This window comes from Siphateles boraxobius, unplaced genomic scaffold (genome assembly GCF_051911475.1).
Source record: "Siphateles boraxobius isolate OS27281-9 unplaced genomic scaffold, OSU_SipBor_1 8, whole genome shotgun sequence".
In the NCBI taxonomy this organism is placed as follows: Eukaryota; Metazoa; Chordata; class Actinopteri; order Cypriniformes; family Leuciscidae; genus Siphateles; species Siphateles boraxobius.
Window position 1 is genome coordinate 35,288,260 of NW_027509208.1, and position 133,942 is coordinate 35,422,201.

A 133,942-nucleotide genomic window follows, 5' to 3' on the forward strand; every position below is an offset into this window, starting at 1 on the left:
GCAAGAAGCGCCATAAAAGAATGCCAGAGTGGACAGATGCGAGCGAGCACACGCCGGCCCAGTTCCCGCGTGCCTTGCTCTCACCCCGAGAAACCCCCTCACCGGGCCTGTTTACACAGTCAGACCAGCGCCCCTCTCAGCGAGCGGCCGGTCTCGTCTCTTTTTGTGGGGGGATCGGATGAGGATGAAGAAAAGAAGGATGACAGCCTTTCCCTTGCTGCATCTGAATGCGAGGGGTGGACGGGCTCCATGACCGACCCCGCACCCTCAACACAAACTCAGCGCCGTGAGAGCCAGCATTGACTCTGAACTTCTCCACGTGCTGACTAAGGCCATCGAAGACCTCGGACTCGATTTGTCTTCGGCCGAGGAGCCCACGCGAAGCAGGTTGGACGAATGGTTCCTGCAAGGGCACCGACAGGCCTGCTAACGAAGTCGTGGAAAGCTCCACCTTCAGCTCGTCTCAAACCCTCCAGCTCCTCAAGGCTCTCGACTGTCGACGGTGCTGTGGAGAGAGGATATGAGAAAATTCCTCTCGAAGAGACAGTGGCCTCACACCTTTGCCCGTCCACAGCTATGGGATGGAAAGCTAAAGCGACTCACCCATCTAAGCCTTGCCGTACTTCTTCAGCTCTCGCTCTCCGTTGGTCAAGCTGCTTCGGCGCTTCACACCATGGCTGTCCAGGTTTTTCAGGCCAAACTTCTCTGCTTTATGGATGAGTCTGGACCTGACCCGGAAGCTTTCAGGGACCTTAGCAGCGCCACAGAATCTAAATCAACCGCCCAGGCGATTGGTAGAAACAGGGCGAACTTGACAGTGCTAGAGCGACATCTCTGGTTAACATTAAAGGAGATGAATCAACTCTTCCTGGACTCCCCTATCTCCACCACCATGCGCCACTTCCTCCCTAAACATTCCAGCTCTGCTTTCGGCCATCACAAGAAAGCGGCGCTCCCCCAGCCTGCAAAGCCAGTGCTGCGGTCTCTCAGCCCCGCCCATTGGCTGAAGTCCGTCACCGCTCTCGTTCAGCACACTTTTCTGTCTGTTCAGAACTCCAGCTGTTCGCGCTGGAGGTGTAATAAATGTAAGATGTGTGTCCACAATAAAGTACGCACCCGTGCACATAAGCACTGATCCAACAGTATCAGTTCTCCCTCTGGCTCCCACTGCACTGAGAAAAACAATAAGTAGATTTTGGACTGATATTTTACAAGTAAATTTCACATTTCATGGAAATTAAGTAAATCTACTTAACTAAGCCGAGTAAAATTAACAAAGTGAAAAAGTACATATAACTTGGCCTGTTAAATTATATTGAGTAATTTTTACTTACAAATCTGATGTAATTAATACAATTAAGTAAAAAAAATTGCTATTTTAAATACATTTTACTTGTTTTATGCAGTGCTGGTAATTATTTTAAATTAAATTGAATGTAACTCTTATAATGTGACAAAATAATACAGTGACAATGTGCAGTTAAGAGTAATTTATTAAGAAATAAGCAACTACAGAAAATATCACTTTGGGCACACAATTCAGCTTGTTCGGTCTCTCTTTGTCCCTCTCAACTGGTTTACAGCAACGTAGGCAAAAAGGACTGAATGCATTTGAGAAATATCCTGAAATTAAGAAAAGAGAAAAAATAAACAATAATCAGTAAACAGCAAATACTTGTAAATTAAAAGTTAATTTGCACTCACATTATTCATTTCACTCATGCCAAATCATATCAAAAACATTAAAAACATCCTGTATGACCTTACTGTCGTAGCCATTACCCCACAGCACACATTTCGTACACAGCATGCAAATGAATATATTATGGCTACGAATTAGGAATTTGAGAGTAACTTATGCCTACTAATTTTTCACTCGTCTTGATTTAAATATGGCAACAAATTATTGTCATTTACTGAGAAAAAAATAGGCCTATGGCTAACGCGTCGAAAGCTAACGAAGCTAACTTGTCATTAAAGGACCAGTATGTAGGATTGTGGCCAAAACTGGTACTGCAATCACTTTCAAATTACTGTAGAGCGGTGTATCCCCTCTCCCTCCTCCCTGACTCGAGGTTGCCAGATAGGCTGCAGGATACAGCAGGAACGTAGGCTGCTACAGAAGCTTCCAATGGCAAGTGACGAGTCCTACACAGTAGGCTAAGTTTTTTTCCCTGTTAATTATGTTTATGCTTCAAATGAGAGATGTTTTGCAAAGTAATTATATATTGCAAAAATTTACTAATGGCGATTAGCCAAATATAATAGTAAAGATGTACGCTCGTATGTGACAGTACATTGTTAGAACAGTTGCTGTTAGTATACTAATGGTAGGTATCTGTCATTAACGTAAGTACAAGCACAAGCCTCGGTCACTGTGTGTAATCGATATCAAAGATACAGCTATTCATTTAGCTGACACTATAAGTGAAAGCGACCAGGTGTATTTTTTAACTTACTCTGCAGTACACGTCCATAACACTAAAATATGTGATGTGAAAGATTACATGTCATTCTATTATTTTTGGCTGTAGAACTTGCATGATAAACAAGTAGGCTACAAAACGATCCAAGTGGGACACATTATTCACATCATAGGCTACAATGTGCTTTTCATTGGTGTTATGGACGTTCGAAAAAGTTATTTTAACGTGGAATTGCGCCTATAATGCTTCCAATTCGATGACCCACCTCCTCCATATGAGCTAACGTAACGTTACTTCGCACGAACATGCATAACTTTGTTTTCGACTGTCATGAATATTTGAAATGTCCATTTACATCAAGTACAAGTCAGCCAAACATAGATGAATCTTACCTGTCCAGAAATTCTTCTCCGTTTTCAGCCGTCTCCATCTTTCAAAGGCAAATCTTTATACAGATCCTTGTTTTATTTCGGACTTTGTCACGAAGTATTTCGGATTCATAACGAGTTTATAAGTTTATCTGATTCGCAACTTTAGACTTTTTTTTTTATCCGATTCCGACACGTTTGTAGCTGTGGTAACTAGAGCAGAGCTGGCAACCCGTATGCCGCAACACTACTGACTTCGTGATTGGTAGATTGGTGGAGGGTGACGCATCAGACCAAAACACAACATGGCAACATCAACATCAGTTGAGGGCTGCAACTTCACTTTTTAAATGACAATATCCTGGCCGGACTACTGTTGTCAGTGATACAAGTATTTGAAATGAACATGATTTCTTAATGTCTAGTGACATATCAGGGCCATTTTATGATTAATTTAAATAAATTTCTTACATACAGCTCCTTTAAGAACATTAAACTTTTCAAAGAATTAAGTGATGAAAACAAAATGATTGATCTTAGGGCCCTTTCACACCTACCTTGTTTGGTCCGGACTTTCGGACTTTTCAGTTTGGTCCGAATCAAAATTACAGGCGTGAAACCTACCCCGGACCATGGTCCGGACCAAACAGAGGAAATTTGGTCCGACGAAAAGAGGTAGTCTCGTTCCGGATCAAACTGAAAAAAGGTTTGTTTCGTTTCTAGTGTGAAAGCATTTCTGTATGGTTGAAGAGACATCCAGCTGCAGCCCCGCAGACTCACTTCTTGCTAGACACCAGTGGCTGGACACCAGTGGATGGACAGCAGACGTCATTTCCGCATCGTCATTCACTTTTCAAATTGACGTCATTTCCGTATCGTCATTCACTTTTCAAATTTGACGCGCCATGCAATGTCAGCGGTAAGAAAAAATAACAATGAGGTGTGGTGTGCACAGTGTGCAATAGTTTATTTGGAACTGTTCATGTTTTATTTTCTCTTGAAATAGGGACTTCCCCCAAAACCTTACGGGCCTGACTGTGGCATCTTCTTTCTGATGGTCAGATTTGACTAATTTTACTTATTAGATTGTGTAATTTCCAATAAATAGTGCAAAACCATGAAGTGTTAATTTGATCTGGATTGTTTGATAAATTGTCTGACCATGTGAATCTACGTATATTTTAAAAACAGAAGTGGTTACATTTACAAAAAAAAAATAAGAATTGAATATCCAAATGGGCAAGACAAAAAACTGTGGTCAATTAACATGTACAAGTCTGTTGTATTGACAAAACGTTATAGTCCATTGATCTAGGCTGAATTTAAGTCACTAAATATTGTGATATGATCTGAACAATATATATTTTCAAGGTGGTTCTTGTGAATGCAGTTTGCATGAATTATTGATGTTATAATATTAAATATATTATTGAGAATTGTTTTTATGTAAAGAGATATGATAAAGATCATATTTCAATTTGCACACAGCTTTTATATTATATTTTAAGTCATAAGAGTAAAATGACAATACGGAAAAGACGTGTGCAAATAAGCCTGCAAAGAATACTGTCTATCCACTGGTGAAAACAGAAAATAAATATGCTGTCTATCCATAGGTGAAAATATAAAATAAATATATGTCAATCCAGAGGTGAAAATATAAAATAAATATATGTCAATCCAGCGGTGAAAACGATACTCGGTTACTAACGTAACCTCGGTTCTCTCTAGAGAGGGAACGAGTATTGCGTAAGTTTAGCTTACGCTATGGGAAAGATTCATCTTCTCGAGATACTGAAGCCAAAAAATTATCCTTAATTTTGTATTCCTTGTCAACGCAGTGCAGCAGCTAGCAGACCTAGAGCAGGCCATCTCGCGTGCTCATTGGCTGCCCTGCGGGCAACTGCTGCAGCCTAGCAGTGAGCCCGGCGTGACGTCACGCCCAATGAAGGGCGCTCGCGCCTTCATAGCATAACAGCCCGCCAGAATGGGCGTGGCTTAGCGTATAACACTAGGGGCTGTAGGCTGACTTCCCTGGTTTTCGTCGACTGAAGCGAAGTCGCTCGTGGCGCGAGCACGGCCGGTTACGCAATACTCGTTCCCTCTCTAGAGAGAACCGAGGTTACGTTAGTAACCGAGTATCGTTCTCTTACGAGAGGTTCTCTCGTATTGCGTAAGTTTAGCTTACGCTACGGGAACACTTTGTCAACGCCGTGCGCGCCAAGCATCCACATGAGACCCCGAGCTTTCAGGGGAACCCCATAAGTGGAAAAAATAAGGTGGCCAGCCACGCGGGCCATCACTTGTACATAAGCACACATAGGGAATACAGTGCAGCGCGCCGGTCTGTATAGGCACATGGCACATACCCTACTTAGTGCAGCTCAACCAGGAGAGCTGAGTCATGTGAGAGTGATCTGAGCAGGAGATCTGGGCAGAATACACCTCTCCTTCAGACTGACAACAGTTTAGCCTGCAAGGCAGGAACTTCTAGGTTATAAAATCTGACAAAGGTAGACGGGGAGCTCCAGCCCGCCGCTACACATATGTCATGGATAGAAATTCCACTGGACCATGCCCACGAAGAGGCCACGCCTCTCGTGGAATGAGCCCTGATGCCCAGAGGGCATTGCAGACCTTTTGACGCGTAAGCGGCCGCTATAGCGTCTACTATCCATCTGGACAGGCTCTGTTTCAAGGAGGCGAGACCCTTGGTGCGCCCACCAAACGAAACAAAAAAGCTGTTCCGAACGCCTGAAGGAGGCGGAGCGCGGCCGCCACGTATACATTGAGCGTGGATGGGGACCTTCCCTTATCCAACAGCTCTTGTAGGAAGGTGAGCAGATGCGCCACCCCGCATGTCCGCGGGTCCAGACCTCTGTCGGTGCACCATCCAGAGAAAACCGACCATTTAGACGCGTAGAGCCTTCTCGTGGAAGGGGCTCTAGACTGCGTGATCGTGTTCATCACTCCTTCTGGCAGGGCAACGAGTACCCGTTGATCAACCATGCATGCAGAGACCAGCGCTCTGGATTGGGATGCCAGATCGTGCCGCGAGCCTGAGAGAGGAGATCTGCCCTCACCGGATTCGGCCACGGAGCTGTATGTGACAGCCCTGCTAGTTCCGGGAACCAAATCTGATTCTCCCAACGCGGGGCTATGAGGAGCACCGAGTGGCGCGTTTCCCTGATTCTCTTGATCACCTGAGGCAACAGAGAGACCGGAGGGAAAGCATATAGCGGGAGGCTGGGCCAAACCTGGGCCAGCGCGTCTTCGTCCTTCGAACAGACCGTCGGGCATTGAGCGTTGTCTTTTGACACAAATAGGTCGACTTCCACTCTGCCGAATAGGCGCCACAGTTTCTGGACCGTTTGGGGTGCAGGGACCATTCCCCTGGGGGAACATTGTCCCTGGACAGTTTGTCTGGGCCGTCGTTCAAATGGCCAGGCACATGCGCCGCCCTCAGCGAGCGCAGGTGCATCTGAGACCAAATAAGGAGGCGTTCCGTCAGATTGCAGAGATTTCTGGATCTGACACCGCCCTGACGGTTTACATAGGATACCACAGACATGTTGTCCGAGCGGACAAGAACATGCTGGTCCTGTATGAACGGGAGGAAGCACTTCAGCGCGTTCTCGACCGCTATCATTTCCAGACAGTTTATGTGAAAACCCTTCTCCTGGTGCGACCACTGGCCAAAGGCCGGTCTGCCCTCGAACAATGCGCCCCAACCCGAGTTGGACGCGTCTGTCGAGATGACTTTACGATAAGAGATGGTTCCCATCATTACTCCCTGCTGGTACCAGTCGGCCACTAACCAGGGCTGCAGGGCTGCTATGCAGGCCTGAGTCACTCTGATTTTCTGGCCGCCAGACACCCGGCGAGGCGCGCGAGCGTTCAACCAGCGTTGGAGCGGGCGCATGCGCAGTAGGCCCAGCTGGAGCACCGCTGCAGCTGATGCCATACAGCCCAACATCCTTTGAAATGTTTTCAAAGGGAGAAAGCTGCCCTTCTGGAAAGATGCGGCTAGGTGGTGAACACGGCGCGCGCGCTGTGTCGATAAACGAGCCGTCATGTTAACCGAGTCCAGTGCTATTCCTAAAAAGGAAATTGACTGGCTGGGCAGTAATGAGCTCTTGGTCCAGTTGACCGTGAGACCCAAGCTTTCCAGATGACTGAGAAGCACTGTTCTGTGAGATAGCAGTTCTGTCTCTGACTGTGCCAATATCAGCCAATCGTCCAGATAGTTCATTATTCGCAGCCCCTGACTTCTCAGGGGGGCGAGCGCCGCGTCCATGCACTTTGTAAATGTACAGGGTGCCAGGGACAGGCCGAACGGCAGGACGGTGTAATGATATACCTGACCATCGAAGGCGAATCTCAAAAATTGACTGTGACGGGGTACTATCTGAATCTGAAAATAGGCATCCTTCAGATCTAGAGAAATAAACCAGTCCCTCGGGCGAACGTGCGCGAGGATTTTCCTGATCGTAAGCATTTTGAACGCGTTTTTTCGCAAGCACTTAGTTCAAATGTCTCAGATCTAGGATAGGTATGAAGGCTCCGTCCTTCTTGGGTACGAGAAAATATCGGCTGTAAAAGCCTGACTCTCTCAGAGAAGGCGGTACCTTTTCTATAGCCCCTTTGCACAGCAGCTTTGCTATTTCTGCGTGAAGTAGGTGTGCTACTTCCGCATTCACTATCGTCGCGGTCCGGGCTTGAAAGCGCGGGGGACGGCGAATGAATTGAAGTGTATAGCCCTGCTTTATTGTGCTCAACACCCATTCTGAAATCCCTGGGATAGTTTCCCACGCAGCTATGTGAGCCGCTAGGGGGCGGATGGCCTCCGGGTTCAGACCGCCGCCATTTGCGGGCTTGTGAAACGGTCCGGGTCATGCAGAGAGCTCGAGAGGGCTCTGCATGACGCGCGAACGGGGACACAAGGGTGGGGTAGCTCTCTTGTAACGTAAAGAGAGCTAGCCGCGTGCTCGTACGTGTCCCTCGGCGTCATTCTCAGATGCGACGGCAGTGAGGCTCGTGAGCGGCAGCTGCGCGTCGGTGAGGAGAGGCGGGGGGTGTTGAAGGCTTCGAGTCGAGCCCGCAGGGTCGACAGCAGAAGCGCTTCACAGCCGGAAGTGCGAGGCGTCTTAAAAAAGACACTCGCTGCTCTTTTAGAATAGGTTTTAGAATAGGTTTTAGCAAGGTAAAGGATACGTCGCCGGATAGCGTAGCTCGCACGGATGGCTGAAGGTGGCGAAGACGGCCGGCTTCCTCAGCGCTCTCCTAAGCTGGCTGTCCGCTGTTCGACGGCGGCGGTGGCTTCTCTCAGATCCAGCGATGCGAAGAGCTCGCTGAAGAGACGAAAATCAGGGAAGTCAGCCTACAGCCCCTAGTGTTATACGCTAAGCCACGCCCATTCTGGCGGGCTGTTATGCTATGAAGGCGCGAGCGCCCTTCATTGGGCGTGACGTCACGCCGGGCTCACTGGTAGGCTGCAGCAGTTGCCCGCAGGGCAGCCAATGAGCACGCGAGATGGCCTGCTCTAGGTCTACTAGCTGCTGCACTGCGTTGACAAGGAATACAAAATTAAGGATAATTTTTTGGCTTCAGTATCTCGAGAAGATGAATCTTTCCCGTAGCGTAAGCTAAACTTACGCAATACGAGAGAACCTCTCGTAAGAGAACGGAAATTAGCGGCGAAACGGAAATGACGGAGAAAATGGAAATTACGTAGGCTGTCTATCCACTGGTGTCCAGCCAGTGGTGTCTAGCCGGAGGTGAGTCTGCGGGACTGCAGCTGGATGCTATTTTATGGTTCGGACTTTCAGACCTTTTACAGGAAGTTCCGGTGGTTCCCGCATAGCCGAAAAAACAGAAGGTGGCAGGAAAAATGAGCCGTGTTAGCACATGGGGAGAGGAGGAGACGAGGTTTTTAATTAAAGTATCATGGTCTGATGACATCATACCATTCATGCTCCTTTCCTGCCGGCGACGATAAAATGTTCGCACGACGAGGACGTTCAGTTGGGGAATTTGAACTAGCCTTGTGTATAGTTGGTGCTGCAGGTAATTATGCCATAAAAATAACAATAGAGTTGCAACGATATGCGTCTGTCCATTCATGTTGTCAAAGTTACCCGCCGAATTGACAACACGCTGACGTCAGACGCACGTCCATTTACAAACCAATCAATGTCAAGATGCAGCCCACATAGATGATGACGACAGGACGCAAGTATGTCACGTAAAGTTCTTTAGTGCGCTCACATAATTGCAATGTGAATCCAAACCAAAACTTTCTGAAAGTATAAAATGTATCAAAACGTTAACTTTGGTTCGGACCTTGGTGCGGACTTTCAGGTGTGAAAACGCCCTTAGTTACATTTACTGAATAAATTACATCTACAAATCCGTAATATACTGCAGTTTTTAACTGTTGCTTACCTGAGAGCAGATGGAGTGGAGATTGGAAATCCAAATCCCTCAATGATTGCGGGTTTTCTTCTTTCCGCGCATGCGCAGATTCCTTTCTTCAATGACGTAAAATTTACTTGATTTTTTAAAAATTTGCTTCAAGTACTGAATTAATGCGTGTAAATATGCCAGAGAGTCAGAAGTCAAATTTACTTGTCTGTTGGATGTATAATATTTACAAGTAAAAATTGAGTATATAATTAGGATTTACTTAATATTCTAAAGTTTTCATTTTTCCAAAATTATTCTTAGTGTAGAAGAACTGTATTTTTGTATACATTTTGTATATGTGTATTTATGTTTGTTTCTTGTAGACAGTTTATTTATTTTTTGAGTTTACAAAATTATTCTTAGCAAAGATACATGATTTTTCCTGTTTTATTTACTTGACCATAAAATAATTTTTTACAGTGTGGAAGTGTAATAAATGTAGGCTGTGTGCCCACTATAAAGTAGGCTACGCACCCCTACACATAAGCACTGTTCCCACAGTATCATCAGTTCTCCCTCCGGCTTGCGCTGGAACTGTAATGAATGTAGGCTGTGTGCCCACAATGAAGTACGCACCCCTGCACATAAGCACTGTTCCCACAGTATCACAAAAACAAAACAGCTGGGCGGCCGTGTCCCTGTCACAAAGCGGCCTGTCCCCAGACTTCATTCAACCCCTAGCTATGCAGGCCAAGGCTTTGCGGTCACGAAGCAGAGACTGTCATGTTGGATAGTTGATGCTATCTCGCTGGCTTATGAGTCTAAGGGCCGTTACATACTCAACGCATCGGTACGCATACGCGTCTGAAAGGCTACGCATCGCTACGCTTCGACCGCCATTATGCGTCGATGCGTAGCCAAATGTGTCGTCCTAGTTTTTGATACGCGACGAACCGATGCACGTAATACTATGCGTTGTCGGTGGGGGCGACATTGCAAGTATTGTACATTAATTCAAGTATATTATGTTTACAGAATAAGGTTTGAATACAATGGCGGGCGAAGAGGAAAAATTATGCAAGTTTATACGTATACAGCCGCATTTATACGACCAAATAATATTGATCATTTTGGCCCCGACATCCTAAAGTACTGGAAATGGCTCTCCTCGTCCAAGCTTCGCATGGGAAGCACTAGAGACACAAACTATCCTGATCTCTTCTTCGGTTTAAAGGGCGAACATACCACTGCCTAACTTTATCTCTGCGCTGCCTTTGTTGCCGCCGAAGTAAAATCAGCGTTAGGCACTCCTTTTCAGGTGTCATTTTGATCTGAATATGACGTGACCCGACTCTACTAATATCACCCGACTCTACTACCCCCCGTTGCGTGAGCGGTGTACTGCATTTCACGCATCGCCCGTGACGCTTGTGTCTGCTTGCGTCCACTGTTTAGACTATGAAAGGGAGCGCAAAGCTTGCTCGTGTTGACTATGTAACGGCCATAAAGGCCTCCGTTGTCCCATAGGCATCAGAGCTCATTACACGAGAGGCATGGCCTCGACATGGGCATGGTCGAGTGGAATACCAATTAAAGATATTTGTGCAGCGGCCGACTGGGCCTCACCATCCACATTTATGAGGTTTTATAACCTGGAAGTTCCCGCTTTGCAAGCAAGGGTTCTTTCCGTATAAATAAAGTGTCTAAGCACAATTTCCAAAACTTTAAGGCCGACGTCTGTCTGGTCCTGGGTGAACCTGAACTACAGTTTTATACACAATATAAAGAAGGAGTTTGGCCCTTTATAAGGCCCATTCCTATATTTCCCTATATGAGGCTCATTACTGATCTGGCCTCTATTAGGACTCCTAACTTTAGTCATCTATGAGCCTCGGGCGCTTGGGCCTAGGCTATAGTATGGGGTGAAGTTTTTAAGCACGCACAGCGTTTTGAAAGGAGAGTAGGGAACGAGTATTGCATAACCCACCGTGCTATACTGTGCTTTGATCAGGGGATCGCTTCAGTCGATTTAACCTGAATTCTATGGCGAAAATGGGGGCTTATATAGATATAATCCACGCCTATGTTGGTTAGCTCTGACGTGCTCAGCTATATGTCTGCTGTGCAGCTGCACTGCGTTTAAAAAATTTGGCTTCAATATTCTTGAGAAAAGGAGTTTATAGCGTAAGCTAATTTATGCAATACTCGTTCCCTACTCTCAGGGAACCGAAGTTATGTTAGTAACCGAGACGTTATACTCGCAGTTCAACCTTGGCTGGCTGGATTGAGCGTCCAGCAAAGCGTCAGTAAGCAACCAGTCGTGATCAGGGCCATTTGACTGCTTTAATTGGGATAACCGGCCCCAAAACATCAATCCTACTAAAGAACATAATCATATCAACAGATGCATATTAAATGAGCTAGAGAGGGAGGAACACAAAACACAAAAACTGCCAAAAATAAATGGTTTCTGAAACTTGCCAAGGCAGACTGCCAGCCAGCCACTGACGGGTCACGTGACATGCCAGTGGTGTCTCCTGCCAGCCAGCTGAAGATTGAACCCCTACTGATTTGGACTGACAGTGTGAACAGATGCTGGATCATAAACAGATCTGAAACCCATATATGAGTGTGTGCCACTCAGATGGGTGGTATGTTGTATGCAGTTATTTTGATAGAGGGAAACAATACACATTTTTAGTATTTGTTGTTCAGACAATCCTCTTTAAACTAAATAAGTGAGCTATGCAAAGTGACCTGCATTTGGTTTTCGACCAATAAGTGTGTATAATTTACCAAATTTACTCCTCAAGATCTCCATATCTCTAGGATTGAACCATATTGGGCATTTAATTAATGAACATACCAAAATAAATTATTGTTAAGAATGAATTTAAAGAATATTAAAATATCTTTAATACTTCTTCACAGGCATGCAAACTTTTGGTAAAAACACTGCTTTTTCACCGTTGGTATGTAATGCAGCAAAGATTAAGGTCAACAGATTTAACTAATAGACCTATCAATCTCTGTGTAAAAATACAGTAATGATGCTTTCATCTTTCTAAAGTCATTTTTACCCCCCTGTAATCTGACTCCAGCTGTCAGGTGAAAATTGTCATTGTGTCAATTGAAACTATAAAGCCACACTGGTGTGTTTCTGTCACAGGATCTGAGTGTTTCTGAAGAGCTGTTTTTCCCGTTCTGTCTTATTCCTGTAACATCATGTGCTTCTGAACTTAAAGCCAACTTTTAAACATGTGTGGTATGTAAACAGGAATTAGTTTTAGGCTACCTGTCTAGTTTTACCAGACATGACCAAAAACAATAGTTTTTATTCTTCACCAATCCACTTTTTAGGTCTGATGATTAAATGTTCGAGACTTGCCTGTATGGTTTCCTCAAACTGAGTGTTTTCAGAAATGTCAGCCTATGTCAATAAAGTTATTACAGAAGGGTTTGTTTGTATGCTTTTGTAGTTGTATGCTAAGATAGCCTAAGTTTCCAACTGCACCGATCTGTTTGGAATTTTAAAACAAGGAAATGTTTGATCACTTCTAATTAATTGATTTAATTTGTGAATAAATTAGAAACGCTAAACTTGTTTTTCTAAGTAAGATTTTTTTTATATAATAAAGTTTCATACGAAAATGACCGTTTGTGAACAATCGCATCGCGCGCGCGCTCGTGTTTGTGGGCGAGTTCACGTGTCCTGTGGCCCCGCCCGCCGGCCGTCCCTTATAAATTAGGCGCGCTCGCGACAGTCTCGGCTTGGGTCACTAAGCGCTGAATGGGCTCAACATGGCGGACACTCTCGCACCCAATCCGGCTCGTAATCTTTCTCTGTCCCGCTGCAGGAGCAGTGTGTTATAAAGTTCCCCGAGGAGTGTGTCTGCAAACACAGGCGTCAGATGAGAGAGCGTGAAGCTCCGCTGAAGATGAACGGCGCGCGCGCAGGTGCAGGTGAGCGACAAGTGTTGGAGCTGGTCAACTGTGACTTTACACCGTTTCTGTTTGAGTCTATAGAGCTGGTCAACTGTGACTTTACACCGTTTCTGTTTGAGTCTATAGAGCTGGTCAACTGTGACTTTACCGTTTTCTCCTCGGTTCGTCGTATATATATTAGACCTTGTAGTGAGCTCGTGTGTGTGTGTGTTACTCCGCGGTGCTGAACAGTGTTTCGACTCGTGTGATGATGAGCCTCAAACATCAGGAAATAGAGTTATGTAGAACACCATAATCTAAATCATGCTTTGGCAAATAATGGTGATGACATTAAACAGAAGAATGACATACTAAGTCATAATTATTGGATTTAAAAAAGTCAAAATGATCACATTAAATTATGATCAAATTATGCGGGAGTTGACATTATGACATTACGACATTCCAAGTTATTAAAAGGTATATGGCTTTTTATGTGATTGACTTTTGGTCAATTTACTTTTTTTTTCTTTTTGGTGAATTTGACTTAATTTCCTAAACATGACTTTGGTATGTCATAACTTCCTCTTTTTGTCATAACTATGTTTTACAAACACATGTTTTTCCCCTGTGTTGTGGAGATGGGCTTCAGAGCAGGTAATTGAGGAGTGTGTGTGTGTGTGTGTGTTTCAGGGGTCCCGGGTCATTCATCCCCGTCCCGTCCCTCAGAACATGTGCTGAACTCCGGCGCGGTCATATTCCCCGGTAAGAGCCACGGTGTTTGTGTGTGTGTGTGTGTGTGTGTGTGTGTGTGTGTCTCACGATTGTGTGTGTGTGTGTGCAGGTGTGTTTGACCAGCATGGCTGTCCTCTGGTCCTGTTTCCCGCTGAGGCGCAGTGTAAACTCTCAGAGGAGCTGAGCAGAGAGGAGGTGTCTCACTTCATACACTACTGTCTGCGCCTGCACAGGTAACACACACACACTACTGTCTGCGCCTGCACATGTAACACACACACACACACTACTGTCTGTGCCTGCACATGAAACCCCCACACACACACACACACTACTGTCTGCGCCTGCACGGGTAACACACACACTACTGTCTGCGCCTGCACGGGTAACACACACACTACTGTCTGCGCCTGCACGGGTAACACACACACACACACACACACACACACACACACACACACACACACACACACACACACACACACACACACACACACACACACACACACACACACACACACACACACACACACACACACACACTACTGTCTGCACCTGCACAGGTAACACACATACACACACACACACACTACTATCTGCGCCTGCACATGTAACACACACACACTACTTTCTGCGCCTGCACAGGACACACACACACACACACACACACACACACACACTACTGTCTGTGCCTGCACAGGTAACACACACTTACGCACGCACTACTGTCTGCACCTGCACAGGAAACACACAAACACACACTACTGTCTGCACCTGCACAGGTAACGCGCACAGGTAACGCACACACTCTACTGTCTGCGCCTGCACAGGTAACACACACTACTGTTTCGCCTGCACAGGTCACACACACACACACACACACACACACACACACACACACACACACACACTACTGTCTGCACCTGCACAGGTAACGCACACACTCTACTGTCTGCACCTGCACAGGTCACACACACACACACAGACACACACACAGACACACACAGACACACACACACACACACACACACACACACACACACACACACACACACACACACACACACACACACACACACACACACACACACTACTGTCTGCACCTGCACAGGTAACACACATACACACACACACACACTACTATCTGCGCCTGCACATGTAACACACACACACTACTTTCTGCGCCTGCACAGGACACACACACACACACACACACACACACTACTGTCTGTGCCTGCACAGGTAACACACACTTACGCACGCACTACTGTCTGCACCTGCACAGGAAACACACAAACACACACTACTGTCTGCACCTGCACAGGTAACGCGCACAGGTAACGCACACACTCTACTGTCTGCGCCTGCACAGGTAACACACACTACTGTTTCGCCTGCACAGGTCACACACACACACACACACACACACACACACACACACACACACACACACACACACACACACACACACACACTACTGTCTGCACCTGCACAGGTAACGCACACACTCTACTGTCTGCACCTGCACAGGTCACACACACACACACACACACACACACACACACACACACACACACACACACACACACACACACACACACACACACACACACACACTACTGTCTGCACCTGCACACTACTGTCTGCACCTGCACAGGTAACGCACACACTCTACTGTCTGCACCTGCACAGGTCACACACACACACACACACACACACACACACACACACACACACACACACACACACACACACACACACACACACACACACACACACACACACACACACACACACACTCTACTGTCTGCGCCTGCACAGGTAACATACACCCACACTACTGTCTGCACCTGCACAGGTCACACACACCCACACAGAAACCGGGTAAAGCTCTGTCTTCACTTTATCCTGACGTGTGTGTGGAACAGAAGAGATGTTTTGTAGAATGTCCAAGCTGCTCTTTTCCATAAAACATAAATGTGTGGTGAATCATTCTGCGCTCCACAACTGCACCATAAACTTCTAATGCGGTGTCTGTTCCATTTAATGTGTTCTCTGATAGTTTGTGTAGTGTCAGTGATGTGTAGTGTGTGTGATCGGCACTACACCTGCCTCTTAACTGTAGGTGTGTGTGAACATCAGTGATCTGAGTGGGAGCTTTCACACAGTTCCTGATGGAGCTCAAGTGTGAATGATGTACGAGTTTAAACAGGTCAGTTTTTTTTTTTTAGTTCGTAAAGTCTTAAAGGGACAGTTGACATGAGCCATCACTGTCCTCACTGGTTCTCCCTCACACCTGTGGACTGCGTCTTCTGTGGAACACGTGCTTCACATGCTTTCAAGCTGAAATGGGCGCAGCCTTCAGAATGACACATTTTACCTTCCACAAAGTCATACGTCAGCATGGTGAAAGTGTTTATAATACTGTAATATATTCATGCCTTATTGTTGTATGTAGTAGGTTAGAGCAAAGTGGTTGTATAATAGCATATCCACCTTATTTTGCAACACGGAAGTAAATACGATGAAGTACTTCCTTATGTGTCTTAGTTCAGTTTGGCTAGCCGGTAGTTAAGAAGCTATGTTGTGGGAGCTTGCACAAAACACTTAAACACCGTGATGGTTAATGTTTATCACACCTGCGGTGGGGGATGAGAAATGGCCTGACGTTTAACAAAATAACAGAAAATATTCTCATGTGACTCGGATTAGACGGTCTTCGATGCGCTTCTCAGCAGCTCGTTTAACAAATGCTATCTCTGCATATGCTGTGAGTTTGGGTTGCTTATGACGTTCATATGGGAATGCAATGTGTGCCATAATCTATAAACCTACGCCAACACAAGAGAATAAATCAATACGTTCTATATATGCAAACTGTTCATTCATCGCGACTTCAAAATAAAAGTTTAACCCCTCATGAGTTTGCGTGTCTTGATGTCCACATGTTGTTGTTCAAGAAATCACAGTGTCTGTAACATTTCTATCGTAAAGATGTGGCTAAATATTAAAGAGATGATCTTTATGGTCTGCCATTAACGAAGTGGACAGAGCAAATGTACGGGAATTTTGGCGGTTTCTCACAAATGTCTCAAATACACACGAGAAATGGATAAACTGCTGCGTTTGGAACAATAATAACATATACGTAACGCGTATACTGGATCGTGTCAGATGTTAAGCATGTGCGTGCAAAGAACTCAAAATGGTGATTGAACGGTTAATGCAACAGATACACTGTTAACTATTTGAGCAACTCACATTACCAGCGTGTTCACACATTACAATGCTTTTAACCAAAGCTGATGAGCTTGCAGCGCAGAACATAGTGCCCCACGTCCACATTCAGTTCTGCGGCGTGGATTATGATCAACAAATATCTTGCATGTATTTTTTAAAAGATATTAAAAGATAGCTAGCCAGTCAAACCTACAGGCCACGCAAAACTACGGGTTCACAATACAACTACAAAGTGGTTTACTGGAAATCGAACAATATATATCCAAAAATGGCGACTCCCGCTCTTGCATGAAAAATAAGGTGGATCGTGACGATACATCCCAGCAGAACAGCGCACATAATGAGTTATTATAACTGAGCTATTGATCTCTTTTTTCATCACTATGTGCTTTTGAGTGATGTGAAGCAGCTTGGACTTTCTGCTCGACCACCTGTTTCAATGTCTTTATTTCTTGGTGAACTTGCCCTTAATACCACATGACCGTGTGTGTGTGTGCGCAGTATCCAGGGTGAGGGTGGTCTGCTGTCTGTGGCGGTTGATCTGAGACGAGCTGATCTTCCCATCACTCGCTTCATCACTGAGACTCTTCTGCTGCTGGAGGTATTCTACACTATCACTACACCACTTCATCATCATTAATCCATCTCCTCACCCTTACTACTCCATACTCCTCCATTACTCAATCTCCTCATCATTACTCCTCCATCCCCCTTACTACTCCATCTCCCTTACTCCTCCATCTCTTCATCTGTGCAGCAGGAAGTGAGGCCATCCTTAAAAATATTCTTGTTTGCCCACTTTGCCATTACCCGACGACCATGTCAATTTAGGACCGACCCAATTTTTCCTTTTTTTTCCCTTTTAGCCCGACCGACTTGCCGGTTGTAAACTCGCGTAAGACTGAATTATTTTTTTGTTACTTTTCAAACCACTAATACAAATTCAATAAAATAATATTAATTATATTTTATTAAGTATTGTGAAAGTTGCTTATGCCTACATACAAACGTGGGCTAAGTTCTTTCTTTTAAATAAAACCCATGGCGCCAGCGTCTGATTATGTTTACACCATTGGTTTACGCATGTCACACTATGGATTGTATGTTCGCTTTGTTTAATTCACTGTTCGCGCTTGGTAATGAGGGATGGGTAGCGAAACCCGGTTTTAAATGGGCCCTGGTGCTGAATGTTGAAAGTCCGCTGTATCGATAAGCTCGGACGTTATCGGTTCTGCTGTTGGTACTAGAAAAATTAAGAATAGGCCTACTATTTATTATTGCTATAAAGACATTATCTTGAACATGTTTATCTCGCAAGCCATTTCTATCTATATATATATATATATATATATATATATATATATAATAATATTAAACCATTTGTCTGTGACGCAAATTTGCTATTCGCAGTCCAGAAGAGCGAGAGTGCGATATCTCACACAGCGCACAACACAAAAGCCCTGCTTGAGTGACAATGAGGACTGAACTAAAAATTAAAACGTGGTTACACTTTAGATCTGGGATATTATTCTACTTTTATTTTAGATTTCGGCTTTCAAAGATTATAAAAAGATATTTGAGATGGAACCATTACAAACTAGACGCATTCTGTCTAGTGCAACTTCCTACCCTTCACAGCAATGCGCTGTCATTTCTTCCTAAAACCAAAACGTACCGTCAGTACGATCGGTGATTGTTGTAAAATGCAGTCTCTACTCTTGCTAAATTGCGGACGCATTTAATCATTAAAAGGAGCTATTAAAAGCACAAACATCTGTGCAAGAGACGCTGTTCACAAGGCGACGCGCGCTCCGAAATGGACTGCAACGAGACAAAAGTATTATACTTAACTTTGGGCTTCATGTGCGCATCTAAACTATCAAATATACATAAAATATAAAACTGACCAGCTCTGAGATTCACTGAAACAGTTTGTCTTAAATGGACGTAAATAGTTGGGAGAAAATGATGGTGCATCAGTCATCTATTAGATCTGCACTCGGTCTTAAAGGGGCAGCGTCTAATAAACCTGTGACGATTGAGCCATTAATGCGAATCAAACCACAAAAGGCAGAGAAAATCACTCACAGCTCTTGAATGAATAACTTAAATTTTAATTAGCATTAATCTATCTATGATAAACTATGCAGTTTTATTTTACATTTGATTACTAAATTAGTAAATTTAAAAATGTACTAAATTTTGCTTATCGTATCCTATCTCGTGTATATAAAACAAAAGCCTGCACACTGCTGCATAACAAATAGATATTTTATTCGTTTTGTTAAAGCATTGCTTTTTCTTTTGCTATAGATATTTTACATTTCAAAATATAAAGCAAATGTTAATTACCCGAATGTTAAAAAAATAAAACACACCAAAAAGAACCGATAAGAATACCGTTAAAGTACCGGATCGATAAGCAGTATCGGTAAGAAGTAATACCGTTAAAACCTTAATGATACCCATCCCTAGTAATGATGCAGTAAATAAAATGTTTGTTGTCACCGTTCGAAGTCATACGGGTTTGGGCACCATAATACATCTAAAAAATGCATTAAAACATCTCGACACCGCTTTAACTTGGCACGAAGTTCTGGAAAAACTGTGCCCAGATCTTTTCCCCTCCCTTCTCACCTGTCTAACGGTGAGCGTGTCGACTGACCTGAAGGAAACCACTAAAATGTTGGTGGAAGAAACTCAAACTATTGAGGATGTGCTACAATTTTACCTTAAAATCAAAGTGGTTTCTTTTAAATTGAAATTTTAAAGTGAGCCCCCACTACTGGCCTTTAAAAAAAAAAAAAATTTATTTTTATTTATTTTTTACCAAAAATGTGTTATAGGTGGACAGATCAATACAGTACACAGAACATGTAGGATGTTGGAAAATAACAATGTCTTTTCTGTTAACCAAATGCTTTTTAATATTCGCTATTACTTCGATGTAAGTGAACAAGCGGGCCGTTTTTTGTTGCTTAGTGACGTGTGTTCAAGTAAGCCAGAAATGCGCAGATTCTGCGCTATACGCTGTATTTAATGTATCATGAGTACTCGCTAGTTGCGTATTTACGCTAAATCCGCGCAGATTTGGCTTACACAAACTTCCCCAGCAAAGTGAGTAAACAGAAATTAGAAACACGCCAAATTGGCCCATGATTTGACAGCGTTACCCGCCAAAGTTCATTTTTACCATAATTTGGCGGACTGGAGGGTGTTAATTTCAATCCCTGAATGTTGCACTCCTGTTTGTCATTGTGCACAAAACTTCACGCCAATAAATCATCAGAAATATTGCTGACTTGTTGAATCGATTTTGCAATCGATTCAATGAACACTTATGCCTCAAATCGAACAGGATTTTTTCACAAAAGTTTCAGCCCTAAAACGTAACCGGTCTCTGATTTTTAGGTTGCATTGACACCTTATCAGTGGATGCACGGTTTGAAGACCCAGTCAGTGACGTCACAATATGCAAAATGGTTTAAATTCATACCTACGTAATCACCATGACCAAAATTGTACTTTTTTTAATTAATTTTTTTACATTGAATCTTGAAAAAAAAAAAAATAGACCTAACTACCGACCCCTTTTTTTTTTTTTTTTTTTTTGCGGTTACTGCGAACCCAAATATTTTTAAGGATGGCCTAATGAGTGTTGTGTTGGCGAGAGTTTGGTCTTCAGGCAGTCTAACCAGCTCCTTCATTTACTCCATCAGTCTGTTGTTTGACAGTCTCTAGATGTGTATGTAAAGCAGCAGTTCACACTGTAATGAGCAGTCATGTGGTCTGTGGAGTTGATGAATTTATGAAGCACTCGTTTATAGTTATATATGGTTTCCTGCTGGCGTAGCATAGAACGAAGCTGTGAGTTTTCAGCGTGTGATGAGGTAAAGTCTGTTTCTGCTGAAATTCTTCTGAAAGCGTGTTAATGTTTGTTACGTCCATTGTAAGTGTATCGGTGTACAAATGAGGGACACATCAGTTTATATCATAAAGCCTGAGATGTTGTCCTGTATCTTGATCACTCCTGAGCACAGTCTCCTCGTGAGGAGGAAGTCTTTGGTGATGTCATGATGAGGTTCATGGCAAACCTGCTGTGGTTTCTTTCTCTAATGCTGGTTTATCTGCTGACCGTTCTCCATGTTTCTCCTGAATATGAGTGTTTACTCGCCCTCATGTTCATGCAACCCCAAGTTATGTTCAGGACTGTTTTTAAATATTTCTTAAAATAAGTTTCTAGTAATAATCCACATGAGCAGAGTTACTAGGATAACCAATTAATAATTTCAGTGTCTTTAATTGCTAATTTCTTTTATATACTTTTAAATGTTCAAGTAATCCTGAAGACTTTTCAGGTGTGTTTGATTAGGGCTGCCTCCAGAAGACTTCAGTACACGGCTACTATACTATAACTATACTACAACATCAACTATACTACAACATCTACTATACTACAAGATCTACTACAATACCATAACCAGAGGTGGATGGTTTTGAAGTACATTTACTTAAGTACACTTTGAGTATCTGTACTTTTCTTAAGTACAGTACTCTTTGTATTATTTTTTTTCTGGACACTTTAACTTCACTACATTTGAAAAACAAATATCATACTTTTTACTCAACTAAATTTCTGTCAAGGTCCTTGATTAGAAAGTAGTAAAGTCAGTCAGGGGAATTTTTTTTCTTTTCATCTCTAAAAACTGCCTATCAGTAATCACTCTAGTAGGGTCACGTGTCGTGAAGTTCAGCGATTTTCCCATCACTTTCTTTGAACACTAATCAACTGCTGGCATAATGGAGGAAGACAGATCTTGGTGCATCCTGGTAAACAGCTTTCTGTTGTGTTAAAAGCAGTGTTGCTTTTGGGCAGTTATACAGTTATGGTGGTTTTTAAGCAGGTTGGATTTTTACGGTCCACTTGATTCAAATATGCATGAATGGGTAGATGTGTACTTCTGTTGGGGTGGTAGCTGTTATTATTTTTTTTTTGTAAATCAAGTTGAATTTCTATAGGTTTTATAACATTGTAAAAGCTCTTAATTCCACAGATACTACTACTGGTAGATGTATTCACTAGGTCGCTTCAGAGGCATACAGTACTGTAAGTGTTACATACAACAATGCAACAATTAAAAAACAATGCATTTTCTTTTGATACCTAAGTAGAAGTACAGAAGTACTCGTTTTTAAAAGTACTTTGTTACAAATAAGTCAAAGATTTTTTTTTTTGCGGATATAGTTCCTCTATCTGTATTCTGCACTGGTGTTCTGTGTCATGAGACTGTGGCGACTGTGATTGGTTTAAAACATGACTGTGAATGAGTCTTGTGAAAGATCATCTGAATAGTGTTTCCATCATTGACGTCAAACCCGGCATGATGCGTCTTCATGTGCCAAGATTTAACATGCAGCGTTACTGGAGCCACAGAAGCTCAGGCTACTTCATTCACCTGGACACTGGGTTATGAGAGGGGGAATATAAACTCGAGTGTGTGTAGTTTCCCTGGCGTTGAGGCTGAAGTCTTGAGGCTGAGGATCACATGCTGATAGTCGGTCACGTGTCTGATCTCGTACTGCACACGGGACTCAGCAGTGGAAGTGGACCACAGAAACAGTGATGCAGCACGACTGACTGACGTCTGTAATGTGTTGCAGTGTGACCGGAGGATCATCCACTCTGTGTACATCATTCAGCCCAAGAAGAGAGAAGTGCAGAAACAGCTGGTGAAACTGCTGAGCTCCAGTGGGTCCAAGCAGCGCCGGCCTGTCCTCTTTAGAGTGAGTTCTGTCTCTCACTTACACACACACACACACACACACACACACACACACACACACACACACACACACCTCTAGAGTGTACGACACGGAGAAACAGGCCAAGAAGAGGAAGTAATCTCATGACAGAGAAATTGACTCCCAAAACACCCGATAAGCTCGTAATTGCAAACAATTATATTAACTTATATGTATATTAAATACCGATAAATGAAACCTTTACAAACATAAACTAGACTATTTTCCCTTTACTCCACAACAAATCCTTTAAATGTAACTAATCAGAATAAGAATGAAAAGTAGCTATAAATTGTATTAGTTATATTAAACTGTAAAATAAAAATTAGGCTATAGTGGCATTCATTACAAACATCAAGCCAAAATGAATTTATTTAAAAGTGAAACTGTACAGTGGGCTCCCCTCTCTCATTTGGCTCGAATCCAAATAGGTTTCTATATTCGCCATGTAACGTTTGGTTTCTAAATATTCATTATGTAAACAAGGCTTTGTACTTGACTTGTTCCTAAACGGCATCTTTCACACATGCAGAAATGTGGTGGGCAAGATGATTTTACAGCAGACCCTTTAATTTGAGCAGTGTAACTTTTGTTTGGGTGAATGCATTTTAGTTTGATTGGCTGAAATGTCAAGTTAGCACGTAAACACAGATTCCTGTCGTACATTTGTTTGATAAATGAGGCCCAGTGTCTTCAGGGCGAGTGAACCAGAGGTGCTGAAGCCCGCTGGTTTCTGCAGACAGAAGTCCTTCATCCTTGCAGCGCTGAATGAACATAACCTGCTAGTTACATAAGAATTACTCTAGAGCAGAGCATATTTCAACAAATCTGTCATCAGTGCAAGTTATGATAGCCACCATTTAAACAATCAGAGCTTATTTACTTTATTTCATGAACTGTTTCTGGGTGGAAGAAGCTCTGAATGGAGCAGGTCATGTTTTGATCTGCTGTTATACAGATTGAGAGTTTGCAGCAGTGCTTTAACTCAAGGACTTCAACACAATATACGCCAGCACAATCACTGCTGCTTCTGCTCCTCAAACAGACACAAGTTTTGATGTATGAACTAACCTCGATTTCTGGAGACACCGTTCTTTAAAAAAACTCCCTCAATAAATATTTTTATTAAAGCATTTTAGATTTGAGTTTATTTTAATATATGAATATGTACCTGAACTTTTACCAGATGAATCTATATTGAACCAAGAACTCGTAAATCTGAATCATTATAAAATCGGCATCATTTCCCAGCACTAATGTCAGAACTGTTTGTTTCTGTTGCAGCGGTTGGTTTTAACTCTAATGTCTTTTCCTGCATATTAACAGAACATTTTCCTCAAAGAGGTTTTTGAGCTTTCCAACTACATTGACAGAAGCCAGTTACCGTCCAGTTTGGGTGGATACCTCATATACTGCCATCAGAGCTGGGCGGCCTTTGTCAAGGTACGTGTGTGTGTGCATCTATCTGTGTGAGGAACCTGTACTGCATTTCATATGCAATTGGTTGCGTACAGAAAGTTTTGTGCGGCGTTTTTATGATTAGAATCAGAAGATTAACAAAAGCAAGTCTAATGAAAGACCCCACCATCATGTGTGTGTGTGTGAGAGAGAGTGTCTATAGGACGATGAGGCCTGATATCTGATTCATGTGATGGTCTGTGTTTGTCCCTCCAGCCTTTTCAGATCCGAAACACCCAGGCGCTGCAGAACTGAGTTTGTTTGTTTGTGTGTGTGTGTGTGTTGGTCATGTCTGATTCTCTGGCTCAGGATAGATTAGTCACGCCACTGCAGGTCTCATGATCACTTCGATGGCCTTAGATAGCACTGCTGACGCATGTTTCACTTTCCCCAGACCCTCACGGCTTCGGCACTGTTCACTATGTGCATGTTTAATGTGTGTGTGACTCAGATGCGTTTCAGTGTATTCTCTATTCTCTATGCTCTATTGTGCGTCGCCCTGGAGAAGCTTCAGAGGACAATCATCTGAAGTCATTAGCAAGTGAAAGAGCCACACACAACGTCTCCCGTGCTTGTCCTCGCCGCAGTCTCTCTTCAGGGTTTGATCACGCCTTATAGATCTGATATTCAGGCTTATCTGAGCCTCTGTTTGAGCGGAGCGCCCACATGTTTAGGGTTAATTGAAAGGGTTTCTGTTTTCATCAAAGGGGTCCAAAGCCCCAGGACTTTAGTTGCACTTGAACCAAAAAACTACATAAAAAAATAAATAAAATTTGATATCTATATATATATATCCTTCTCCAAAAATTAGCATTGTGTTAAAGTTCATTATTTTCCATAATGTAATGATAAAAAATTAAACTTTCATATATTTTAGATTCATTGCACACCAACTGAAATATTTCAGGTCTTTTATTGTTTTAATACTGATGATTTTGGCATACAGCTCAAAAAATGGCATACATCTCAAAAAATTAGCATATGAAAAGGGTCTCTAAATCTGAAACAACTAATTAACTCTAAACACCTGCAAAAGATTCCTGAGGCTTTTAAAAACTCCCAGCCTGTTTCATTACTCAAAACCACAATCATGGGTAAGACTGCTGACCTGACTGCTGTCCAGAAGGCCATCATTGACACCCTCAAGCAAGAGGGTAAGACACAGAGAAATTTCTGAACAAATAGGCTGTTCCCAGAGTGCTGTATCAAGGCACCTCAGTGGGAAGTCTGTGTGAAGGAAAAAGTGTGGCAAAAAACGCTGCACAACGAGAAGAGGTGACCGGACCCTGAGGAAGATTGTGGAGAAGGACCGATTCCAGACATTGGGGGACCTGAGGAAGCAGTGGACTGAGTCTGGAGTAGAAACATCCAGAGCCACCGTGCACAGGCGTATGCAGGAAATGGGCTACAGGTGCCGCATTCCCCAGGTCAAGCCACTTTTGAACCAGAAAAAGCGGCAGAAGCGCCTGACCTGGGCTACAGAGAAGCAGCACTGGACTGTTGCTCAGTGGTCCCAAGTACTTTTTTCGGATGAAAGCAAATTTTGCATGTCATTCGGAAATCAAGGTGCCTGAGTCTGGAGGAAGACTGGGGTCCATCAGTGATGGTCTGGGGTGCTGTGTCAGCTGCTGGTGTTGGTCCACTGTGTTTTATCAAGGGCAGGGTCAATGCAGCTAGCTATCAGGAGATTTTGGAGTACTACATGCTTCCATCTGCTGAAAAGCTTTATGGAGATGAAGATTTCATTTTTCAGCACGACCTGGCACCTGCTTACAGTGCCAAAACCACTGGTAAATGGTTTACGGACCATGGTATTACTGTGCTCAATTGGCCTGCCAGCTCTCCTGACCTGAACCCCATAGAGAATCTGTGGGATATTGTGAAGAGAAAGTTGAGAGACGCAAGACCCAACACTCTGGATGAGCTTAAGGCCGCTATCGAAGCATCCTGGGCCTCCATAACACCTCAGCAGTGCCACAGGCTGATTGCCTCCATGCCACGCCGCATTGAAGCTGTCATTTCTGCAAAAGGATTCCCGACCAAGTATTGAGTGCATAACTGAACATAATTATTTGAAGGTTGACTTTTTTTGTATTAAAAAACACTTATTTTATTGGTCGGGTGAAATATGCAAATTTTTTGAGATAGGAATTTTGGGTTTTCATGAGCTGTATGCCAAAATATATGCCTGTATATACAGGTCCTTCTCAAAAAATTAGCATATTGTAACAGTTCATTATTTTCCATAATGTAATGATGAAAAATTAAACTTTCATATATTTTAGATTCATTGCACACCAACTGAAATATTTCAGGTCTTTTATTGTTTTAATACTGATGATTTTGGCATACAGCTCATGAAAACTCAAAATTCCTATCTCAAAAAATTTGGACTGGATATGATGATTGAGTAGTTCATGCTAAGTGGAGTTTGAAATATGGCAGATGGACCGACGAGGTTCAGGCTTTATTAAGCTTAAATTCGGAGGATAAATCCAGCGGGAACTGTAAAGTAGTGTACAGTCCTACGTCACCGGACTAATTTGCCTAATCTTCACGATACTTTAGACCTTGGTGGAAACAGCAACAGACCGCAACACAGGTCTGGGGGAAAAAGTTCATGGGACAAATTGTTCCAGGTAATTTCAGTGGAAAAGCCTCTATAGGACAATGACATCACTGTTTTCTCCAGAGCGGCGCTATATATATATATATATGAACTAAACTGCTTTTTTTTCTTTTCTTTTCTTTTTTGTTTCTCTCCAAATCAAAACTGAAACATCACTGAACTTACTAAAGCTGGACTGTGGTGCCATTTTCTTCTTGAAACAAACTTTGTTGCATTATTTCCTGTTAGCTCCTTTGAAACAATTTGTATTGTAAAATGCACCACATTATTGGAGCTGACTGGACTATAGAGCTATATGGCCAGAGCCATAGAGTGAAAGAGTTGCGACATGCTTTGATGTCGCCGCTATGGCTGTCACGTGGTTCATGTAAGCCCCAATAGTTCCAAAACATACACTGGCTGTCATGTTCTTCTATGGGACAGACAGCAGCGATTATATTATTGAACGGTAAATATAAAATAAAACACACACCCAAGTACTTTTTCAGCTGTTACTGCATTATTGCATTAAGCTAATGTCAGTTTTGCATTTGGGGAGGCAGGGTGACAACGAAATACTGTATATTACTTAGATAAGTTTTAGGGTTTTTTTGGAGGGAAAAGCTTAGTGTTCATGTTCGCATGGGTGGTAGCACTGGCTTTAGCGGCTCATCTGATGATGGACGTCTCATGATATTTATTTTAGCACAACTGGGCTGTATTAGGCTATTGCTCTGTGATCTTGCTTATAAATTCCGATTCAGCCATTAGCCTACCTTCGTGATCACGCAAAGAGGTCTGCAGTGGCGGTCCGTTCAGAATTCCAACCAATATAAATATTTACGCTGTGCATGTAGAAATGAATGATTTAGGAGGGAAATGGACTGCTCCCATAACATAGAAAGCAACGACTATATTTGCAGGAATGTTCGGTAAATATTAACTTCATAAAATGAAACCGGAGAGATAGTTAATGAGTGAATTAATGATGTTCCTAGATACGTAGCTAAATAACTTTTAACGGGATTCATTTCAGTATGGCTAATGTACCCCTTCATCTTACCCTAATCATAGACTAAACCATTCATTAGAAAACGCACACAAATACATGTATACGATGTACTGTGTACAGTAGGCTACACATGTATATATTTTTCAATCACACATTACTAACCCTAACCTATACAAATAATATATTAATTGTGTGTGTGTATATATGCATGTTATATATATATATATATATATATATATATTACATACACATACAGTATAATGAATGCATGTGTATTTATGTAGGCCTATATGTATTACACAAACACACATTTTGACAATTATGCATATACACATACACAATTCATTTATTTAAATGGGTTAGGGTTGTGTATGTATATATAACATTATATATATATATGAATAAAATAAATTATTAATAATATTATATACATCAAGTTACCGTAAGTTAGCTAACGTTAGTGTCACATAAGCTATAGCTGCAATTAACCTATTATCTTCCAATAAACATTAACTAAAACTGGCTACATAAAACATAACTACTGACTAGATTCACGAGAGGTCGGCTAATGTGTGTAAAAGTAAAAAAATACAGTAATTTCATTAGTTTACCAGCGAACGTACTTCGGAAACACTGAAAATGAATGGGGTTCAATGCTGGAACTATCAGTGTTTGGAACTATTGGCTGCTCCACGACACGTGTTACTTACGCGTTACTTCCGCATTCCATAGCTCCTATGGCGGTATATGGGAGTGTCGCAACTCTTTCTCTCTATGGCACTGTATATGGCCATCTAGTGGCAAGAGTCATGGTTTGTTATGAATTGTTCCCACAAGAGGTGGCAAAGATACCTAATTTTAGATATTTTGAACTGAATTAAAAGGGTTATGAGTGAAATTGAATTATTTTGCATTAAAGTTGAAAGAATGTGAGGAATGTGCTTACATTTATATTTAATAATTTAAAGGTGAATAAAATAAAAATAAAAATAAAAAAAGTTCTCTGTCCAAATGGTTTGAAACTTTCTACGGCTCTCAACACTTTCTAGATCTACACACAAAAAAAAAATTGAATGATATTTGTTTTTATGTTGGCGTGACAAAAATAGTTACACTCGTGGTCTTCGGGGTCTATTGGACCCCGCAATCAAAATAGACAATAACATCATCAAAATCAGAAACAACGTAGAACACATAGACAGAAATGACAAATAAAGTGGCACACTTCCAACAATGCAAAAAACATCCACCATCCAAAATTATCATGCTCACCACAGGCACACACACGCACACAAACACACACATATAGAGGAATACATTTATGCAGGAATACAAAGACTATAAAACTGTTCTCTTATCATTTGTAAAATAATCTAAAATGCAGAACTACCAGAAAAATAAATTGGTAACACTTAGACGCATTGAAAATGTGCGCACACACATACACACACACACACACAGGAATACATTTGTAGGGCTATAAAAAAGTCTTATAATTTGTCAAATAAAATCATACAAAATGAAGAACCACCACAAAAATAAATTGGTGACTGACACATCGACAATGTACACACACACAACAACAACAACAGTGAAGTGCCAAACCTGCTCCAACCCTGTCTGCAGAAGTCATGCGGTTTACCATGCATAGTGTTTTTTCACTACAAAAAATGCTAAATTGACAAAGTATTTTATTTTTGTTATAATTGTGATTTTTATAATATTTAGATATGAATCCAACTTAAAAAAAAATTAGAAATCTGGGTGTTTTATAATATTTATTTAACATAAAATGCTGTTTTTTTGTAAAAATCCTATTTAAATAAATATTTATTTATAGAAATTTAAAAAAAAATCACAAATCCTCCAAAAACTACACAAATGTTAAGTAAAAACATTTATAAACAAAGTGAAATTATATTTGTTAAAAATATATATATTGTTCGGTTACAAAATTAAATGTTGTCTGGGGTCCAATAGACCCCGAAGACCACGAGTGTGACTTTTTTTTGAAGACCATCAGAGGGTTAAAAAAGATGTTGCAAAGTGCGAGGGGAAAGATGAGTGTTAATACTGCTGTGTGTGTGTGTGTGCAGGAGATGGATGTATTTGTACAAGAGTTCCTGCTGGTGGTGAACAGACTGCCCTCCTGCATCTCCACTCTTCAGTCTCTCTCCAAGCTTCCCGTTCCTGATGACCTCCAGCGGCTGAGAGACTTCTGTTCGCTGAACCAGGCCCGTTTCCAGCAGCTGAGGAGGTGTGTGTGTGTGTCCTTTAACGCTCAGTCATTGACTCATGTTTTACACCATGTGTAGCGTCCTATGATGAAACACTCAATCATGCAGTTTACTGCGTAACACAATGTCAGAATTTGGCATAATTGAATGAGATTCAAAGATCTGGATGAGTAAATCAAAAGTAGGACCATACACTGAATGAAGTGGTAATATGGACAAGTGTTGCGCGGTGTTATGAAGAGGCACATTTATTCATTACTTTTATTCAAATCCAAAACTTATGTTTTGTCAGCATCGTCTTTATCTTGATACACAGGACAGTTACACAATCTTTTGTAGACGTATTCACGTTTAAATGCACTTAATATAAACCATGTATTCAATTCAGTACTTCTATATACATTTATATATTGAGTTGCTCAAGCGGCAAAACATTTGTTAATCACAAACTTTCTATTCTTTTCTTTTGCGTTTAAATCTTTATGCAAGGAATCCTGCGGGTCACAGAGCTTTTTTTGTTTTTTCCACCGTCCATTATATCATTTATCTAAACGATGCAATAACCGACCACTAGGTGGCGCAGCTGAGGAGTCAGAAAGGATTATTTCAGGGAGCCGTGTAAAAATACAGATGAATGATGGCGGCTCTACACTAAGCATGGACACTGAAGCGCTGGCAGATAGGCGATATCAGTGCTCTAATGACGCGATGACATATGGCGCATTTACGTATGGGGTTCTGATCGGTTCTTTAATATGACTTTGCAACATGCACTAGTCTCAATGAACGTGACGTCTCGTCTGTTGCAAGGGGCTTCCAGCACATTTCACACATTTATTCATCCTTTATTATTTTTCCCCACTGATCTTCAGTTGTATTTTATTAGCAATTAAGTGATCTTTACCTTGCTTATATATAGTTTTTTATTCCAAATAGTAAATATGAATTTACACAAATGATCATGTTAATTTTTGTTTGCCAATGTTTCTTGTCAACATATCCACAGATACTTATGAAGAAATCATAAAAAGTTGTTCTTGCATGTAGGCTAGGTATATTCATCACTCAGTCTCTTGACCAACACAAAATAACGTAGTTGTAAACATTTGGGCTTATTTAACTAACATAAATAATATTTGTAATTTGTTATGTTTAATTTTAGAGTTGTAATATTTAGTTTTAGAGTTTCGCAGAAGTTTGATTGACAGTCGATCTGACAGTTAACAGAATTATATAAAACAGTTACACCTCAAAAGAGAAAGGAGAGCACAGTTTATTATTGAATAAAAATGCAGAAATTAATTTTTGATGTTGATACTTCCTCAATATAGATATTTTATTATTTCCCATTTGTGAATTGAACTGTTCTCAAATCTTTTAATTCTGCCTTTACACTATATTTTCCTGCAGTAAATAAAATGCTACTATCTCGCTGATTCTACACCCTTCACTAAGCCGTTGGACAGGCTATTAGTAGGCGTAGTCAAACTTTCTCAGACTAACTTAGCCTACTTTTTTTCTCATACCTGCACATTTTATTTAGTTTCCACAATTAAGATCTGCATCACTTGGCATGATGTTTTTACGATGCAGATTGTAGTTGTACTATTTTTTGGATATCAGACATGATGTTTTAATAATAATTTTAGTAATCCTAGTTTTATATATAGACCTATATATAAAAATATTATTTTTCAATTCTATTCTTAAAGGATATACAGAAACCATTTTCTGTTTTACCAAAGTGCTGTATACCTAGGCCTTTTATAATTCTAAAAAATTAAAAACACAACAACCCCAACAATAAGCTATAAAAATGCAATCAATTTTGTTTTTTCATAATTCTGTCTTTGTGGGGGCATTTGTCCCTCTAAATGTGGGTTAAACAAGAACACACACATATCCTATTTATAAACCACAGACGCAAGTGTCACGTTCATTGAGACGAGTGCAAGTTGCAAAGTCATATTAAAGAACTGACACTGGACTGAGCCGTGTTGTACTGTGAATAGCGTGTTAAATACGTGTTAGCGATAAACAAATAACTTCACTGCCACACGTGAATGACGCGTGACGTCTGAATTGACACTTCACTGCCACGCGTGATTTGCGTGACGTCTGCGTCTTAAATTGAATAGAAATAAATAGCAGAATAAAAAAAAGAGGTTGAGTGAGACGTTCATTGAGACGAGTTCATGTTGCAAAGTTATAATAAATAGCAGAATAAAAAAAAGAGGTTGAGTGAGACGTTCATTGAGACGAGTTCATGTTGCAAAGTTATAATAAAGAACCGATCGGAACGCCATATTTACGGTCCCTTGCGCGCACAACAGCTGTCTGAGTGTGAGCATGTCCGCCTCAATAGAGCTACTTCAGTAGTGTTTGAATAATTCCCGCAGGTCTACCACTTAATGAGGGAAATTCCCCCGCAAACATTGATTCACCTTAGCATGTACATTTGTATGAGTAGCCTAAATAATCCACTCATGTTATAAAATCAAATCAATCATTTTAAAAATTTCTCTGAGACGCAATTTCACAAACCGCGTGAGTGTTCAGCTGTGCAGCGTCTTCGCTCTCTCTCTCTCTCTCTCTCTCTCGCTCGCGCTCTCCCTCTCTCTCTCGCTCGCTCGCTCTCTCTCGCTCTCTCTCCTGCTCTCGCTCGCGCTCTCTCTCTCCTGCTCTCGCTCGCGCTCTCTCTCTCCTGCTCTCGCTCGCGCTCTCTCTCTCCTGCTCTCGCTCGCGCTCTCCTGCTCTCGCTCGCGCTCTCCCGCTCTCGCTCGCGCTCTCCCTCTCTCGCTCGCGCTCTCCCTCTCTCGCTCGCGCTCTCCCTCTCTCGCTCGCGCCCTCTCTCTCCCTCTCTCTCGCTCGCGCCCTCTCTCTCCCTCTCTCTCGCTCGCGCCCTCGCTCTCTCTCTCGCTCGCGCTCTCCCTCGCTCTCTCTCTCATGATGGGTTGCACAAATCAAGCGTCGAAACACTCTCCGTTCAGGAGTCGGGACATGAGGGAGTTGTCACTTTCACAATCGGGCCAGCATTGCATCATAACTCAAGTTGATCATTTTCCATTTTAATTAGTGTGTGTGTGTGTTTAGGGATCTTGGTTTAGATGACCTGTTGAAGCATTGTGAGTGTTTGTTGGAGAAGCTGCGTTTCCCGGAGAACGATCCCTGCTTTCAGGCCATGGCTGGAACAGTCCTCTACACCCACACCGCCCTAGAGATGCTGCGGAACTACAACCGGTACGTTTGTGTGTCAGGATCAGGTCTGCGGTGCAGAAGGTGGAGCTGCTGTGGACTCAGGTGTGCGTGTGTGTCAAGATCAGGTCAGTGGTGCAGAAGGTGGAGCTGCTGTGGACTCGGGTGTGTGTGTCAGGATCAGGTCAGCGGTGCAAAAGGTGGAGCTGCTGTGGACTCAGGTGTGTGTGTGTCAGGATCAGGTCAGCGGTGCAAAAGGTGGAGCTGCTGTGGACTCAGGTGTGTGTGTCAGGATCAGGTCAGCGGTGCAGAAGGTGGAGCTGCTGTGGACTCAGGTGTGTGTGTCAGGATTAGGTCAGCGGTGCAAAAGGTGGAGCTGCTGTGGACTCAGGTGTGTGTCAGGATCAGGTCAGTGGTGCAGAAGGTGGAGCTGCTGTGGACTCAGGTGTGTGTCAGGATCAGGTCAGTGGTGCAGAAGGTGGAGCTGCTGTGGACTCAGGTGTGTGTCAGGATCAGGTCAGCGGGGCAGAAGGTGGAGCTGCTGTGGACTCAGGTGTGTGTCAGGATCAGGTCAGCGGTGCAAAAGGTGGAGCTGCTGTGGACTCAGGTGTGTGTGTCAGGATCAGGTCAGCGGTGCAAAAGGTGGAGCTGCTGTGGACTCAGGTGTGTGTGTGTCAGGATCAGGTCAGCGGTGCAGAAGGTGGAGCTGCTGTGGACTCAGGTGTGTGTGTCAGGATTAGGTCAGCGGTGCAAAAGGTGGAGCTGCTGTGGACTCAGGTGTGTGTCAGGATCAGGTCAGCGGTGCAAAAGGTGGAGCTGCTGTGGACTCAGGTGTGTGTGTGTCAGGATCAGGTCAGCGGTGCAGAAGGTGTCAGGATCAGGTCAGTGGTGCAGAAGGTGGAGCTGCTGTGAACTCAGGTGTGTGTCAGGATTAGGTCAGCTGTGCAGAAGGTGGAGATGCTGTGGACTGAGGTGTATGTGTGTCAGGATCAGGTCAGTGGAGCTGCTGTGGACTCAGGTGTGTGTCAGGATCAGGTCAGCGGTGCAAAAGGTGGAGCTGCTGTGGACTCAGGTGTGTGTGTGTCAGGATTAGGTCAGCGGTGCAAAAGGTGGAGCTGCTGTGGACTCAGGTGTGTGTCAGGATTAGGTCAGCGGTGCAAAAGGTGGAGCTGCTGTGGACTCAGGTGTGTGTCAGGATCAGGTCTGCGGTGCAGAAGGTGTCAGGATCAGGTCAGTGGTGCAGAAGGTGGAGCTGCTGTGCACTCAGGTGTGTGTCAGGATCAGGTCAGCAGTGCAGAAGGTGGAGCTGCTGTAGTGTCAGGATCAGCTCAGCGGTGCAGAAGATGGAGCTGCTGTGGACTCAGGTGTGTGTCAGGATCAGGTCAGTGGTGCAGAAGGTGGAGCTGCTGTGGACTCAGGTGTGTGTGTGTCAGGATCAGGTCAGCGGTGCAAAAGGTGGAGCTGCTGTGGACTCAGGTGTGTGTGTGTCAGGATCAGGTCAGCGGTGCAGAAGGTGTCAGGATCAGGTCAGTGGTGCAGAATGTGGAGCTGCTGTGCACTCAGGTGTGTGTCAGGATCAGGTCAACGGTGCAAAAGGTGGAGCTGCTGTGGACTCAGGTGTGTGTCAGGATTAGGTCAGCTGTGCAGAAGGTGGAGATGCTGTGGACTGAGGTGTGTGTGTGTGTCAGGATCAGGTCAGCGGTGCAGAAGGTGGAGCTGCTGTGGACGTGTGTGTGTGTCGGGATCAGGTCAGCGGTGCAAAAGGTGGAGCTGCTGTGGACTCAGGTGTGTGTGTGTCGGGATCAGGTCAGCGGTGCAGAAAGTGCAGCTGCTGTGGACTCAGGTTTGTGTATTATCTCTTTTCCACCAATAGTAACCAGGTGCTGGTTCTGGGCTGGTGCTTATGCCAGTTCGGTGCTGGTTCTATTTATCAATTATCGAAGAACCAGCTCGATTTTCCACAGACTGTAGAGCCAGAGTAGGGCTAACAATTAACGTTACCTCCGTTGTCCTAGCAACGCGTCATTAGAATGAACGTGTCATTACAGCAATGGAGAACTACATATACTCTTGCTCATAAAGGGAATTATAAGTTATGAAATGAATGTTGTGTGTTTAACATGGGGTGACCAGATGCCTGGTTTGACCGGGACACACCCGATTTTGAGTTCATAGTCCAGAGAAAAAACTGTCGTGTCAGGATGCTAAAATGTCCCGGTTTACACTAACCACTATGAAATTGTCCCGGTTGTCCGCAATTACATAGCTGACGTGGTATAATTATAGCCCAATCACTAACTAAACGCATGTAGAAAGACTAACTTTAAAATCATCTGCTGGATTAATGTAAAATCTTCTGCTTTATTAATGTTAAAAGCTGACCAGTGTTTTAAAAATGGCATCCCAAAGTTTTTGTTTTCGAACATTACGATAGCCCCGCCCCCACCACCTTACTTCACCGGTTCTTATCTCTAAACCAGCGCAAAGTTGGTGCTGAGCTGGAACCTGTTTTCTTGGCCCAGACCCAGGTTTATTTGTGTGGAAAAGCAAAGAACCGATTTGAAACTAGGCTCTGGCTCCGAACCAGCACCAGCACTGCCTTGGTGGAAAAGGGAAGTGTGTGTCAGGATCAGATCAGCAGTGCAGAAGGTGGAGCTGCTGTAGTGTCAGGATCAGGTCAGCAGTGCAGAAGGTGGAGCTGCTGTGGACTCAGGTGTGTGTGTTTTGTTTGTGTCAGGATCAGGTCAGCGGTGCAGAAGGTGGAGCTGCTGTGGACTCAGGTGTTCTCCAAAGCTCAGGTCCAGCTACAGATGCTGCGTCTGCAGAGAGAGGCTCGACAGGTCAGGAACAAACACATCACAGTGTTAATCTGAGGGCGGATGAGTTTAACAGCTCTGAGTGCGTGTGTGTGTGTGTCAGATCCAGGAGCAGATGGTGGCGCTGCACAGGCAGAAGCTGCAGGCGTACAGGACTGAAGTGGCTGAAGACACACACAGAGCTGAGGAACTCCTGCGGCAGTTTGAGGCGTCCGTCTACACTCATGCCATGGTACATCACGTCCTCATCTCTCTCTCACAGACGTCACCACGCGCGCGCACATAACGTATGGCGTTCCGATCGGCTCTTTAATATGACTTTGCAACATGCACTCATCTCAATGAACGTCTCACTCAATGTCTTATTTTTTTTATTCTGCTATTTCTATTCAATTTAAAACGCTGACGTGAAGCAGACGACACGCAAATCACACGTGGCAGTGAAGTGTCGAGTCAGACGTCACCCGTCATTCACGTGTCATTAAGTTATTTATTGTTTTTTTATCGCTAACATGTATTTAACGCTATTCACCGTACAACACGGCTCAGTGCAGTGTGTCAGCGGTGTTCTGATCATGACTTTGATCATGATCTAATATGACTTTGCAACTTGCACTCGTCTCAATGAACGTGATACTTGCGTCTGTGGTTTTTATATAGGGTGTGTGTGTGTGTTCTTGTTTAACCCACGTTTTGAGGGCCAAATGCCCCCTCAAAGATAGCCTATATCAATTTGGTTTCTTCATAATTCTATTGCATTTTTATAGCTGCTTGTTGGGGTTATTGACTATTGTGATTTTAAATTTTTTATAATTGTAAAAGGGCTAGGCTACAGCACTTTGGTAAACCAGAAAAACTATATTCTGAAAACTGTCTGTTAATTTTTTTTTTAACAAAAATAATTTGTGTAAATTCATACTTACTATTTGGAATAAAAATAGAATTGGAAAAATAACATATTTAAATATAGGCCTATTTATAAAACTATGATTACTAAAATTATTAAAACATCATGTCTGATATCCGAAAAATAATACAACTACAATCTGCCATCGTAAAAGCATTATGCCAAATGATGCAGATCTGAATTAATTGGGGAAACTAAATAAAATTTGCAGCGATGAGAAAAAAAGTAGGCTAAGTTAGTCTGAGACAGTTTGACTATGCCTACTAATAGCCTGTCCAACGGCTTAGTGAAGGGTGTAGAATCAGCGAGATAGTAGCATTTTATTTAGTGCAGGAAAATATAGTGTAAAGGCAGAATTAAAAGATTTGAGAACAGTTCAATTCACAAATGGGAAATAATAAAATATCTATATTGAGGAAGTATCAACATCAAAATATACACCTCATTTTATTCAATAATAAACTGTGCTCTCCTTTCTCTTTTGAGGTGTAACTGTTTTATATAATTCTGTTAACTGTCAGATCGACTGTCAATCAAACTTCGGCAAAACTCTAAAACTAAATATTACAACTCTAAAATTAAACATTACAAATTACAGATATTTATTTGTTTATTTATTTATATTGTTCAATAAGCCCAAATGTTTACAACGTTATTTTGTGTTGGTCAAGAGACTCCTAGTGCTGAATATAGGCTACGTACATACTAGAACAACTTTTTATGGCTTAAGTATCTGTGGATAGGTTGACAAGAAACAATGGCAAACAAAAATTTTAACATGATCATTTGTGTAAATTCATATTTACTATTTGGAATAAAAAGCTATACAAAAGCAAGGTAAAAATCACTTATTCATTCTTTATTATTTTCATTCTTGTTGTACTTTATTAGCAATAAGTTTGTGAAATGTGCTGGAAACCCCCTTGCTGCAGACGTTCTGCAGTTCGGCACACGAACGAGTGATGCGGCAGATGCAGACGAGACTTTCGGCAGACGTCACGTTCATTGAGGCGAGTGCATGTTGCAAAGTTATAATAAAGAGCCGATCGGAACGCCATAATCACCCACGTCATCGCGCGTGCTCACACGTCATCGCGCGCTCGCTCACATACATACACGCACACACACGTCATCACGCTCACACCCGTCGCGTCCTCATCACGCTCACACCCGTCGCGTCCTCATCACGCTCACACCCGTCGCGTCCTCATCACGCTCACACCCGTCGCGTCCTCATCACGCTCACACCCGTCGCGTCCTCATCACGCTCACACCCGTCGCGTCCTCATCACGCTCACACCCGTCGCGTCCTCATCACGCTCACACCCGTCGCGTCCTCATCACGCTCACACCCGTCGCGTCCTCATCACGCTCACACCCGTCGCGTCCTCATCACGCTCACACCCGTCGCGTCCTCATCACGCTCACACCCGTCGCGTCCTCATCACGCTCACACCCGTCGCGTCCTCATCACGCTCACACCCGTCGCGTCCTCATCACGCTCACACCCGTCGCGTCCTCATCACGCTCACACCCGTCGCGTCCTCATCACGCTCACACCCGTCGCGTCCTCATCACGCTCACACCCGTCGCGTCCTCATCACGCTCACACCCGTCGCGTCCTCATCACGCTCACACCCGTCGCGTCCTCATCACGCTCACACCCGTCGCGTCCTCATCACGCTCACACCCGTCGCGTCCTCACCACGCTCACACCCGTCGCGTCCTCACCACGCTCACACCCGTCGCGTCCTCACCACGCTCACACCCGTCGCGTCCTCACCACGCTCACACCCGTCGCGTCCTCACCACGCTCACACCCGTCGCGTCCTCACCACGCTCACACCCGTCGCGTCCTCACCACGCTCACACCCGTCGCGTCCTCACCACGCTCACACCCGTCGCGTCCTCACCACGCTCACACCCGTCGCGTCCTCACCACGCTCACACCCGTCGCGTCCTCACCACGCTCACACCCGTCGCGTCCTCACCACGCTCACACCCGTCGCGTCCTCACCACGCTCACACCCGTCGCGTCCTCACCACGCTCACACCCGTCGCGTCCTCACCACGCTCACACCCGTCGCGTCCTCACCACGCTCACACCCGTCGCGTCCTCACCACGCTCACACCCGTCGCGTCCTCACCACGCTCACACCCGTCGCGTCCTCACCACGCTCACACCCGTCGCGTCCTCACCACGCTCACACCCGTCGCGTCCTCACCACGCTCACACCCGTCGCGTCCTCACCACGCTCACACCCGTCGCGTCCTCACCACGCTCACACCCGTCGCGTCCTCACCACGCTCACACCCGTCGCGTCCTCATCACGCTCACACCCGTCGCGTCCTCATCACGCTCACACCCGTCGCGTCCTCATCACGCTCACACCCGTCGCGTCCTCATCACGCTCACACCCGTCGCGTCCTCATCACGCTCACACCCGTCGCGTCCTCATCACGCTCACACCCGTCGCGTCCTCATCACGCTCACACCCGTCGCGTCCTCATCACGCTCACACCCGTCGCGTCCTCATCACGCTCACACCCGTCGCGTCCTCATCACGCTCACACCCGTCGCGTCCTCATCACGCTCACACCCGTCGCGTCCTCATCACGCTCACACCCGTCGCGTCCTCATCACGCTCACACCCGTCGCGTCCTCATCACGCTCACACCCGTCGCGTCCTCACCACGCTCACACCCGTCGCGTCCTCACCACGCTCACACCCGTCGCGTCCTCACCACGCTCACACCCGTCGCGTCCTCACCACGCTCACACCCGTCGCGTCCTCACCACGCTCACACCCGTCGCGTCCTCATCACGCTCACACCCGTCGCGTCCTCACCACGCTCACACCCGTCGCGTCCTCACCACGCTCACACCCGTCGCGTCCTCACCACGCTCACACCCGTCGCGTCCTCACCACGCTCACACCCGTCGCGTCCTCACCACGCTCACACCCGTCGCGTCCTCACCACGCTCACACCCGTCGCGTCCTCACCACGCTCACACCCGTCGCGTCCTCACCACGCTCACACCCGTCGCGTCCTCACCACGCTCACACCCGTCGCGTCCTCACCACGCTCACACCCGTCGCGTCCTCACCACGCTCACACCCGTCGCGTCCTCACCACGCTCACACCCGTCGCGTCCTCACCACGCTCACACCCGTCGCGTCCTCACCACGCTCACACCCGTCGCGTCCTCACCACGCTCACACCCGTCGCGTCCTCACCACGCTCACACCCGTCGCGTCCTCACCACGCTCACACCCGTCGCGTCCTCATCACGCTCACACCCGTCGCGTCCTCATCACGCTCACACCCGTCGCGTCCTCATCACGCTCACACCCGTCGCGTCCTCATCACGCTCACACCCGTCGCGTCCTCATCACGCTCACACCCGTCGCGTCCTCATCACGCTCACACCCGTCGCGTCCTCATCACGCTCACACCCGTCGCGTCCTCATCACGCTCACACCCGTCGCGTCCTCATCACGCTCACACCCGTCGCGTCCTCATCACGCTCACACCCGTCGCGTCCTCATCACGCTCACACCCGTCGCGTCCTCATCACGCTCACACCCGTCGCGTCCTCATCACGCTCACACCCGTCGCGTCCTCATCACGCTCACACCCGTCGCGTCCTCATCACGCTCACACCCGTCGCCGTCCTCATCACGCTCACACCCGTCGCCGTCCTCATCACGCTCACACCCGTCGCCGTCCTCATCACGCTCACACCCGTCGCCGTCCTCATCACGCTCACACCCGTCGCCGTCCTCATCACGCTCACACCCGTCGCCGTCCTCATCACGCTCACACCCGTCGGCGTCCTCATCACGCTCACACCCGTCGCGTCCTCATCACGCTCACACCCGTCGCGTCCTCATCACGCTCACACCCGTCGCGTCCTCATCACGCTCACACCCGTCGCGTCCTCATCACGCTCACACCCGTCGCGTCCTCATCACGCTCACACCCGTCGCGTCCTCATCACGCTCACACCCGTCGCGTCCTCATCACGCTCACACCCGTCGCGTCCTCATCACGCTCACACCCGTCGCGTCCTCATCACGCTCACACCCGTCGCGTCCTCATCACGCTCACACCCGTCGCGTCCTCATCACGCTCACACCCGTCGCGTCCTCATCACGCTCACACCCGTCGCGTCCTCATCACGCTCACACCCGTCGCGTCCTCATCACGCTCACACCCGTCGCGTCCTCATCACGCTCACACCCGTCGCGTCCTCATCACGCTCACACCCGTCGCGTCCTCATCACGCTCACACCCGTCGCGTCCTCACTCGCACGTCACCGTCCAGAGACACAAGCTGTGAGTGTGAAACTGTTCCCAGCGGTCAGAGGAGTTCTGCTGTTAGTGCCGGTGTGTTTTTGTGGATGCGCTTTTCCACATGTCCCCCTGAGACTGAAGCGACCCAATCGTGCCTGCGGTGTCTAACAGACCTCTGTCCTGTTACCAGGCGCTGGTGCGGCGCGCGGAGCACGTCCTGCACACGTCAGCGGAGGCGGTCCCCGGGGCCCAGCCGTGGCTGCAGGATCTGGAGCGGCAGAAGCAGGACCTGTGCTCTTCGGTTCAGCATCTGTGCCGGAGCCTGAGGAGTGCGGCGCACTTCCATCACACCCGCGACAGAGTGCGTGACACATTTACACAGGCTCATCAACTTCTGAGAGGGGGAAACGCTGCTGTTAATGGTCGTGACAATTTCTACAATAATTTGGTCCGAATCATCCGGTAGAAACTTGTCAAATTAGACAGGTAGGTCTAGGTCAAGAACAACGTGACCCGGAGTGGCTGCAAACGCCGTGATTTAAGCCTTTTTGTGCTCGTCAGTGTCGGCCCTTTTTTTTTTTTTTACTATTTCGATGAAAGGAATGTACTATATTTTAATTTCATTATATTTGTTTTAAAAATTTAGTACCATTTAAAAACCCCTAAACAATATATTTACGCTGTATTTATTGGCACTTTGAGCATAGACCTGAAAATGAATTGTCCAACTTAAACTGTCGTGAATCTCGAATGCTTTAGAGCACAAACTGTCGTGAATCTCGAATGCTTTAGAGCACAGACTGAATTTTGGTCTCAAAGAAAGCACTTGGCAGATTATTGCTCTACTGCAAAAAGTTTAAAAAAGTGAATTTAAAAATTACAGAATTTTAAGTTTATTAAAAAAAAAAATATATATATATATACATATATATTACATAGTCACCTAAAGGATTATTAGGAACACCTGTTCAATTTCTCATTAATGCAATTATCTAATCAACCAATCACATGGCAGTTGCTTCAATGCATTTAGGGGTGTGGTCCTGGTCAAGACAATCTCCTGAACTCCAAACTGAATGTCAGAATGGGAAAGAAAGGTGGTTTAAGCAATTTTGAGCGTGGCATGGTTGTTGGTGCCAGACGGGTCATTATTTCACAATCTGCTCAGTTACTGGGATTTTCACGCACAACCATTTCTAGGGTTTACAAAGAATGGTGTGAAAAGGGAAAAATATCCAGTATGCGGCAGTCCTGTGGGCGAAAATGCCATGTTGATGCTAGAGGTCAGAGGAGAATGGGCCGACTGATTAAAGCTAATAGAAGAGCAACTTTGACTGAAATAATCACTCGTTACAACCGAGGTATGCAGTAAAGCATTTGTGAAGCCACAACACGCACAACCTTGAGGCGGATGGTCTACAACAGCAGAAGACCCCACCGGGTACCACTCATCTCCACTACAAATAGGAAAAAGAGGCTACAATTTGCCAGAGCTCACCAAAATTGGACATTTGAAGACTCAAAATGTTGCCTGGTCTGAGTCTCGATTTCTGTTGAGACATTCAGATGGTAGAGTCAGAATTTGGCGTAAACCGAATGAGAACATGGATCCATCATGCCTTGTTACCACTGTGCAGGCTGGTGGTGATGGTGTAATGGTGTGGAGATGTTTTCTTGCCACACTTTAGGCCCCTTAGTGCCAATTGGGCATCGTTTAAATGCCACGGCCTACCTGAGCATTGTTTCTGACCATGTCCATCCCTTTATGGCCGCCATGTACCCATCCTCTGATGGCTATTTCCAGCAGGATAATGCACCATGTCACAAAGCTCGAATCATTTCAAATTGGTTTCTTGAAAATGACAATGAGTTCACTGTACTAAAATGGCCCCCACAGTCACCAGATCTCAACCCAATAGAGCATCTTTGGGATGTGGTGGAACGGGAGCTTCGTGCCCTGGATGTGCATCCCACAAATCTCCATCAACTGCAAGATGCTATCCTATCAATATGGGCAAACATTTCGAAAGAATGCTTTCAGCACCTTGTCGAATCAATGCCACGTAGAATTAAGGCAGTTCTGAAGGCGAAAGGGGGTCAAACACAGTATTAGTATGGTGTTCCTAATAATCCTTTAGGTGAGTGTGTATGTATGCATGTATATAAAAAATATAAAAAATATATATAATTAGGGCTGCACAATTAATCGATTTTCTAATTACGATTACGGATGCCACGATTACGTTATCGTTCAAAGCCACGATTACAAAAGAAAATCCACTCTGCGTGTGTGTTTAGAGCATAATTATGTTATGAGAGGCGAATCACGACTACTTCAGAAAACCCAGCACAATATGACATACCAGGCAGTGATGTAAGTGTACGCTGAAATAAAAGTCTTTCACCTCAGAAAAACGGACTTTACTGTCCTGTGAGCCGTTATACTGTGCTCGTAGCGGGCACTCTTCAATTGCAAGCGCAAATTCGGCGGCGCACGCTGTGTATGGCTTCACTGCATAAAGTGCAAAAGAAACTACGAGCATGCAACGCCGTTACAATGTAAATTAGTAAGTCACGAAATAAAAGTAAAATGCCAATAAATCACGTGTTAGCTGAGAAGGATTTGCATGCAGGTATGATTTTCATTCTATTCACCAGGAGCCATTTCATTAACAGTTCGGGTTAGTATTGTGTATTTACCATGGTTAGTGTCGTTTCCATAACCCCAAAATGCCACTTTATTTTCACTTTTTGTTATTTTTTATATTTTTAAATGACTGTGGTGGCTCATATCAACATTGTATTAACAAACTAGTTCGGGACTGCCATTTAATTGCTTTAGTAGTCCTAATGTATTTCTAGTCATGAGTCATTCTTAAAATTTATGTGTGTTAAGTAAAGGGGGACAGTACTTGTGTGTGTTAACAATATTTGTGTAAACATGTATTATAATATGCCTATATATATTCAATGAAAATTGTGATAATCGTAATTAATAAGTGCAATTACAATTTCAAGGGAATAATCGGCAATTATGATTTGTCATAATCGTGCAGCTCATTTATTTATTTTATTTATTTATTTTACTGTTAAATAGATCATTATATTTCTAGAATGATTAATGTAAATTGTGCATCCCTTCAAACATGAATAGCAAAACAGATTTTAATCAGAATTGGGTTTTATTTTATTTTAATTTTTTCACCAAGTGGTGCAGCCGTAACCCAAACGAAATTAGACGTGTTACTCTTACGGCAGTTGTTTCAACAGGTTTTTCTTGAGGATTTAAATTTTCAGACCTAACACTTTGTTGAAGTACTGTCTGGATCCTCATGTGAATGAGCGTGTGGTCTGCTTCTCAGTGTCGGAGCTGGTGCGAGCGCGTGCTGGGCGAGAGTCTCCTGCAGGAGCTGCTGTGGAGGGAACACTGCGAGGGCCAGAGCGGCTCCAGCCAGGACACATGGAGCCCGGGAGTCCAGGCCTTCCTCTGGAGGAACCCTTGCCCAGAGGTGCAGGAGCTGGTGAAGCTGTCCCGTCTCGCCAACAGCATGAGCGAGCCCAGCCTCCAGCAGTCCGGCATACAGCTCTCGCACAGGTGCGCTCACACCTTTACTTTACACTAGAGGCTGACATTTTTTCGGGAATCCCACGGGTCACGGGATTCCCGTGGGATTCCTGCAGGATGGGAGTCATCTTTGCTATCAATCACGGGATTTGGACGGTACAGGATAAATGGTTAACGGGAGCAGACGGGAGCGGGAATCGACCAATAGCAAAGACGACAAAAAAAGAAAAAAGTAAATGCATCATTTTGTAGTTTCCTTTTAATACGCCTACAATGTAACGCAATTAAAAAATAACTACACGACCCAGCCGTCCCAGAAGCCATCAGTGCTTTTTGTCACGGCTTACCGCCGAAATTCAAAGAGCAGTGATGGAGGGAGCTAACAGCCGCGGAGAAGTCGATGTGGCAAAAAATGATTTACAGCGCAAAGTCAGAAGTAATGACATGTCTATTAAGTTCACAGAACTGGTCGGAAAGTCTGAAATATTAATTAAGTTTATGAGAGTAGAATGTGACGGTGATAGCACAATGTACGCTGCTTGTAAGACATGCTTAGTCTTAGTCAAGTACGCAAGTGATTCAGGGACGAGTGGTCTGAAAAAGCACACTTGCAAGGCAAATTCGGGAAAGAATCAGGCAAGCATCGCTTCGTTCATCAAGCGAAAATTGCCGTATATGGAAGCGGTACAGGAGCGGGAGTCAGTTTAAACAGGAGCGGGATGGGATTGGGAGTCAATTTACCAGGAGCGGGATGGGATGGGATTATTTTTTAAACTTTGGTCTGGGAGTGGGACGGGACAAGATTTCTTTCTATGGGAGTGGGACGGGACAGGAGTGAAAATCCACTCCCGTGTCATCCTCTACTTTACACACACTTACACATGACTGGTTTGGCAGTGCATTGTGGGCATTCAGCTTTGTTGAACTCTTAGCACACCTCAGTGCTTAATGGGGGCCATACAGTTACCCTCATTTCTGTGCCACTGTAGTAATCGATCAGTAAACTGGCAGATTCCTGATATCTGAATATCTATCAGGTCACCTTGCTGTGATCGCCTAGGGCGGGGTAGGCAAGTTCGGTCCTAGAGAGCCGCTGTCCTGCAGAGTTTGGCTCCAACATTGAAAAAAATCCTCACCTGCCTATTGCCTTAGTAATCCTGAAGGCATTGATTAGCTTGTTCAGGTGTTTGATTAGGGTTGGAACTAAATTCTGCAGGACAGCGGCTCTCTAGGACCGAACTTGCCTACCCCTGTTCTATGGAAAGGACTATTGTCAAATATAAATGAAAAAAATCAAAACACAATAGAGCAAAGATACAAATAAAATCAACAGTCTTTAAGGGAGGTCTAACAGCAGTTTTCAGGTAAAGAAATTAAATAAATGGATTAATCTTTCGTTTATACTGTCAAGATTTATACTTAGTTATAAATGCTATTCAGTCAAGAGCAAGGTGTTTTTTTTTGTGTTTTTTTTGGGACCGCATATCCATCGACTGAAACGTACATTAGCTGAAGTGGGTTTTTTTTTGCTCCCCCATTTGGCATTAAAGGGATAGTTCACCCCAAAATGAAAATTCTGTCAGTAAACAGCCCCATGTTGTTCCAACCTCGTAAGACCTTCGTTCATCTACAGAACACAAATTATGATATTTGTTTATTAAATCTGAGAGCTGGATCACTCCTCCATAGGCTTCTTAAGGGATTGAAGCTTGCCAGCCCCTAAAAGTTATTAAAGATATCGTTAAAATGGTCCAAGTGACTACAGTGACTCAATCTTAAGTTTATCAAACGAGAGAATAGTTTTTGTGCGCAAAAAATAACGACTTTATTTCAACTATTCGTTTCCTTCTCTGTGGGCCTCGAGTCAGGTCATTAGTGATATAGCGCAGTTCTTCTGTTGTGGTACGTCACACACATGACCAGCGTCGGCCAATAGTGAGCCTACGTGTGACGTAGCTCTACGGCAGTACTTCTCAAAGTCCGGTCTGGATCCGGACCCGGAGGGAATTCAATCCGGACCCGCCTCCATTTCGTATTTCAAGAGCACTAATTGTGTGTAAGGGATTAAAAGTGTGGATTTCCTACTTTGATAAACGCATGTTAAAATCATTTGTTTATTTTTTGAGATGGTCTGAAATTAAAACGAAGGCGAGATATTTAAAGTTCTCCTCCGTGATTTAGTTGCCATGACATCCAGTGAGCGTATGACTTTTGACGTAATCGGGCGCAACGCAACACTTCACCGCAGTAAGCGTTTGAATGGGTCTGGAGGATGTCATTGTCCAGGAAAAGAAAAGTTGATGAAGAAAATAGTTTTCAAAGATGATTGGACAGAGGTATGCGTTCACAGATATCCCAAGTCTCTCGGAAGTTCCAGGAGTCTCCCGCATATTGATAGCGGCTCCCTGATGCCCGCAAATTAGTTCAAATCTCCCGCAATTAGTGGTTGACCGATTTGGGTTTTTTGATTGCCGATATCTTAGAGAGCAGGGTGGCCGATGGCCGATATAAAGCCGATATTTATATATATATACACAAATAAAGTTGTTTAAAAATATATGAATATGTGAATAAAAAGGAAGTAAACACTGTAACAGGGCACTCAGTAATCTGGTCATTTCAATCATATTTTCATAATCATATTTTTTTTACTTTGACTTTTGACAAGGTAACGCTAATTTTACATACAGCACACAGTGAAAACGACATGAATATGACACAGTGGGCAACTGGATATAGCGCAGCATATTTTAAAATGAAGGATTGAAAGTTTTTCGATCGCGTCTCCTGTGAAGCTGATCTTCTGTTCACATTTACTCACTTCGCACGGACCGTCACTCGCAGGAACACGTTTATGCAGGCTACAAATGGACACTTCACAAGATATCACAGCTGGATTTGAATAAATCTGCAAGGTTTGTGAAATTAAATGTTTATTATATATTCAGAGATTTGTTTAAATTATGTAGATTCTCATTTACCGTCAACATTCAGCAAATGCGCAAGTATTTTAGCCTGATTGTTTGCCTTTTCGGTTACAAATAATATAAAAGCAAACGCATTCATTTTTCACATACCATTTACTTTCTTTGATTACCAGTTCTGTAGCCACTGGTTCTGTCTAACAAAGTATTAGATATGACTGACAGAGAGACGGAGAAAGTGTGAGCGCTGTGTGATCAGATTCAGGCGCTGCCGTTCTCTTCTCAGGTGCTGGTGTTCTCAGTGCCGCCCGTCAGAATAAAAGTCCCGCTTCCAACACATCGGCCAATCAGAAAAACTTATCGGCCGATATTTTAAAAAAGCCAAATATCGGCCGTGGCGATATATCGGTCGACCACTACCCGCAATGTAGAGCTTGTGAGCTCCAAACCGTGTAGCGCGCGCACTGCAGAGAGGGAGAGAGCGACCTTACGTGTGTGCGCAAATGTGCATGCGTGCCTCATGAAGCGCATTTAAGCCCCATACAACCCCCCCCCAATGGGACATGCGGTCAGGGTAGGCAGTGCCTCACCAGAGGAAATGGTGACATTACTTTTATTAATTCCAAGAGCTTTATTAATTCTCCACATTATTAATTGCATTTATTTTATTCCAAATATAAATTTTTGTAACACAAATTTTCAGGAATACACATAATATACTCCTTTTGCCATTGTTTGCTTCTAAAAATCATTGTTTCATGCAGAAAATTCAAGGCCATGGCCATTGAGGCAGAGGTTAGCAGTGCCTCTTTGGTCCATAGAACGTAGTTTACGTAGATTTGCGCATGCGCAGTCAGTTCTCATGCTGTCTTGAATTATCAACATTGAGGCAGAGACCTAGCTTGCTTCATGTCACGTGATCCACTCGCTCTCACTCACTCCGCGCTTCAAGCTACTTAGCATCTATCGGCAGCCTAGCGTTGGAAGCGTCCTATGAAAAAAAAGAGCTGTGGTTGCTAACGGGAAACCGTTGTAGATGAAGTCCATGCGTCTATCCCTCTGGACAAGATGTCAATTACTTTGTTGTAAAAGTCCTCTTTGTTGGGTATATTTCTCATTTCATGAGTCTCTCCTTTTCAATGGAAATAAGAGCCAAGGAGGATAAGTCTTTTCTGCTCCGTTCACGTCAGAGGCACCCGCGCCATTGGATGTGCAGTTGCCGCAGCACAGCCTATGAGCGAGCCATACGCTCACTGTGCTAACGTTAGCTGTGCAGCTGCAAATGCGTTTTACATATAGGCTTTAGTAAATCGAGGAAAAGGAGTTTCGTCCACAAATAAAAGTAAGCACCCCCTTTAAAACGTACTTTTTTTTTTTTAACCCTTATATTGGCTTGTGTGTGTTGTCTGATGGTGGGTTATAGGTTTATTATATTTGATTGTGCATTAGCCTCACATATGACTGACTTTGCTGTATGCAGGGAGCGATGTGATGCCTGATATGAACTTGGGTTGCTACATTAACTGAATGAATATATGAACATACAGGTCCTTCTCAAAAAATTAGCATATTGTGATAGTTCATTATTTTCTATAATGTATTGATAAAAATTAAACTTCATTTTAGATTCATTGCACACCAACTGAAATATTTCAGGTCTTTTATTGTTTTAATACTGATGATTTTGGCATACAGCTCATGAAAACCCAAAATTCCTATCTCAAAGAATTAGCATATTTCATCCGACCAATAAAATAAGTGTTTTTTTAATACAAAAAGTCAACCTTCAAATAATTGTTCAGTTATGCACTCAATACTTGGTTGGGAATCCTTTTGCAGAAATGACTGCTTCAATGCGGCGTGGCATGGAGGCAATCAGCCTGTGGCACTGCTGAGGTGTTATGGAGACCCAGAATGCTTCGATAGCGGCCTTAAGCTCATCCAGAGTGTTGGGTCTTGCGTCTCAACTTTCTCTTCACATTATCCCACAGATTCTCTATGGGGTTCAGGTCAGGAGAGTTGGCAGGCCAATTGAGCACAGTAATACCATGGTCAGTAAACCATTTACCAGTGGTTTTGGCACTGTGAGCAGGTGCCAGGTCGTGCTGAAAAATGATATCTTCATCTCCATAAAGCTTTTCAGCAGATGGAAGCATGAAGTGCTCCCAAATCTCCTGATAGCTAGCTGCATTGACCCTGCCCTTGATAAAAAAACAGTGGACCAACACCAGCAGCTGACTGGGAGTACTTGACACTGGACTTCAGGCATTTTGGCATTTCCTTCTCCCCAGTCTACCTCCAGACTCTGGCACCTTGATTTCCGAATGACATGCAAAATTTGCTTTCATCCGAAAAAAGTACTTTGGACCACTGAGCAATAGGCTTGCTACGGTAGGCGGTGTTACCGGTGTTACACGATGTTCAGTTGCAACACCGGTTTCATCACTTGCCCACCGCGACACCGTGGTGAAAAAACAAAAAAATTGTTTAAAGCGTTAATTTTTAACGCAATTACGCAGTATCTGTTTTTTTCTGTCACCCGTTAACTAGCGTTGTATGATCACGCTCTTATTAATGTGAATGCTTTTAAGCGCGAAAAGACTAGAGAGGCCGCGCTATAAGTCCTGCCTATTACACACACACGCGACCCACAGAAGAGACACGCGTAAGTATCGAGTTCTCTTTGGGCTTGAACAAACCATAACACACAAATTATGCCAAAATGTCCGTTTTGTCGAGTATCCTCATAAGAGCAGTATTAAATGATTTAAATAAAGTCTTAAATTAACGTAGAGATTTGCGAGAGGGACGCGTGTCAGATCGCGTCTGTCAGCAGCGGCTGGTCTTAAAGTGTCACTAATGTTAATCAAAGAACAAAGGTAAGATAGTAAATTACTCAATCAGACATGGATCCAGGATGATTATTATACCGGTAGCCTAATAATCATGAATGCACTCCGCTATCTTTTAACACATCTCTCCGCGAGCGGCTTCTTCACGCAAAAGAAAAACTCTTCATGAAGTGCAATAAAATTCAGCGATCTATGGCGTTTCCTGATGGATCATGTTTGTTCGTTAACTGCATTTTATACGTGCAACTCACGTAGCCTACAAGGACACTTACAACGCGCTGACAGACAGGACCGAGCAGGTAATATTTAATATGAAACAAAGTCTCAACTTTCAAATTTGGTCAGTTAAAGAAAATGAAACAATAAATAGGCCTACCGTTTTGTGGCTCTAATGTGTCATGAGTGATTGCCTCGGTTAAAGCCAAGTTCAAATCCACCGACGTTAATCTACTAACTCTCCTGACTGCTTTGTCGGACAAAATATGGTGGATTTTGATTTGTCAGATCGCATCAAACTCCATGCGAAGGATGAATTCACGCTAATTTAAAAGTGCTTTAAAACCAGGTTTTTATAAGCGATGTAAAAAAAATTAGTTTCGTTTTCAAATTAGCGCCAATTCAGTGCAAAATAACAAAACAGTGTTGCTCCGCACGACCACCAATTATGCATGCCCGTGCAAACGCGCGCATTTTACATGTGCCTTTAAATTAGTGATTTAAAAGCCCCCGCCGGTGATACCGGTATTACCGGTGTTGACACGCGTTGATTAACCGGTGGGAAAATATCCTCAGTCACATCCCTACTAAGCAACAGTCCAGTGCTGCTTCTCTGTAGCCCAGGTCAGGCGCTTCTGCCGCTGTTTCTGGTTCAAAAGTGGCTTGACCTGGGGAATGCGGCATCTGTAGCCCTTTTCCTGCACACGCCTGTGCACGGTGGCTCTGGATGTTTCTACTCCAGACTCAGTCCACTGCTTCCTCAGGTCCCCCAAGGTCTGGAATCGGTCCTTCTCCACAATCTTCCTCAGGGTCCGGTCACCTCTTCTCGTTGTTCAGCGTTTTTTGCCACACTTTTTCCTTCCCACAGACTTCCCACTGAGGTGCCTTGGTACAGCACTCTGGGAACTGCCTATTTGTTCAGAAATTTCTGTGTCTTACCCTCTTGCTTGAGGGTGTCAATGATGGCCTTCTGGACAGCAGTCAGGTCGGCAGTCTTACCCATGATTGCGGTTTTGAGTAATGAAACAGGCTGGGAGTTTTTAAAAGCCTCAGGAATCTTTTGCAGGTGTTTAGAGTTAATTAGTTGATTCAGATGATTAGGTTAATAGCTCGTTTAGAGACCCTTTTCATGATGTTAATTTTTTGAGATAGGAATTTGGGGTTTTCATGAGCTGTATGCCAAAATCATCAGTATTAAAACAATAAAAGACCTGAAATATTTCAGTTGGTGTGCAATGAATCTAAAATATATGAAAGTTTAATTTTTATCATTACATTATGGAAAATAATTAACTTTATCACAATATGCAAATTTTTTGAGAAGGACCTGTATATGCCACATTGATAGGTCACAGCCTACCCATGACAAGATTTCACCGCACGTTACTGCCCCCCCAGGTTCAACAAGAACCGAACAATCCCAATACCCGTCCCGTCCCCCCCGCCCCTCCCCTGCTCCCTACCCATATTTTCGGACCTTTGACATTGAGAAATTCTGATTTGGACCTTTGATTATAGACTTTGAGAACCCCTGCTCTACGCTATCGCACTGTTAACTGACTAGAGGCCCAACAAGAAGAAAATGAATGGCTGAAATGAAGTCGTTATTTTTGTTTTTTTTGCGCACAAAAGTATTCTCGTCGCTTGATAAACTTAAGATTCAGCCACTGTAGTCACTTGGACTATTTTAACGATATCTTTTATAACTTTTTGGGGCTGGCAAGTTGCAATCCCTTAGAAGCCTATGGAGTGATCCAGCTCTCAGATTTCATCAAAAATGTTAATTCGTGTTCCCAAGATGAACGAAGGTCTTCCGAAGTTGGAACAACATGAGGGAGAGTAGATACTGACAGAATTTATTTTTGGGTGAACTAACCCTTTAACCGCAGTAAAAGTGTGTGCTGAACCATAGGTGGAGAGTGGTATGGTTTTGTTTTTAAATGGATGATTTTTCAGGGTGTAACAGTTCTCCATTTGCACATGATTTTTGCCAAGATGTGTTTCTGGATCGGTATCTTTTATTGGTCGTTGAACAAAAGTCCTGTAAAAGAAACCAACCTTAAACTATACAACAGGAAAGGACAGGTTGATGTCCTTCCAGTCCTAAGCTTTACCTTAAACCATACCGGGTTCCCAAGCCCTATGGACCCTTTTCACAGACTTGCGTTATTAACATCGTGAATCGAACAAACTTTTCTTTAATTCATTTTGATTCTGTAATTTCTTTCTAATGTACATTTTATAAACCTATACTTTTGTGTTTTGTGACCTTGGCATTAAATTTACAGTAAACTAAACACTGCTGTGTGTTTCTAACGCAACGTCTGAAGGAGCGATGTCGAATTTGACGTCTTCTGACCTTTGGAGTCAATCTCTCCATTTCTTCCTATCTTGAAAAGTCATAGAAATGCTATTGTGGATTTTTTTTTTTCTTTTTGCTATTAGAGCAGACAGAAATGGAATAATCTTATTTGTAGTTTGTTCACGATTATAAACACAATTATGACGACTTCTACTTCTGAGAACCCCTGTAAATGTGAAAGGGGTTTATAGAAATCCTGTACCGGTGTGTTGATCCAGAAACTCCTACTTGGCAAAATCGCTGGCACAAGCTTGGTGAATGTGAATGTTTGCGTGACGAGTGTTCATGACTGTCCGCAGATGCATGACTCTGAGGAGACTCTTGACCTCCGCGGGTTCGGTTCCCCTGCATGACCTCCACCTTGCCCTCCAGTGGCAGTACGAGTACCTGAAGGGTCACCACAGGAGCTCTGACATAACTTCCCCTGAGGACCAGCTCCACACCTGCAGTATGCCTGTGGACTCTGCCAGTGTCCGGCTGGTGCCCGTGGGATCCCGCCGCGAGGGCGTGTGTGATCCGGCCCGGTGGCCTTCTGTGGGGGCCGCAGCCAAACCGCCCTCGCTCAGCTCCTTCGACTCCGGCTTCGATGGAGCAGGGAACACTCATCTGGATCACAGGAGGGAGATTCTCCCTAAGTTTCTGGGAAACGGAGACTCCGCGTTCAAGGCGAAACCCCCTCACGGGCAGATTCACAAGGACATTGTGAGCGTGTCTGACTCTGAGGAGCAGCCTGAAGAACTAGGGTTCGGGTTACAGCGGGCCAGTATTCAGATCGTTCCCAAAATAACCTCCGACTCTGTGAACCTTGAGATCAAAGTGAAGCGCTCGTCCACGCTACCCAAAAACCCCTGGCTGAGCCTCCCGATAGATGACCTGGAGAGCTCCTATACGGTGACCATCACACCCGGCTCCTCCACCCCGCGGAGTCCCAGTCCCTCAAGCAGGCCACGGGAACGCGGACTCCAGCACACTCAGCCGTGCTTCGAGGAGTCGGAGCTGCATCCCGTGGGAAGTGTCCTGTCCAGCACCCTAACAGATGGTGAAGAGAAACCCAGCTGCACTGCGGGTCCTTCTCTTCTCTGGGACTCCTTCGACCTGCACAACCTCAGACGCGACTCTTTCGAGCGGTAAGGCTGTCCATGGTGTTTCTCTAACGGGGATGTTTAATTGTGGTGTGGCTTCTTTGAAGGACTCGTGTTCTCCTGTATTGGGTAGGTCTGACTTGTCTCTGGGCGACTGGGATCAGAGAGAGCAGCAAGAGCTGGAGGAGGTGGAGATGACGTTAGAGCGAACAGCTGAGATATTACAGGTGAGTGTCCTCTGTGGAGTCTCCGGTTATGCTTCGACAGGTTTATGAAGGGGCGGGATGTGGTCTCATTCCTAGCTGTGTTCATGAATCACTGACATATCTAGAATCATCAATAACACGTGTACACTAAGACACACACTCTAGTGCGCAGTTATGAAATATCTATATACAGACACATCTGTGGTCTGTGTTATTTTAGTTTAAATGAGTCACTTAGCTTGTATTAAGGTGCTCTTCGGTCATTTCTGACCTAAACTTTTTTCGTTTAGAATTTTTAAAAATCACAGCTTCATCGGAATGTTACGAAAGTTGGTAACTTTTATGGCATTAGGTATGTGATCACACAAAAAAATTTAGGTCATGATCCGAGCAGGCTAAGTGGTTGTAAAAAAAATGGTCACTTGTACTCTTCGGTCAAAAATGACCGACCATAGGAAATGAATGGGAAATTGACAAACACAAAGTCTGAGAATTTTTGTGTGTACAATCTACAAATCGGCCACAATGCAGAAAAAAAGTGTTCAAGAATGAAGGGGTGACGCTCTAAAACACCAAGAGTGCAAAACAGACACACACACACACACACACACACACACACACTTTATACACATACACACCAATGAATTGTGACTGACCATAGGAAATTAATGGGAAATTGACAAACACATTCTCTACAAATCGGCCACAATGCAGAAAAAAAACATCAATAGTGAGAAACATTACATAATTAATTATTATAATTAATATATATAGTAACTTTTCTCTTTTTGTTTTTCTGATTTAGCTACTAATGAGGGTTTATCACATAGATCAAAACTGTTTAATGAACTTAAGCAAACATTTTACCGACTTTTGATTTTTTTAGGTTTTATTCCCCCAATGCTGGCGCTTTCTAATAATTATTCAAATGACTAAAAAATCAATCATTGTCTTTCATTTCCCACACAAAAAAACAAATAATCTTATGGTTCTTATCTGAGATGAAGTTCTGTCCCGTGAAAAAAAAAGTTTCGTAACTTGATGAAAACATTGAGTGCGTTGAAATTTGATGCTATGAGAAAAAACATTGAGTGCGTTGAAATACTTCTCTCTTCTTTAGCATTGTCCATTTGGATTGAGCTTAAAACCCCAAGGTTTCTCAATGAGTCCATCAAGGTAGCCATCAAGAAACATAAGCTCCCACTACCCAAACTGACTTACTACTTCATGTCAGCTTTTTCCTTATATGCCAAACAGGTGAGCCTATATAGCGCCCTCTAATGGCTTGTAGTCTTTCTACACCATTCCATTCTTACACTACAAAATAAGATATTTCATTCTGTTACATAATATATATATATATATATCTATATATATATATATATATATATATATATATATATATATAAAAAAAATAATAATAACATATACTAATATAAATAATAATAATAAGCTGTGAAAGTATTACCGTTTATTTTTTTTATTGAATTGTAATGTTACCTGTAACAAAATGCTTTCTCTGTATTCAGGTTTGACTGTAGTAAAAATGCAAAAACGTGTACACTTCACATCAAATTTATTAATTTTTTTTCTATAAACCATGGCAAAAAGTATTTGAGAATTTCAAAAAAATACATTCAAATCCACATCTTAAAATTAAGTAATTTTGTCCAAAAACAACTAGAGAATTCACAAGCCTCTCCATTGAGAGCTATACAGGCATCTATTGGTTACACCATGAAATGACATGTTTAATGTTGTTTTCTCTCAACAGATGGCGCATATCTGACTTCAAATATTGGATTTAAAGGGGTGGTAAAACGCATTTTTTCGAAGGCTTGTTTGTGTTTGTGGGGTGCACTGTAACCTGTTCATGCTTCGTTTTTTAAAAATTGCATTATTTTTCATATATTTTACCTTTATTCTACACTGCTCTGTCCCTCCTTGTAAAAACGGTCTGATGGTTTCCTGGTTCTATGAAGCCAGTCCCTCAAAAAACTACGCAATGGGCTCAGATTGGTTAGCTGGCCCAGTGTGTTGTGATTCGCTAACTGACTAGTGCACATACTCCGGAAACGTCATGCCCCGTACCTTTACCGGTAGCCTAGTTTGTGCATTGTATTAGGCCAGTGACACACTGGCTGCGTGGCGTGAGCGTGGCGTTTGTTGTGTGGCGGCTGCGTCGCGTTTTCTGTGTCTTTGCACATCAGAAACGTGTCTGACGTGGTGCTGCTGACACGGATCACCCTTGTTCGACATATGGGAGACAGTTGTGGAAGCCCTATATAGCCTACTTCATGTTAAGCATAAATATACAGCCTACTGATAAAGACACTGTCAGCCGTATTGGCAGCAAAATGGGCTACAGAATATTTCGTTCTGTAATGACAGGTGCAATATTTGAAAATTGATTATTTTTAAATTATATTGATATCTGAATTTGTCAACCTAGACTTTCAACCATCAAAATCTAATTTATTAGTATGTATTCGTGTACAAAATAACATATAACATCTTTTCCTATTCTATTTTGCCTGGAAATGCTTCCAACACGCTTGCGTGTCGCGTGAAAAATAGGCGTCAGTTCTATTTCTAGTATGCACGTGTTTTCCGCGCGGCTCACGAAGGCAGTCTGCAAGCTCTAACCTGTTAACATGGGAGCCGAAATAAAAAAAAAGACACGCCCGCAGCCAGTATGTCACCGGCCTTATAAACAATGAAACGGTAGTGAAGATGATCGAGCAGAACCTGTTCAAGAATGGCTGTTAAACGACGTTTCAGAAAGGTTTGTTTTTTGTTCTCTCATTACTTTTTAGATGCGCTGTTATTTAATTGTACTAATTATTATAGAATTACAAAAAAATAAGCTTCATAAACAAGAATTTCATATACAGGTCCTTCTCAAAAAATTTGCATATTGTGATAAAGTTCATTATTTTCCATAATGTAATGATAAAAATTAAACTTTCATATATTTTAGATTCATTGCACACCAACTGAAATATTTCAGGTCTTTTATTGTTTTAATACTGATGATTTTGGCATACAGCTCATGAAAACCCAAAATTCCTTTCTCATAAAGTTAGCATATCATGAAAAGGGTCTCTAAACGAGCTATTAACCTAATCATCTGAATCAACTAATTAACTCTAAACACCTGCAAAAGATTCCTGAGGCTTTTAAAAACTCCCAGCCTGTTTCATTACTCAAAACCGCAATCATGGGTAAGACTGCCGACCTGACTGCTGTCCAGAAGGCCATCATTGACACCCTCAAGCAAGAGGGTAAGACACAGAAAGAAATTCCTGAACAAATAGGCTGTTCCCAGAGTGCTGTATCAAGGCACCTCAGTGGGAAGTCTGTGGGAAGGAAAAAGTGTGGAAAAAAACGCTGCACAACGAGAAGAGGTGACCGGACCCTGAGGAAGATTGTGGAGAAGGACCGATTCCAGACCTTGGGGGACCTGCGGAAGCAGTGGACTGAGTCTGGAGTAGAAACATCCAGAGCCACCGTGCACAGGCGTGTGCAGGAAATGGGCTACAGGTGCCGCATTCCCCAGGTCAAGCCACTTTTGAACCAGAAACAGCGGCAGAAGCACCTGACCTGGGCTACAGAGAAGCTGAACTAGACTGTTGCTCAGTGGTCCAAAGTACTTTTTTCGGATGAAAGCAAATTTTGCATGTCATTCGGAAATCAAGGTTCCAGAGTCTGGAGGAAGACTGGGGAGAAGGAAATGCCAAAATGCCTGAAGTCCAGTGTCAAGTACCCACAGTCAGTGATGGTCTGGGGTGCCATGTCAGCTGCTGGTGTTGGTCCACTGTGTTTTTTCAAGGGCAGGGTCAATGCAGCTAGCTATCAGGAGATTTTGGAGCACTTTATGCTTCCATCTGCTGAAAAGCTTTATGGAGATGATTTCATTTTTCAGCTCGACCTGGCACCTGCTCACAGTGCCAAAACCACTGGTAAATGGTTTACTGACCATGGTATTACTGTGCTCAATTGGCCTGCCAACTCTCCTGACCTGAACCCCATAGAGAATCTGTGGCATATTGTGAAGAGAAAGTTGAGAGACGCAAGACCCAACACTCTGGATGAGCTTAAGGCCGCTATCGAAGCATCCTGGGCCTCCATAACACCTCAGCAGTGCCACAGGCTGATTGCCTCCATGCCACGCCGCATTTAAGCAGTCATTTCTGCAAAAGGATTCCCGAACCAAGTATTTAGTGGATAACTGAACATAATTATTTGAAGGTTGACTTTTTTTGTATTAAAAACACTTCTTTTATTGGTCGGATGAAATATGCTAATTCTTTGAGAAAGGAATTTTGGGTTTTCATGAGCTGTATGCCAAAATCATCAGTATTAAAACAATAAAAGACCTGAAATATTTCAGTTGGTGTGCAATGAATCTAAAATATATGAAAGTTTAATTTTTATCATTACATTATGGAAAATAATGAACTTTATCACAATATGCTAATTTTTTGAGAAGGACCTGTAATCGTTCTAACAAATTATACTACAGTCCTCAAAGGGATTTTTTTTGAGTGAAGACTGCGGATCTATAGTGATCGTTTCTGACTGTATGGCACCATTACTTTTGTATTTTTAGAACGATTGTAGCCAAATATTTGTCGCTAGAACTATTAACCCAAAACGAACACTAAATATCGGCCGCCAAATCAAACACAGAACCCTGTTTAGCATGCCTGTAGATAAACAACCGATAAACAATACATAAAAGCTCTAATCAAAGAATAATTTACACTAATTCCAAGTTCGCTGTTGAGACTAAAAAAGTTTGTAACGTTAGGTGTTTGTCGGATATCGTTAAGTATGAATGAGCATTTAACAAACTGTTTTGCAGAGCCAAACAGCGTTGTCATTTGTTTACTTCCTTGCTACAACGTACAATTAACAATACGAACTATTACAGGAAAACACATCACGAAAAATAAATCATACTTACAGGTTGTGGCCCGTAAACAACAGCTTCTGTTCTTAAAGTTGGAACTGCTCCATCTTTCAGGACAAGCCGATGTGCGAATCATGCATTGAGCTTGCGAAGATTGTGAAAGCTTTCCTCCGTAACATGTGCAGCACAGAGAGCGAGATTTGGGTCATAATTATGAGGGACCGAGTTAAAAATAAATTAACCATTGATCCCTAACTCCCTCGTTCCTAGGAAGCCTGAAAAAAGTGGACCTGCAACCGAGATGAAAATAACAGCAGCGTTTCGACGGCATTGCGACAACTCATCTCCAAAAAAGCAATATAAAATGGCCCCGCCCCGCTTAAGTATTCTCAGAGGAGTGGTTTATGTAAATAATGGGATATGCTGACGTCAGCAACTCCCGAGGAATGTCGTGTAGTCCAAAACCGGTCGTTTGCTGTAGTCCTTAGAAATTGAATTTTTTAAAAGCAAATATCTCCCTTTGCTTTGAACTTTGAGCGCTGCAACTTTGCAGATGTTGTTTAGGCTCAAACAGCAACATTTCACGCTAGCTAAAGTTAGAAAAGTGAAATCGTGTTTTACCACCCCTTTAAAAGGTCTGGTCTCTGTGTTAATCTTAAATACTGCAATAATTGAAAAAATATTTTTAAAAATTAGGAATTTTTTTTTTTGTATTTTCAATGGCAAAAATGGACCATAAATATTAATAAGTAACATCAAATTCTCTCAAAATAAAAAATTAAAAAGAAAAACTATTATTGAACAAAAATAAATTGCATTGGTTTTACTGGGATGGAGAAAGTTTCATTTTTGAGTGTCCGGTCACATCTGACCGGGAAGATAACACGTGTTGTGTTATCAGCAACGAAGAGCACCTAAATTAAATCACTATACAAAAAAAAGAAAAAATCTAAAACTTGATAAGAAATAGTCTTTGAGATTGTTTAAATGTATATTCAAATCTACCTATAAAAAAAATTAAAGGTGGGGTATGTGATTTGCAAAACGGCCGGCAGACTTTGAAAATACACAACTCATAAGGTCCTACCTACTTGTCCTCCAACGCTGGCTCTGACTCCACCCATTCGAAAAACATGGACGCGCAATCAAGCACGAGCGAAAACTCAGATGCCCATACATAAATACAATCGCTCACATCAGCTTCCTCCCCAAACAGGTTGTTTAGCTAGCTAGTTCTACATATGGCTGGGCTATAACGTTAGAACAGCTACAATTCTCGTGCGCATATCGTCAGTAAAGACAGTTCCCTAATTAGTAGTAAATACTACAAGTTAATCGGCCTCTCACCTGTCAAGCAGAAAAAATGCCACAGCCGCATCTGTTGGTAGTCCTTCCTGGTCCTTCAGTTGCCGCCAACGTTGAAAAGCATCGCCTAGAATGACCCTTGTTTTAGACCTTTCTCTTTCGTCCGTTTTGTTCGCAATTGCTCTCTCGAATATAGATTTCCTTTTCTGTGATGGCGTCTTGTCTGACATTCTCCAAACGGAAGCAACTTCTCTCTCTCTCTCTCTCTCTCTCTCTCTCTCTCTCTCTCTCTCTCTCTCTCTCTCTCTCTCTCTCTCTCTCTCTCTCTCTCTCTCTCTCTCTCTCTCTCTCTCTCTCTCTCTCTCTCTCTCTCTCTCTCTCTCTCTCTCTCTCTCTCCCGGGGCGACTTGAACTTCCTGTGACTGGGTCACGAGCTTTGAGTATGCGCACGAACGGGACACGCACGCGTGGGGGAGGGGGGCATGGTAAGACAGTTTGAGTTATGCATTCTCTGTCCAATGATTCTAGACGGTCTTAAATGATTGGCTGGAGTTTTTCGAGTCCTGCCCGTTCCACAGATGATTAAATTGCTTCATTTTCATTTCAGTGCTTCTAATTTACAGGCAGGAAGTGGGTCAGGAATAGGATTTCAAGTGATTTGGAAAAAAATGGTTAAAGAAAATCACATACCCCACCTTTAAGTAAATGTGTCCATAAGAGCCATCTAGTGGTTACGACATGGTTCTACGCTTTCTCTTCCCACTTTTACCAGATGGCGCTAGTCTGCCTTCAAAAAACATTTTTTGAAGGCCAAGTCTCTATTTTAACCTAAAATACTGCTTTAAAAAAAAATGGACCATAAATATCAAGTAACATTAAAAAGAAAAAATATTATTGAAAAAAAATAAATTGCATTGGATTTACTGTGGATGGAGAAAGTTTCATTTTTAGGTGTCCGGTCACTTCTGACCAGGAAGAGAACAAGTGTGACTCGGAAACGAAGAGCACCTGAGGGTTAATACTGGTTTATTTATATATTTTCAGTTTAGTTTTTGTAATTAAATAGTTTCTGCCATTTGTGTATTTATATAGGTTTTTGTCCCTTTCATTGCACAGGACATTCACTGTTCTTGCTCGACTGTTTTACCCGCCAGGATTTTTTTTAAAAATTCCCTTTGAAATGCTTTGAGTGAGTTGTGAATTCAATTTATACTTTGTAACAAACAATCACTGACAGACATCTGCTTTCAAATGCTTACGTCAAGTAACCTTTATTTATATAGTGCTTTATGCAACACAGATTGTTTCAAAGCAGCTTTGAAAGGATAAACAGAAACATAAGGTGCATTGTGCTTGTTTATTCTGTAGTAAGCTTGCGGTACTCTGCTGTGACTAAGCGCTTAAATGCACTTAAATCTACAAATGCTTTTAGGATTTGAAATTAAACGTATTAGATGTTATATCAGACAGTTTACATTAAGTAGCTCTGTGCATTAGTGTGAACGTAGTCTATTAGACCCGCCGTCTGTCATCAGTAACAATCAAACTGCAATAATGTTGAGAGAATCTCACTGACCTCTTCTGGAAATCATTGATACTTTAAACCAGTTTAGTTTTCGTTGAACTAACCCTTTGTTTGGACTAAACCGCTCAATTCATATGGATTTGTTTTACCATCTCGTTATAAACTTTTTTTTTTTTTGAAGAGTCAAAGTGGTAGTTGCGTTGCTGTCAATGGAGGGACAGAAATCTCTGATTTCATCAAAAAGATAATTTGTGATTTCAGCTGAAAACCTGATATGTAACTTTTCTCCTTGGCTTGCAGTTAGCAGCAAAAAGTTGTACTTTTCACCTTGTCCTGCTCTGTGATCTTGCAGTTGAAGCGATTAACCTGATTATGATGTCTTGTTTTCAGGAGGAAGAGGATGTGCTTGCACAGGAAGTGGTACTGGATGAGCTGTTGTGGTCCAAGGATCTGCACAAACACTGGCCCGTATGGACTGAAGGGCACCAGCACAGTATGGTGAGTGTCTCTCGGAGAGGTCAGGAGGAGGTGACCATTTGGTTTCTGCATGTCGACTCCAAAGAGATTATTATAAAGAGAATGTGATTGCCTGAGAACCAAACGTGTTCTGACTAGGGCTGTGCAATTAATCGCAATCGCAAAACAAACGCGATTTGAGCATATGCTATTTCTGAACAGCATAAGGGTGCGATTTTTATTTATTTTAATTCAGAATGCTGCAACGTTCTTGTGCGAATGTTTAAGATGTTATCCAATCAGAGCTCACACAGCGCACCTCGCAAATTATGATGAAGCTGAGCGGGAGAACAGAATAGGCGAACTGGAGGAAGTACAATAAAATATGGATGCAGGTTAGAATACATATTATTTGGTGCAAAAATGAAATTCAAAATCAGTAGTTTGGGATTATTTTGAATTCAGGAGAGAGGATGTGTCACAGAGCAGGGTAATTTGCAAGACCTGTGAAATGATTATTGCAACGAAACGGGGCAATACTACAAACCTGTTCCAACACTTAAAACCACGCCATAAACTCTGATCAATGCATGTCACACCTTATGAGGCGTCACACCTTATGAGAATTCGGATCAAAACGGCATAAAGAAATTACAGACGGAATATCATATATGCAAAGACATGGTGCCTGCATGCATCATCAGTAAAGACGGCTTCCGAAGACCAATACAAACACTCGACAAAAGATACCAGCTGCCACCTCGCTCTCATTTCACACGAGTTGCTATTCCTGAAATGAATGATAAATGATAAAAGGCGGACGCTGGACTGAAATACTACGCCATGAGTTTAACAGTCCATTTATATAGCAATCTATTTTTTGGTTTTGATTTCTGTTAGTTTTGATTTATTATTATGACTGGACTTTAGGTTAGTTCATCTTAATTTTGTTGTCTGTTTTAAAGATACAATTTTGTTTATCAAGCAGTAGTACTGTAATAACTGTACAGTAATTCTATTTCATTGTTAAATGTGTGCACTGAAAACCAGTTTTGAAGTTTGTTTATTGTTATGACTGGAATTTAGTTTAGTTAAACTTAGCTTGATGAACCTAATACACTGTTAATACTGACAACATAAAAGAACTGACTTTAAAACAATGTTATTTCATTGTGAAATGTTTTATGCACTTGTGCACTGAATACATTTAGAATGTAGCATGTTTGAAAAAGCAAAAACAATTGCCAAAGTCGCAAATAAAATTGCAATTGCAATATTCATTAAAATTGCAATATGATTATTTTGTCCATATTGCACAGCCCAAGTTCTGACTGACGCCTGGTTACGCATTATAGGACTTTCCCTACAAAGCCATGTTTTATTTTTGTTTCTATAAATAACCCGAGCATAGAAATGCTGTATTTACTGTTCTCCTCTTAAAATCTACTGTATTTACTCGTCTCCTCTTAAAATCTGCGGTTTTTAATGCGATCTAATGAATAATGTGAACCGATATGGGATAGTTAGTGAAATAGTCAGCGTAATGTGAAGCTGGTTATAGAGCATAATAGTCTGAAGTTGTCCGATCTCAATTCGCCGAAGTTTGGGAGGTTTTCGTAATGTTTAACGGGCATTTAAAGATTGTTTGAATGAGATGCATGCATGGTTTCAGAATGCTGACTGTATATTAAAGTATATACTTTGCCTTTCTATTATTGCACAGAACTGTTAAAGACAGTAAATTAATGAAACCGTAGAATTGGTGTGTCTGTGCTCTCTGCTTTGTGTTAGGAACTAGGAAGTATGAATATTTGAACATTAACTTTTTGTTCCAGATGTCACCACAAGATCTGTCTGACGTGCTTGGATTGGATGATGTCCTTCAGAGTAAACTCTCTTCTTCAGACTCTGAGACTCTGAAAACTAATGAAAGCGACTCCGATGCCCCAGGATTGGCTGATGAAAGTCCATCAACGGGATTGGCTGATGAAAGTCCATCAACAGGTGAAAGGCCTGTGCAGCTGGGCACTAGATGTCCTGAGGTGGACAGAAGTGGGATCCTTCGAGAGCTTAGAGATCTAAAAGTTCTTGATGAGCAAATAATAGAGGAGCAGTTGAAACTGGAAGCGCTGCGCTACACTGAAACACTTCAGTCGGAGCAACGAATGCTGGGTCCTGCGACCATACTCAGCGCATATAGGGAGAGGAGGATGTTCCTGGCACAGCTGGAGGAGGAGAAACGGGAGGTGGAGAAGATGGAGAGAAGCCGGAGCAGAGAGATTGAGAAGGCGAGCAAGGCAAAGACGAGCTCAAGCAAAGGCCCCAGAGTTGTCAAGTGTTCGGTCATGGAGAGGAACTCGAAGCTAAAAGATCTGGACGGCGAGCTATTGAGGAACTGCAGGCCAGCATCTACCCGTCAAACTGAGCGTGCCAGTCCATCGCCTCCAGATCAAGCTGAAGTTGCCAGTCTCTCAGACTCCAGCTTGACTCCTGAGCCTTTGAGTTCAACTAGCGGGTCTGTTCCTAACACAAGCTTGAGTGAGATTGGGATCAGAGATCCTGCAGCTCCTGACTCCGTTCCCTGCTCGGAATCCCTTCAGGAAGCCCCGTCTTGTCAAGAAGAGCCTTTAGTATTGAGCAGTTTTTCTACTCCCGATCAGAAACTGGAAGCTATGAACGCCTTTGAAGGCCCAAATGCCCATCCTGAGCATCTCGAGGGTGAGACGTCTTACTGCGCCTGTATCAACGGTGGTGATTCTTACTGCGCCTGTATCAACGGTGGTGATTCTGCTGCGGATCAGGCCGAGACGGAGGCTAGCGAGGCCGAGACGGAGGCTAGCGAGGCCGAGACGGAGGCTAGCGAGGCCGAGACGGAGGCTAGCGAGGCCGAGACGGAGGCTAGCGAGGCCGAGACGGAGGCTAGCGAGGCCGAGACGGAGGCTAGCGAGGCCGAGACGGAGGCTAGCGAGGCCGAGACGGAGGCTAGCGAGGCCGAGACGGAGGCTAGCGAGGCCGAGACGGAGGCTAGCGAGGCCGAGACGGAGGCTAGCGAGGTGCCCTGGACCCAGAACAGCAGTGTGGTGCTAGATGCGTTTGATCCCGGAGGAGTCCTAGTCGCTCCAGTGGCTGCACCGCGGAGGGCCGTTCCTTTCGACAGCCGTTCTGAGAGAGGATCATCAGCTTCTGAACACACAGGCCATCGAGCACTGGAATCAGCCGCTCCCTCAGCGCCAGACACCTGCGCACAGTGCACATCTCAAGGCAAGCACATGCAGAACAATAACAACAACACCGCAGTGCTGCGCAGCGAAGAGACCTCGAGCTTCTCCCAGGATATCCCAGAGACACAGGCGCTGCCCAACCCAAACGAGGACGCCGGGGCTGGGCCGTGTGCGGGCCGTGTTTCCTATGACGGTGGAGGCTCCATGACAGCGGTCTGCAGATCTGCACTCCACCAGCTGCAGCTCTACACCTGTAGACAGGTGCGCACCAGGGTCTGGATGAGGGAAGCACTCTGCATTAGGTTATAGTAGGGGGTGTGTGATAAGTATCATCTATGATAATAGCATCATTTGTGTCGAGTATGCCCCTCACTTTGAAAACACTGGTTTTAGCGTAGTTTTTGTCCTGACTTAAGTCAATGGAGTTGGACAAAAACTATGATAAAACCTGTTGGAAAGCATCTTTTGCAGCGGTTTTTGTGCAAGCATATCAGTGAACACCCCAGACCACTTGGTGAGTTTCACGTCTTTGTAAACTAAAGTTTAATGCGTTTTATGAATGATTGTTCCAGTGCCCCTATGAAACCATTGTGGAGGTGGGGGGGGGTGCTACCACAGAAACCAAAAATTCTCGGGACAGCAGCATTAGTCCAAATTTCAATCTTATGCGTTCTACTTTTTTAGAAACGATCTTAAAACAGGGCTTTAAGTGTAAAATACCGAACTTACCCTTTAAATGATTAATTAATAAAAACCGTCGCTGTCAGACCTGAAGCAGTCAAGATACCAGCACAAAACCGATATTACAGATATATGCTGTTAATACCGCACACCCCTATTTGACAGAGGAATGACTTTACTGTAATTGAGTACAACTACAATTTGAGGCTCTGTTTTGGACTCTAGTGAGCTGCTCACTTAAGCACTTGAGGGATGTAAGGCTAGAATGCACTGAGTGAAGTTTAATTAATGATGCAGGTGTATACATATCTGCATCTCAAATTGACCAAACGGCATGATGCTTCAGTGCAGCGACAGTTCACTAGGGTTTGAGTTCTCTTCTGTCTACGTGAGACTGAGCACTGCTTGTAGATGCCATTTCTGGTTTCTTCCCTGTTCTGAGATAGATGAGTGATTATAAGACGCCCATCGTGCTTGACAGCGGGTCTGGTTTGATGAAGGCAGGGTTTGCAGACCAGGATCTTCCAACTACGGTGTTCCCGACGGTCATTGGCCATCCCAAATATGAGGTACTCTCTCTCTCACTGTTAAATCAATACCATAATGGAAAATTTTATTTTAATCTAAATGGTCTCATTTAGCAGATTAGATCTGGATGATGAAGCATGAAGTTATTATAAACATTAACATTTTCTGATATATTGTGGAAAGCACTAGTCGGACACACGGGCTGAGTTAGTCAAGGTCGAGCCAGTTTTATTTGTTTCCTCGTGTTTTGTTGGTCTGGACTGATGATTGTCTTGTTTTCCAGGAAATCATGAACTCTAGTGTGGACCGAGCGGTGTACATCGGGCACGATGCGCAGCACATGAGAGGAGTGCTAGCGCTGAAATATCCCATTAGGAACGGCGTTGTGCGCAACTGGGATGAGATGGAGATGGTGAGTGCTCTTAAGAGGAGGTTTCTACTACAGAAACATTTTTAATTTACCCTTCACTGCAGTATGTTTAGGTATTAGATGATGTTTGACTGACATGAGGGATTTTTGGGTGTTTGATCACAAATACTGCTGATGACATGAACGCTGCTTTGTTTGAGTAACTTGAGCTGGGATTTATACACGGCAACAGTACAGTATTAAGAATGGACAATAGCCCTCACATTTTCACTGGTGTATCAAGGGCAAGGCATTCACAGATTCCTATTGAAACGATTTACTTCTGTGGTTCACATGCACTCAGATAATCTGTTTATAATCAGATTGATGGTTCAGCTGCACTGAAAAGCCTTTATGTAAACACCTAAACAATCCCAGTTACATTCTGAGCGTAGATGTAGACTTGAAATAATTTCATCAACAGGGGAAAGTATGTAAATGCTTGAATCAGACTCTTTTCTCAGTCAGGGTCTCTAATACCTTGAGAACATGTTTAGCGTTGTTATATATGAACTGGCCAGTGAACGTGACGTGCTGACAGACCATGTGTATGTGCTGAAGTAGGGGTGGGCGATATGGCAAAAATATCATATGATTTTTTTTTTTCAGGAAAATCAAGATTTTTTTTTTATCATGATTCTTTTTCAAGTTGGTTTTACTATTTTGCAAGAAACTAAGCATTACAGCCAAACTAATGTCCCTATTTGAAAAACAAAGCCTTGGGTAACAATCTAAAATAACAAAGGGCAGACATTTAGGCCAAAGTGGCGACGATAAATTCTGTCATTTTCTTTATTAAAAAAATAAAGAACAAAGATGCACACTACACAACTTGATCTACTGTTTCTGAAAAAAATAAAGCACTGTTTATTTCATTTGTATGTGTATTTAACAGTAGCAGTGAAGAAGGTAATTAAATGAACAAATATGAAATTAAAACACAACATAAGAATTAATGTATAATTTATACAGTGAACTCTTAAAGGTACAATTAAAGTTCTCAGGGTGTACGTGCTCAGGAAAGCACATGTTAGAACAGCAACAGCACGCAAATGAAATGTTTAACCGGCAAGGCTTTCAAACACGTGCAAATGATGAGTTTTTGTGAATTGCAGTGTCCCGTATCTGCTTTAATGTGTGATGTGTATGTACACAGACTTTTTAATCGATATTGCACACCCCTACGTTGAAGGGTTGTTCGTTATACGTGTAATGCATGTGCAAACAGATTACAGCATTTAGGGTTCATGTAACTGCTCCCAAGGCATGTTTACATGCACTAATTTTCAGTGTTGGGGAACGTTACTTTGAAAAAGTAATGCATTTACAGTATTGCGTTACTCCCTTCAAAAGTAACTAATTGCGTTTCCGGGTTACTTTCGCGTTAGTTTTTTTCCACCTGGGTTGCCTTTTTTTAAAAACAAAAGTTCTACTTTTGGGCAAATGTAAAGACCCTTTCATACCAAAAGTGAAATAATCCTCAGGCTGAAGGAAATGTAAATTCACTCGTGTCCAGTTGAGGCTCGCTCTGGATAACAGAAGAATAGATGCAGGAGAAGAAAGTTTAACGCTTATGATTTAACTGAATCATCGAAGGCCCGAAGCAGGTACATATGTCAATAAAGAGAGATTAAATGCATAAAAATGTATGTTTTATTTAACATTTATTTAGTTATTGGAGGTTTGCATAGTATTCTGGTTTGGTTTCTTTTGCGTTTCACTGATTTTATTCATTTTTAGGAATGTGCAAGTGAGTTGAGTAAATACACACTCCCATTTAGTTTAGATCTACAATAACCAAACACACACCATGCCTCTGCACTTCGATTTGTCTCCACATTGGGACAGGAAAGCTGTCAGTCAATAAATGGGAAAAAGTAACTTGCATTACTTATTTGAAAAAGTAACTTGTAATGGTAATCCTGTAACTCGCATTACTTGTAATGAGTTCCCCTGGACACTGGTTGAGAGTTTGGTTAGAGCTGGTCAGATGGACTGAGGACTGATGATTGTGCTCCTGATCCTGCAGTGCTGTAGTGTCTCTGCTCTCGTCTGCAGATCTGGGATCATGCGTTCCAGCGTCTGTCAGTGAGTCCCGAGGATCACCCGGTGCTTCTGACCGAAGCCGCCATGAACCCGCGGCAGAACCGGCAGCGCATGGTGGAGCTGATGTTCGAGACCTTCAGTGTCCCGCTGGCGTTCGTGGCCCTGCAGGCGGTGCTGGCGCTCTACGCCTCGGGACGCACCACTGGTCAGTGTCTCTCTCTCACACACTCACACACTCACACACACACACACACACACAAAAACACAGACAGTCCCACTGGCGCTCTATGCCTTGGGATGCACCACCGGTCAGTGACACACACTTACACAAGAATAAAATCATAATTTATGTGTATACCATGATCACTTTACACGAACGCTGCTTCCTCTCCATCTCACTGATCAGATCTTTACGTTTTCCATTTAAATTTCCTGCAAAGAATTTCAGCCTTTTGTTTTCAGTGTTTAGTCAAATATGAAACATTCAGTGGCCAAAATGTTGGTGTATTTCTCATAAGGGCACGGGTCTCTGCCAGGATCCCTCTTATGAAGCCTCTGCGAACCAAGAATGTGCCAAATCTGTTAGAACGTTAGATATGTTAGTGTTATTTTTATTTTTTTTAAAGATCAGTTTCTTGAACCTTTTAAAATATTAAATCAAAAAAATCTAAAACATTTTTGTTAAGCATCATACAGTATATGATTCATCAGGTGTTTATTGGTCATATAATGTGAGTGCGAATATGGAGGAAAAAACAGCTCAGTTTTTAAATACTGAGCAAAAATGTGCAGTTTGCTGCAGATGCTGATATTTAAATGGACCGAAAGATTAGATTCTGATGCTTGTAATGTAAATCAATGCAATCTTTATAACAGTATAGGGGATACTTGCATAAAATGCACATCAATATCTGCCAATAATATGTCTTCGTAAGATGATATTTATATTTAAATGCTTAGTTTATGATCAGAGCTCTGTAGTTTTAAAACGTATAACAATGCAATAATGATGATTGAGAGATTAACAAACTTTCCTCAAAAGCCTGATCATATTTGAAACTCGTGATTTTTATAATAAAATATGTCTGGATAATAAAGTAAAGCTGCTTCTGTTCAGTTGAAATTAGGGATGCTCCGATTGATCGGACGCCGATCATGATCGGGCGATATTGGCTAAAAATAGTTTATTCGGCGAACCCTAAAAGCGCCGATCACGTGACGTAAATTACTCGCACGACTTTTTCCCACCTGCATGCGTGGCGCACGGGCACACAGCACCAGAGTGGAGCTTGGCAGTGGCAACATGAGTTCTCCTTCACCGGAACGAATAGGGAGTCTCCCAACGGATTGAAGCGCGCGTCCGAGTGAAGACCGTGCACCGCGCGAGCCACAACAGAACGCGGTATCTGCGCCACTGATCGCTGCGGCAATGAGCACTTTGATCACTTGATAAAAAAAAATTTCAGCGCTAGATCCCCTCTTATTTAACAAATGAACAAAATGAATGCTCTGAGTTAACTGGAGATGTTTTTATTTATTTGTATTGGTACATTCGTGCCGCGAGATGTTTCAAAAGTGGTGGTGGTATTTTATTTTTTTTGATCTGACGTAGTTGGTTCCTCAACTACATCAGATTCAGATTATTTTATTTAATGCCATGTCAGCATTCAAATTTATTTTCATGGCAAAAATTCAATTATAAAAATACAAATATCATATAAATACAATATATTTTTAAATGAACATATGATAAAAAAAAATCCAAAACTTTATCAGGCATAATCTCATTAAATATGTCCTTTAATGAAGTAACTTCATCAGACGTTCATAATAATAACAGAAAAAACTTGCCATAGTTTTGTCCTTTTATCAGTAGCCAGTTTTGGTGTAACAAGTTGTACATTTTGTTGCCAATTAGTAAATGTAGTGGGTGTATTAAGAGGCTACAATTTCCAAATATGCCTAAGTGTAACTTGATCCTCTCCCATTAGGCTGATCTGATGTGTGTTGATCTGCCTGACCCCTCTTTGTTTGGAATAATTTATTGTTACTCTGCCTTATTTGGGAAAGCTGGCCTACAGTAGCCTTAAGACATCTCATTTTCTAAATACAATTAAATAAACACATTTCGACAAATGGTGCAAACTCTGCTAGATTATAGATAAAATATTCCCATTCCCCTGACATTCTGTGATCGGCAGTGATCGGCAATCGGCAGATCATGATTTTGGTAATCGGTGATCGGCCCCAAAAATGCTGATCGGAGCATCTCTAGTTGAAATATAACTAACAATATCAAAGTTATTGTTGCATTTACTTGATAAAATCAGGTGAGATTTGACAGAAAAAAGACACGTGAAGCACGAGCTGGAGGATGTTTGTACAATTATACTGAAAGACTTTATTTGATAGTTTAGACTGTTTTATCAAGAGACCGAACGATATTAAATGATGAACATCTGATAAACCTGTCAGAGGCCTTAGCTAGTGCATCATATGATACATTAATTTTCTGTTTAGGGTAAAGTCATCTGAAACCCATTGAAGCGTCTTGTTTTGAAGTTGTTCAGTGTGATTGTTTTGAAGTTGTTCAGTGTGATTGTTTTGAAGTTGTTCAGTGTGATTTTGAAGTTGTTCAGTGTGATTGTGTCAGTGTGATGTCGTGCTGATGGAGGGGTGTGTGTTCAGGTGTGGTGCTGGACTCTGGAGATGGTGTCAGTCACAGTGTTCCTGTGTTCGAGGGTTACTGTCTCCCTCACGCCGTGCAGCGCTTCAACCTTGCCGGAGCCGACGTCACCATGCAGCTGCAGAAGGTCACACACACACGCAGAAGGACACACACACGACACACACACCAGCTGCAGAAGCACACACACCAGCTGCAGAAGCACACACACCAGCTGCAGAAGCACACACACCAGCTGCAGAAGCACACACACCAGCTGCAGAAGCACACACACCAGCTGCAGAAGCACACACACCAGCTGCAGAAGCACACACACCAGCTGCAGAAGCGCACAAACACACCAGCTGCAGAAGCGCACACGCACACCAGCTGCAGAAGCGCACACGCACACCAGCTGCAGAAGCGCACACGCACACCAGCTGCAGAAGCACACACACGCACACCAGCTGCAGAAGCACACACACGCACACCAGCTGCAGAAGCACACACACGCACACCAGCTGCAGAAGCACACACACGCACACCAGCTGCAGAAGCACACACACGCACACCAGCTGCAGAAGCACACACACGCACACCAGCTGCAGAAGCACACACACGCACACCAGCTGCAGAAGCACACACACGCACACCAGCTGCAGAAGCACACACACGCACACCAGCTGCAGAAGCACACACACGCACACCAGCTGCAGAAGCACACACACGCACACCAGCTGCAGAAGCACACACACGCACACCAGCTGCAGAAGCACACACACGCACACCAGCTGCAGAAGCACACACACGCACACCAGCTGCAGAAGCACACACACGCGCACCAGCTGCAGAAGCACACACACGCGCACCAGCTGCAGAAGGACACACACGCGCACCAGCTGCAGAAGGACACACACGCGCACCAGCTGCAGAAGGACACACACGCGCACCAGCTGCAGAAGGACACACACGCGCACCAGCTGCAGAAGGACACACACGCGCACCAGCTGCAGAAGGACACACACGCACACCAGCTGCAGAAGGACACACACACGCACACCAGCTGCAGAAGGACACACACACACACCAGCTGCAGAAGGACACACACACACACACCAGCTGCCGAAGGACACACACGCACACCAGCTGCAGAAGGACACACACGCACACCAGCTGCCGAAGGACACACACACGCACACCAGCTGCAGAAGGACACACACACGCACACCAGCCGCAGAAGGACACACACACACGCACACCAGCCGCAGAAGGACACACACACACGCACACCAGCCGCAGAAGGACACACACACACGCACACCAGCCGCAGAAGGACACACACACACGCACACCAGCCGCAGAAGGACACACACACACGCACACCAGCCGCAGAAGGACACACACACACGCACACCAGCCGCAGAAGGACACACACACACGCACACCAGCCGCAGAAGGACACACACACACGCACACCAGCCGCAGAAGGACACACACACACGCACACCAGCCGCAGAAGGACACACACACACGCACACCAGCCGCAGAAGGACACACACACACGCACACCAGCTGCAGAAGGACACACACACACGCACACCAGCTGCAGAAGGAGCTACACACACACGCACACCAGCTGCAGAAGGAGCTACACACACACGCACACCAGCTGCAGAAGGAGCTACACACACACGCACACCAGCTGCAGAAGGAGCTACACACACACGCACACCAGCTGCAGAAGGAGCTACACACACACGCACAGCAGCTGCAGAAGGAGCTACACACACACACACACACACTCTGCTGCTGCAGCACGCGCGCGCTGCAGAAGTTGTGCTCTCTCGCTCACCACACACACACACACACGCGCACCCACACTAACCTGACCCCTAAACATACCCAAAAAGTAAACTACACAAGTAAAGACTAATAACTCCAAAACTATTGCAAGGAGAGTCAAAAGGTAGCTTTCGTTTGATAGAACACTTAAAATTTTAGAAAATATAAATTACATTACTTTTGGACATTCTAATGCTGTGAAACTGCTGAATAGACATGCGAAATCATAATAAAAATTATAGATATTTTTATATAATTTGATATGCAATAACTCAGGAAGGAAATAAGGTACGGGGAAAAGTTACAGCATTTGGAACCAAGACGGCCTTTTTGTTCAGTCATTGACGCCCCCTAATGGACATTTTTTTAATTATTCCTCCATGAGGAATATTTTGTGATCAATGCAATGGATTGTTTATTTTGGGCTCATTTTAATTGTAAGAATCTGCTGTATATACTGCTGTGCCATTTTCAACAATCTGTGAATGTTTCATGAGCTGTATGATGTTTTTGACTTTGCAGTATAGTAGGGATGCACCGATACCACTTTTTTCAGAATCGATCCGATACCAAAAACTCAAAGTATCGACCGATGCCGATCCGATACCAACAGTTTTTTTTAAAGTAGAATTTATATAACTCTCTTTGTGTAGAACTGATAATCACTCTTTTGTGTGTTAAACACAATCTACTTAATACAGACAACTTCATTATAAAGAAAAACAAATCCAAAATATATATGATCATAATCTGACAAAAATGCTTTTATAAACTAAATTTTACTGCTTAATTATCCACTAATCTAGTCTAGAAGAATCATAAGTCCACAATAATTGTATAAAATCTGAACATTTAGTGAAAAAAACAAATAAGAGACAATGAGTGTAACACTAAATCTGGTAAAACGTTACACATTGCTCTTTGTATTGTAAAATACATTCATGAAAGACAAGGTAACAAAAATCAAAAAGATAAATTATTTTATATATAGCTATAGGCTACTATACAATTGAGACATTAAACAGGAGTAGTATTACGATTCGGCTTATGTCAAAATGATTTATGACCCTATGATTGACAGGTGGGCGGGGCTAACCTTTGACCTTCCGGAGGATGTTCCGGAGGTCCTTTGATGTAGGGATTAACCTTTGACCTTCCGGAGGGGTTGTTCCGGAGGTCGCTTAATTTAGGGATTAACCTTTGACCTATCGATCGATCAAGTTGACAGTACATTCCGGAGGATGTTCCGGAGGTTCGTTAATGTAGGGATTAACCTTTGACCTATCGATCGATCAAGTTGACAGTTGTCTTTGCCCTATTGACTTTTGTATGATATATGAAGTTGCCAGTTGTCTTTGCCAGTTGTCTTTGCCCCATTGATTTTGACCTATTGACCCCGGGGGGAAATAACTTCTTGGTGTGGGAAATCCCCTCCGTGTCGGGGTGAGAAAATAATTTTTCTAATGTCGCATATAGATTAAAATAGATTAGAATTACAAAAGTAAAATCATCTTACCGTTTCACTATGGTGAAGAATTGGATTAAAGTTGACAGTCTCCGCACTGTGTGTGTGTGTGCGTCTGTCTGTGAGTGTGTGCGTGTCATCCGATATCCTGGCATTCCTGAGCACGCTATATAAATGGGGATAGTGAGAAAATATCTTCCAGTAACTAAAGTTGAAACACATTCTGTTCTTTAAAAGTATATAAATGAAATGTACATTTAGTCATTTACAAATACCTTACACTAAAGTAGATTTGAAAAACATTCATTCCTTTAAAATAAATATCTTACTGATCCAAGTATTTAAAAAATAAAATCATCTCACCGTTTCACTATGGTGAAAAAAGCCCCCATGTGCGTTTCTCTCACACTCCTTGCATTTTGACAGTCTTTGAGCTAAATGTGTGTCTGTGTGACACATGATATCCTGGCATTCCTGGGTATGCTATATAAATGGGTATAGTGAGAAAAATATATTTTTTCTAATAATGCCAAATACCTTACACTAAAGTTGAAAAACATGTAGCCTACATTTAGAAATATAATATTTTTCATACTAACTAAAGTTGAAAAATCATACTGTTCTTTAAAAGTATATAAATGAAATGTACATTTAGTCATTCACAAATATCTTACACTAAAGTTGAAACACATTCTATTCTTTAAAAGTATAGAAAATATTTTTTTTCAAAATAAAAATCATCCTCCATGTTTTAGAGATACATACAGGTTATGAATGGGTTTACAAAAATAAAATCATCTTACTGTTTCAGAGAATTGGGTTAAAGTTGAAAAGTTGAAAAGTTCCCCGAGTGATTCCCTCTCACACCCCTTGCATTTTGACAGTCTTTGAGTTAAATGTGTGTCTGTGTGACACCGGATATCCTGGCATTCCTGAGCACGCTATATAAATGGGTATAGTGAGAAAAAGTTTTTCTAATAATTTCACATATTTTACACTAGAGTTGAAAAACATTGATCTTTAAAATGGTTATAAATTTTAGTCATTTACAAATATCTTACACTAAAGTTGAACACATTCTGTTCTTTAAAAAGTATATAAATGATTATAAAAAATCTTTTAAAAACAAAAATAAAATCATCTTACATTTTAGAGAGTTGAAGAAGTAAATCCCAACACATCATTGTCCATATAACGTATGAATGTATTTACAAAGATGCAATAAGTTTAAAGTTTTGATACAAAATATCCCCGAGTGTTTTTCTCCCACACTGTGATTCAGAGTGGAGGAGGTGTGTGTGTGTGTGTGTGTGTGTGTGTGTGTGTGTGTGTGTGTGTGTGTGTGTGTGTGTGTGTGTGTGTGTGTGTGTGTGTGTGTGTGTGTTCAGCCAGCAGTATGAGACGTTGAGGATGTTTTGTTAGTGTTAATCTTAAAAGTTAATCTTAAAAGTTTAAAAATAAAAGATAATTTAAATTCAATTCAATGAATTATTTAAAGTCTTAATAAAAACGTTGTAATACAGTCGTATCTTCTATTTATCTTTTGAAGATTACTGTAATGATTTTATTTAACGGTGACCTAAAGTATAATTTTTATTAATATAGCCATAATGATTTTTGTACTGTAACAGCATATTTAATCCCGTACACAAACACGACCATCACAGAAAACAACATCTTTACATTGTTTTTACATACATTGCACTCACACTAACTCAGTTCCATAAATTAACTAATCTCCATATTTAAATTAAATGATTATAAATATAGAATAATAACAAGTATGTTACTAAAATGAATTCAAACAATTTAAACATAGTTTTAGCTAAATGAATTTATATAAAAAAGTATATAAAATTACCTTACATTTTCATAGTGCCGAAGATGTAGTTCTTTATGCAATGATAAAAACAATCCAAAGTCATAAACAAAGCCCTCCTGGTTCCTTCAGTGATAAACTACAGGGTGAAATGAATGCATGACCCCCGAGATACAGGACAGATGAGCCTCTGGGACACAATTTCATAGCATATGTAAAGTTAGTCTGCTTTCCAAAGTTTTATTCATACTAAATTCATTTTCAAAATCTTAAAAGCTTAAATTAGATCTTTTAAAATTAAAAGACTGTTTAAATCAAAGCTTTAACGTTTTATTAAAATTGTATCTTCTATTTATTTTCTTAGAAGACTTATGTATGATATAAATGATTTTACATAAATTTAACCTAAGCTATTATTTTTACTAAAGCGTCTGTTCAAAAAATAAAGCAAAAACCGTACTTTGGTATCTTAGACAAAAATATTTCAAACAGTATTTTTTGTCCATGCCGCATGAAACATGTTGTCAAAGTTTGTCACAATGTTTTTTTGTAGTTGTTGTTTTTTTGTTTTTAAGAAATCCCAGGACTCTACATTGCTCTTATTTAGATTAAGTTGTATCATTTAGAAAACCACTGTACATTTTCAGAGACGCGATGTACCTTTTTGGTCCATCACACAGCATATTTAATTTTACTCCTCTTAATTCAAAGCATGATCTTACTTTTTCTATGGTAGCTACATGATCTATTGCACGTATAAGGTGTATATCATTTTTTACTTTTCTTGTATCTCCCAAACTATCCTTAATCAGTGTGGAAACACACAGGGTGAAACCCTTTACTGAGAATATACTATCGGTTATCTACTCAAAATATATGTAGAACTTTAAAATGTTAGCATTTGTTGATGCGACAGTTTGTCTGTAGGCTGCATGAACATATTGTCTACTTTATGTATATTTAATGTCGGTCTATCATCATTTTGTAAAGAAAAATACTGTTGAAATAAAAGATTGTACCGCTTAACTCATCATTCTTTGCGACCGTGTCGGAGCTTTGGAGTTTCACAATTTTATAATAAAATGGTATTATAAGTCTTGATTCTTGCGCATTAATAATTTAATGAATAAATACTAGATGAGAATATTTCAGAGATTAAATATTTCAGTGAGCCTGTGGATTTCCCCATCCCATCATGCTGTATAGGGGTGTACATTTGAAATAAAACGTTATTTATGTGTTTTAACAGCAAGATAAAAACATGTTAATGTTTATATTTAAAAGAGTTTCTGATATGTTAGTGTTTTACCATAAAGTGTAGACCATGATAATAATAATTAAAGCGGTTTTAATCATTATAAAAACAACTACTTTGGGGATGCATTGGATGCGACAAAACCAATAAGAATCTTTACCGAGTAAAGATTTTGTAAAAGGTTATCTTATTAGATATATTTGTAAAGGTTGTTGAACACTATCCCTAAATAAACGAAACAATTGGATTATTTGAACTTAATAGTTTTGGACTAAATTAAGAATGTTAACCTGATTCAACTAAACTCATTCTTTGTTTCGGTGTATTTTTAAAAACATAGATAGATCTACATAGATGTTTTACACAAAAAACATTTCAGAGATCCTTGTGCGGTGTTCTGTAGCCGCATAAAGGGGTAAAATATACATTTAAGCGCTATTTAAAACTAGGATGGTATAATATACTGTAAAATACTGTAAAATATACTGTAAACCATAAAATATAATGTAAATGTCTCAAGCGAAGATGATGGTTTAAACCGTCATTTTATTAAATCACGCCAATTCATGCGAATACTGTCAAATATGAACAAAGAGAAGACATAGAGTTGACTAACATTACCGCTAACTGTAGGAACCAGATATCCAGGGGGAAAGTGTAAAGAAAAACACCATACAAAACATTACAATCACACCCGGCGATACGATAAGTGTTACGATAGTGTTGTTCAAAATGAAACCGCGGTAAACAATTTAAGAACCCTAGAGCTGTTAAACATGCGGTTCAATATAAACAAGAATCCATCTCTAATGCGACTGAGCTCGTTTCACATATAACTGCTGATAGTTAGGTATAATCGTTAGATAATTTATCAAACAATTGAAATTTACGATATGTTAAAACATTTTGATGATGGGCTTGCACAAAGCATTGACCAGCTCCTTGGCAATGCTTTCACAATTCACACAGTCAAGCAGTTCCCTCATCTTCATCACACAGTCCAGCAGTTCCCTCATCTTCATCACACAGTCCAGCAGTTCCCTCATCTTCATCACACAGTCCAGCAGTTCCCTCATCTTCATCCGGCGTGTTGGATTCGCTCACACATTTGCAACTGATTCATTGTGCAAGTCAAGATCGTCAATGATTGGATCAATGTTCTTCATATTTTCAACCAACTGACTGGTGTTTGCTTTCAGAAACCCTTGATGATCTGAGAATAGAAAAATAGAAAAATTAAAACAGGAAAAGGAAAATGAAGGCAAAATGGGGAAAGAATATAAAGATTGAATCTAACCTTGTATTGACCTGTTTCTCTTCTTTCCCAGTCGCCCCTTTTGGACAGTATTTGGCTTTGATAAAATCTGTAGTAAAATAAATAAGTGCCGTAAAATAAAAGGCTATAGTTACAATTCTGAATAATCCAGGAGCATGACACCAGATAAGATAAATTCATCATGACTTAACTTGATTCAATAGTACCAAAATATTTCAAATTTGTACATGATACTGTTAGATCAGAATGTAACTTTCCTTAAAATTGGTCCCAAATAGTTAACTCGGACTGCTTAATTAAGATTAATTTTATACATTACATAGGCGAAAAACTGTTTTAATAGTTTTTCATGCATCACACTTACAATTTGCCGGTACATTTGATTCGTCAGAAGTTATGTTGATCTCAAAGGGGGAGCCATGAGTTAAATCAGTTATGATAGGCGAAAACACATGGCCGCCATCAGATGAAGAGATTTTGCCTGTTTACATAAAATATCTGTCAGTTCATCTGTCAATTGTTCATTTATTTTATTATTGCAACCATGAATTGAGTTAATTCGTCGCTTTGATAAAATCATCAGTAAATAAAAGGCTAATGTAGTATAGTAAAATAATCCAGGAGCATGACAAATTTGTACATGACGCTGTTAGATCAGAATGTAAATTTCCAATTGGTCCCAAATAGTTAACTCGGACTGCTTAATTAAGATTAATTTAATACATAGGCGAAACTGTTTTATTACACTTACAATGTGCCGGTACACTTGATTCGTCAGAAGTTATGTTGATCTCAAAGGAGGAGCCATGAGTTAAACCAGTTATGATAGGCGAAAACACATGGCCACCATCAGATGAAGAGATTTTGCCTGTTTACATAAAAAAATATCTGTCATTTCATCTGTTAATTGTTCATTATACACCCAATAGAGTACCTGCCCCCTTTTTCACAGTCGCTGGTTACCGGAAGTGTTTTTACTTCCAGAAAACGCCTGTTGCACTCTATAATGTTTCTCATTAAAAATAAATATAAACCACACTAACATGTTACTTGGATGTCCGGTTGTCCTGCAGTGTTTGCTGTCTCTAGAGAGAGAGAGAAAAGGAAAGACCATGTTATTTTAAATGGAAAAAATCATGCAATCATCCTATAGGCAGTAACGCAGTTCATTACAGTACAATGATGAAGTTTACAGTTCTTTTCCATTCAGGGGAGCATAATATCATAAATATTGAACCATCTGAAAGAAGACGCTTGACAGTGTCCCAGCGTCAGAATGTATAACTAAATTATGAGAATGTGAAAAACGCTAGGCTATATAAATAGCTTTGACTTAACTTTTATATATTTTGGTTATCACATTGTGCCATTCATATTTACAGCTTACATTTTAAACAATTTTATCATGCAAAGTGCTAAAAGTTAAAATCAAAGACAAAGTAAAGGAAGAATTAAAAAGTAGCCTACCGAAATTTAAAAAGTAAGTAACTGAAGAGGAATAAAATACAGATTAAATAATTAAATAGGCCTATGCACATATAACCATGTTTGACTCAAATAATCTAAATAAGATTTAAAACTGAATAAAAACCAAAACATTTATTTTAAAAGTCCTTTATGGAAACCCCGCAGCGGCCAACTACAGTAAAATGTGCTTGGATGGGGGGGAATATATATATATATATATATATATATATATATATATATATATATATATATATATATATATATATATATATATATATTTCTGAAACATATATGATGCCAAAAACATTTGATATAGAACATATAACAATGTGTAAGAGCAACAAAGCATGCTAGAGGGTAAGCTAAACAGCAATAGTACGTTTAAAACACTAATGAATTATACCGTCTTTTCCTTATGTATAAACAATCTTTTTAAATAAAACACCGTAGCATAAATGAATTATAGAGACAATACTCACTTTTAGACATGTCTTTTGATGAGGTGGTAAGAGGAGTGAGGGTGCAAAAGTTTTTGGTCCAGAAATGATTTGTCTTGACTTTTTATAAAGAAGAGGCTGGGCAAAATACTCTTGGAAAACGTCAGAGCTGCGTGTCCACAATGTTCTTTCAGTTTTTTTTTTTTTTTTTTTCAGGTTACACATGGCAATAAATTACTATAGCCGCTTAAGGACTAAATTGTTGGGTCTTTAACAAAAAGCCTCCAAAATGGAGGAGGTCAAAGGGCATGTTTTCCTGCTATATAGTATCATCAGCTGCTCTCCCAAAGGCTGTTCATGCAGCCTACAGACAAACTGTCGCATCAACAAATGCTAACATTTTAAAGTTCTACATATATTTTGAGTAGATAACCGATAGTATATTCTCAGTAAAGGGTTTCACCCTGTGTGTTTCCACACTGATTAAGGATAGTTTGGGAGATACAAGAAAAGTAAAAAATGATATACACCTTATACGTGCAATAGATCATGTAGCTACCATAGAAAAAGTAAGATCATGCTTTGAATTAAGAGGAGTAAAATTAAATATGCTGTGTGATGGACCAAAAAGGTACATCGCGTCTCTGAAAATGTACAGTGGTTTTCTAAATGATACAACTTAATCTAAATAAGAGCAATGTAGAGTCCTGGGATTTCTTAAAAACAAAAAAACAACAACTACAAAAAAACATTGTGACAAACTTTGACAACATGTTTCATGCGGCATGGACAAAAAATACTGTTTGAAATATTTTTGTCTAAGATACCAAAGTACGGTTTTTGCTTTATTTTTTGAACAGACGCTTTAGTAAAAATAATAGCTTAGGTTAAATTTATGTAAAATCATTTATATCATACATAAGTCTTCTAAGAAAATAAATAGAAGATACAATTTTAATAAAACGTTAAAGCTTTGATTTAAACAGTCTTTTAATTTTAAAAGATCTAATTTAAGCTTTTAAGATTTTGAAAATGAATTTAGTATGAATAAAACTTTGGAAAGCAGACTAACTTTACATATGCTATGAAATTGTGTCCCAGAGGCTCATCTGTCCTGTATCTCGGGGGTCATGCATTCATTTCACCCTGTAGTTTATCACTGAAGGAACCAGGAGGGCTTTGTTTATGACTTTGGATTGTTTTTATCATTGCATAAAGAACTACATCTTCGGCACTATGAAAATGTAAGGTAATTTTATATACTTTTTTATATAAATTCATTTAGCTAAAACTATGTTTAAATTGTTTGAATTCATTTTAGTAACATACTTGTTATTATTCTATATTTATAATCATTTAATTTAAATATGGAGATTAGTTAATTTATGGAACTGAGTTAGTGTGAGTGCAATGTATGTAAAAACAATGTAAAGATGTTGTTTTCTGTGATGGTCGTGTTTGTTTACGGGATTAAATATGCTGTTACAGTACAAAAATCATTATGGCTATATTAATAAAAATTATACTTTAGGTCACCGTTAAATAAAATCATTACAGTAATCTTCAAAAGATAAATAGAAGATACGACTGTATTACAACGTTTTTATTAAGACTTTAAATAATTCATTGAATTGAATTTAAATTATCTTTTATTTTTAAACTTTTAAGATTAACTTTTAAGATTAACACTAACAAAACATCCTCAACGTCTCATACTGCTGGCTGAACACTCACACACACACACACACACACACACACACACACACACACACACACACACACACACACACACACACACACACACACACACACACACACACACCTCCTCCACTCTGAATCACAGTGTGGGAGAAAAACACTCGGGGATATTTTGTATCAAAACTTTAAACTTATTGCATCTTTGTAAATACATTCATACGTTATATGGACAATGATGTGTTGGGATTTACTTCTTCAACTCTCTAAAATGTAAGATGATTTTATTTTTGTTTTTAAAAGATTTTTTATAATCATTTATATACTTTTTAAAGAACAGAATGTGTTCAACTTTAGTGTAAGATATTTGTAAATGACTAAAATTTATAACCATTTTAAAGATCAATGTTTTTCAACTCTAGTGTAAAATATGTGAAATTATTAGAAAAACTTTTTCTCACTATACCCATTTATATAGCGTGCTCAGGAATGCCAGGATATCCGGTGTCACACAGACACACATTTAACTCAAAGACTGTCAAAATGCAAGGGGTGTGAGAGGGAATCACTCGGGGAACTTTTCAACTTTTCAACTTTAACCCAATTCTCTGAAACAGTAAGATGATTTTATTTTTGTAAACCCATTCATAACCTGTATGTATCTCTAAAACATGGAGGATGATTTTTATTTTGAAAAAAAATATTTTCTATACTTTTAAAGAATAGAATGTGTTTCAACTTTAGTGTAAGATATTTGTGAATGACTAAATGTACATTTCATTTATATACTTTTAAAGAACAGTATGATTTTTCAACTTTAGTTAGTATGAAAAATATTATATTTCTAAATGTAGGCTACATGTTTTTCAACTTTAGTGTAAGGTATTTGGCATTATTAGAAAAAATATATTTTTCTCACTATACCCATTTATATAGCATACCCAGGAATGCCAGGATATCATGTGTCACACAGACACACATTTAGCTCAAAGACTGTCAAAATGCAAGGAGTGTGAGAGAAACGCACATGGGGGCTTTTTTCACCATAGTGAAACGGTGAGATGATTTTATTTTTTAAATACTTGGATCAGTAAGATATTTATTTTAAAGGAATGAATGTTTTTCAAATCTACTTTAGTGTAAGGTATTTGTAAATGACTAAATGTACATTTCATTTATATACTTTTAAAGAACAGAATGTGTTTCAACTTTAGTTACTGGAAGATATTTTCTCACTATCCCCATTTATATAGCGTGCTCAGGAATGCCAGGATATCGGATGACACGCACACACTCACAGACAGACGCACACACACACACAGTGCGGAGACTGTCAACTTTAATCCAATTCTTCACCATAGTGAAACGGTAAGATGATTTTACTTTTGTAATTCTAATCTATTTTAATCTATATGCGACATTAGAAAAATTATTTTCTCACCCCGACACGGAGGGGATTTCCCACACCAAGAAGTTATTTCCCCCCGGGGTCAATAGGTCAAAATCAATGGGGCAAAGACAACTGGCAAAGACAACTGGCAACTTCATATATCATACAAAAGTCAATAGGGCAAAGACAACTGTCAACTTGATCGATCGATAGGTCAAAGGTTAATCCCTACATTAACGAACCTCCGGAACATCCTCCGGAATGTACTGTCAACTTGATCGATCGATAGGTCAAAGGTTAATCCCTAAATTAAGCGACCTCCGGAACAACCCCTCCGGAAGGTCAAAGGTTAATCCCTACATCAAAGGACCTCCGGAACATCCTCCGGAAGGTCAAAGGTTAGCCCCGCCCACCTGTCAATCATAGGGTCATAAATCATTTTGACATAAGCCGAATCGTAATACTACTAACAGGTGTGCAATACATTTAAGACATGAGGCTGCCACATATGATCGATAGGAAAGAACAAGAAAGGCCATTAATAATCTTTCATTGCATCACTGTTAGGGCTGGGTATCGTAACAAAATTTTCGATACCGATACCTTGACTTCGATACCGGTTCCTGAACGATACTTTTTTCGATACCGATTTTATCAATATAACATTACTTAAAAAAAAAACTTTTATTTTTTCAGTTTGTTGACTTTTTTACACTCATATTTTGAGTCTGTAAAAAAGCACCAATGCTAAAGTTTTCTATGTTTCCTAATCATTTAACAACATGTATTCTTTACTTCAATGAGCTCATTGTTTCTGCCTTAACTTAATGCATTGTTTAACAATGAAACTGAATGAAAATTAATTGAAATGCATTACACACAGTCACCCCTGATAACAGATCACTCTAAATTGTAATTTAGACACATGCATTTTCTGTAAAGCTCCTTTGAAACGATATGTATTGTGAAAAATGCTATACAAATAAATGTGAATTGAATTAAATATAGGCTACAGGGGTACGGGATAAATGCCTCGCTCTCAGCACACATGAAGCTTGCGCAAAGCACTGGCAAAAGTAGCCTAATGATTATGGATGTGTCGGGAAACGATAGCAAGGATATATTTTAATTGTTTATTAATGAACAAGTGTTTACTAAACGTGTTGGCTGCAAAGATGATTATTGCGAATTTGCGATGCTGACTCGTCATCCCTGCAGCAGTTAACGCGCGCGCCCGCGCCTATATGGATTAGGTAATCAAACTATTTATTTCTAATTGTTTCGTTTAAAATTAGACATATTTTGAACATATATAGAACTATTTCTCATGTCTGTGAGGCAAGTATCCTATACGCTGAGTTTTGTTTTAAATGTGACGCGCTCCAGTTCTTGTAGTCGAAGGCGGATAAACTTTCTACTCTCGAGAGTGTATTCTGTGCGCTTTTAAGTGCAGATTTACCGTGTTACCCGTCTTGGCAGCAATTATCTTGTCGAAAATATTGCATCGTGTGCTATATTGCATCGTGTGCTTATGGCATCGAGTCGGATACATAGAAAATATGTGGAAATGATCAAAAGTGTACCTATCTATCTGGGTTGGACGCTTACGCACACACACACACTACAGCCTCACGTGCGACGAGGCACGTCTCTGGGCAGCCGCGTAAACTAGTGTTTTTCCGCCACAGCCAATCATGCTGCATGTTTGTTTCACTGACGTTGACGTGATTAACCACTTAGGTACCGAAACTTGGTACCGAAAAACCAGACATGTTTCGATACTCTGTAGTATCGAGGCAATTCGGTCGGTACCTAAAAAGTACCGAACTCTGTACCCAGCCCTAATCACTGTATTATAATATGAAAGGCTGCAATACAGTGCGGCACAACGCGCTTATGCGCATCCCGAGCGCAGAATGATGCGCTTGAAGCAACACAGAGTCACAGCGCGCAGCGCTTCGAGTCCGCATTGAAAAGTTCAAACACAAATGAAAGACTTATTGATGCGTAGTGTATTATACAGTATCTATCTATGCAATAGTTTGAGCCTTTTATTTTAACAGTTTTAAATTTTAGTTACTGTGCGCGTGAAGAACAATTATAGTGCTCTCCAGTGTTGTGATCTAACAGACACCCGGTAGAAACATGATTAAGTTAACGTTACAGCAATAAAGTCCAACAAAATAAAGTTGTTTTATGCGAAACCATAGACCTTTATCTACAAATCAAGTATAATAATAGTAACATTGAATCATCTTGGAGAGGGTTTCATCATGTTGACTGTCGTAACTGAACGTGATGTGCTGTTTGAATGCTGAATGAAGAATGATTGACAGCCGCAGCGGAGGGAAAAGTTTAGGTGATCTTGAATTTAATGACTTAAATGTTCATTTCTATCTCACATTATACTATAATGGCTTCAGAATACTTGTAATATAGTCCATGAAAACTTAATGGTGCTTTATAATGTTTTTGGTGCTTTTGTGGGCCTTAACAATAACAGAATACACACAATATCGGATTTGGATCGGCCTTGTCTGATCGATACCCGATCCGGCAAAAATGGCAGTATCGGAGCCTATACTGATGCTGAGTATCGGATCGGTGCATCCCTAGTATATAGTACATATTTCAGCTGGAGTACGGGGTTAAGGGGTTAATGAGCACCTGCTCTACACTGAAGACAGATGGAGAAGAGCAAAGTTACTGTTTGAGCATGAAGAAGCTCCAGTCATTCTCTCTATCAGTGTCGGTATTTCTGAACTCCCTGAAACGCCTCCATTGTAGTCATTAGTTTCTTTCAGGAACGAACACGTCACAATATTCCTCATTTAAATAATTCATATGCATAAAGGTGCGGGGCCTGGTTGAGTTAGTTAGTAGTGTGTGGAAATGGTGGTTATGGGAAGGGGCGGGACATCTCCCAAATGCGCTCGACCAATCACAACACACTGCTCCAGCCGACCAATCAGAGCATAGTGTGCATTTCTGAAGGAGGGGCTTCATAGAGACAGGAACTAAACCGAGCGTTACTAGGGGCTTTCTCACCGGGTAGTTCTAGGAACTCAGCTATAGGAACAAGCCACCAGGGTGATTCCCCGAGAACTACTGGTTCCCCTAGGAATGTTTTCCTGGTTGCATTTGCACCGCCATTAAGATCTCTGAAGTGACGCAAGTGTTTTTTTGTTTTTTTTTGACGGCGCTGAGAACCAGATCCTGAGTACACAGTGCTCACATTCTCCGTGTTCATTAGTTTACGATCTGTCTAACAGTCTTGTCTAATACGTTATTAGATAGAACTGTTATACAAAAAAAATAGAGAAATGAAAAGGTATTAGGACATGCCATCTGGTTGATTTCCAGTGTTGCTGAGCAGAAACACATAGTCATGTTTCTCTTGGTCTCCTCAAAGTAGCGTTGGATGTTCTCTTCAGTGTAAAGGTTTAGAGGCTCATCTATCACTGTTTTCCTTGTTCGTAGAGTTAGTTCATGGAGTAAATGTATTAGCTATAATCTGTGTTTACACAGCTTTTTTAAAAATGGCGGGTTCTGGTGTTTTGCGTGCGTTCGGCCTGTCGGCAAACGTGTAACGTGCGGTGAAACCTTGTCATGGGTAAGCTGTGACCTATCAATGTGGCATATATGTTCATATATTCATTCAGTTTATGTAGCAACCCAAGTTCATATCAGGCATCATCACATCGCTGCCTGCATACAGCAAAGTCAGTCATATGTGAGGCTAATGCACAATCAAATATAATAATCAAATTAATGGACACATCTATCTTATGACTTATACAACAAACAAATACACACACACATTGGTCTGGTCACTCTGGTGACTGCGCACCAGGATTTGAATAGGCTACAGTCAGAAAACATTGTCAGCAGTACAGCTTTAAAGAACAAAAAGAGCTTATTCACTCCTACAAACTGCGCTAGGCGCACACACCGACACTCAATGAGCGTCTGGCGACGGCACACCAGGATTTAAAAAAGAGAACTACAAAACAGCATTTTAACACTAAATGCACCATAATCGCACAGATAGACCTACAGTACAAATGTGGCAGAGGTGAGGGCGCACCAGGGAATGGAAGAGAGGACATTTTGGTGTCAGCGCACAGCAGGCCTATAGCCCACCATCAGACAACACACAAGCCAATATAAGGGTTTTAAAAATAATAAATAAATAATTTACGTTTTAAAGGGGGTGCTTACTTCTATTTGTAGATGAATTGCATGAGCTTCATGAGGCACGCACATTTGCGCGCACACTGGCAAGGTTGCTCTCTCCCTCTCTGCCGTGCGCACGCTACATGGTTTGGAGCTCGCGAGCTCTACATTGCGGGAGATTTGAACTAATTTGCGGGCATCAGGGAGCCGCTATCAATATGCGGGAGACTCCTGGAACTTCCGGGAGACTTGGGATATCTGTGAACGCATACCTCTGTCCAATCATCTTTGAAAACTATTTTCTTCATCAACTTTTCTTTTCCTGGACAATGACATCCTCCACACCCATTCAAACGCTTACTGCGGTGATGTGTCGCGTTGCGCCCGATTACGTCAATAGTCATACGCTCACTGGATGTCATGCAACTAAATCACGGAGGAAAACTTTAAATATCTCTCGTTTTAATTTCGGACCATCTCAAAAAATAAACAAATGATTTCTAACATGCGTTTATCAAAGTAGGAAATCCACACTTTTAATCCCTTACACAATTAGTGCTCTTGAAATACGAAATGGAGGCGGGTCCGGTTTAAATTCCCTCCGGGTCCGGATCCGGACCGGAGTCTGGACTTTGAGTGGTACTGGAGTTCCTGGAACTAAAATCGTTCCTAGTTCCTGCGGCGCGAACACGCCAGAATCTGGGAACTTCCACCAATAGTTCTAGGAATTATGAAGAGGTTCCTCTGGTGTGAAAGCCCCTATTGACAGACCAGGAAGAGAGGAGCTGCAACAATGGAGAATATGGGGGAAATAATCAATTCATGCAGAAAGACCTGCTCTAGTAGAGCACAAAATCAACATCAATGTTTCTTTGTGTGTGCAGCTGCTGCTGGAGCAGGGCGTGTGCATGCGCACGTCAGCGGAGCTGGAGATCGTACGTGAGATGAAGGAGAGCTGCTGCTGTGTGGCTCTGGATTATGAAGCGGAGCTGAAGAGCGCAGGATTGGCGACCTCAGAGGTTCAGTACACACTCCCTGACGGGCGGCTTGTCTCGCTGGCCTCCGAACGCTTCCGGTAACTGACCTGTGTGTGTGTGTGTGTGTGTGTGTCTGCTCTTCACTGTCTGCCTCGCACTGGACTCTTGCACTGGGAGCTGCTGCTAAGGTTAGGTTACCTGCGTAACCCCGGTTCTCTGATAGCAGAAGTGGGGTATCTCACTAAGGGAACGCCTCCGGCGTGACCGACTATGGAAGCACCAATTACACACGTCTGTCAGACGGAGTCCCGCCTCCCTGGTATATAACTCGCTGCAGCCACTGCTGCATCATTCTACACATCTTCACCGTGTCATCTGTAAGGAGGGCGGTTGGATACCTCACTTCTGTTATCAGAACCGGGGTTGCGCATGTAACCTAACGTTCTCTTTCTAACATCCGTTCAGTATCTCACTTTCAGGTCTCCAACTTTCTTCAAGTATCAGTGGCTTCTCCTTTGCACCTCTTTCCACCTCTGAAGTCCAGGATGAACTCACCAAGCTGAATACAAACAAATCAGGAGCCAGTTGCACCAACAGGGCTTTACTAAGCCTGGTCCTAACTGCTAAGTAGGTCTTGGTTAAGACCAGTCTTTAGAGTTGACCTAACGTCGGTTGCACCATCCAAACTTAAACCTAGGCTTAACTACGCCTGGTTTTAGCGATGCGCGTTCCTGTGAATGGCCACGGAACTATAGTGGTTGCCTAGAAGCGTGCGTTGCTTGGGTTACGTTGTAAACTATCTTCCGGTGTTTCATCACCGCAGACTCTGCCTCAGTTGGGGAGGTGAGCAGATCGCAGAAGGCGACGGCTCAGTGCCAGTGATACTCTGCGGATGGCCTGACATGCGGTGGATTTGTGGACATTAATCATGTCTCCAACAGTGTTTTGAAACGTAGCGCTATTAACAGCTGTAATGCCGGTGTCAACGCTGCGTTGTGGTTCGACACAAACTGTAAGGCGGGTGACAGCTCTTCAACAAGTTCATATATATCTCTCCGACAGAATCGAAACCTCTCAATCAGCTCCTCATCATTGTAAATGTCCAATGGATTACTGCTGAGCGGGCTTTCAGTCGGGAGAGAGTTATGGACAGTAGCAAAGACTTATACACAGACTTTACAATGAGTTATCAAGTGGTTACTATAGAAACTTGCCTAGATTTTGACTTTATGCCTGCTACTGACTAGGGGTAAGATTTACGCCCAGTCTTAATGTGAAGAGGACTCAAGCCTGGATGATGCGTAACTACTAGGTCGGACTTAGAATGCTGAGTTAAGACCTACGTACCTAAGACCAGATGTAAGCCCTGTTGGTGCAACTGGCTCCTGATGGACTTGATTCCATGTTCTTAAAAGCAGCTGCCTGTATTTTTGCCACTCTGTCACAAGACTATTAAACATGTCCCTACAGCTCTCTGAGTTCCCTATTTATTGGAAATCAGCCATAATTCTCCCCTTTTCTAGGGGGGGGTTCTGAATCTGACCCAAATTGTTATTGCCCAATATCCATCCTACTATGCCTTGCCAAAGTTCTGTAGAAGCCGTTAAATGATTTCCTGGATAAAAATCATACATTTATTAGATATGCAATCTGTTTTTCGGACGGGACATGGGTGCATGACAGCCACTACAAAGGTCCTTGATATAATTACAGCGTTAGATAGTAAGCAGGTCTGTATTGCCACCTTTATAGACCTCGTCAAGGCCTTTGATTCCGTTGACCATGGGATCCTTTTATACAGGCTTTCCAGTATTGGTCTGTCCACCTCTAGCTGTGATTGGTTTACCAGTTGCCTTACTAACCATGTCCAGCAATTGAAGGTTGAAAACATGTCAGACCAACTTATCTCTAAAGGTGTGCCTCAAAGTTGCATCCTGGGCCCAACCCTTTTTTCTATTTACATCAATGACATACCCAGAGCTGCTGGCACCTCCCGGATTCACCTTTATGCAGACGACACCATTTTGTACTCAGCTGGTTCCTCTCCCAAGTCTGCGGCTTCAAGTCTTAAACTCAGCTTTTCCTCTATATAGCAGTTCTTTGACAATCTCCGTCTCCGTATTAACACTAGTAAGACAATGTATCCTTTTTAGCCGAAAACCTGTTACCAAGACTCCACTTACAATCACCTGCATGAACGGTATGGCTCTGGAGTATGTCAAAACATATAAATACCTAGGCATCTGGTTATATTCATCCCTGTCATTCATTACACGCATCAAAAACCTTTAAAAAAAAGTCAAAGCGAGACTAGCTTTTTCTGCAATAAAGCTTCCTTTACTGATGCTACCAAATGCACACTTAAGATGACAGTACTGCCAATTTTGGACTAAAGCGATATTATTTACAGAATGGCACCAAACACAGCCCTAAAAAACTTTTGACACACTCTATCATCCCTTTTGCCATTAATGCACCGTTTCACACTCATTACTGTGACCTGTATAAACTGGTGGGCTGGCCCTCCCTTCATACCCGGCAGCTCCATCATTGGTTTCTTTTCATATACAAGACAATCCAGGGCAAGACACCTCTCTATCTGTAATCTCTTCATGCCGCTCATAACACTTATCGCACAAGATCAAGTAAGTTTAGTACCCCCCCCATTTCTACTACCTTCAGATGTAATGCCTTCTGCTTCGCAGCAGTACATGACTGGAACATACTACCAAAATACCCTGAAACGTCTCTGATCCCAACCTCCACCTTAAGTAGAATCTCCAAAACAACATAGTTGACTCTTGTTCCTGCTGACATTCCCGAACCATATTTATATACACTTGAGCACTGTATTGTTTTTGTTTTTTTCTTTGCGATCTTCCGCTCTTATTTTAATTGCTTGTCCTGTTATGTGTATGACTATGCACAGTTGTACAGTATGTTTCTATTTATTTCTGTAGCCTCTTGGCCAGATCATGTTTGTAAATGAGAAGTGGTTCTCAAACAGTTTACCTGGATAAATAAAGGTTAAATAAAATTTAAAAAAAGGGATAGAGACCACTCCTGTAATGCAGATATGCTGTATGAACAGACGCAACACTGAAAGTGGTAAATAATGGCCGTGGTTGTGACACTAAAGTGAAACCCATGCCCTCATAAGCCTCTATAAAACCAACACCAGGGTGTTTAACTGAACACAGAATAAGAACGAGAGATGTTATGACGTTACACTCACCGCTCCAACACTGAGTGCGCCAACGATGGCTCCGTCACATTCATCTATAGTCTCTGACAAAAGTGTGGGGTGATGCTCAGCTTCCTGCAGCCCATATGTCCTGAATAGAGACACCCTTGAACAGCGCCCAGGAGGTAGCCATGCCTCTAGTGGAATGAGCTTGAAGCCCTGGTGGGGATTGTATGTTTGAGTCCTTGTACCACACTACAATACAATTCACCATCCATTGAGAGAGCCGCTAACATGAAATGGGTCTTCCCTTGTAACTGTCAGCCCACAAGATAAAAAGCTGACTGCCGTTTAATCCCAGGGTGGGATCAGGGACTTTCCGAATCCAGCCCCACATGACATTCCGTAATGGCTGAAAGCTAGACCTTTACTGTGGAAAAGGCTCTACCTCAGAGGTCTTCAATCCTGCTCCTGGTTGGCCACTGTCCTGCAGAGTTTAGTTCCAACCTGCTTCAGCACACCTGCCTTTGTATATTCAAGCGATCCTGAAGAGCTTGATGAGCTGATTCAGGTGTGTTTGATTAGGGTTGGAACTAAACTCTGCAGGACAATGGCCCTCCAGGAGCAGGATTGAAGACCTCTGTTCTACCTTTATCTAATATTTCCTGCAGGAAACGGAACATCTGATACAGAGCATAAGAACGAGATGATTCGTCTCTGCACGTCATCGTTCAAAAACTCTCCACATATGATACAAAAAGCGCGGAAGAGGCAGCTCTCACACTCTGAATCATTTTGATCACATTAGGGGGTAACCCAATGGTGTTTAAATCCAGCCCAGAGAGCCATCTTGAGAGGGGCAGGATGAAATATCTCTCCGTCGCCTGAGAGTGGTATCTGCGCAGCGGGAGAGACCAGGGCTGGTCGTATAGAAGTGGGATTATCTCCGCTATCAGAATCAGAATCGGCATCAATTTTATTGCCAAGTAGTGTTGTGCACATACAAGGAATTTGCTTTGGTAATAAGGTGTTACCGAGGCTACTATAATCAGCGCCAACTTGAGAAAAATACAGCATGACATGAGAGGTGAGGAGAAAAAAAAGGCAACCCCCAGACTATGCTCCTGTAAGGAGAACAGTCTGGGAACAGGAAAAAACACCTCAGCAACATTAGCACATAAACAGTACACTCTACAAACAATACATTGCAACACGGTTGGGAGTGGGGGATGGAGGTAGTCCAGCCCAGGCAAGCAGCATCCGGTCTTGCAGCCATTATGGCGCTGGTCACAGACCCGCTTGTCAGACTGGGGGTACGAAGCGGCAAAGGCGTGGGATGGTGTGTGGGGCAGTTGCATATCTGTGTATGTGTAAGTTCATGTGTGTGTAGGCCTGGAGAGAGTCGCTAAGTCAGCACCATAATCTAGGAGCCTCAGTCCGCAGGATTGTCGTAGCGATACACAGCAAGTTGCCATGGAGACAACCTTGATCATGTCCCAGGCAGAGTCAACAATCACCAGGTGTCTGAGGAGTCGGGGAAGGAACGCAAGAGCGGCTCACTGCAATGCTCTTCCGGGAGAGTTGTTGTTCCAGCAGCGGCCTTGGCCAAGGCCAGTGCTGGTAGGGGGTGCAGATAAGATTGGGATTGTTTGGTCTTCGGGCGAGTAGCCGCATTCAATTTATACAGGCTATTCTCCTGGTCCATTTTGGTCTCTGAAACAAGCCATTTGCCTTTTCAAAGCTGTGAGCTTCTCCATGATGTTATCCATATTGTGGTTCATAGACCCAGTCTGAGTGCTGACAGCTCTGCCCAACGCTTCAATGATGACGGGCAGCCTTGCAGGGCTTTTGACAGCTGTCACCGTCTGTTTATCCACAACGCTATCCACAACTTCCCCGGCCGAATGGTGCAATCAGAATTAGTGAATGTCTGAATTCCCTCACCCTCTGAAGTGTTGGCCCGATGAGGCTCAGCAGGGGGAACACGTATAACAGTGCGTTTGTCAATGGGTGGGCTAGAGCATTCACACTCAGCGGTGCATCTTCTCCCATCGGGGAAAAGAACAGAGGGTATCTGAGTCCGTATCTCAGCCATATCTGACTCGCCACCTGCGGGTGGAGTGTCCAATCTCCGTACATGGGGGCAGATCTGTTGTCCAGAGGAAGTCTTCCGTTCATTATTCCCGCTACATGCGTTGCTCGTAAGAAACAGAGTGCTGCTCCACACAATTAGTCTCTACACGACTATGCAGCTGTTGAGCGCGCACTCCCCCTTGCCTGTTTATGTACACTACCACTGTTGTGGTCTGATCTGACCAACATGATATCCCTGAAGGAACTGAATAAAGTGGTGAACTTGTACCTCCTGAGGTGTTTGTTCGGGGTCTGCAAGTCTAGAATAGTATGGAGACCTCCCCCTTTCTTTGGAATTATGAATAGGGATGCACCGATACCACTTTTTTCAGAATCGATCCGATACCAAAAATTCTGAGTATCGACCGATGCCGATCCGATACCAACAGTTTTTTTTTAAATTAAGTAGAATGATAATTAATGTTGAACTGATAATCACTCTTTTGTGTGTTAAACACAATCTACTTAATACAGACAACTTAATTATTAAGAAAAACAAATCTAAAAAATATATAATAATCTATGACAAAAATGCTTTTATAAACTAGATTAGTGGATAATTCAGCAGTAAAATTTAGTCTAGAAAAATCATAAGTCCACAATAATTGTATAAAATCTGAACATCTAGTGAAAAAAACAAATAAGAGACAATAAGTGTACCACTAAATCTGGTAAAACGTTACACATTGCTCTTTGTATTGTAAAATACATTCATGAAAAACAAGTTAACAAAAATCAAAAAGATAAATTATTTTATATATAGCTATAGGCTACTATACAATTGAGACATTTTAAATGTATAGCACACCTGTTTAATGATGCTGCAATATATGATAGATAGGCCATTAATAATCTTTCATTGCGTCACTGTATTGATATGAAAGGCTGCAATAGTGCGGCTCAAAGCGCTTATGCGCATCCCGAGCGCAGAATGATGCGCTTGAAGCAACACGGAGTCACAGCGCGTCGAGTCCGGATTGAAAAGTTCAAAGCACAAACGAAAGACATATTGATGCGTAGTGTATTATACAGTATCTATCTATGCAATAGTTTATTGAGCCTTTTCTTTTAACAGTTTTAAATTTTAGTTACTGTGCGCGTGAAGAACAATCATAGTGGACTCTACTCTAGTTGTGATCTAACAGACACCCGGTAGAAACATGATTAAGTTAACTTTACAGCAATAAAGTCCAACAAGATAAAGTTGTTTTATGCGAAACCATAGAGCTTTATCTACAGATCAAGTATAATAATAGTAACATAGAATCATCTTGGAGAGTTTCATCATGTTGACTGTCGTAACCGAACGCGACGCTGAATACTGAATGAAGAATGATTGACAGCCGCCCGCATCGGAGGGAAAAGTTTACGTGATCTTGAATTTAATGACTTAAATGTTAATTTCTATCTCACATTATACTATAATGGCTTCAGAACACTTGTAATATAGTGCACGAAAACTGTATGGTGTTTTATAATGTTTTTGGTGCTTTTGTGGGGCTTAACAATAACACGTAGTATACGCACAATATCGGATTTGGATCGGCCTCGTCTGATCGATACCCGATCCGGCAAAAATGGCTGTATCGGAGCCGAGACCGATGCGGAGTATCGGATCGGTGCATCCCTAATTATGAAGTACCGGAGTAAAAACCCCGATGGCTTTCCTCCAGCGGCACCGTTCTTGTTACTCCTTAGCTCAGGTTTTAGAAGAAGAAATGTCTTTGTTGAGCAGATTCTCTATTGAGCAGATTCCCCCTGTGCAGTTGACATCACATCTCCATTGAAATTTGGTGCTTTTACAGCGATTTGGAGTCTGTAACCTCACTCTATTGTTGATAAAACCCACAGTGACTGTGCATGCACGCCAGTTCTTTGCTTGCGCAGCTTTGCTTACTAGCGTTGCGGTGGCGCCGCTTTCTTGGCGGAGATAACCATTGCAGTTTCAGTAGGGAACTTTTTGGTTTCATTTTTGTTTTCACACATTTCCCCGCTCTCGGCCTGGATGCGTGGTAATTTCTTTTCACACCTCTTTTTCTTATGCAAAGATACTCTCCTGACCTCATCATTAACCCTGTGGGTGGAGGTAGGGGAATAATTGCAGGGGGGACCTTGGGAACTTGTTCCTCTCATAATGGTGAGTGAACCTGCTGAACTGGCCACTGGAACGCTTGAACTTTCTTCGTTTCCCCGGGGGAGGAAGAAAGGTTTTGAACTGTAAAGGGGGTGGAGCAGAAAACCCTAGGAGCTGCTCTGTCCCCCTGTGGTAAACAAGGCTCGATCTTAGGTAGCCCCCTGGGGATTGGAAGGACGGAGCTTCGCCGCAGCGTACGATGGTTTTCCCTTGCTCTGCGCCGGCTTTGGCTGTGATGTCTGGGTAACCCCTCTTTGACTGCGGCGTGAATTTCACGTGGGCTGGCTGATATGGTCGAGCTGTAGGCTTTCTAGGTAAGCAGGTCTCGAAGGCTTCTCCTTCAAGTCACACTGTTGGTGCAGCTGTGACAGTAGAGCCAAACATAGTCTTTGGGGTCTACGGGGGCGTCCAGAAACTCCACACTTTCCTTATCAGAAAGGGCTGAGAGACTGAGCCATAACGCTCTTTCTCCCACTAAAGCCAGCCCCATACTTCTGCTGAAGTTCTGAACCGCCCCACGTGATGTGCGGAGATTCAGATCCGCTATCACACCCATCACCTCCAGTAGCTCCGTCTGGAATGCTGTCAGAAGAGATGTCACATTCAGGGCCCTGACAGCTAAAACAGAAGATTTGTATATTTTCTGAAACGCAGATGCTGAAAACTGCTCCGTTTTTCCCGGAAGCGTGGCGCCGACTTGGATGTAGGTGATCCCACTCGGGTAACTCGGTAGACAAGACGAATTGGGAGGGAGGATGACGTCTTCCTCTTCATCGTCCTCTTGAGAATGAGGGGATAATTCCTCATCTTCATCACCTGCTATACCCACGAGGGCATCTCCAAAGAGAGGGGAGTCCGGGGACTCCACATCCATATTATCCCTTCAGGCTCAGGTAGTCGTTTAATGGTCTCATAATAATAACCTCCGCTATGAAGCCCTTAAAACACTTTATACTTTTCCACGGCGTGTGTGTGTTGCTCTGCGGCTCCGCCCCCTCTATCGTGTCAATCTTCCCTGGTTCAGATCTTCTGTTCAGACGCAAGTAAAACATGAATACTGGAGAGATGCTTTATAGCAGAAGCTGTAAGACTCTTGATGTTTAGAATTTATATTTCATTAAGGGGAGACACGGCAGGCAAAAACATCTGGGTTTTTTTTCACTGGTCAATTTTGAGATTTTGGGATATTTGTCTTCAATAACATGTCGTCTCTCAGACTTGTGGTGAAAAAAAGTCTGAAATACACATTTAGGTCTTTATTGTACTACACTTTGTCTGTTTGCTTCAGTAGATTTCTCAAATTAATCAAAAGTTGTCGTTATAAATCATCCCTCTGCTCCGCGAGCGCTGCCGGCACCCTGTCATCACACACACCGTTTGAAAGCTCTCTCTCTCTCTTCCGGTACAATACTGCCGGATCCAAATATGGTCATTTCCTTTTTATCAGCAACCAATCGTGAAAGAAAAAGGGGGGATTTTACTCTTAAACGCGCAATCTCATTGACTGATGTTAAATCTTTAAAGCCCGTTTTCTCAAAATGACTCTTCTCTCATACTCAAGTCCGAAATCTCCACTTCAGGAGCACCTATATACACCAAACTTTCCAGTCTTGTACCTAGTTATATTATGAAGACATTTACAGAGGGATTTGTAAATATATTATTCCTAGCCTGATTTATATAACATTTTATTCCAAAAAACATGGCAAATCATTTTAAGGCTATTGGCAGTATATTCTGATTTACAGGATAACAAAAGTAGATATCCATAAATCCCTCTGTAATTTTTTTCCCCATCTAATATGTGAACACAATGAAAAAATAATTTTGAACCTGGCTTTATCCAATACTCAGATTTTGTTTTTAAAATATATGCAAATTAGCGCATATTTAATTAGAGAATGCCTCATTTGCATATTTAAACATTAAATTACAGAAAACTTTTCTCATCTTAATGTAGGTAATCAACTGCCAAAGTTTCATGGTGATATCTGCTGGTTAAAAAAATTACCCTATTCACCTGTAGTGTCTCGCCTTAAGAGGAAAATGTGCAAATGAGTATATCAGGGATCTTATGACTTTAAATCTTCAGCTTCACCCTTCACAGTCATGTCTTCACATACACAGGGCTCCTGAAATCCTCTTCAGGCCGGAGCTGATTGGACGAGATCATTATGGGATGCATGAGAGCGTATTCAGGTCCATCATGCAGTCGGACATCGACCTCCGGCGCAGCTTTGTGCGAAACATCCTCCTGTCAGGTGTGTGTGTACATTTACCTCCGGCACAGCTTTGTGGGAAACATCCTGTCAGGTGTGTGTATTCTGGCCAATCAGAGGGCAGGATCTGTAACACATGACCCATGTGTGTGTGTGTGTAGGCGGGAACACGCTGCTGTCGGGCCTCCCAGAGCGCCTCCAGCAGGAGGTGTGTGGTGTGTGTGCCTCGGATCTGAGTGTGTGTGTGCGGGTCATCAGTCCTCCGGAGCGGGACTCATCAGTGTGGAGCGGTGGAGCAGCGCTGGCCAGCAGAACCGAGCTCAGTGGGGCCTGGATCAGTGCGCAGGAGTACCAGGAGTTCGGCCCGCACATCGTCTTCAGGAAGTGCTTCTGAACACACACACACACACGAGTACATGTTTTAATACTTTTAAACTTCACTTATACTGGTTGTATCAATCAGATTGTTCGTCTCTTTAACACATGAATTATAATCTAATCATATCTAATATGTAAATGTATGTTTTTATATACGTGTATGCTTAACCTATCTATGAGATATTAATGTGCTCGTTTGAGTGTTCTGATGCTTTTCATGAGGCTGATAATGCAACTCACACATATATGATCTGGTTCCCATCGGGTCGGATTGGACGCGAGGAGCTTCAGTGTGTTTGACGTGTGACGCATTTCCTCCATATGCAGTTTCTCTCTTCACCTGTGTGGTGTGTTGTGTGTTTTGATTGGTTTTATCTGCATGCGTCTCACTTCACGCACCTTTCCTCTTGTTTTCACGTGTTTGATGGTGTTTCCTCTGAGAGACTCATATGGATGGATTGTGGGTCTGAAGCCTCTCCTGCTGATGAACTCTGAGGTTTACTCTCGTTTACATGTTCACCCTAATCCGGTCATGTGATCAGTGCTCTGTCAATGTGTGTGCCTTGATTCCCAGCATCAGTGTCTGTTAACTGGGTAATGTCTGACCTTTTTACAATAAATATATCTTCTAAAGCAGCTGCTGTTGGTCTTTACTGTGCGTTCGTGTGGGCAGGAACATCACACTGGTTTGATGAATGATCTGAAGACTTCAACACTATATCCACAGTTTGTACACAGTCTGAAAAATAAAGGACTTTTCCAAAGATTTTTCAAGCACTATTTTTTGTTTTCAAGGACTATAATCAGAGATCTCACTTAAAGCGTATTTATTATCTTTCAAATTTTAAACAAGGTAAATTTATAAAAATGGTACAAATAAAATGCACCACATGCAAAGTTTGCAATTACTGTGGCAACTTTAAGTATGGGAACATTAAATTACTTTAGTGGATAGAGCCAATAGAGGGCATAAACTCTTACAAGATTCTTATTAAAAGATGTAATTACATTTTACAAACAAAATACTTTGCAATTATTTACAATGAAAAAGCTTAACAGAAGAAAACAATGCAAATCAAATGACTTTACGCTGAAAAAAAATGCTTTCTATTTTTGTCTTGTTTCCAGTCTAAATATCAAAAAAAAAAAAATCTTAAATCAAGCATTTACTAGAGAAGTAAAATGACATATCTTGTTTCTAAAAAAATGATTGAGTTTTTTTCTCCAAACGAGCTAAATTATCTGCCAATGGGTTAAGAAAAATCATGTTTTCTATTTGAATGAAGATTATTTTTCTCACCCCATTGGCAAATTTAGCTTGTTTCAAGCAATAAATAAGAAAAAACTAAGAATTTTGTTTAATGCATTGGCAAAAAATTAAAGGATTTTTCTCATAAGTTGTAGTTTGGATAGAGTTATTTAATAAATTATATTCAAAGTTTATAATGGCTATCGTTGAATAAATATTACCTGAAATGTAGGTGTAGGAAATCCGCTATGAAATATTAATAATCAATAGAGGGAATGCATTAACGTCACTTTCCCGCCGGAACACGCCCCCTCAGCCGGACTGAGTGGCAGAAGAGCTGCTGCGTGACTGGATTTAATAGGGGAAACTGCGAAAACGCAAGTAAAACAAACGATTATCAGTTTAATCTAAAGTTTGGACTCAATAGCCTATAGTGTTCCTTACAACTTACTAAAGATCCAGTGATCCATGGATATTAACATGCAGCCAGGAATCGTGTTTCCTGACATTTATATATGTGCCTGATTTCGACACCAGGGAAATACGTACAGCAAATTTGCCTGTGAATGCTTTATATAAATACAAAATAGGCAGGTCTAAATCCAGGTGATCACTTATCAATGCTATATATATCATCATATCGTCTAGAGACTTAAAACTTGTATAGTTTTTTGTCAGTGTTTATTTAAAAATGTCAAATTATACAGAATATACAGTGGTAAATATTTGATTGATGAGTTGTCACTGCAATATATAACAATACAATATATAGAGAATGATTTTACCACTAAATTCAGCATATTGACACAAAAAGGATAACTGCAAATCCACCTTTCGCTGCCTGGAGTCCAGTTGTCTATGAATTACAGTCATCTATTTGCTTCTCTGTTCTGTAGCTTTAGGTAGTCTGTAAAAATATTCTTCATATTTCTTGTCAAATCTAGTTGTACAGTCAGTCTCAAAGCTCTTTCCCGTTTTAGACGCGTTTTGTGTGTTTTTCCGCAGCATTCACGCTGAAAACCAATGCTGCCGCTCAGTCTTTTTGCCACTTGTGGGCGTAACTACAGTCACTCCGGCCAACGGTGACGTCACGTGCATTCCCTCTAACATAGGTTCTCAAAGTTTCAGTGTGATTTGACGTGTGACGCATTTCCTCCATATGCAGTTTCTCTCTTCACCTGTGTGGTGGGTTGTGTGTTTTGATTGGTTTTATCTGCATGCGTCTCACTTCACGCACACTTTCCCGCCGGAACACGCCCCCTCAGCCGGACTGAGTGGCAGAAGAGCTGCTGCGTGACTGGATTTAATAGGGGAAACTGCGAAAACGCAAGTAAAACAAACGATTATCAGTTTAATCTAAAGTTTGGACTCAATTGCCTATAGTGTTCCTTACAACTTACTAAAGATCCAGTGATCCATGGATATTAACATGCAGCCAGGAATCGTGTTTCCTGACATTTATATGTGCCTGATTTCGACACCAGGGAAATACGTACAGCAAATTTGCCTGTGAATGCTTTATATAAATACAAAATAGGCAGGTCTAAATCCAGGTGATCACTTATCAATGTTATATATATCATCATATCATCTAGAGACTTAAAACTTGTATAGTTTTTTCCTATAGTGTATCCTTTTTTGCAAATCATTCTAAAAGAGCAGCGAGCGTCTTTTTAAAGATGCCTCGCACTTCCTGCGGCTCGTGTAAAGCCCCGCTCAGCGCCGGAGACCGCCACCTGATCTGCGCTCTCTGCCTGGGCCTGGAACACGCAGAGCTCGCCCTCGCGTCCGGGGGCTGCGAGCTCTGTGAGGAGCTTCCGCTGTCGACCCTGCGGGCTCGACTCGAAGCGTTCAACACCACAGCAGTCACTCCGCCTCCTGTGGGACCGCGCAGAAAGAAGCGCCGTTCCCTGAGACAGCCGGAACCTGTGGCCACGGCGACGCGCTCGCCGGAGAACCTCCCTCGAGCCTCGCTCTCGCCTTCCCCACCTCTCCTCACTGACGCGCAGCTGCCGCTTGCGAGCCTCACTGCCGTCACTTCGGAGGATGAGTCCGTGGGACACGCCACAAAAGACTGCTGCTCTATCCTGGCATCAGACAGCGAGGAATGGTCGCTTCACTCCGCCTCCTCGTCAATCCAGGAATCCGCCCGTACCCGCGCTGGAGCTGACGCGGAACTTATGCGCCTGCTGACGCAAGCTGTCGACCGTCTCGGGCTCGAGTGGTCGCTGCCGAAGGAACCCGCGCCGAACAGGCTCGACGGCTGCTTCCTTCAAAGTCGCCGCCGCGCAGTTTCAGAAACCAGGCCCGCTCCATTCCTGCCGGAACTTCATGCGGAGCTGACGAAGTCGTGGAATTCGCCTTTTTCGGCTAGACTTCAGTCACAGGCCTCCGCGTCGCTCTCCCGAGTGGACGGCGCCGCCGAGAAAGGGTACACAGCGATTCCCCCTGTGGAAGAGGCGGTCGCAGCGCACCTTTGCCCGCCCTCCGCGAGATGGCGGTCACGGTCAGCCCTCCCGTCTAAAGCCTGCAGAGCCACTTCCGCCTTGGTCGGCCGCGCTTATGCCGCCTCCGGCCAGGCCGCGTCTGCTCTACACTCGATGGCTGTGCTTCAGATCCTGCAAGCCGACCTCCTCCGTGAATGGGATGAGAAGGGCCGGGACCCAGCTGCGGTTACGGATTTGAGAAGCGCGACGGATCTTTCTCTCCGCGCCACCAAAGCTGCAGCCCAGGCCATCGGACGAGCCATGGCCGCGTTAACCGTGACGGAGAGGCACCTCTGGTTAACGCTCGCGGATATGAGGGAAACTGAGCGAGCCACCTTTCTGAACGCGCCGCTTTCCCCCACTGGTCTCTTCGGCCCAGCGGTGAACGGGATTGTTGACCGCTTCTCTATGGTGCAAAAGACCACGCAGGCCATGAACCTCTTCCTGCCGCGACGCTCGAGTTCCGCCACAGGCCGCTCTCGCGAGAGACAAAGCCAGCCTCCTGTGCGAACCAGCACCCAGCGTCCAGCACAGCCTCAGCATCAGCCTTCGCAGCGACGTCAGGGCGGCCGCCCTAGATCGCGCTCAGACAGCCGTCGCAGACCGCCGCCCCCCAGAGGGCCTCGGCAAAGGCTCACGCTGAAGTCTGAGCACGCGAAGCCCTCCTAACAGCGGGAGAGAAAAGACGCGCGTGTCCCGCTGCGGCCGGACCGCCGTCAAAGTTCATTTCCCTGTCAGTCCCCTTCGAACAGGCTACTGCAGTGGTTCAACTAGCAGCCAACGAGCCGGTTTGTTCACCCTCTCGCCTGCACACAAACGCCGTCACGGCGACCCAGAGAAATCTCAAAAAGAGTATAATGTCTGGTCCGGCTCACGCCGTCAGTGTTTTAAGTGTAGTGAATGTGCCCACGCCCCAGTGTTCACCCCTACACATAAGCACTCAAAATCCCGTGTCACTCACAGAGCACACTCTCATAAAGCGCAGAAAAGCCGCTCGAGTGTTGAATGTAAGAAATGTGTCCACAGGTCTGTGCCCACTATCTGCCCGCTCTGTTACACGATCAAAAAAGCTTATGAACGTAAGTCTCGTGCCCGCCAGAGAGCGCTCACGCTTGCTAACACAAACCTTCCCCCGGGTCCCGCCTGTGCGTTTAAGTGTTATCACGAAACACAGGGCGTTAATAAAACGCTCCCCATCTACTATGATCGGGGCGTCAGATACAGTTGTAAGTCTCGTGCCCGCGTGCGCGCGCTCACGCTTACAGAGAGCTCTCCCGCCCAGAGCGCTGCTCGCGCGTCAAAGTGTGGCAAAAGTATGTTCCCCATCCCTTATGATCGGGACATCTCACATAAGTCAGCCGGTCTCGGCTGTCAGCGAGCGGCCATTGCCCAGAACCGAGAGCGCGCGCGACGCGCTCTCGGCTCCGGTTCAGTTTCACAAGCCCGCAAATGCCGGCGGTCTGAACCCGGAGGCCATTCGCCCCCTGGCGGCTCACATAGCTGCGTGGGAAACTATCCCAGGGATTTCAGAATGGGTGTTGAGCACAATAAAGCAGGGCTATGCACTTCAATTCGTTCGCCGTCCTCCGCGCTTTCAAGCCCGGACCGCGATGATAGTGAATGCGGAAGTAGCACACCTACTTCACGCAGAAATAGCAAAGCTGCTGTGCAAAGGGGCTATAGAAAAGGTGCCGCCTTCTCTGAGCGAGTCAGGCTTTTACAGCCGATATTTTCTCGTACCCAAGAAGGACGGAGCCTTCAGACCTATCCTAGATCTGAGATATTTGAACAAAGTGCTTGTAAAAAGACCGTTCAAAATGCTTACGACCAGAAAAATCCTCGCGCACGTTCGCCCGAGGGACTGGTTTATTTCTCTAGATCTGAAGGATGCCTATTTTCAGATTCAGATAGTACCCCGTCACAGGCAATTTTTGAGATTCGCCTTCGACGGTCAGGCATATCAATACACCGTCCTGCCGTTCGGCCTGTCCCTAGCACCCCGTACATTTACAAAGTGCATGGACGCGGCGCTCGCCCCCCTGAGAAGTCAGGGGCTGCGCATAATGAACTATCTGGACGATTGGCTGATATTGGCACAGTCAGAGACAGAACTACTATCTCACAGAACAGTGCTTCTCAGTCATCTGGAAAGCTTGGGTCTCACGGTCAACTGGACCAAGAGCTCATTACTGCCCAGCCAGTCAATTTCCTTTTTAGGAATAGAACTGGACTCGGTGACCATGACGGCTCGTTTATCGACACAGCGCGCGCCGTGTTCGCCACCTAGCCGCATTTTTCCAGAAGGGCAGCTTTCTCCCTTTGAAAACATTTCAAAGGATGTTGGGCTGTATGGCATCAGCTGCAGCGGTGCTCCAGCTGGGCCTACTGCGCATGCGCCCGCTCCAACGCTGTTTGAACGCTCGCGCTCCTCGCCGAGCCTGGGTGTCTGGCGGCCAGAAAATCAGAGTGACTCAGACCTGCATAACAGCTCTGCAGCCCTGGTTAGTGGCCGATTGGTACCAGCATGGAGTAATGATGGGAACCATCTCTTATCGGAAGGTCATCTCGACAGACGCGTCCAACTCGGGTTGGGGGCGCTGTTCGAGGGCAGACCGGCCTTTGGCCAGTGGTCAGACCAGGAGAAGGGTTTTCACATAAACTGTCTGGAAATGATAGCGGTCGAGAACGCGCTGAAGTGCTTCCTCCCGTTTATACAGGACCAGCATGTTCTTGTCCGCTCGGACAACACATCTGTGGTATCCTATGTAAACCGTCAGGGCGGTGTCAGATCCAGAAATCTCTGCAATCTGACGGAACGCCTCCTTATTTGGTCACAGACGAACCTGCGCTCGCTGAGGGCGGCGCATGTGCCTGGCCATTTGAACGACGGCCCAGACAGACTGTCCAGGGACAATGTTCCCCCAGGGGAATGGTCCCTGCACCCCCAAACGGTCCAGAAACTGTGGCGCCTATTCGGCAGAGCGGAAGTCGACCTGTTTGCGTCAAAAGACAACGCTCAATGCCCGATGTTCTTCTCGAAGGACGAGGACGCGCTGGCCCAGGTTTGGCCCAGCCTCCCGCTATATGCTTTCCCTCCGGTCTCTCTGTTGCCACAGGTGATCAAGAGGATCAGGGAAACGCGCCACTCGGTGCTCCTCATAGCCCCGCGTTGGGAGAATCAGACTTGGTTCCCGGAACTGGCACGGCTGTCACATACAGCTCCGTGGCCGATTCCGGTGAGGGCAGATCTCCTCTCTCAAGCTCGCGGCACGATCTGGCATCCCCATCCAGAGCGCTGGTCTCTGCATGCATGGTTGATCAACGGGTACTCGTTGCCCTGCCAGAAGGAGTGATGAACACGATCACGCAGTCTAGAGCCCCTTCCACGAGAAGGCTCTACGCGTCTAAATGGTCGGTGTTCTCTGGATGGTGCACCGACAGAGGTCTGGACCCGCGGACATGCGGGGTGGCGCATCTGCTCACTTTCCTACAAGAGCTGTTGGATAAGGGAAGATCCCCATCCACGCTCAAAGTTTACGTGGCGGCCGTAGCAGCATTCGCGGAATCGACGCACGGCCAGTCACTGGGAAGACATGAGTTGGTCATCCGCTTCCTTAGAGGAGCTAGAAGGATGAATCCGCCGCGCCCCCCGTCGGTTCCCATGTGGGATCTTTCACTGGTCCTCGAGGCCCTGAAAGCTTTTCCATTTGAACCACTAGACTCCGTGGAGTTGAAATATCTATCACTAAAAGCCGTTTTTCTGACTGCACTGTCGTCAGTAAAACGTGTAGGGGATCTGCACGCGCTGACTGTCAGCGCGTCGTGTCTTGAGTTCGGACCAAATGACTCTAAAGTCATCCTCAGACCTAGACATGGTTATGTCCCTAAAGTGATGGGCACTCCATTCAGAGCGCAAGTTATTTCGCTGTCAGCTCTGCCAGCATCTGACAGCGAAAGTGATGTGAATCTCCTCTGCCCTGTCAGAGCGCTGAGGGTTTACATTACGCGCTCCGCCTCCTTCAGGCGTTCGGAACAGCTTTTCGTTTCGTTTGGTGGGCGCGCCAAGGGGCTTGCCTCCTCGAAACAGAGCCTGTCCAGATGGATAGTGGACGCTATAGCGGCAGCTTACGCGTCAAAAGGCCTGCAATGCCCTCTGGGCATCAGGGCTCATTCCACGAGAGGTGTGGCCTCGTCTTGGGCATGGTCCAGTGGAATTTCTATCCATGACATATGTGTAGCGGCGGGCTGGAGCTCCCCGTCTACCTTTGTCAGGTTTTATAACCTAGAAGTTCCTGCCTTGCAGGCTAAACTGTTGTCAGTCTGAAAAGAGGTGTATTCTGCCCAGATCTCCTGCTCAGATCACGTTCATGACTCAGCTCTCCTGGTTGAGCTGCACTAAGTAGGGTATGTGCCATATGACTATACAGACCGGCGCGCTGCTCTGTATTCCCTATGTGTGCTTATGTACAAGTGATGGCCCGCGTGGCTGGCCACCTTATTTTTTCCACTTATGGGGTTCCCCTTAAGCTCGGGGTCTCATGTGGATGCTTGGCGCGCACGGCGTTGACAAAGTGTTCCCGTAGCGTAAGCTAAACTTACGCAATACGAGAGAACCTCTCGTAAGAGAACGATACTCGGTAACTAACGTAACCTCGGTTCTCTCTAGAGAGGGAACGAGTATTGCGTAACCGGCCGTGCTCACGCCACGAGCGACTTCGCTTCAGTCGTCGAAAAAACCAGAGAATTCAGCCTACAGCCCCTATTTTATACGCTAAGCCACGCCTATCTGATGGGCTGTGACGCTATAAAGGCGCGGGCGCCCTTCATTGGGCGTGACATCACGCCGGGCGCACTGGTAGGCTGCAGCAGTTGCCCGCAGGGCAGCCAATGAGCACGCGAGATGGCCTGCTCTAGGTCTGCTAGCTGCTGCACTGCGTTGACAAGTTATACAAAATTAAGGATAATTTTTTGGCTTCAGTATCTCGAGAAGATGAATCTTTCCCGTAGCGTAAGCTAAACTTACGCAATACTCGTTCCCTCTCTAGAGAGAACCGAGGTTACGTTAGTAACCGAGTATCGTTTTATTCTATTATTTTGTTTTATTTTAGTCATTGTTTTAGTTCTAAACTCCTAAGTGTCTTTTCAAACTCATCGTATTTTAATTGTTTTATCTTCTTCAAATAGGCAGTTCTTGAAATGAGTCTGCCTCGCATTACTGCTTTAACTGTATCCCAAACCAGAGCAGGATTTACCTGGCCATTGTTATTATCCTCTACACATTCTGCTATTTCCTTCTTAATGTCATTCATTGTGGTTTCCTTGTTGAGAATGCTTATATTTAAGCGCCATAAAGTTGTTTTTTGTTGATTAGATAAGTGAATAGACAAATAAACAATATTGTGGTCAGATATATCAGATGTTCCAATTTTGCATTCCTTCACCCTAAATCTGTCAGTGGTGTTCATCAAAAAGAAGTAAATCCTGGAGTGGACTTTATGTGTGAGAGAATAATGGGTAAAATCTCTCTCTTTAATGTGGAAATCCCTCGAGACATCAAACATGCCTGTCTCTCTAATTAAAAGATTAACCTCTTTTGACCTGCCAGTTTTTTGTTTTTTGGAGCTGGTTGTATCCATGGCATAATTTAAGATTGTATTACAATCTCCAGCACAAACTAGAATCCCCTTACTCACTTACTGAGATTATTGTATCAAAGAGCAGTTTTAAAAATTTCCTGTCACTTTCCGGTGGGACGTAAATGTTAGCAAACGTAACCACAACATTGTCAATTCTACCTTTTACAATAATAAACCTGCCTTCTTTATCAACCTTTTCAGAAGTTAATTCAAAGTTTAAAGAATTGGAAATGAGAGTAGCCACCCCACTTTTCCTACTATTTTTACACCAGCTATAAAATGTATTTGAGTACCCTAATGTTTTAAATTTATCATGTTCTTGCTTAGACATATGCGTTTCCTGTAGAAAAGCTCCTTGAATCCAATCTTTTCTCAATTTAGCTTGGACCCTTTTTCTTTTCACTGGACTACTCAAGCCATTTACATTTAAAGAAGCAATTTTTAAATCATGTGACACTGTTATAATAACAAACACATTTACATGATTTAACGACCCCTAAAAACACACATAGATCAAAAACAAAATGAACCTTAACGAACTGACTTCCAAACGAAAAGAGGGTTCATCCTCCTCCCCTGTAACCCCGTTGGGAGGTTGAGGGTTAAATCTCTCTGCACGAGAGGGCCCGAAAAAGACGGTAGATGTGTCTGGATGTAAAAACACGTCCATCCTGTTAGACGATAAAGTGTAACCTCTCCCACGTAATAGATAATCAAATCCTGGCCTGAAAAACATTACGTTGTAGCTTGATGCCCTGCTCCTTTTAATCAGACTGATCCCTCTGGAATTCTTGCAACTTGGCCTTCGCTCTGAGCGCCACCTGGTTCACGCGGGCCTCGGCCTCGTCCATCCGCTGTGATAGGCCTTGTAAGTCGGTTGCGATATTATCCAATTTACCGTTGATTTCTTGTCCCAGTTGACCAATATCCTGTTTGAGCTTTGCATTGTCTCCTTTTAAATCAGATTTTAAGTCCTCTATTTCCTTAAGTACCCCAGCTATGTCCATGCTTGTCCCAGGGCTCCCCGTTCCCGTACCAGCAGTGGTGTTGCTAGCTTGATCCGGTTGGGTGTTAGCTTTTGCGGCTGAGGCACTTTTATCCTGAGCTTTGGACATTTTTATCGATCTTTTGTGGCCTAGTGCGCTGCTTCTCCCTCTCATATATTATTTTGTTAAACATAACAAACACAATAACGAGTTCAAACGGGATTTTCAAGGTTAAAGTGGGAGAGCGGTTTCAATGTGACCTACTACTCCATGAGCACACCCAGAAGTCTCGCAGGGAAGTCTGTTTTAATGTCTGTAGGTTCTAATGGCAAGGGTCCTGACCACATTCTTGACAGAAATAAAACCAAATTATCTGACTGTAGTCATGGTAACCAAAGATCCTTCTTGCCCCTGTTGGGGGATGGGACCACAGATCCCAGAGTGAGTTTTAAATATTATTTGTTACCTAAAACAAATAATTATGTCTGATTTGTCTCAGTCGTTACATAGGTGTTCTTGAGAATAAGTCTGGGTTTATCAGTGACTTCAGTGCAGGTTATATTTACAGTAGCGCCAGTAGAGGGCGGCAGAGTGTCTGTGTGAGTTAGTGGACTTTTTATTAAAAACACTGATTCATTCTGGAAGCAAGGTTGTAAACAAGGAAATAATTTTAACTTTGAAAAACACCTTATAAGGTGGAATCGACAAGCAAATTTGCTCCAAAGTGAAGCTGAATGTGACGGGATATAATCTATTCATTGACCAGTGCTGTCAGACATTAGAAATCACCTAGGATACTATGACAAAGATATATTTTGATTATATGTATTTATTAGGGGTGACCCCGAATAGTCGAAGATTCGATGCTTCGATAGGAGGAGCCTTATTCGACTAACAATCTCATGGTCGAATCTTCACAGAAGTGTTATGAAATGAGGATCATGCCATTTTGGCTATATGGGGGTGCTCAATGTCTGATTTGACATCTAACTACTGGTTTTCTGCCAATAAGAAGCTAGCTTTTAATAAATATTTTTAACATGAGAAAAACGCTTTTAAAACGCTTAAAGAGCACTTTAACGTGGCTTAATTATATTAAGACAGTGATGTTAAAATACCAATCTCAGTAAAGACCATACTTACAGAAAAGCAGATGAGCGCAGAATATGAACGCAACACGTTTTCTTTATAATAACGGTTTTCCATGGGAGGAAAATGCGTACCCTGTAATTAAACTCGTTGCGTTCATATTATGGGCTCATCTGCTTTTCTGTAGGCTATACAGTATGCTTTATAAAGGTGTGTACAGAATTTGATCTTTTAATATAACTGTCTTAGGACATTAAGCCATAAAGCGTTTTTCACATTAAGCGTTTTGATGTACTTTATCCGCGCACACAATTTGAAAAGTCTCAAACGGACACGAGTGAAAGACTGGATTTTTTCTTTCTCTGGATCAGGATACAAGTGATTTCAAAACATTTCAGCTGGTTAATTTGAATTTTGCATGCTGTGAACATGTTTAGCTAAAAAGACTGGCACTCATTATTTTTAATAATTTCTTTATTTTAATTTTATTTATTGATCACTCAGGGTTCTCTTTAATCATCTCGTGTTCGAGATCCACCTATGGGAAGGGCATCCGTACCTGACCTCTGCAGAGGCATCCAATTGCACCAAGTCTGGCTACACAAACAGAAGTGCGCAGCCAGTGCCAGGTAAGGCAACCCCCCACCCCCTTACCTGAGGCCATATAACACCTGCAAATGCTGCTGTTCTCCAGTAAGTATATTCGCTTCTAGCGATCTCTGCACTTACACAGTTCGCTTGGATTTACACTGCTCACTTGCGTGTCTTCAGGAAGACATATCGGCAGATCAGCCTCCGCCAGACGTGACAGTGGTTTATTCAGCCAGTTTAGCTGTGTTCTGCATCCGGAGCCGCCCGCGCTCTTGCTTTTCTCACCTGTTCCCCCTTCCACAGCTGCCCACCACGGATTTTTCTGAGATTTTCGCCGGTATGTCGCTGTCTAAATCTGCCGCTTCTCCAGGAACAGCCTATCACGGGACTGCCTGGCCATGTGTGGTGCGCTGATCGCCGCTAAGGACCTTCACTCCTTGTGTGTGGTCTGCTTGGGCCTCATACACGCTGAAGAAGCTTTGGAGAACCCGGAGAATTGTAGTCAGTGCCTTATGCTGCCCAATAAGGTTTTGCGACTCCGTCTTAAAGTCGCAGCGACCCAGTGCGCCGAGCTCGGCTTTTCTGACTCGGACGGGAGACAAGTTGATGACGACGCGCTACCGGGGGCCTCCCAGGGTGCTACTTCACTTATCTGGGCTGACCAATTCTGCGTTCCCCGAAGAGGACAGCGGGCAAACTCCCGCTCGTCGATGAACCGGCCGGTTCCAGTGATGAGAATGACGCGGCCCAGATTTGGGATCTCAGAGGACGAGGAGGCCATCCCGCCCTTTGGTGTTCCCCAGGTTAACGCCCCCGCAGCCTTGCCTCAGTCTATCCTACTGAAGGTGTGTGAGTGGCCGGCTCCATAGAGCTCCACCGACCAGGAAAGGGACATTTACGACGGGAAAGCGCTGGGACCCCCTCCCTGTCCGAGGAAACAACTCTTCCCCATCCTTCCAGCGTGCGCGAAGCACATGAGGCACAACTGGAGGGTCCCTTTAGGTAAAGGATATGGTGGCTTTTGGCTTGGGTGACCCCCCCGCTATCAAGCCCTTCATCGTCAGGCACCTTAACCCCGCCTAGGGCGGTCTGCTTGCCCCCCCCTAAGCCAGTCTTGCCCAACAAAATGGACCGTTTTTCTGCTTCAGTTCACCAGGCCACTTACAAGTCCTCTGCCTTGGCTGTCAGGGCCCTGAACGTCTCTTCCCTCCTCTCCACTTACCAGGCAAGTTCTTGGACGAATTAGGGCAACAGCTAGAAAAGAAAACCCCTTCTCTACTCTTGTGGAAGGAGGTCCTTACGATTAATGACCTCGTCCTCCGTAATGCCCATCAGGCCGTCCAAGCCTGCGGGCGCTCTATGGCGCTTTCTGTAGTGGGAGAGTGCGCACTCTGGCTCAACATGTTGGGTCTCCCTGACAGTGAGAAGAGCCAGAGTCTGGTCGGGCTCTATTTGGCCCTGCCGTCACTTCGATGCAGCAACGATGTGACAACAAGGAGGATGAGGCCTTCAAGTTATGCCTTCCCAGGAAGGCGGCCCCACGCCACATGCCCCCTGTGCGTTTGCCTAACTCCCCTGTCACGGGACGAAATTTCCATCAGGGCAAGGAAAGGCCCCGCAACAAACCCCCGCTACGGCAGAATAACCCAACTTCTGCTAAGCCCTGGGGGAAATCGACTCCCACCGCGGCAGGAAGACCATTGAACCCTAACCCCACCATGCCTGATGTTCAGCCGATGGGGGCATCGAGTCCGCGTTCACGAGCCACAAGCCCCTCTGAGTCTCTTCCTGCCCCAGAACCCCTGTCTAAAAGACGGAGGGTCTCTCGTGGAGGAGTCGGTTCCCCCCATTCCCGAGGCTGCCCAACCCATGTGTTCAGTGGATGTTCTGTGTTCTCCCCCCATGTTCAGGGGGTCTGTTGTGAGGAAAAGTGCAAAAGCAGTGTCACCACATTAGCTTGCACACTGAATTTGGGTTGGAGCTCTTAAAGTGCACCAGATTGTTGGATTTAACTTTAAAATGTACAAAATGTTATTTTGTGGGAGCGTGACCCCCTCCAGTCCTCATAGTCTCACACAATCCAGTGGGAAACGCTCTTCATTCTATGAGCTTTATTCCAGCATAGTATAAAAAATATGGGGTTAAGTTAGTAAAGTTGTTTAAGCCAAATTTCTACTCTATCTTATGTAACTTTAATAAAGTTACATAAATATGGTTACATTAATATAGTTTGCCCCTCTTTTTACATGGCAGGAGTGAAAATTAGACATCCTCAAAATCCTCACAGTTATTTCAGACAGGCTGCAGCGCAAATTTTGCGCGAAAAGAATTTTCTTTTTTTTAACAGTAATTGTTTTGTTATATTTTTCAAGTAGGCCTATCTTTCTATAAATATGGCTGTTTTCAAGGGTTTCCCATGTTTAAATGTCATAGTCAAATTCAAGTAGGCTACTTCAATCACTTTGAGCACCTTGTACGAACCTTAAATATATGTGCCTGAAAAGAACTGAAATATACATTTTTTTAGGAAACAAAACATTAAACAACTTTTAAAGGAACACTGTTGGATTGTTGGTGCTCTGGCGTTGATAAACACAGCTGCATGCGCCTTGCGGGAGAACACTGTAGCTGGAATTACTTCTGTTTATGTCTATGACGCTTCACAGGTTACTCCGCAGCATCCCGCTCAGTATAAAATAGTCAGAATATAAACATATTAAAACTTTTTATAGGCGAACCGTAACCGAAATGCACAGTTGGAGATTCATAATGGATTGAAGAAGGATTCATGATCATAAATTTTAAACAAAAACGTAACAGTGCACCTAACCGTAAAATATTATCATATTTCAATAAGCTGCATCCCTGCTGAAAAATCCAGCTAAAACCAGCCTAAGATGGTCAGGCTGGTTTTGGCTGGTCTACCAGCCTGGTCATAGTTGGTTTATCAAGCTGGTTTTAGAGGGGTTATGAACACTTTTTTAGCTGGTCAGGCTGGTCTTAGCTGGGCAGGCTGGTTTTAGCTGGTCAGCCTGGCTGGTCTTAGCTGGTCAGTGTTGGTCTTAGCTGGTCAGGCTGGTCTTAGCTGGTCAGGCTGCTCTTAGCTGGTCAGTGTTGGTCTTAGCTAGTCAGGCTGGTTTTAGCTGGTCAGCCTGGCTGGTCAGCCTGGTCTTAGCTGGTCAGGCTGGTCTTAGCTGGTCAGTGTTGGTCTTAGCTGGTCAGTGTTGGTCTAAGCTGGTCAGTGTTGGTCTTAGCTGGTCAGTGTTGGTCTTAGCTGGTCAGTGTTGGTCTTAGCTGGTCAGGCTGGTCTTAGCTGGTCAGTGTTGGTCTTAGCTGGTCAGTGTTGGTCTTAGCTGGTCAGTGTTGGTCTTAGCTGGTCAGTGTTGGTCTTACCTGGTCAGTGTTGGTCTTAGCTAGTCAGGCTGGTTTTAGCTGGTCAGCCTGGCTGGTCTTAGCTGGTCAGTGTTGGTCTTACCTGGTCAGTGTTGGTCTTAGCTGGTCAGTGTTGGTCTAAGCTGGTTAGTGTTGGTCTTAGCTGGTCAGTGTTGGTCTTAGCTGGTCAGTGTTGGTCTTAGCTGGTCAGGCTGGCTGACTCTATGTCTTCTCTATTTTTCCTGCCACTGGTTGTTGTGACAAATAAAGTAAACAATTCCAAATACACTTTAAATAATCTTCAGGAGCACAGGCAACCATTCAAACAAATTGTTTTTTTATTTGATATTGCAGCCCCTTAAACCAAACCACTGATATGCTAACAGTTATGTACAAAATTATTAATTGAAATGATTAAAATGCTAAAAACTATATACAGACGTAACTGTAAAGGCACAGCAAAATCAGTGTGAATTATATAAACTCTGAGCAGAGTGTTAAATGAACAGTAGTGTTAAAGTTAATGAGATAATTTTGTGATTGATTGAGTGATGATTGAGTATTATTGAAGACACCTGATGGTAACAAGCAGAATCACTGAAGGAGAAAAAAAAGGAATTTTAAGTCATCATTGTGGTGATCAGTGTTTTAGTTGGTCTCTTGACCCTTAAATCATTAACTTTAGATTTTGTTTGGCTGATGTACATGAGTTATAACAGCCAGATGAACAAAGAAAAAAGGTGATCTGATGGTGTTACTTTCCTATTATACATGTTTTTGAAAGAAGTCTCTTCTGCTCATCAATGCTGTATTTATTTGATCAAAAATACAGAAATAGTAAAATAAAAATAAAAACAGTAATATTGTGAAATTTAATTACAATTTAAAATAATGGTTTTCTATTTTAATATACTTTAAAATATAATTTAATCCTGTGATGTAAAGCTGAATTTTCAGCATCATTAAACATTAAAGTCTTCAGTGTCACATGACAGGAATTAATTACACTTAACTATATATTCACTTAGAAAACAGCTGTTTTACATTATAATAATATTTCACAATATTACTGTTTTTTTTTTGTCAAATAAATGCTAGCTTGATGAGCAGAAGAGACTTCCTTTAAAAAATATTAAAAATAGTAATGTTCCAAAACTTTTGACCGGTACTGTAAACTAGTTTTATACACAGTAAATTTTAGTTAATAAGATCGATGTGGTTTGGCATTCATAAATTGTGCTTGAAAAAACATGATCAGAATATCGACTCAAATTATGCATACACTGTATTATATTGAGTATTATTGAAGCAAAACAGAGTAGATGTCAAGTCTTCAAGAAAATATTTTAGGAGTTGCAAACATGTAGTTTTTTTCCTTTCTCTCTCACAAACACAACACATCAGTTACACCTTTTTAAATTCTTCATTGCAGGTGCACAAATCCTATTCTACAAATTACAAAACTCATAGGGTCATATATCTTTTGTTGAGAACAGTACAATTTTGGCCAATCATGCACATTTCTTCGTGTATAATTTTGTGAATCATCTACACTGTTTGGCTATTCTCATGTGGTCAGACTTCACTTTTCATTCCATAGACTTCCATTCATTTACATGTGAATGTGGGAGATTGGAAATGCTAGCTCTCACAAAAAGTTTCGCATTTTACTGCATTCCAGTTCAAGTCTGGTGAACTCTGACCTTCAAATTTGCTCTACATGATAACGTGTGACCAGTAGAACAATACATGAAGGTGTGACCTTCATAATGGTATTTTCACATAATGGTAATGGAAAATAATGATATTTTTGTTGTAAAGTCATATGCTCAAACCCCTTGTGTGACAACAGCTTAAATGTGAGCATATTAATTTCCTACTTTGTGATTTGTAAAATAGTATTTGTGCACCTCCAATGAAGAATTTGAAAAGCTGTAACTTCTGTGTTTTTTACTTTCTGTGACTTTAAATCTACTGATGTGTGACTTTACACCTACAGATTCCACTGTCTCAGGTGCTCAGTTTTGCTATAATAATACCCTCACAGAACATGGTAGTAATCAGCCATCCATGCAAAAGCAGAGGTCGGTGTGGTGTACAGGTACATCTGTCCTGGCCAACAACTCATGCCTTGATGCCTTCTGCTGGGGATCCCAGAAAACCTGCAATGAAAAAAAAGTACAGTTCAAAATCTATCATACATACATCTCAACTAGTATCACAAATTATCCTTCCAGGTACAATTTAAGATATGCTCAATATTAGGGCTGCACGATATTGATAAACTTAAATACATATTTTGTTTTTCTGCTATATATATTGCGATATAAAAACAATTTCATCAGATTATTTATTTAGGTCTATTTGAAAAGAATTAATCATTATAGAATAATTGGGGAGATTTTGTAGAGAAGTGAATCTGCATAGAAAATTATAAACAAATTACAAGCACAGAAAAATACATTATTAGAAGAAAAATACAATTGAAATAAGCAGTGCATTATGTTTTTCAGGAAAATCTGATCTGATGGCTGAGCGACTGCGCAGGCTCAAACCGAGCGTGAAAATACAATATAATTATTTTAAAAAATACACATTTAAAAGAAAACCTAATAAAATATGTAGCATTAGTCATTATGGAAATACAGGCATCTCACAACTTATTATTTACAGTCCATAAAAATAGGGCATGTATTATACTATTATAATACGAGAATATATTTACAGTTTTCCTGTGTATTTTTACTGAGGCATTGTATTGTGTTGTGTTTTAGAGTTAACGGAAAATTCCGTAAAATTACAGAATAAAGTCTTGGCAAAAAAATGACCATTACATTTTCCATCTTTAGCCCCCTTTTTCCAAAATGGTCTCCTAAGAATAACGCCAGAAATTCTGATTCTGATTCTACAGAAAATGAATAATTTAGTGTTACAAAAAAAAACAACAACGTCATAATATCGTTATATTATATGACATCAGAATGAACAAGGTAGTACAAAATATATTATTCACTTTTAACAATATTAATGTCTATTTGAAGGCAATGGCAGTGTGATAATAAATAATTTATATGTGAAATATATTACAGTCTTGTATGATGGCCAAGAGCAGCGGTGGTCCTCGCTTGGGCTGGCGTCATCTCTTGTTTTAATAGTTCAATCATTTAGGAAGGCTCTACCTGTGTATCCTGTGAACTGCTAAAATAGTCTTATTATCTTAAAAAGCGAAATGGACTATATCGTGACGCATATACCTTGGCCCATCTAAATCATTATAATCAGCAATAAAGGGACCCACAGCAGCCACTGTTCACGGACTTAAAACTGTTGCTGCTGTCATTTCCTTAATAAGTAGCCTACAGCCTACTACTCAATCAGTTGTCAGCTATCTGGTAGTCTTCCGAAATTTAAAAGACATACACCAACAGACCAATACAAAAGAAACAAAGCGGAGATAAAAATACGGTCGGACCTTGGAGTCGAACCCCTGTCACTAAGAGCAAAACGACACTGATCTCCATGCACGCAGACCAATGCCCTACTGAAGATATAAAATTTGCTTGGTAATCTAATCCGAAGAAAAGGATGGGGCTGAATATAATATTATACAAAACCCCGCTTTTTACGCCGTCTTTGTCAGACAGAAGCGCAGCATATTACAGCGCACTATGGATGGCCTGCGGCGTCAGAAACGGCGTCATTGGCTGGACATAAAAAACGCCGATAATGACGGCGCTTTTGCTTTGTAAACGCCGTAATTTGCGACATTTGTATCACAGAACGCCGTACTTTGCGCCGTCTTTTCGTCTTAAACGCCGTAAAAAGCGGCGTTTTGAGAATGAAACGCGTTTGGTTAGTGGCGAAATTTGACCCTTTTAGCGTTCCATATTTATGCACTTTTTGGCGATCGCTATATGAGGTGTGATTTGTGCATTTACTTTGCAAACTAAGCAATCATCGTGTCGATCGTCACGTACCTTGCCGTGACCAATGACGTGTGATAACGTACGCGTGGATAAATATGGAACGCCAAAAGGGTCAAATTTCGGCACCAGTGTAGTCATGTCAAGTGTATATGGGTGAAGGAAGGAGAAGACAGGGTCGTCGATACTGGGACTCGTACGGACTTTATTCAGTCTAACTCAAAACAAAACAAAAGGCGCGCACACAGCGCATTCACCGTAGGTTCTCTACAGCACAGTACAACTTCATTCATAAAACTCTTTCCACGCTGACTCAGCTCTCGTCACTTTCCCCAGCACTCTTTCCTCTCGAACGCCGCACGAGTCCCAGTCCTCTCTCTCTCGCTCTCTCCTTCCTGGCAGCTTATATGGGGTCTCCACGCCAATCACTGCAATCAGACACAGGTGTTCATCATCTGCACTTGACCTACTTACTCACCGCACAGCTCGCTGACTCGTCTCTCGCTACAGACTTCGCGAGACCACGCCCCCCCCCGCCACATACCCCCACCGCCCGACTCAGGCCGGGGAGCCGTCCGGCCTGTAGCCTAAACCCCCCCCCCCCCCCCCTCCTCCTGGAGAGGAAGTCGGCCACAGCCATCTGTGCACCCGGCCTGTGGACCACCTGGAATTTAAAAGGCTGTAAAGCAAGATACCAACGGGTGATCCGCGCGTTGGTATCCTTAATGCAGTGGAGCCACTGCAGGGGAGCGTGGTCCGAACAGAGGGTGAACTCCGGCCCCAGGAGGTAGTAGCGGAGGGTGAGAACAGCACACCGGATGGCTAAACACTCATTCTCAATGGTGCTGTACATTAGAGGTCTGCACTCCCGCGGGAGTCCCGCGGGACCCGCGGGTCCCGACGCAAAACAGTGCGGCACAAGGGGCAAATTTTAGAGGTCATTGCGGGAGCGGGCGGAATGATGAGGTGCACTTGCGGGTGCGGGCGGGAGGGATGATACGCTGCACTCCCGCAAATTAAATATGAGTATAAAGTAAAATATATAAATGATTAAAGTAGCGTACATAATTTGTAGTTGTGAGGGAGATTCTGATTGGCAGCAATAAAAACGTTTTAAGCAGCCTAAACTTGTGAATGTTGTCGGGTAGGGCGGGGCCTAATCTCACGCACACTTGTTTAGAGACAATTCCTTTCCCGCTGCTCCGAGTTCGAATTCGAAAGCTAGTTCAAGTTCAAAATAGACAGCATGGACGAGGAACAGAGCGCCTCTAGTGCTTCAGATAAAGTACTGTTGTGAATATTATGCTGTTCGTAATATGGGACCAATAAATATGTTACCAAGTATTGGTAAGGAATTTTGTGTGCACGCATTTTTTTCCCCAAGACCTTTCGTCAGACAGAAAGTGCGGGCGGGAGCGGGACATTATATCACAGATGCGGGCGGGAGCGGTACTAAAAATGACAAATCTTTGCGGGAGCGGGCGGGAGCGGGACTGAACACTGCGGGAGCGGGCGGGAGCGGGTCTGAAAATTGTGTCCCGCGCAGACCTCTACTGTACATCGTCTCTCTCTTAGAGAGCTTTCGACTGATGTACAGCACCGGCCGCTCTTCACCCTCCACCTCCTGGGACAGGACCGCGCCCAGCCCCCTGTCCGATGCGTCCGTCTGTAGGATGAAAGGGAGAGAAAAGTCAGGGGCATGTAAAAGCGGCCCACCACACAGAGCAGCCTTTATCCGGGTGAAAGCCTGCTGACACTGCTCCGTCCACTGGACCGTATCTGGTGCCTCCTTTTTAGTTAGATCAGTCAGCGGGCTAGCAAGGTCCGAATAATTAGGCACAAACCTTCTGTAATAACCCGCTAGCCCCAGGAACTGTCTAACCTCCTTTTTGGTCTTGGGTCTCGGACAGGTCGCAACAGCTGCCGTCTTATCAATTTGGGGACGCACCTGCCCGTGACCCAAGTGGAAGCCCAGATACCTTACTTCCACACGCCCAATCGCACACTTCTTCGGGTTGGCCGTGAGCCCCGCCCTTCCCAGCGTCTTCAGGTCGGCACGCAGATGCTGCATATGACGCTGCCAATCGTTACTATAGATGATAATATCATCCAAGTAGGCAGCGGCATATGCAGCATGCGGCCGGAGAATTTTGTCCATCAGACGCTGAAAAGTCGCAGGAGCCCCGAACAAGCCGAAAGGAAGGGTGACAAATTGGTGTAACCCGAACGGCGTTGTGAAAGCTGATTTTTCTTTGGATATAGGCGACAAGGGGATCTGCCAATAGCCCTTTGTTAAGTCCAGTGTCGAATAAAAACGAGCAGTACCCAGCCGATCAAGCAATTCATCAACCCTTGGCATTGGATAAGCATCAAACTTAGACACCGCGTTCACCTTTCTATAGTCTACACAGAACCGGACCGAGCCGTCGGTTTTAGGAACCAAAACTATCAGGCTCGCCCAGTCACTGCTGGACTCTTCTATTACCCCCATATCCAGCATAGCCTCTAATTCGTTCTGAACTACCTTTTTCTTGTGTTCAGGTAAACGATATGGGCGGCAGCGCACCACCACACCCGGTTCCGTCTCAATGTGGTGCTGGATGAGGTCCGTTCGGCCAGGCAGGGGCGAGAACACATCCGCAAATTCAGCTTGTAAATTTTTAATGTCAGTGAGCTGGGAGGGTGAGAGGTGATCTCCACCAAGAGCCAGTGCGAGAGATTGTGATTTTGTGGTCGCTTCTGGCCCGAGATCCTCCTCTCCGCTCACTACCGTCGCCAGCATCACTGACTCGGCCTCAACCCACTTTTTGAGAAGGTTGAGGTGATAAATTTGATGTGCTCCGCCCCTATCTGTTCGAACCACCTCATAATTGAGATCGGCAACTCGCCGTGTGACCTCAAATGGTCCTTGCCACTTGGCGAGTAATTTAGAGCTGGAGGTAGGGAGTAATACAAGTACTTTATCTCCCGGTGCAAATTGACGCAGTCTAGCCCCCCTGTTGTACAGCTGACTCTGTCTGCCTTGAGCCTGTAACAAATTCTCCATTGATAGCCGCCCCAAAGTGTGGAGTTTTGTTCTCAGGTCCAAGACATACTGAATTTCGTTTTTACTAGCGGACGGTCCGTCCTCCCAAGTTTCTCTAAGAACGTCCAACACCCCGCGGGGCTGACGCCCATAGAGAAGCTCGAAGGGGGAAAACCCCGTGGAGGCTTGGGGGACCTCGCGTACAGCAAACAAGAGGGGTTCTAGCCACTTATCCCAATTTTTGGCGTCTTCGTGAACGAACTTCCGAATCATGGACTTCAACGTGCGATTAAATCGTTCCACTAGCCCGTCGGTCTGTGGGTGGTAGACGCTAGTGCGAATCGATTTAACGCCCAATAATTCGTAAAGCTCGCGAATAGTTCGTGACATAAACGCCGTGCCCTGATCGGTGAGAATCTCCTTAGGGATTCCCACCCGGGAGATTAACGAGAAGAGCGCGCTTGCAACACTTTTGGCAGAACTGTTACGGAGCGGGACTGCTTCGGGGTACCGCGTTGCGTAATCCACCAGGACTAACGCAAAGCGGTGCCCCCGTGCTGACCGTTCTAATGGCCCGACGAGGTCCATACCAATTCGTTCGAAGGGGACCTGCATTAATGGAAGGGGGCACAATGGTGCTTTTGGATTGGCCGGGGGATTCACCAACTGACATTCACGACAAGACGCGCACCACCTGCGCACGTTCTCGTGAATGCCCGGCCAAAAGAATCGGGCCATGATACGGTTTAGTGTCGCCGTTTGACCTAAATGCCCGGCCATTGGATTACAGTGAGCCGCCTGAAAAAGCATTTCCCGGCGGCTCTTAGGAACTAACAACTGTGTTGTATCTTCTTTTGATTGGGTGTCTTGGGTCACCCGATACAACTTATCTTTCAAAATAGCAAAGTAGGGGTAAGAGAGCGGTTGGTCTGGGTGGAGTACCTGGCCGTCGATAGAACGGACCTGATCAAATGCACGTTTTAACGTCTCGTCCTGGGACTGCTCCAGGGGAAAATCATTGCGTTCTGTGAGGATGGTTCTCTCCAGAGCACTCCGTTCCCCCGCAGCAGAAGCCAGAGGTCCCGGCTCAGCATCTCCCACCTGAACAACCGCTGTCTTCCCCTTGCTTTTCTTTTTCCAAGAGGCATCCGCGCACAAAGACCCCAATAATTTACTAAAAGCCGGCCAATTCGTTCCCAGAATTAGCGGATGCCGGAGGTGCGGGTTAACTGCTACCTCTACGCTATGTTTTTGTCCCCTAAATTGGATTATCACAGGCATTATAGGATAACTCACCACCACCCCGTGCACACACCGCACCTTTACCATGCGGCTGTTATCCAATGCCCCAGGTTGAATCAGGCTTTGATGAATGGAGGTTTGGTTGCAGCCTGAATCCACCAAAGCCTGATAAGTACCCCCCTTGATACTCACTGGTATCTGGTACAGGCCAGCTTGATCGGGGGCAGCCTGCGGCGCGTCGGGGTCCCGGATCAGTGTCCCCACCTCCATCACTGGACACCGGTCTATAAAGTGTCCTGGGTCCCCGCAGCGCCAACAGGCCGGCCCAGGCCTCCCCGCCGCCCCAGTGGCGGGAAGCGGGTCAAGGGATTGGCGTGGAGAGCGCGAGGCTGCAGAAACCGGGGCGGAGTGGTCAAGCGACGCCGTCCCCCTGGGTGGGGCTCTGGATGCCGGGACGGGTTCCGCCGGAGGCCCCGTTCTCCACCTCGGCGCCGGCCGGGGCATCAGCCCCCCACGAGTCCTGGGAAGGGGGACAGGTTTGGGGAGAGAAGGGGACAAGAGAGAGAGAGAGGGAGAGAGAGAGACAGATGGGAGGGGCTCGCCGACCCCTGGGCACGCCACCATGTGATCCTCCGCCAGTTGGATGGCCTGGTCCAGCGACGTCGGGCGGTGGCACTGGACCCACTGCGCGGTTTTCTTGGGCAGCTTCGTGATGAACTGTTCCTGTACCACCTTGTTGATCACATCCTCGACGTCGCCTCCGTCGGCCATCAGCCATTTGCGGCAGGAGTCCCGGAGCTGCTGCGCCATGACGAAGGGCCGGCCGGACTCGTCCAGGCCCAGGGACCTGAACCGTTGGCGATGTTGTTCCGGGGTCCGGCCGACCCGCTGGAGAATGGCGCGTCTCAGGTCTTCATAGACCAGGAGATTCTGGACTGGCAGCTGGTGGGCGGCTACCTGCGACTCGCCTGACAGTAGGGGAATGAGCCGCAGGGGCCAGTCCACTCGGGGCCATCCCCGGGCCTCGGCCGACCTCTCAAAAAGGTCCAGGAACGCCTCCGGATCATCCTGGGCCCCCATTTTATTGAGAGGCAGGGGCGGGGCCGAGGCAGTAGCTGGATTGGGGACGGCCCCAATCTCCCGGTCGAGCCAGCTCCGGAACAGCTCGCGGTCTTCTTGCTGGCCTTGGAGAAGCAGCTGGAACCGTTGATCCTGCTCCTCCTTTACGGCCAGCAGGGCGTGGTGTTGTTCCCGATGAAGACCCGCGAGCGTTTGGATGAGATCCGCAAATGGCGTTCCCGGCGGGTTCTGCATGGCGGCGGCGGTCTTCTCCTTCCCGGGTTTCGGCACCAGTGTAGTCATGTCAAGTGTATATGGGTGAAGGAAGGAGAAGACAGGGTCGTCGATACTGGGACTCGTATGGACTTTATTCAGTCTAACTCAAAACAAAACAAAAGGCGCGCACACAGCGCATTCACCGTAGGTTCTCTACAGCACAGTACAACTTCATTCATAAAACTCTTTCCACGCTGACTCAGCTCTCGTCGCTTTCCCCAGCACTCTTTCCTCTCGAACGCCGCACGAGTCCCAGTCCTCTCTCTCTCGCTCTCTCCTTCCTGGCAGCTTATATGCGGTCTCCACGCCAATCACTGCAATCAGACACAGGTGTTCATCATCTGCACTTGACCTACTTACTCACCGCACAGCTCGCTGACTCGTCTCTCGCTACAGACTTCGCGAGACCACGCCCCCCCCCCCCCCCCCCCGCCACAATAATACATGCCCTATTTTTATGGACTGTAAATAATAAGTTGTGGGATGCCTGTATTTCCATAATGGCTATACTACATATTTTATTAGGTTTTCTTTTAAATGTGTATTTTTAAATGTTTGTATTTTTCTAAAATAAAATCTTGTAAAGTTTTTCTTTTTTTTTCTTTTTTTTAAATAAATATATCTTGAAGCAGCGGGATCTGCGGACATCTCGTTCAAGCCATAAAAAAATAAAATATATTGGCAAGCATTTTTTATTATGATCTGAGAAACAGACATCTCACCAAAAAACATAAGATCCCGTATTATTGCTGAAATAGATAGTCCATCATACAAACTACACCACAACCATTGTGCATTAGCCTGCTACATATGCCTATAAACGGGGAACAAAGACGTTTCAATTCCTCCAACAACACAATGATAAAAACAATACATACAAAATAGCAATAAAATATGAAGCATTCATCTGTAGATGGGCTGCACAATATATCATAATTATCGAAATATCACAAATGTATTTCGCAATATGCATATCGCAACGGCTTGCAATAACTGGGGTCATGAGCAAACGACGAAGAGAAAATCACTCACTGCTCTTGGCTGAATAACTTTTGTAGCTTTAATGAGAATCAGTATAGGCCTATATTAACAGTGAAAACTAATGTGTGTTTTTTTTGTTTTTTTTTATTATTTGTTTTACATTTGATTGTTCAGTTTCTGTTGTTAAATAATCCGAATGTAGGATAACCTAAACCCCGTGGTTTGATGTTAAAATAGCACTACTTATAAAACACTGATGTTCACTTTATAGAAGTTGTGTTGTAGTGATGTTTTCTTGTCAGAAAAATAACGTGAAACACGTACATGGGTAGTATAATTTTAAATATAGTTTAATGATAACATATTGCATTTTTCTTCAATATCGTGCAGCCCCAATCTGTAGCATATTGATGTGTAACAAAAACATTCACTGTACAGTAGGCTACTCACCATTGAAGGAGGCTATTCTCCAAGTGATAGTCATTTATAAATATAATAATGTTTGAAAGTTTCGTTTTGTGTAATAAAGCATATTCATTTTCTGACAGGCAGATGGTGAACCAAGACGCCCTTTAAAAACAAGTTTCAAGTTACTTTTCACCGTGACTCTCCGCTCCATATCCGCTCTTTGCCAGTTTCACATTTATGTTTAAATAATAGGCTATTGTTATTTTATTTCCTTTATGTTGATTATGAATAGTGAACAGCATGAGTAAGAGCTACATCGGATGCGAAATATGACGGGAGACATGAAGTGGGTCAGACATGATTTTGACCACTTCATTAAGTTTTGTTTTGTCGAAAGACTTTCTTTAAAGTGAATTTCGTTTTGTATAATTTGTATCTTAATTCGAATCAATATTTAATCAACGAATGGACTGAATTTAATAAATAAGAAGCAAACCAAGAACATCGGGTTTGGAAAGTGAGTAACAAACGAACCATGTTTCCGCGGTGCATGACGGCGCTTTTGCTTTGTAAACGCCGTAATTTGCGACGTTTGTATCACAGAACGCCGTACTTTGCGCCGTCTTTTCGTCTTAAACGCCGTAAAAGCGGCGTTTTGAGAATGAAACGCGTTTGGTTAGTGGCGAAATTTGACCCTTTTGGCGTTCCGTACAGATCTTACGTCTGACGCCTGAATACTATGGGATTTTGGCCAGACGGCTGGCGAGCGTATACACGTTAGTTCACCTCTCAGTTTGTAGTGATGGGCAGATCGAGGCTTCGTGAAGCAATGAAACAGTCGAAGCAAATGTGCCATTTTGTTTCGAGGCTTCGAATCAATCCGAAACCCGTCTCCACGGTGACACCTAGTGGTCACTTGCAGGTGTTGATCTGAAACAACCTTTACAAAGAGCTAATAAAAAAATGTGTTGGTTTTTTTTTTTTTTATTATTGTATTTTTGTAATATATGAAGCTTGTAACCTGTAGTCTCTTCACATTGCATAATGTGATTTTGGTCATGAAAAATGAATATTAATAAAAATAAATCAAGCCACAATGTCTCCCTTTCTTATAGATTTTTATTCAAAAATATTAATTTCTCTGCTGTTGAAGGACTCAGCCTACTTCTTTTTTTACAGATAATTTCTCCAGCCTTTGAAAAAATTCTCTCACAAGGGACACTTGTTGCTGGCATACAAAGATATTTTTTAGCTAGGACATACAAATGAGGAAAGATTACTGCTCTCTCTTTCCAGTAAGTTAGAGGATCATGAGTTCTGGGCAAAAACGCATCGCTGAGGTATTTTTTCACTTCCACTGTGGCATCAGCTGTAGGATTGTGTATCATCTGGGTCTCACGGATACGATTGTCAAAATGTTCCCATAAACTGTCTTGTGTTTCAACTGGTGTTGATGATGATGGGCCTGATGTTGACATTTGTGGTTCTGAATTAAAAGAAAACGGCAATTAGTAACAAATCATAAACTGACAACACATATGAAGTATAAATTTCATGAATCACATTACATAAGATAACATAGACTGAAACTCACCAGGAGTTGTGTTTGAACGCATCAGTGAAGCACACTCCAGTGTGATGTGCTTTTCAGCATCCAGGGCTTTGGCAGGATTTCCAAAAGCCACATTTTTAAACCTTGGGTCCAGCAGTGTAGCCAGTGCCAGGGCTCTAAAAGTCTCGTACCCTCCAATTCTGGAGTGCAGAGCTTCTTGTAGATGTGAGCCTATGAGCCAACACAAGAGAAAACCATATTAATTAAAATAATGACAACAATATGAGAGTTATCGCCAATTACACGTATGGTCATAGTGTCCTACCTAATTGTACAGTTGATTCCTGCGTTGCATTTCCTTTTTTCTGTGCAAGCTTGTGCTGCAACATCCTGTACAATGGTATGAGCTTTGAAGCAGACACTCTCTGTTCCTCTGACATCTCTGTTGTTGCTAGTTTGAATGGTTGAAGAAGTGTCAATGACTGTTGAATAATGTCATACTCAAGACTTGTCAGGGGAGCAGTATCACTGTTTAAATTGGCAAGTGCAGCACCCACAGGCTCACGTTGCTCATACAAGCGTTGTAGCATGTCGAATGTGCTGTTCCATCTCGTTTCAACCTCCTGTATCATTTTCAGACTTGGTCTGCCCATCAAGCTCTGCATCTCCACAAGCTTGTCCTTTGCTTTGCAGCTGGATCTGAACAACCCCACTATCTTTCTGGCTTTCTGGCGAATTTCTTTGATGACTGGGGTTTGATCCAGGGCCTTTTTCACTATCAAATTCAAATTATGAGCAAAACATGGGACATGGCGAAGGTTGAGTAGCTGGGCACTTAGGATCATGTTGGATGCATTGTCAGTCACCATGCAGTGAACTTTGGAGGTTATTCCCCACTCAGCCATTAGCAAGGCTTTAGCCTCCATGAGATGCTGGGCTGTGTTGGTTTGGTAAAACCTACTTACACCCAGTAAAACAGTTGCCATTGTTGCCGCTGGTGTTATGTAATGGCATGTTACACCAAGATATCCATCCATATTAATGGAAGACCACATGTCAGCCGTAAGGCTAACAAATTCCGCCTTTTGTAGGTCCTCCATTGTCTTCTCCTTGGTTGTGTTGTACCTTTCGCTGACCATTGTTTTAAGCACCTTCCGGGATGGGAGGACATAGCTTGGATCAAGCTTGTTCACAAAGGCCCTGAAACCCTCATCCTCCACGATGGTGAAGGGCTGCAGATCCTTCACCACCATGTTAAGAAGAGCCTCATCCAATTCCCTCTGTCTGCCTTTTAAAAGAGAAGATAAAACATACTTTCAGACAAATATATTGGAAAAATAGTAGCCTACCGTGAAAGTAGTCTACTGGTTCATTTGGAAACCTTCCTAAACAAAGTTATGTTATGAATATTTATGCTCAGTGTGCAGAGAAAGATAAAGTGCATTATAGAAATACAACAATTACAAAAAAACAAAATGATGTCTTGGCTGTAGATTGGGTACTCATATGTAGACATATAAAATGTATATTCACAAAGTATAATATTATATTGACAACATTTGTTTTTAAAGTGATTGGCAGTTGTGATTGGGATGTTAGGCATGTCTTAGTCCATGGCCTTTCTAAACAATGGCCCAACACTTAGTTATTATATTTCACTTATAATTAGCCTATATTTCAAACAATGCATACCTTGCTTAGATGGCCCAGCAGTGTCAGTAGCAGGCCTTGGTACAGGGGGAACACTACCATCCTCTGCACCCTGCAGAATGGCAGGATGAATGCTCCTCAAATGGCGCATCATGGATGATGTATTGTTGCAGTAGGCTAGCTGCCGATCACAATACACACATCTCACTTTATTTGGGGTTTCCAAATGGAAATGCTCCCACACCACAGATGTACGGCATCTCTTCTGTGGAGCCTCCATTTCTATCTATCTATCTATCTATCTATCTATCTATCTATCTATCTATCTATCTATCTATCTATCTATCTATCTATCTATCTATCTGTCTATTTTATATGTAGCCTATCTATCTAATAATCTATATGTATCTGTAATATATGTATCTATCTATTAATCTATATATATATATATATATATATATTTCTATCAATGCATCTATTAATGTGTCACTATATGTACTCTGTGTGTCTCTAAGTCAATGTGTAAATGTAAATTAAATCCTAAATATAACTAAACAAATCGCACTATAAATGTCACTATATCACCAAAAATCCGCTATCTCAAAACCAAACTCCTCTCACAAAAACCCACGATATGAAAATGCTTTGACAAAACTTTTATACTGTGTGATTGTGTGATTTGTTCCCGAACCGACCAATCAATGAAACCCTGATTCGGAGGAGCACTCCACCTGATGAAAAAAGCATAAGGAGCCGTCTGCTCTCTAATCGCTCTCGCGGTACTTTGATGTCATCAACCGATCGGTCTGTGCAGCGCCGGTTCAAGTCGAACAAGCCTTTAGACGCTTCATTTAGCCGTTGTCACGTGACGTGGGTGTTTTGAATCACGCTTCGGATCAGTGTTTCGAATCATCTTTGCTTCGGGATCTCGCAAAGCTTCGGAACGTCTGTTTCGCGCCAGCCATCCTTATCAGTTTGCTTAGCGATCGCCAAAAAGTGCACAAATCACACCTCATACAGTCTCGTCACCGAATGGAACATTCCGAGCGCCATACCTGTGTGTGTGTGTGTGTGTGTGTGATATGTGTGTGTGTGTGTGATATGTGTGTGTGTGTGTGTGTATACGTGCTTGCGTGCAGGCAGGTGAGCCTGCGAAATGATTCTGGGTCAGAGAGAGAAGCGGTATGTGTTTGGACGAACGACTGAAAACTGAAGACTGGGATTTTTTACATTATTGATCGTACATTGTACAGAAGTCAAAATTATCGTACAAATACGATAATTATCGTACATCTGGCAACACTGACCATGATCGCGCACCGTTCGCGCATAGGCTATGAATCTAGGTGACACGGATAAATGTATAATATAAAACGCAGCAGTATAATCAATGTTCCTGGGAGATCCGTGAAAGCGTGGGATGTGGAAGCGCGCAAAAGTTCCAGAAATGTGCAAAAAGTGCCTTGAATGACAAGGTAAGGAAAATAAGACTAAATCAAAATTAAATAACCAAGACTAGGTTGACCATGGGATTTTTCTCAGGAGATGTTTTGAGCATTTTACTTCAGACACCGGATTATCAGCAAACTGCCAAGATAACTGCTAGCTGGCTACTCAAAATAAACTAGTTATCTACTCAGTCAGCATATTTGTATTTGATCTGTGTGAATTACAGTAATATAAGACTTGCTAGACCTACTTTTAGCTATAAGCAACCTTTCCACAAGGATAGATTGATTTTATTTTTGTGACTTTGTGTTTTTGTGATCTTGATGTGAAATGACACAGAGTAGGCTGTGTGTGTTGTGTGTGTGTGTGTGTGTGTGTGTGTGTGTGTGTGTGTGTGTGTGTGTGTGTGTTGTAGTAGTAAAGAGAGAGAATGGGAGAAGGAAGTTTGTGTGAGGTGGACCTGGTCACCACAGACCCAAATCTTCTCAGCTGTTGCTACTGTCATGCTGCACTGTCTCTTCATATGTGGCACATTATGTTTGGCACATTGTATGGTTCACTATATCATAACAAGGTCATACAATGTGATGATTAACAGTAATGTAAATGCTAAATGTCCTAGGCTACAACAATGCAAAGTAGGCTATATGCTGTTAAGTTTTTCACATATCATGTAATACTCAATTTCTCAATTTCTTTGCATAAAACTCTCCAGAAAGTGCCATTTAATGGTTTATTTTTTTTATTCCCCGGGGGGACATACCCCCGGACCCACCATAGCACCCCCACACATTAAATCCCAATTTAACCCCTGGTTACCACAGCCAGCTATGCGTTCGTCACGGAAATGCGTACCTGGATGCGGTCACGTACAAAACAGATTGGTGTCCTTATTTACATTTCCAAAAAACGATAACATCAAGAAGAGGTGGATTAATTTTGTGAAGAGACACCTTGATGGAGAGCTACTTCCCGCGAGTGGGCGTGGTTTCAGCGCAGCCCGCAGACACGCCCCCAGCGTTTGAGAGCAGAGACTACTGCTCATTTTTTCAAGATTTTGATAGCTTGTTTGATGTACTTGCCGGCTGTTTTTATCATTCAAATTTGGCTGGGTGGCTAATAACACATTTTTCTGTGGTGTGACAAACTCAGAACACATACTTAATTTTGACTTTACAGGGACTTTAACTCTCTCTTTCTGTATCAAATGTAACGTGTTATACAAAGTTTTTATCAGTCAAGATTAATTAAATTATAATAAAACTAAAGACTAAAACATATACAACAGCTAATATACTTACCATTGTCATTCTATTTGTAGTAAATGTATGCACTTTACTTGCACAATGTTTGATTTGTTGTGTATAATGTAGGCAGAAATGATGTGGTGATCTACTTACCATCACCAATTTTATTACTGTTCATTTTGTGATGATCTTCTATTAGGCTACTATTAAATATTCTTTCTTGACTAATGTGTTGTCCCTTTCACCTACTCACTGTTCATTGTGTTTTGGCTTTTTCAAGGAATTTGTCAATCATTTCATGAGGAACATGGGCTGTTGTTACTGGTGATGTAAAATTGTGCTGTGTATGAAAACGGGAGTTATCCCCAAAAGTTATCGGGGTAAATAAATAGCCTATTTGACAGCTTCATGCTTCATGAAATTGTTTAATTATAAACTGATCCATAAGCATTATTTTGTTGTACATTATTCAATACGCCGTTTTAGTTTAGGCTATAGAGATATTAAAAACTACTCGGTTACTATCGTAACCTAAGTTCCCTGAGAGTAGGGAACTTGCTATACGCAGTGGGGAAACTCCTTTTCCTAGATTTACTGAAGCCTATAATGTAAAAGGCATTTTGCAGCTGAAAGCTAGCACTGTGAGTGTCTGGCTAACTCATTGGCTGTGCTGCGGCAAATGCACATCCAATGGCGCGGGCGCCTCTGACGTGTTGGCCAATGAGCTAGCATTACGTCATACACGTCAGAGCCCGCCAAGGGGCGCGGCCTTAGTCTATATTAGTCCCTGAAAAGTGCCATTATAGCAGGTTTAAACGACTGAAGCGACAACTTGCCAGATTACTATAGGGCTATGCAATACTCGTTCCCTACTCTCAGGGAACTGAGTTTACGATAGTAACCGAGTAGTTCCCTTTCGAACAGTCACTTCTTATTGCGTAGCTATACGCAGTGGGGAGGCCAAGCAAAACGTCACACTTATAGTAACTGGTTGTCTACTGCAGCTCAGGACCCTGAGCTCGCAGAAAAACAAGCCAGAACTCAAGCATACATAATGAACAGACCGGACACCGTCGGGTCTAGTAAAATATATATATATGTATGTCAGTAACTTAACCAACATAATGTACTAATAGGACCGGACATTGTCTGGTCTATCAGTATAGGGAAAATATAACAGGCCAAAGGCGGGTTTTATAATAAATGTATATGTGATTGTGCACAGTGACATTATTCATAGACAAGGCCAGACACCGTTGGGTCTCAATCATACTGAAAATACCTTCGCCTGCAGGGAAGTTACCTCCAAATTATAAAACTTCATAAATGTGGAAGGCGAGGACCATTCTGCCGCATCACAAATATCCTTAATGGGAAAACCAGAGGACCAAGCCCAAGATGAGACCATGCCTCTAGTTGGATGAGCCTTTATACCTATAGGGCAAACCTGACCCAAAAGCTGTTCTGATTGTCTAAAAGACGCA

At 43.1% G+C, this 133,942-nt stretch overlaps 1 protein-coding gene across 8 annotated transcripts; it reads left to right on the forward strand.

Annotated features, from left to right (window-relative positions):
* The first annotated feature begins 12,967 nt into the window (after positions 1-12,967).
* Positions 12,968-100,873, forward strand: LOC143729200 (uncharacterized). 8 transcript variants are annotated; one of them, XM_077220321.1, is made up of 24 exons: positions 12,968-13,162; positions 13,817-13,888; positions 13,968-14,091; positions 17,600-17,699; positions 22,760-22,882; positions 24,227-24,343; positions 30,075-30,235; positions 33,309-33,455; positions 36,148-36,250; positions 36,330-36,458; positions 41,623-41,793; positions 44,795-45,027; positions 53,651-54,478; positions 54,567-54,660; positions 62,775-62,882; positions 64,676-65,641; positions 65,726-66,322; positions 67,189-67,311; positions 67,554-67,682; positions 69,738-69,930; positions 72,414-72,538; positions 90,097-90,287; positions 99,768-99,901; positions 100,021-100,873. In XM_077220321.1, exons 1-24 carry the CDS (start codon positions 13,111-13,113, stop codon positions 100,251-100,253), a joined length of 5,253 nt encoding a protein of 1,750 aa, XP_077076436.1. In that variant the 5' UTR covers positions 12,968-13,110; the 3' UTR covers positions 100,254-100,873. The 8 variants fall into 8 exon arrangements, 6 of the variants coding, with proteins under 6 accessions (XP_077076436.1, XP_077076435.1, XP_077076437.1 ...); XM_077220320.1 differs by having other exon boundaries at positions 64,676-66,322; XR_013199955.1 differs by lacking the exon at positions 90,097-90,287 and having other exon boundaries at positions 12,972-13,162.
* Positions 100,874-133,942: the final 33,069 nt, after the last annotated feature.

Bases quoted from the DNA above. Each gene is read 5' to 3' on its own strand.
- LOC143729200 (XM_077220319.1), top strand. From the start codon at position 13,111: ATGAGAGAGCGTGAAGCTCCGCTGAAGATGAACGGCGCGCGCGCAGGT. The intron at 13,889-13,967 runs GTAAGAGCCACG...GTGTGTGTGCAG, and splicing joins CGGCGCGGTCATATTCCCCG to GTGTGTTTGACCAGCATGGC. The intron at 36,251-36,329 runs GTCAGGAACAAA...TGTGTGTGTCAG, and splicing joins TGCAGAGAGAGGCTCGACAG to ATCCAGGAGCAGATGGTGGC.